Here is a 144,179-nt window from a genome sequence, read left to right on the forward strand (position 1 = left end):
ATGATATAATGTATGATGCAGGATGTATGCTTTGATATGTTGTGAGATGTATCTTGAAAATGAGATGTATGATATGCAACTATGTTAAAATGATTAAAATGATATGCAAATAATTGTTTTTGGAGCATCCTCATTCTGTATTTGCCATCCTAATATAACCATATGTTATTTGCTTTCGAGATAAGTGTCATCATTTGAGCTTTGATTTGATTTTGGGATATGTTGAAAATTTATACAAGTATAATGGTATATTTGAACCATAATGACCTGAGAAAAATTTACATGATGTTTGATTTTTGCAAGATAGCACAAGCATCAAGGTATAATTCAACATGGACGACCAAAGTGCAGATTGCGAATAAACAGACAAGATTAAATCATTGGTATGTGTGAAGTGGAATCATGCCTTCAGTGATATTCGATGTATCACATCTCGAGGCAAGTATTCACACCATACAAATGATCGCCTCCCAGACAGAAGACTAAGAAAATATTGGAGTTCCTTCATGATCTCTGGCTTTGAAGCATTTAGTGAGAAAAGGGAGAGAATCCAATAATTGAAAAAAGTTCAAAATGCAAAAATAGTCAAGATTTTATGCGATAATGCAACATTTAGTACTTTAGAAAATCATCCATCCTTGGTATTTCTATGTTTCTTTGTTTTTGTTTTGCGATGAAGTGTAGTTTTGGTTGTTTGGATGTAATGTTTTTGAGTTTTGAAAATAGTTTTGATGTCTTGAATGTGTTGCAAGTTTTGACGATTTATTGCCCCTAGCTAAGTGTGCCTCTTGATGTGAATATGTACAGTGATTTCTAAGCCAAGGTGGAATGTGGTAAGAGGATATATATGGATAGACCAGGATAGTGACTACGCTAAGTATGTCCTGAATGGATATGTGCTAAGTGTCGAGCGATGGCCGATAGTGGTTGATGGATATGGATAAAATAGTATGGATATAGATAGAGGAGCCGTCCTCTCACAATAGCGCATGTTACCAGGTTTTCACTAGTTGCTTCTATTGTACCTTGTTATTTGCTTTTTCTGGATTTTTTTTATTTTTTTGCTTGTTTTGGCTTTTTCCGTGCATTAGACTACTCAAGTGTAGTACTTCTTCAGATGGATGTCATTAGTTGGTTCATCAAGCACATCTCCTTTTGAAGTTGTTAACTGATAGGCACCTGATCCATAGACTAATATAATAACATAGGGACCCAACTAGTTAGGTTCAAACTTCCCTTTCTTTTCTCGATCTCGCTGATTTCTTGGATTTTCTTTGAGGACTAGGTCACCAATTTTGAAGTTGCGAGGGATGACCTTGTGATTATAGCTCCTGCACATGCATTGCTGATATGCTTTGAGATAAGTGTAAGCATGCTGACATCTTTCATCTAATAATTCAAGTTCTTGTAGTCGGTTAACTCGATACTCTTCATTGGGGATTAAACCTTTCAAAGAGACTCTGAGAGATAGGATCTCTACCTCCAGGGGTAAAATGGATTCTGATCCATATACCAATGAGTATGGTGTTTCTCTTGTAGGTGTGCGGATGCTGGTTCTATATGCCCAAAGTGCTGGATTAAGTTGTACGTGCCAATCTTTGCCTGCATCATTCACTGTTTTCTTCAGGATCTTTAGTATTGTCTTGTTAGATGCTTTTGCTTGACCATTTCCCTGTGGGTAGTATGGTGTAGAGAACCGATGTTGGATTTTGAATTTTTCACATAGTTCTTGTACATCTTGGTTTTTGAAAGGTCGGCCATTATCCGTGATGATTGAACTTGAAATACCATATCTGCAGATTAGATAATTTAGGATAAAAGAGGCAATTTGTTTCCCAGTTACTGTGGTCATAGGAACTGCTTCTATCCATTTGGTAAAGTATTCTATTGTAGTTATAATGAACTTGTGTCCATTGGAAGATGAAGGATGAATTTTGCCAACTAAGTCTAGTCCCCACTAACAAAAGGGCCAAGATGTTGTAAATGGTTGTAGTTCCTATGCTGGTGCATGTATCAAATTGCCATGGATCTGGCATTTAGGACATTTCTTGGCGAAGTGGTAAGAGTCTTTTTCCATTGTCGGCTAGTAATATCCCTTTCTTGGAAGCTTTTTAGCAAGATTAGTACCACTTGAATGTGTGCCACAAATACCTTCGTGAAGCTCATGTAAAGCGGAGTCAGATTCATTACGATCAAGACAACGATGAAGAGTACCATCTAGACCTCGACGGTATAAAGTATCAGCAGTGAGGGTATAACGGGCAGCTTGTCAGATAAAATTACGTTTCTAGTTATGGGATTGGTCAATGGGTAAGATATTATTCTTAAGGTAGTCATATATTGGTCCATATAAAGGAGAATCTGAACCAGTCAAAGCATAGATAACATGGGATTCAGAGTGGTCATAGGCTGGGGAGAATAGTTAACTCATAATGACTCTGTTGCTCTAGAATTTGTAATAATGAAGCGATAGTAGCCATGGCATCGGTTGCTTTGTTATTCAACCTTGGTATCTGCTCGAAGGTGATGTGCACAAAATACTATTTGAAGTCATCCACCATTCGTTTGTAGGGTAGCAGCTTGTCATCCTTTATTTGATAGTCATTGTTGATCTAATTGACGACTAATTGTGAATCTCCATAGACTTTTAACTCCATGATTTTCCATTCTATGACCATTTTGATGCCTATAACCAATGCCTCATATTCAGCCACATTATTTGTGCAGGGGAACATAAGCCTATATGATCTTGGTATAGTGTGTCCTTCTAAAGTGATGAAAAGAATACCAGCACCTGAACTATGTTGGGTGTAGGATCCATCAAAGTATAGAGTCCATTGTTTGGTAGAAACAACAAGAACGTCCCTATCCGGAAATTCAATCGCCATAGTTTGTTTTCCTGGTAGCGGTTCTTCAGCTAGTTGATCTGCAATTGCTTGTCCTTTGATGGCTCTTCTTTCTATGTATTGGATGTCAAATTCACTGAGAATCATGACCCATTTAGCCAATCATCTAGTAAGAGCTGCTTTGTTGAGTAGATATTTGAGAGGATCAATTTTTGCTACTAGCTTAATAATGTGTGCTAGCATATAATGTCAGAACTTCTGAGATGCGAAGACCACTGTTAGGCAAGCCCTTTCAATGAGTGTATAGTTGAGTTCATAGCCATTCAACATCCTACTGATGTAGTATATGGCTCGTTCCTTTCCTTGTTGATCTTCTTGTGCCAATAGTGCCCCCAGTGATATATCTATTGTTGTGATATATAGAATAAGTGGCTTTCCTGCGACTAGTGGTACTAGAACTGGTGGATTCATCAGGTACTGTTTGATTTGATAAAAAGATTCTGCACACTTGGTCTCCCATCTGAATGGTACATTTTTGTGTAGTAATTGATTGAATGGTAGACTTTTATCTACTAGTTGAGTGATGAATCACCTGATTGATTAAAGTCATCCTTGTAGAGATCTGAGTTGACTGATATTCTTTGGTGGTGGCATCTCCATAATGGCTTGTACCTTTGTTGGATCTACTTCAATACCTTTAGCTGAGACCATGTAGCCTAGTAACTTGCCTGATGTAACTCTGAAGACACACTTCTTAGGGTTGAGCCTGACTTGGAATTTCTCCAATCGATCAAAGATCTTTGTGAGGATGCTTAGATGTTCTGCTCTAGTGAAGGATTTAGCTAGTAAATCATCCACGTAATCTTCCATAAATGTGTGCATCATGTCATGAAAGATTGTTGTCATTTCCCTTTGATAAGTAGCCCCTGCATTCTTTAAGTCAAAAGCCATAACATTCCAATAGTACGTTCCCCAAGGATAGGTGAATGTGGTTTTATCTTGATCTTCTGGAGCTATTTTGATTTGATTATACCATGAGAAACCGTCCATTAGTGAGAGCATTGCATGGCCCACTGTGAGGTCTACAATTATGTCGATACTGGGCAGAGGAAAGTCATCTTTTGGACAAGCTTTGTTGACATCTCAAAAATCAGTGCAGATTCTGATGCTACTGTCTAGTTTTGATACCGGTACTATATTGGAAATCCATTATGCATAGTCAATGGGTCAGATGAATCTGACATCTAATAGTTTCTTTAGTTCAGCTTTGACCATGAGTGCCACCTGTGGATTCATCTTTCATAGCTTTTGTATGACTGGTTTAACTCCTGGAGAGATGGACAAGTGATGCATGATTAAGTGTGGATCTACTCCGGGCATATCGACATATGATCAAGCAAAGTTAATTTGTTGTTCCTTAAAGAAAATGATAAATGTTGATCATTCCTCCTCTGTCAGAGATTCTGCAAGGTGCATGTTTCTGACTACTTCTATGGTACCAATGTTGATTGATTGAGTGGGTTCAATCAATATGGGTGATCGCTCATGAAAGTTCTCAAGAAGAGTGTCAAGTCTCCCATCTTTAGGTGCCTTAAAAAGGTTTTCACCCTCAGATGCATCCTTTATTTTTACTTTTTTGTGATCTTGAGCTGCCATTGACTGGTTTTCAGCATGAAATTTTTTTCTTGGTTCATTTTTGCGACTGAGAGACTTGGCACTCCCTTATTGGCAGGCATCGTTACTTTGTTCACTGGTAGAGCTTGTTTCTGGATTAACAGTACATAGGTAGTGGATAATAGATTCATCATCTGGGAAAATTGATATCATGGATTTCAGGTTCATCCTAGTCTATGAGGTCAGGAAAGACAAGTGGTAAGGAATCTTTTGGTGGATTAAGTTCTGCTATTGTAAGTGTTAAGACAGAGGTTTCATCGTGATTGTTCTTGGTTTTAAAGAAGTCCGGGATTTCGTCGAGGTCTTCGATGGTATTATCTTCTGTATAGACTTGTTCATAATGTTTCTGTTCACTTTCCTTGGCATCATAGATGTTCTGTGGTCCAAATTCAAGAGGTCTATCTTCTACATTATGCTCTTCCTGAGAAAGGGGTATGGTGTCAGTGTTATTAGGGATATCTATAGTAGCATTTGAGTAGGTACCCCATTCATATTCATTGGAATCAATCTCTAAGGCTTCATCCCAGATTCTATTAGTGCTATAAACAGGTATGTTGTATGGTGAAAACAAATCTTTGATGATGGATACCATTTTGATAGTTTTTGTTGATTTGGTGTTAGATCCTGCTTCCACTTTCTGTATTTGTTCATAGACTGTTCCTTCTCAAGGAGAAATAATGGTATCCTGAGATGATTTTATTTGTTCTTGAAATAGTGGATCTTGAATATGAGCTACTGCCATAGATATTTGAAGCTTTTCCTGATGTAACTTCTATTCTTGACGTTCTCGTGCCTCGCAGATTGTTTTTGCAGACTCAAATAGTGCTTCCTGCTAGGATTCTTTTTTGTATTTCCTCTTTACTTTCCATTGAGGTTTCCCAATTATGCATGCCGGCTTTCTTAATAGGAAAGTGAGCTTACAACCCAATCCTATTTTGTCTTTGCTGGGCTGTGGAGGAAGATCTATGGGTTCAGTAACTCCTTCTTTGTGTTTCCTAATAGGTCCTTTACCATCATATCCCATTTGCTGCATGATTAAGTATCCTTTTCCATATAGGTGTGTTGGTAGAATAATGTCTAGAGCAGCTGCTCTTTTATCTTCTTCCTCATCTTTGTATAACCAACTAAGAATATCCTTGTCTTCTGATTCATGCGCTAGAGTGCCCAATTGAATGAAGGTACCATCAAATTTGGTGATGGGCTGAGTGACCAGATGTGTTGATGTAGTAGGCAATCCATGAGATCTGGGTGATGTTGGTAATTTGGCCAAACACAGGGGCTCCAAAGAGTATTCTCCCATACCTTGGTCTTTGATTTGCATTTGCTATTTGAAATCTCTAGATAATGAACTGGGCTTTGTTGTTTGTAGATCTGATATTGAAGATCATTGCTTTTCTCTATTGTGAGGAACTAAACTGTCCTGGGCTACCCCCATTGCATTGCAATGTTGAAATGGATTGTGATCAGCAGATATGGATATTTCTTGTCTGTCATAAGGAAATTTGACACACTGGTGATACGTAGAAGGCACTGCTTGCATCTCATGTATCCAGGGTCACGCCAACAAAATATTGTAGGTGAGATCTATGTCTAAGACCTAGCACATAGTATCCTTTTGCACTGGTCCAACTTGAATAGGTAACATCATGGTTCCTATAGAGGATCTTTCCTCATCATCATATGCCTTTATGGTAATCTTCTTGCAAGGATCAATAGACTCTTCTGAGAAGCCTAATGCACAGATAAGCTTTAAAGTACATATATTAAGTTCAGCTCCTCCATCTATTAAGACCCTTTTACTCAGTGTTTGCAAACAATGACTTCGATATGGAGAGGAGTGTTATGTGGATAACTCAAGGAAGCATTGTCATGCTCTGAGAAGGTGAGGTTATGAGGTCTAGTCATATGGGCGACCATGGCTTGAAATCTGTCCATATCTAGATTTTGAGGTACATTGGTTTCTAGTAGCGCTTGTTCCAATATGTCTTTGTGTTTCGGTGATAGTTTCAGCAATTCTAGTATATATATTTGAGCTGGAGTTTTGCATAGTTGGCTAACCAAGTCATATTGGATCTTTGGTGTAGGAGTTGTAGGCGCAGTATGTCCTTTTAAGACATATTTCTGAGTTCGGGTTGTCACATTAACAGATTCATGATCACGCTGATCTCGGATGGTGATGACATTTACTTGATGATCTTCAGTTGATATGTGATTTATGGTGTTGTTGTAGATATGGTTAATATGAGCTCCACGTGTATCATTCGAGGTTGAAGCGCCATCTTTGTTGTAATTTGGAAGAGGATTTTTAAAGGCTCTGTGATCACCATTTGTTTTGAGACCATCTACCGTTAAGTCACCTCGATCAATCATGTCTTGCACAATGTTTTTCAATCTCATACAATCGTTTGTTCAATGACCCTTGTTATGATGGAAATCACAATAGTGTGAATCATTCCACCAAGGTGGTTTGATTTGGGGTTCATAGTTGTTGATTGCAGGCAAGGAGAGAATTTTGTTTGCTAGAAGTTCTCTGAATGTTGATTCTAGTGATTGCCCTAGTGGTGTGAAGACATGCTTTTGGAAATTGTTCGTGTTGTCGTGTGAATTATTGTTAGGTCCTGGATTTGTTTTTTTACTTTGAGTATCATTGGTGTTGTTTGGGTTGAGTTGTCCTTGATTGGTGTTTTGTGCATAAATCCAATTCCTAAATGGGTCGAGCAGAGGAGCTTGCAGTGAGTGTGCAGAGAGCAGCGATAGATTGCGCAGTTGACCACTGAGCGAGATACAGAGATAGAGCGGTGGGGTCAAGCGGAGGAGCTTGCAGTGGCGGGTGGTCTCATGAGAGACACCTTGAGAGAGCTATCTTTGAGAGCTCAGGAGGTGGAGTACTATCGTCGGCACTATGAGGCTGCGGTACCCAGGGATTGCTGAGTACAAAGCTTTACACAATCGAGATCTAGTCGATCTCGAGATACTGGGTCGCGGTCTGAGAGCCGAGGTGTGACAGGGTCATCGAGACATGATCCCCCTGGAGATCCAGGGGTGGGGACTTCTGGAGCTAGACCATCTCCGCTAGGGGATAGCCATACTTGAGAGACATTGTCTCCGTTGTATTTTTTATCATTGTATTCTTTGTACTGGGCACAGAGATGACAAATTTTGTACATTTTGATCATTTTTGAGATATATATATATATATATATATATATATATATATATATATATATATATATATACGGCATCATTATCTTTGATCATGTGGTGTGTTATATGGATGTATGTGCTTATGCATTCTATTCTTTACTTTATGATGATGCAATGCTTAAATATATGATATAATGTATGATGCAGGATGTATGCTTTGATATGTTGTGAGATGTATCTTGAAAATGAGATGTATGATATGCAAGTAATTGTAAAATGATATGCAACTATGTTAAAATGATTAAAATGATATGCCACTATGTTAAAATGATATGCAAATAATTGTTTTTGGAGCATCCTCATTTTATATTTTCCATCCTGATATAACCATATGTTATTTGCTTTTGAGATAAGTGTCATCATTTGAGCTTTGGTTCGATTTTGGGATATGTTGAAAATTTATACAAGAATAATGGTATAATTGAACCATAATGACCTAAGAAAAATTTACATGATGTTTGATTTTTGCAAGATAGCACAAGCGTCAAGGTATAATTGAACCAGGACGACCAAAGTACAGATTGCGGATAAATAGACAAGATTACATCATTGGTATACATGAAGTGGAATCATGCCTTCAGTGATATGTGATGTATCACGTCTTGAGGAAAGTATTCACACCGTACAAATGATTGCCTCCTAGACAAAAGACTAAGAAAATATTGGAGTTCCTTCATGATCTCTAGCTTTGAAGCATTTAGTGAGAAAAGGGAGAGAATCCAATAATTGAAAAAAGTTCAAAATGCAAAAATAGTCAAGATTTTATGCGATAATGCAACATTTAGTACTTCAGAAAATCATCCATCTTTGGTATTTCTGTGTTTCTTTGTTTTTATTTTGCGATGAAGTGTAGTTTTGGTTGTTTGGATGTAATGTTTCTGAGTTTTGCAAATAGTTTTGATGTCTTGAATGTGTTGCAAGTTTTGATGATTTATTGCCCCTAGCTGAGTGTGCCTCTTGATGTGAATATGTACAATGATTTCTAAGCCATGGTGGAATGTGGTAAGAGGATATATATGGATAGACCAGGATATTGACTACACTAAGTATGTCCTTAATGGATTCATAATCTGGCCGTTATATGAAATATTTAAGAGTAGGAGTATTTCCAAACCATAGTTCATGAGGGGTCTTACCGGTTTCACCTCTGATGTGAACTCTATTGAATGTATAAGCTGATGTATTGACCACTTCTCTCTAGTATATATGAGGTAGATTTTCTTCTGATATCATAATTATGGCTGCATCCAAGATAGTTCTATTTTTCCTTTCCACAACTCCATTCTGTTGGGGTGTCTGGGGTGCTGATAATTGTCTTCTGATCCCATTCACTTCACAAAATGTATTAAATTCCTTAGATGTGATTTCACCTCTTTTATCTGATCTCAACCATTTGATTTTCTTGCTGGTTTCATTTTCTACCATCACCTTGAATAGTTTGAATTTCCCAAATGCTTCAAATTTTTCCCTGAGAAAAGTAACCCAACACATTCTAGAATAGTCATCAATGATTAGAATAAAATACCTATCTCCTTGTATACTTCTAGTTCTTGCTAGACCACATAAATCAGTATGAATTAAATCAAGAACATTGTTAGACTTCTCTGGAATACTCTTGAAAGTTTCTCTAACTTGCTTTCCAAATTGACATTCCTTACATATCGGATTGTGAGGTTTAACAATCTTAGGTAAACCTATTACTACCTTAGTTGTACTGATTTTCACAAAGCAATCAAAATTTACATGACAAAGAATCTTATGCCATAACCAACTTTCATCAATATGTGCAATCAAACATGCTTTCTCATTGTTGTTCAAATAAAAGATATTACCTCTAGTCTGATTACCAGTTGCAATTTCCAAACCAATTTTGTTTAAGATTTTGCATTTACCATTCTTGAATTGTAACTAAAATCCTTTCTCAACTAATTGACCAACACTCAAAAGATTATGCTTCAAACCTTCAACATAGTAAACATTATCAGTATTGTTCTTACCATCAAAAGATATAGTGCCTTTTCCTTTGATCAAACAAGCTTTATCATCTCCAAACCTTACTAGACCTCCATTGTATTCCTGAAATTTTAAAAATTTACTCTTATCACTAGTCATATGATGTGAACATCCTAAATCAATAATCCATTCATCCTTATCTTCAATTTTAGCTGCCAGGGCCTGCTCTATCGGTTGAATAGTAGGTGTCAGTTGATATTCTATTATAGCAACTAAAGCCCATCCATTGTCTGCTAGATCCTCATCAGAATCATCAGTAACTCCTTCATCAGCATAATAACAAGATTTGTCTCTATTCTTCTTAAACTTGTATTTTTGATAATCAGGGTTAGGCTTATATGTTCTCTTAGCTTCTTCTCTTAATCTTGCATGTCTATCAAGACATCTAGAAGCCATATGACCAAGCTTATTACAGTTAAAACATTTAAAGGGTGCTTTACCTTCATACTTACTTCCAATTGGACCTTTAGGCATTTTCCTTGCAAATAGTGCTTCAAGTACTTCTTCAAGTTCTTCATTTTCTCTCTTGCTTTCTTCAAGTTCTCTTGCATTGAAGGCTTTCCAATCATATTTATTAGATGATGATGATGTTGTAGTTGATGATGATGCCTTGAAAGCTAGATCTCTCTTAATAGTAGTAATAGGACCAAATTCCTCAAGTTCAAAACCTGAAAGTTTTCCAACCAAATTGTCTCTAGATACTGATGCATTAGGCATTGTTCTCAATTCATTTATAGCAATAACTTTCATTTTATATGCTGGTGGCAAAGCTCTTAAAACTTTAGAGACAATCTCATCATCAGTTAAGGTTCCTCCACAATATTGTATACCCAAAACAATTTCATTTACTCTTTCCATAAAAGCAGAAATTCTTTCTTCTTCTTCCATTTTCAGACTTTCATACTTGACCCAGAAGCATTCAAGTTTTGCAATTTTTCCCATGGAATCTCCTTCATTCAATGTTTCTAATTTATCCTAAATAGCTTTAGCAGTAGATCTGTTTGACAATCCCATGACTTGCTGATCTGATAATGCACTCAAAAGTGCTTCTCTTGCTTTGCAATCATTTTCCTCATCTTTAGCCAAGTTAGGTGGATTAGGTTGACCTTGAGTGGGAGCAGTATAGCCATTCTTTGTAACATCACATATGTCTTTTCCAATGCAATTCAAATGTGTCTCCATCCTGATCTTCCATATGCCAAAGTTAGCTCCATCAAGTTTTAGACTGTCCTTCCTGAAATAGTTAGAAGACATTGGATCTCCTCAAGTTGTTAAACTTCTGCAAAAAGAGGACTATGCTCTGATACCAATTGTTAGGTCCCAGAGACAACTGAGAGGGGGGGGGAGTGAATCAGTTGTCCAATAAATTCAACCAAAAATAACTTAACCAAAACTTAATGCTTAATGTCGGTAAACCAAACTTTATGCCGGTAGATAGTTTTATCAGTTAATTGCACTACCAGTAAAGATTAATGCATGAAACAGAAAGACAATAACATCCACAGCACATAACACAAATATTTGTACGTGGAAACCCTATAAGGGGAAAAACCATGGTGGGAACCCTTACCCATAATCAAATGATACTATTGTAGATAGTATGTGTGTACAATATGGATTCTGCACATGTAGAAAGGCCAGCTACCTAGAGCTCACTGCTCAATCACAAAATGAGAGTCACATTGACTACAATTGGATGGTTAAATCCAATGATAATGTACTATATAAAATAGCATCTTCATATGCTGGATTCAGTACCAGTTTAGTTTTTATTGCCTTCACAAAAACCTTCCTTCAACCTTCAAATGATGTCTGCATGTATAGCTCTACTTATTTTCGCATATACCTTATTACAATTCTTTTTCCAATCGTATATCAATCTCACAAATGAGATCTTACATTTATACCATAACATAAGACCAATTGAATAGGTCGGCTCACTAAAAGATATTACAATAAAATCAATTACAAATAAATTATTATGCGATGCATGATGTCAGCTCAATGCATTTACAATAATAATAAATCATCTCCATAACATGTCATACTGATCTGGAATAAATATGCCTGTCGGTGCATAACCTGGACCTATTTGCTGATAACAACAAATATGCAAACCCGAATAAACAAATAACCAAATCGCCAAAACCAAGTGATCAAATAATATCTTCAACATAACCAAGTAGTCTCCAAGTCATTCCAAGTACTGGTGAACAATATAATTTGCCGGTGAACCAAATATTGGGGACTGTGCATAAGTCTCTGACTTGTCGGTGAACATAACCAAAGATCTCCAAGTGCTAATAAGTGTTGACAAGTGGTGACAGGTGTTGACATCAATGACAAAACCATATCAACATATCCAAAATACCAATATAACCGAGATGAGCCCTACTGAACTAATGATGATGGTTGCACAAAAAATGTGGATCTATGGATAAAGGGATTATTGATCAATCTATCATTGTTTTGCATAGACTAGTTCTAGAGTGCAAGTTTGATAGAGAAGCGAGCCCATCCAACAATCTTAAGACAATCACTGAGCACATTTCAAAGAATTTTCAATCCTTGTAGCAAATATTAAACCGACAAGCACTGGAAAGATTCACACAGGCATAGAGAGCTACATTTGATCAAATGATTGAGTCTGAAAGGAAGGAAATCAATGATAAGTTGAAATTGATAGATAATTCTTTAAATCAGTATACAAATATTTACAGAGTATGTTGTAACACATATTTTCTTACATTTAATTTGGATAAGAAGATTAAGGAATCTCAAGAGAAAATTGCAAGTATAGCCAATTATTTTGATGCATTGAAGTCATTGACTACATCCATTGATGGTCAAATTTTGGTTTTGGAAGCCCAAGTTTTTGCTCTTGAGAAAGAAAAAGACAAAATCATAAGAAGAGCCAGAAGTCTTAGAGGTTTGGTGAGTCCCCAGTTGGATTCACTTAGTGTACATAAGAAGGAGTCTATAGATATGGTTAGTAACCCCACACCATAGAGTTAAATGAGACATATTCATTTGCCCATATGCTAAATGGACTTGTATCTATTTCTGGCACTTTCAAATCTGATTGGGATACTTATCTAGAGCTTTTGGAGAAGGCCTATCCAAAACTTTTCAAATATATTAAGCTTCGGTAAGGTATTTTTGGGATATTCATTGTACATTATCTTTCATTCTTCGTCTCGGTTTTGGATTTTTGGTACTCTTTTTGGAAATTTTGATGGTATTGATGTCAAAGGGGGAGATATATTGATATGAAAAATAAAAAGAGGGAGTTGTATACATTAGGAGGAGTATAGATGGAAAACTATGGAAGTATGGAGTATTTTGTATTGATGGATATTCAGCTCAAGGGGAGTAGGCTCATGATAAAACCAACAAATGAAACCATGATCATTTTTCACATTAGTGTTGCCATCAATGCCAAAGGGGGAGATTGTTCAAAATTGACACTCAATTGGTTGGTTTTAATATATTGTCATTGATGGCAACAGGGCAATCTATTTTGGCTTCAAGTTTTGGTTCAATTGTGTACTGGCAGGCACTTCACAGACACTTCACCGACACTAGCACTGACAGGATGGAAGGAATTTTTTTAGGTTACCAGCAATGCAAGCAAACATGGTTTAGAATAAGGTTATTGGTATTGAAGGCCGACATCTTTTGGATTTGACATCGGCAATTGTTTTTGATATTCATGTATTTATGTTATCTAGCCGACATGTATATTGATATTGTAATTACCTTAGTAAGCCGACATAAGGCATGATGAATTGTAAAGGGTATATAGGTCAGTTGGTTATATCATTTTGAAAGATGATATAAATGAGTATATATGGAATATGAAGGAAATGATAAAAGAAATGCGAAACATATGAGAGAGATCATGCATGTGAGGATATTTATGTAAAGGGGTATTCTGGTAAGGGTTTAGGGTTTCAAACTAGAATAGATAGAGCCTAACCGGAACTGTATTCAGGCATAGAAGATGCTATCTTAGAAGTTCATTCATTTTTCCGGATTGTAGTCTAGATTTGTATGTAGTCAGTGAGGCTCCTTTTGGGATTGATAAGTGTGCTCTAGGCTATAAGCCTTCCTACAAGTATAGGCCCCTATATTTTGTAATATCTCTTCATATGGCCAATGAATTGATATTGTGGGTCACAAATCCCACCATGGTTTTTCCTCTTTGAGGTTTTCCATGTATAATTCTATTTGTTATGGTATTCATTTATGTGGTTGGCTTACTGGTTGCTTTACTTCTTTCAATTCTATATGTACCGGTATACCGATTGGTGTATGCATGTTTTAAAAAGGTTAAAATTTATCATACCGATAGAACACTGATTCACCCCCTCGGAAAAGATATTCAAGAAGTCCATAGTTAATGTGCTACTTGATGAAGGGATTGATGATATTAGGCCTGTTAGGACCCTCCTGGTGAAGGGATTGACAATATCAGGCCTGTTAGGACCTACTCGATTAAGGGATTTTAATACTATTGCAACTGTTAGGGAACAACAGGTAAATGACCTGATCAATGCACTTTTTGTTTTCTATTATAGATCTATTTCAGCTCCAATCTGCTTCGTAAATGCAGACATCTCAATCTGATTTGGTACACTCTCCTTCTCTGATCACCGACACAAAATCTGTTCTAAAAAAATCGACCTAAATACACTTTTCAACTAGGTTAGTTACATAACTCTAACCAAATTCAAAATACATTGAATTTACTTCATAGATCATATCAGATCATTACAAATCATTACAGATCATCATACAGGTCATTACAACAAAGTTCAAGACAATTTTAGTCATTGAATGATCATAACACATCACCACACATCAATCTGATAAGTTGGCAAACCCTTAACACATTCTGCTAAGCACTTCACTATTTCCCAAGAAATTTTCTCCTTGATCATTCTCAAACAACATCTTATTACTTCACATGAATTTTGACATGTCATCACCACCTTATCAACATGATAATATTCACCACCAAACCATAAAACATTACCAGTCAAAGATCTTGTCACTGATTCTCAAACTCTACACTAAATATACAATAGTACATGACTTCCTATTCTCCAAACATGATGTGGTTCTAGTCATAGACTCATTATAATGTCATATGTATACATTCAAAACTGCAACACCTAACATAACACAGATCTCTATCACAACCATCTCCTTCTCAATTACTGCTTACTGGTTCACTGTCAACTTAGATGTTTTGGTGTCCAGCTCAATTCTTTACTGGTTATACTATACTTAGATAACTTAGATGATATACTAGGCATAGACAAATAGTTAGGCCCAATATGGAAAGCTAATGTACTGAGAGGGGAGGGGTGAATCAGTACTCCAAAACTTTTCTTGAATAATAACTTTACTGTTATGCATAAACAGAATAGTGCAGTAACATAGAATAAAGTTAAAGCAAATAGATAACAATCATACATGATTCACTCCATAACACATATATTTTGGTTACGCAGAAACTCTTGGTTAGAGAGAAAAACTGCGGTGGGGATGGCACCCACAACTTCACTATTTCAATAATAAAGAGTGCTTGATTAGAGCTACATTAAAGCTATTTCTGATAGCTTACCCTGTTAGGAGTAACAAGATCTTTTAGATCTACCTTGCTAAAGGATTTTACAACATTTATTCTGAATGTTGCACCTAGTTAGAGGCTTTACAATTTATAGACTTGATTAGAGTCTTTTACCCTGTTAAAGGTTTCTCTTTCAACTTCACAATATTACAATAAAATCATTACAAATATCTGCAACTTTACATCTGAAATGTTATAGCAGATTCTATATGCTCAGAATAGATTACCTTTCTTATAGCATACCTCGGTAACCCATATAGTAACTCGGTAAACCCTTCTGTTTACTCTGTTCTTCGACTGTTCTCTAAAAACCTCATCGGTGACCTCTGTGTCTCTGTAACAGTCTTCTTACACATATCTATACACCCTTAACTCATGTTATATCAATAGATCTCTTAAGATGGTGATCTAATTCATTGCTTCGATCTTACAAACATGATTCCTTGAATGAATAACTATACAAAATATTTAATTGGTTAGATTGATCTCAAAATCATACACAATCTTCTGGTGCAATTTCCAATGTGATAACAGTTAGACGTGCCTCGATCTTGTAAGATGTTTTCATATGCATATCCAAGTTCAATGTATCTGGTAACACGTTTCACTTGGTGTGTCATCTTTACTGCTCGGTAGTCATAAAAAGATACTTGGTAGAAAACTCGGTGTATATTGCGTTTTGTGACTACTTTCCTCTATAACTGACTAGACTGTGTATACCGACTTCTCTGTGTATATCGACTGCATGATTCGGTAGTGCTAACTGACTAGAGTATATAGTATGACTTTAAATATAAAAACTAATGGAAACTTGATAAGTAGTAACAATCTCCCCTTTTGACATTAGTTGAGATGTTTGACAAAACTACTTTCAAAGTCATAACTCAAAAATCTATATACTTTGCAAAATGACTACACTAGACAATATATACAATAGTCAATGAAATAGTATATTTAGATATACTCCCCTTATCATTATACTATACATAACTCTGATTTTGCATGCTCGGTTCTGTGCTTGTGTGCTCTAGTTACTGTCCTTGGATACTCTGCATACTCTGCTCGGTATACTCCCCTTGTATACAATACTTTGAATATTGTATCAAAACTATATCACCAAAACTGTATCATTCCCCAAATATATAGTATTTATCCCCTTATATAGTATCACTCCCCCTTTTTGACAAACATCAAAAACTTAATTTCCATCCGGGGGTGGTAACTGATCAAAAATAGATTTATACTTCTTCCGAGCATCGGTGAGAGCGACAGAGAGTGCATCCTTTACACTTTCCATTAAAGAAGTTTGTGCTTGAATATCAGCCAATAGGGATATTAAGCCATCAAGAGTGCTTCCCTCTTGTGTAGTAGATAGGCATGTAGCTCGGTTAATCTATTCTTGAATTGATGAAAGATGAGAAGGAATAATGTCTAGAGTGTCATTATGTCCATCCTAATCTTGTGTTCTTGATTTTTGAGTTCCAGTTGTTAAGCCATGAGTTGTCGAAGCTTTGTATAAAAATTCTGAACTGAATTGGGCTCAGTGGTCAACTTATTTGAGAGATTGGTGATCTCTTTCTCAATTGCATCAGTTTTATTCTTTATATCTTTAACGAATATAGAAAATGTGCAAAGTTTTTGAAATAAATAAAGAATATGCTTGAGTTGAGGGGACAACTCAACAATGAATTTGACAAGCTTGACTTTCCCAATAGCTAGAGCTTTTTGTACCTCTTCTATCATTTTTGCAGTAAGCTCATTGTCTTTTAGCTTGCTCAAGTACTCAGATGCATCAACTCCAGATGTTTCTATTTGATTAAGGAGTTCATCCAGTTGAATATGGATGGCTGCATCGGTTGACACTGTAGCTGATGGTAGTATATCTATCAGCAATGTCCTCACCTTCTAAAGTACTTTATTCTTCTTTTGAATGGCCATCTATTTCTCTTGTTTGGCCTTTGCTTTGCATAGTTCACCGAAATCAATAAGTGCTTGCCCCTTTAATTTTGAGATATCCACATTGGGCAACACTATTGGTTTAGATAAATCAACTTTGAAACTATTCTTTTTCACCTTCTTCTCTTTACCTTTGGTTGGTTGGACCAAGACAATAGCTTGAGAGGCTTGTTGACCCTCGGTAGGTTGCTCGATAGAGGCAACACTTTGATCGGTTCCTATAGCTGTTGTGGTGTCTTTCAGTGTCTTCGTACTGGGTGCCTTAGATGCTACATTTTTGTTGCTCAAGGGTGCTTGAGAGGTCATTTCTTGAGTTGTACCTTCTGCTACTTCAGACTAGTGACCTTTGGTGCCTTGTGCTATATCCTGAGGAGCTTCGGTAGAGATAGGTTGATTGATCAGTGGGTAAGGTTGAACTTGTTCTAAAATGGATTCACTAGATACAAGTTTTGCATATGTTGTGCCTTCGATCATTTCCTGCTCAGGTGCTTCTACATCCATGACATCTTCATCAATTTGAATAGTGTCAGTCGGGTCTTGCTTGGTAGCATCAAGACCTTGCTCTGTGACATCAGGATCTTGTTCGGTGACATCAACAATTTCAACTTGAGATTGTTCACGACATCCTTAGTTTTGAAGATTTCCTACCATTTTGCTTTTGTCTCATTTTCTACATCAATATATAGCCCATTCATCAGTTTTAAGGCTCTCTATTTGATAAGAAATTTGGAATTGTAGGTTGTCAAATGTTCCTTTATTTTTGCTACAGACATATCAGGAAATAGATGGACTAGACTCCGTTCTCTAATTTGTTTCTCTGAGTCCATTGCATATTTCCACCTATTATCAATATGCAAGTAAAGTTCATTTGGAAGTGACTTTACTAGTTCTAATGGAGCTAGCCGAAACTTTAGAAGTGTGCAAATAATAGCTTCTTCAATTTGTCTCTTCTCATCATTATTCCTAGTCTCATACTTGACATATCTAAATCCTACAAATCCACCATATTCTTTTAGATTGGCACAGAAGTTTTCAACACTATGAATATTTACCTTCTTGCTCTTTACAATCTGGAATTAATTTGCATCATCAGATTTTGTATCACTAGACTCTTTTGCCAAAATGAGTCTCCGAGTAGATTTCTTGTAGGTCTTGGTTACCTTGGGAGCAGTAACACTCTTTTGTCTCTTACACAGTGATGTAGTTGATGCTCTTGTGTTAGGTCTCTTTGTTGGTGGAGTCGGTAGGGCCTTTGAAGTGTCCAGTTTCTTTCTTTTCAACACTTTACCCTTATGCAATTCAGTGCTCAATGTTATTTTTGCCTCTTGAGCTTCTGATTCCTCTTCAGTGATGGCAAGAGTGCCTTTGACAGGTGTAGAGGAGGATTCTTCTCCAAATTTCTCAGATAAAACCTTTATCATCTTTGTAGCCTTTCTTGTAGCTTTGGGTACTACAATGCTCATTTTTACTTTTTCCTTAACTTCTTCATAAGTTCCATATCTTAGCTCAGTAGCATGCCTTGGTAATGTGACATATGCATTAATTTGCTATTGTGTGATATCAAAGTCAATCTGGTAACCCATTGGTGGCAAAGATTGAGTCCTCGGTTCCACAACATTCACATAACAGTAATCAGTGTCTACCTCAAAGCATATATCATCCTTATATTTCTCTACCAGTTGGGGTGGAATCCGGTACCTGTTGTGCATCTTCTCTTGAAATTTGCTGAAGTAGTCATCCATTATATCATTGAAATTATCTCCCAACTTCTTGATAAAGTCATTAATTTGATGGGTGATTGGTTGGTGTAGCTCCCAAACTACTTTACCAACTGATGGAAAGAATTTCTCAAAGTAGAAAAACATGCATACAAGAAGTGAACCAAAATTTAGTGTACTTGCCAAGTTGTTTTTCTTCGGCTTCCTTATTGTGTTCAAATTCTCAAACAAGTTCTTCAATAGCACTTCACATAAGTCAACTTTCATTCCCTTTTTCACAATTTTATAGGCTAAGTCAACTGCGGCACAGGGTACACTATTTTCCCTTGTTGATTGGAAGAAACAGTAACCGATTACTCTAATGGCAAACTTAAGTTCTGCATTAGTGACATTGTTCAGTTTTAATCCTCTGTAATTAGATTCTACTCCGGTTAAACTGATTAAATCCTTCTGTGATATCATCTTCTGAGCTAGTGCATGATCATAGATAGGATAACCGGTGATCACATGAATGATTTCCTTGGTGATTTTGAATGGTTGCTCTTCTAGCCACATGAAATCATCACAAACTCTGCTCAAAACAAACTTAACCCATTGGGGTTTGAACACACGAGGGTAGGTTAGGGCTTCAGTCAATCCCTTGATTCTGATGTGTTCAAACTTGCTATTTAATACACCATCAGTACATAATTCATCATAGGTGTCTCTAATCTCAACATGATCAAGTTCTTCAACATGACATTTGGTGAAGAATCTAACATCTTCAACTAACAAGACTCGATTCGGGATGAGTGAAAAGGTGGTTTTATCATCCGGTTCAGAGGTGACTCTAGGAGTCAAAGTGTATTTCAGTGAGGGTTTCTCCACATTCTTGACAACTATGGGATCTTGGATCTTGGGTGCCATTGTAGATTTCAGGTAAAAACTTAGGAAACTATCCTTAGGGTTTGACGGTTTACAAACGACAGACACTTCACACTCAGCAGATAATAGCAATTTGATAAGATCGGTAAACTAGCTTGAAAATGCGATGAGATTTGATGTAAAGACCTTGGATTCACTTTGAATGAAGTTTGATCACCTTGATTCGCTCTACTCTGCTCTTTTGAAAACTTGGTGAATGTAAATGACCGCGAAAATGCTTTTAAGTACACAAAATACCTTATCAGGCTCCGTGCGGGTTAGGTCAAAACATTAAATGCACTCGGTTTACCTTTAACCGATTTACTCTCCTCTTTTTTTTTAACTGAGTAACCAAATTTCCTTCATTTACCGACTTGACAGGCTTCCTGTATTCACTGACTTGACGGGTTTCCTATAAAGTACTTTTGATAGAATTTCAAACTTACTAATGCATCTTAACTATGCAAATTTTAAATTTTGTACATAATAGAATAGGAACTGTTATGATTTTAACCTTCAGAGAATGCAGTCCCTTCATACCTTTTCTGATTAATTTGGAATAGGTGCACCTAACTCGGTAGGTAAGGTGCTTTCTTCCTTTGACACAATTTCCTTCTTTTTCCAAATCATCTTTAATTTCTCTTTTATTTCTTCAGTGTCTCCTCTAGGTTGATCTCTGCAATCTCCAGCTAAATGTCCAACTTTGTGACAATGAAAACATGCCATACCAGGATTTCTCCATGATCTTCGGTTGTTCATTCCAAACCTTATAAAATAGTTGGCACTTATATGTCCATATCTTCCACAACATTCACACTATATCCTTGTGTTGTAATCCCATGGTATTGCTGCATATTGTCAGTAAGGATCTGTGTGAGTTCGGTAACCTCTAGTGTTTACTCAATGTGCAGACCACATGTGGTTCTTTCGCTTAAGCCAGCACTTCTCAGTACTATGTCCATATCTATTGCAGTTTCTACAAAACCCTTTGAATTTTTCTTTCTGATAGTTGTTAATAGACTTTGTCCTACATTGATTAAATGTGTGACCATATTTATTGCAATTGTAACAATAATTATTGGACTTAGTGATATTCGGTTGCTTACCTTTTCTGATTTGGCACATGTTGGTAGCATGACCTTGATTTCCACAGTAGTAGCAAATAGGCTTCTTTCTTTTGATGTTATTCCTATTTCCAGCTTGCTTTGATGATTCTCCTCTCTCGATAGTATGAATCCCTTTCTCGGTAGAGTTTTTTCCTTTGTAACCAAGTCCTGCATCTTTGTTGGGTCTTCTTGTATTCAGTTGCTCATCCAACATCTTTGATGCTTCATAACTCTTCTTCAATGTTTCTTTGGATTTCTTCTCTGTTTCAAGTTCATCAGTCAACCTTGATACTTCAAGTTTCAATGCTTGATTTTCATCATTCTTCAAAATTGCTTCACGATGTGCATAACCTAGGTGATCTGTCATATTTTGTTGAATCCCAGTCAACCCTATGATTTCATCATTCTTATTAGATACTAAGACTTCAAGTTGTTGTTTCTCTCTTTGTAGATCTCTTTCTTTATCCTCAGTTGTCCTCAATGCATCTAGATTTTCAGTCATCTGTGTACTTAAATGTTCTTGTTCTCTTTTCATTGCTTTTAGTTGATCAACCAATGCTTTGTTCTTTTCTTTCAATACTCCAATGATTTCTTCAGTTTCTTCAGATATACTATTCTTAGATGATGTCTCAATTTGTTCTACTAACTCTTGAGAATCTTGCAAGTCATCAGATAATCTTCTTCTTACTTTCAGAGATTTTTGCATTTGCCTTTGCATGTCCGCAATCACTTGATTAGCATGATCCAGCTCTTCTTGCAAATATACAATCCTTCGAGATTGTTTATAGCCTTCCATTGATAAGATCTTTCTCTTTAGGTAGTTAAACCCTTTTTCAAGATTCAAGCTCTGATACCAATTGTTAGGCCCAATATGGAAAGCTAATGTACTGAGAGGGGAGGGGTGAATCAGTACTCCAAAACTTTTCTTGAATAATAACTTTACTGTTATGCATAAATAGAATAGTGTAGTAACATAAAATAAAGTTAAAGCAAATAGATAACAATCATACATGATTCACTCCATAACACATATATTTTGGTTATGTAGAAACTCTTGGTTAAAGAGAAAAATTGCGGTGGGGATGGCACCCACAACTTCACTACTGCAATAATAAAGAGTGCTCGATTAGAGCTACATTTTAGCTATTTCTAATAGCTTACTCTGTTAGGAGTAACAAGATTTGTTATATCTACCTTGCTAAAAGATTTTACAACATTTATTTTGAATGTTGCACCTGGTTAGAGGCTTTACAATTTATAGACTTGATCAGAGCCTTTTACTGTGTTAAAGGTTTCTCTTTCAACTTCACAATATTACAATAAAATCATTACAAATATCTGCAACTTTACATCTGAAATGTTATAGAAGATTCTATGTGCTTAGAATAGATTACCTTGCTTATAGCATACCTTGATAACCCATATAGTAACTAGGTAAACCCTTCTATTTACTCTATTCTTCTACTGTTCTCTAAAAACCTTCTCAGTGACCTCTATGTCTCTATAACAGTCTTCTTACACATATCTATACACCCTTAACTCATGCTATATAAATAGATCTCTTAAGATGGTGATCTAATTCATTGCTTCGATCTTACAAACATGATTCCTTGAATGAATAACTATACAAAATATTTCATTGGTTAGATTGATCTCAAAATCATACACAATCTTCTGGTGCAATTTCCAATGTGATAACAGTTAGACATGCCTCGATCTTGTAACACGTTTTCATATGCATGTCCAGGTTCAATGTATCTGGTAACACGTTTCACTCAGTGTGTCATCTTTACTGCTCAGTATTCATAAAAAGATACTCGGTAGACAGCTTGGTGTATACTGTGTTCTGTGACTGCTTTCCTCTATAATCGACTAGACTGTGCATACCGACTTCTCTATGTATACCGACTGCATGATTCAGTAGTGCTAACTAACTAGAGTATATAGTATGACTTTGAATATAAAAACTAATGGCAACTTGATAAGTAGTAACAAAAACATGGTTTCCATCAATGACAACATGAATAACCGATCATAGAGAATCATATCATAATTATATCATCACCAACAATCCATCAATATATCATCATATCAATATAATATTTTACCAATACATCATCATCTCTATTAGTTATGCCAATATGCCAACAGGAATGCCATGATTGTTGAAGATGCATGAGGAGGATTTGTTGAAATGTCTTTAAAAAATTTAAAGCAAATGTAGATTTGCAAATATTCCATGACCCTACTCAACATCCTCCTTCCTGTGTTAATATTGGGGCTAAAAGAATGTGAACAATTGCTCAAACATAGAGATGGTAAATCCCAAGACACATTATGTTTGCATGCACATTATTGTTGTGGGTGTGGTGACTAATAATTCATAGATTTCTTATTGTTTTGGGCATGAAGATCAACCATTGAGTTGCAACAATCAGAAGATGACATATACAGTTGGAACTTCATATCAAATACAATGATGAACTATGGCTTATGCGGTATATACTCCAAGTTACATTTTGAAATAAAGGATTGCAGAAATATGTAAATGGCTGCCTAAATAAAGATGATAATAGGCTCTGAACATCTTTTTAGTAGCAACAAGATATGGTTCTTTACTAAATAAAATAATCTATATCAAAACTTGAAAGAACGGATGCAGAGAATGAATTTGTTAAAGAGATATGAATTTTTAGTACCTTAGAATTGAATCATAGAAAAGGTCATATTGAAAATGGGGATTTTAGGGGTAGTAATAAAGAATTATAGGGCTTTGTATGAAAACATTATCATAGAAAGCATCTGTAAAATAAAGTAACAACATATTCATCACCAAATGGGTTGGAGGATATTAAGATGTTTTGTGGGAATGTGAGAGTTTTTTACTTAAAGGGTAAATCCTTTTGTTGCAAATGCTGTAATACTAAAATGTATTACTCACCCCCTTGAGGAATATCCACCAAAGATCCAAATAAAAGTGAAAGGGGATTGAGTGAAATAATTTGGCTGTAAGTAATTTGCATGTGAAAATTATTTTTGAATAATAACAAAGTGTTGCAATGACAACGTATTAAAAGGGAATACATTTTTAAAATGGAAATTATATTTGTATGTGCAATGAAGGGGGAGGAGTGCAGTGTTAGGATGATATGAAGATTTTTTTTTACTTAAGGCAAAAGTATTCTAGAAAAATATGGGAGTTCATATTAATAAGAATCGTATCCTACAATGGAAGGCTACAATGTTAAAAATGTGTAATTATTGTGCAAGGCAAGTGGAGCCTTATCCTCATCTAATGTATACTATGCAGTTATGATTATTCTTAGTTTACACTTGGGCAGGGATATTTTAGATAGGAGGATGTCTTCACCAAAGAGGGTTTCTATTTTTGGTCTGAGACAAAACACAGGTTATAGGCAGAGAAAGGAGAATACCATAAAGGGAATTTTCAATCAAGACAAAGACCATGATTCAAAAAAGGACAAATTAGTTTGTGATAACAAATGTGTGAGTTGAAATAGGTCATATTTTGGTGTGAAAGCATGGGAAAAGAAATGTGTGAGTCAGGAATTTTTTTCAGAATTGCCAAGTATCTCAAGTAGGTCCAAAGATGCAAATGAATGTGCAAATCAAAGAGGGAAAATAAAGGAAAATTCAAATTTAGGAAAAATCCATGTGTCAATGTTAGAATCATTTTAGGGTTTCTTTAGGGTTTCTTCCTCATCTATTTATTCTTATTTTTCCTCATTTTGAAGGGTTCTAGTTATGATTTCTGTAGAGGTAGACAATTTTTTTGTAAAACTTTGTAAAGTGTCATCAATTAGGGTCAAGTATATATGAAAGATAGTCATTAGCTTGTAATTTTTTATATTTTGAAATATGTTTCGTGGGTTTATTTTATCAAGAAACTATCTCCAAGTTAGAATGTAAACTTATTTGAATGAAATAATCAAGTACTATTTACATTCTTCAAGCACATTTGTTCCTGTGAGTTGCATTGTATGCGATTTCTTTCTATTCAAGTGATAGAGTAAATGCTTTCATGAATGCAATGAGTTTTTTATGTTTTAATAATAATTATTAAGTATGATTGTGTGATATAGTTTAAGTGATCTTGTTATTACCAGCTAATAACATTTAAAAGATCTTTAGAGCATGTTATGAAATATAACAACATAAGAGGCTTTCCATATGACTCTATTGCCCTCTCTTTGGCTCTAGTCAATATTTTACAAGTTCTGCTTCAGTTTGGTCTCAAATATTCTCAATATCAAATTATTTTTGTTTGTAGGAGTAGTTTTAGTGTAGGAAAGTCAGTCCCAATGGTTGAGTGAATGTTGATAAACTAATATTGTAGCCAAATCTGAATATTTTAAACTTCCCTTGGTATATTTTCATTTGGATATCTACTATAGTTTTCAATGTATGAGCACAAAGTGAATTAGGTCATTTAGACATTGTCAAGGGAGACCCACCATGATTTTGCATAGCCAAAAGTGCAAGAGATTTTAGTCTTGTGACTGAATCTCATTCATTGGCCAAATCTAACCCTGAGCCTGAAAATAAGTAAGTGGCTAATCCTTTAGGGTTTGGGGATTTGTTGATTTGGGAACCAACACTCTCATCCATTGTAATTCAATCTAGTTGATTGAACTATTTTCATTATTGATAGGAATATAGTTTATTTTTGGCATATTATTTATCTTGTTATTGTGCTTTCTATTAGGCCTCTAGATCTTGGGTGGATACCTTCATAGCCAAATTTTACATGGCATCAAGGATTTTAGAGTGTCATCAAGGTTAGTCTTTTTGAGATATTTTTGGTGCATTTTTGGGGTTATTTTTGTAGCTTTGTATCTCAAGTAATAATCAGAGCTTGTTGGGTCAAATCAGACGTTACCATTGGATATAGAAGGTTTGAGAGAGTCAAAATTACTTTTTGTTCCATCCAAATCGAAAACTAGATGTCAAATATATGAAAGTTTGAATTTTGGAGGTGTCGTAGCAATACAATCATCATAATTAGGTGGGAAATTTTTAAATAGTGATATGTCAGACATCTAGGCTCCTTTTTGTAAACAATGTTTTTCATTTAGGATATAATTTAATGTTCTTCATAGTAGTGCAGCTATTTTCTAATGTTTGTACACAGATTTTTCAAAAAAATATAAAATACATATTTTTACAACTTTGGGGGCCTCGTTCGAGCTCATACGGACTCCTTTTCACGTGAAATTGTTTTTGAGAGTACATAATTTTTCCTATATTTCACAATGCTGCTATCAATTTGTAGTCATTGTGATTATAACTTTTACTTTTAGCACATGGTCTTATTTGGCTTATTTTCAACAAATGTAATGCATAGATCATAATTTGGTCTATTAAATGTTGATTTGAGTCTAATATAGCCTAATTGTGGTTGTTGTAAACATGAAAAATAGATACACTTTGTCTTTGTTTTGCAAGTGGCCATTGTAAATGCACTAAGTATAAAGTGCCAAATTATTTGCTTTGGGGGGTTTCTTTGATTAAGTGAATGTGGGGGATAACCTTGCAATGGTTGATTTCATTATTTTGCATGTTATTAGGTTTAAATGATGGAAAAATATCAAATTGAACTCCTAACATCGCATAATTATACATCTTGAAAGAATCGGTATATTATCTAATAGGAAAGGGTTATCTTGGCTATCTAAAGGAAACAACTTTTTCAACCAATAGATCCTAATACATTATGAAAATTGGAGATTGATAGAGAGAATACACTTAGATGTATATGCTCATTAGTCATTTTGATGTTTTTTGTGGCAAGAAGACACAATGTCTGAAGGTGTTTTTGTCTAGATATGCACACAATGTTTATGTTCTATAAGCGTAAACAACCCAATTTACATGGTTATTTAACACAAACGAATACACTTCAAACACTTCTTAGCCCTAAGGTCAACATCTCATGTCAATAACTTTAGCCCACATTTTCAAATCTCTATTGAATCAAATGTAGGGACACCTTAATGGGTGTGTACACTATTTTTTCTTTTCGAGAGAGGACAAGTAGGGGCCTCTAGTCCACTGGAAGGATGACCTAATAACCCTTTCCTTGAAAAGATACAAGTAGCTTATGCTAAGACAGGGATTTGTTTCTCATCTTAAGAGAGCCATATGATGAGTATATTGGGGACAAAACCATCTATTCCCTTGCGCTAAAGCTACAGTGATGTTTGGTCAAAAAATAGGGTGGGCCACTACTGAGGTTTCTAGTCACAATCTAGGGTTACTAGCACCCTATGAGCATCCAAACCAACCTTACTTGGAGTATAGAACCCTTTTCAAATTGAAGAGTATGACATAAGCTAATACTAGTGAGGTTACGACTTTTTTCTCTACGCTATTTTATATAGCGGATTAGAGGAAAGTACCACTTGAGTCACTCTTAGGGTGAGTACTTTTTCCCACCAAGGTAGGCTCTCTAAAAATAAAAGAGAATCTCGATGAATTATCTCATACCAAAGATCCATGAAGGTGAGTGGAGAAGATATTACCATTAAACACCTAGGGTTCTACAAAAAATTGGGCAAGTGCCCCAAACACTTCAAACAAGTTGTTCTTTTTAAAGCACCAATGAAAGTGTTTTATAAAATAATAAAAGACATGCACTCTCCTATATTACCCCTACAAGCACAAATATTTTAGTAGTTTTCAAAATACCCCAACCTACAACCAAAAGGATTGGAACAAAAATTGGAATAAAAGGGGCCCTCTACAAACTATTTCATATGATTCAATTTGAGGCCAACTTGCAGAACATAGATGCAACAAAAAAAACCACAAACACATTAAGAACTAGAAAAAAAATAGAAATAAATGAACCTTAAACATTACAGGTTAATCCACAAATGCGATAGAACTTCACAAAAGCACAACAGAAACCTGCAACTTAGAAAAATGACAAAACAAAAAATGTGGCAAGACTAACTACAAACACAATAAGATTTAACAAAAATGCGGTAAAACAGACCATAGGCATGCTAAGACAGAATTCTATAGAAAATGAAAACCTTAGCTAATAAAATACATGATAGGAAGGAACAAAAATGTGTTATGAATTAACAATAACATGCTAGGAATAACTAGAAACACAACAAACCAAAACCTGCAAAACCTGTTAAATCTTCAAAACCCTAGATGAAACAAGATAGATTGTAGATGCAACAAAAACCTACAAAAATGTGTTAGAAATTTGAAGACTCATATAAAAATGCAAACGCGATTGAACAGACTACAAATGCGATAGAACATGGAATCATCACAAATTTTGTATCTACAAAGCTGCAATCACTAAAACAACACTGAAACATTAGTAAATAGAACCTAATGTCCCACTGGGCATGCCAAAATCTATATGCTAGAATTGGAATCTACAATATTATAAAACTTAAATGATTCAACCACTAAACCTAGTTATGCAAAGAATCCAAGATACACCAATGAAGAATCTAAAACCATCCAAACAACAAATATAGAAATGTTATACCCTTACATGCTCATAGGGTTTGATATTCATTTTTTCCTATCTCCATTGATCTTTCTTGATTGATTATGGTTTCTCTAAGATTTGTATTGTGCATAAGAGCTCAATAGAGAATGGATTGTGGTTGTGTATGCAATTTGGTAGAGTGTAGGTGCTTATGCTTGAATTCTATATGAAAGGATAGGGAAGATGTCACTTTTATAGAGAGTACCATAGAAATGGAGGGCTATGATTAAGAGGTGGAAGGATAGATGGTTGGTTGAGATTAGAGTTTACATATAGGAAATAGGAAATATCAGAGACTTGGTTAAAGGTAAATCAACAAATGAATTAACAGTGTCATGGAGGAAAAAATCTATTGAATTAATTAAATAAATATTTATTTAATTGATAGAAGAAGTGGGGCCAATTAAACAAATAGACTATTTATTTAATTTAGGAAAAGGGGATTTAAATAAATAAAAATATTTATTTAAATAGGGAAAGCTACAAGAGGATTAATGAATTAATTAAATAAATAAAAATCTATTTAATTAATAGAAGGCTTAGGATAAAATAAATTAATTAATTAAATATTTATTTAATTAGGCTAGGACAATTATAGGTGTCTACAGTACCCTTATTTTAAAGGTTCTTACTAGTTCTTCTTCCATCTCCATCTTAAACCTTATTGCCTCATCCTACAAATAGATAGTTCTGCATTAAATATAAATAGCAAATTGTGTTTCAAGCCACTTATTTTTACCTCTCATAAAACTCCATGGTTTTTTTCATTGATCATTTCCTCATTTTCTTAATCATGAATCCCCCTCACTCGCATTAGCCTATCCTTTCAATTTCCTATCTATGTTAATCTACCATTCAATCCATAGGATAATTAGTTTTAGAACATTCATCTCCATTCCTTAATATTGTCAATCTAAACCATTCATTTTATCCCTTACAATAGACCATTACATATCAAATTAAACTCTACATCTTCCAATCTCTCCTTATAAGTTACATTTGTACAAATCATATCTTAGATTCTTGTATAAAACTTATATTCATAGGTACAAAATTTTCTTACCATCCACTTGAAATAAAACACTTATGAATTAAAGAAAAGCTACTTTTTGTTTGGTACATTATAGTCCAAAATATGCCAAATGAGGTACTAATCAAGGTAGCTCTCCTTTATAATTACACAAAATTTTATCTCATTTAAAAGTTTTATTATCATTTCCTTAGTATTGAAGACATCAAATACTTAAACAGTTTTTTTTTATAAAAATAGGCGATCAAGCTAATAAATTTCTAAAGGCATTAGAGCAATAATCACTAGCATTAGGAAAGGACACTTCACCAAACTTGTTCACAATAGCACATTGTAGTGAGACTCTACATTTAATCATTGAATATTATGTTCTAATGAGTAAGAATCGACTACAAATTTTATGAGTCCTTTCTTCAACCATCTAATGCTAATTTCCATCTTTAGATCTATATATGCATGATTGACTAACCTTATTCTTAGTTTCTTTTTATAGAATAATTAATTTATATTTATATTTATATTACTAGCTCTTATGATTCATTATATTTAGTATTGATCCAAATGTTATATCAACTTACTTTAATATTTTAAAATATTTGTTTCTTTATATAGTAGTCATATAGATAATTAGTTAACGCTTGGCATAGTTTAAGAAAGTAAAACTTAACCATCAACAATCACAATTTCCATTATAATGTGATTATGTCAACTAAATAAATAAATATAAGAAATTGGTTTGTCTTTGCTTGATATGTAAATATACACAATGCAATTTAGCAAATGCATTTAGTATTTTATGTTGCAGTGGTTAAATTGTAGGACTTCCTTGAAATTTCATCTAAACCCTTTATTTTCATTCAAGTGAGTGCTAATGGTGTCTTTCTCTGTCAATTGTCACTATCATGTAACTCTTTGTCATCATCTTGATTACCTAGGATTTGTCTTTAAATTCACAACCCTAGACACTCACATTGAATGTTTTGAACTCCAAGCCAATTGATAATAGTCAATGTTTAGAATTGTCATCTTTAGAAATGACAAAATTCAAAATTCTAGAAACAAACACAATCTTATATATAATTAAATCCAAAAGTAACAATCACACCATAGATTTTATCTCCATAAATATAAACCCTAAAACATAAATAAATCCAAAAGTTACAATCACACCTTTAATTTTATTTACAAAAATATGACAACAATAAGGCAGGCATTGGATTCTAAGCAAGCTTGCATACAAAACCAGGTAAATTAAGCATTAAGGCAATTATGATAATGTGTTATAGTCAATACCAAAATAAGTGGAATTGTGTACTTTTCTCCTCTCCAAATATATAATAACTCATAATCTATTCATTTCAATCAACCCAACGATGACGATCAATCTGTCATAAGGAAGATAAATCTCTTCATATCAATTATCTTCCAAAGTAAAAGCCAAATTTAGTACAGTATAAAGTAATATGATTCATCTATTAAATGATTTACTTTAAGATTGCATCTCCTGGAATGATACAGTAAATAAAACATAGTGTGACAATGACAAAAGCTATATAGTCATATTATTGCTCGTGATAATAAAAGTAGGTTGAACTCAGGTTGGTCAACAGAAAGCTTAAAATATGAAACCTGGAGAACAAACTGTATCCGGAAATTGCAAATCTATCCTACTTTTTCTTCAATTGTCCTTGACAATATGCAAATTTATCCCACTTTTTCTTCAATCAACTTTGACAAATTTGCAAAAGGATGTCATCTTACAAATCAGTTTTGTCCTGTCAAATCACCGACACCCTGAAATTCCATGGGAATCTGCAAATATATCCAAAAGATGATTCTCTTGAAATGAATGTTGTATGAAATTTGAGGAGCTTTATAACTGCTCTTTTGACTTCAAATGGGCATACCTTGTTTTACAAGGCAGAAGATCCCATCATAACGTACACTAAATGAGTTTATAGCATGAAATTTCAGTATTTCACTGTTATAATGGTGTGAACGTTTCCTTGGCTGTCATGATCACCATGATAATTCAATGTATGAAGATTCGATAGCAGGGAAATGGAGAAAGAATTCTTTTGGGATACGTTACGAGAACCCTCGTGTCTAAACATTTTGAGTTCTTAGGGTTTTTATTTTTATTTAGTGAACAAAGATTAAAGTATAGAATTTGATTTTTAATATTTTGTTTCTATTATTAGAAAGTGTTTAATTAGACTATAATGAGTCAAATCATACACGTAATTGTCTAAAGTAATGACAATTAGTACATCTAAATTAAAACGAGTTGAGAAATAGATATGTAATTATTTTGTTTCTATTATTAGAAAGTGTTTAATTAAACTATAATGAGTCAAATCATACATGTAATTGTCTAAAGTAATGACAATTAGTACATCTAAATTAAAATGAGTTGAGAAATAGATATGTAATGATGGTGTTAGATAAGTGTTATGATGATTTAATGTAGTTCTAAGAACATAGAAGATAGAGAAAGGATTAGGAGTTCCAGAGTTGGCTCGCATTCTTGCTTGAGTCGAATGTTGCATAACACTCATTTCTTGTACTCGGGCCTATGAACCAAATGTTGCGAGCCTGCATGTTGCCAACAATTTGTAATAAATTTCTATGATATAATAAATTTGATTCTGCATTGCCCCCATCACATTGTGTTGACTGTGTTGTGTTAATTTGTTGCATGGTTCACATTATTCTCCTTGAGGACCCTCCTAGCTGTGACTACACCACTTTGTATAATATCTAGCTCCACTCAGATAATCCATTATATCATCCATCCTAGGCAAACAAAATTGATACTTCACTGTGATCTTGTTTATTGCTCTATAATCAGTACACATCCTCCATTCTCCATTCTTCTTAGGTGCTAACACTACTGGAACAACACAAGGACTCAAACTCTCTCGGATCAAACCTTTCCTCAACAACTCCTTCACTTGTCTATTCAACTCCTCATTCTCTTTTGGTATCATCTAGTGTGCTATTTTATTAGACAAATTAGCTTCGAGAATCAAGTCCATGCAATGAATGATACTTCTCATAGGGGGTAATCTATCAAGTACATTATTTGAGATGATGTCTCCATACTCTGTCAGCAATTCTTTTATCTCCTTTGGTTGTTCTTCTTCAGGCTTCGGATTCTTAGTTTTCTTAGGAATTAAGTAAAAGCTCATATTCTCATGTCTCATCCCATCCAAGATCTTCCTTCCATCAACTAGATAAATTCTGGCACATTACTACAACTTCACTCTTCATAGGCTCCTCCAAAGGGAACAAGACCTATTTCTCCCCATTAGCCACAACTGTATATATATTCCTTCTTCCATCATGCATCGCTTGTCTATCATACTGCCAAGGTCTACCTAACAAGATATGACATACATCCATAGGCATAATATCACACAAAATTTCATCATGATAAGCTCCAAACTTCAATTTACCAAACATTGTTCAATTACTAATACCTTATGCTCATCTTGAATCCATGCTATTTGATAGGGCTTAGGGTGTTTCAACCTCTCCAAATTCAACTTAGTCACTATTTTCTCTGAAACAAGGTTATCAGTACTACCAAGTTGTCAATTATAACTTTACAAAACTTACCGGCTACTTTGCATCTTGTCTTGAACAAATTCTTCCTTTGCAAGGATTCTTGCTCTCCTCCTGTATGATATATAGCTCTCCTCATCATCAACAACTCTTCATCCTTCGATTTTTTACCTGATTCGGTAGGATCTTCTTCTGCCAAGGCTACGATTCCATGGTTCTTTGTCTTCTTGAATTCAAAGGCATGATGTCCTTCTCCTCCACATTTAAAGCAGGTTCCTTTAGACACTCTTTTCTTGTCTTTTGTCTTCCTATCCATAACCCTCATTTCGGTAACCTTCATTTTCTTTCTTCTGGTAAAAAATGATGTCATCTCTCCGGTAAGAACTACCATCTTGGCTAACTTCCTTGTCTTTATTCTAATCTATACGATATAGGATCTTTCTCCCTGAAATCTTCCACCTCTAGCTCGTTGCTTATGCTCATGTCTTTTATTCAACTTCTCTTCTGCCTTCAAGGCATATTGATATGCTTCTCCAACACTCTGCAACTTGATCAAACTGAGTTCATCTTGTATCAACATCCGCAATTCATTCAAATTTTGGGCAACTTGTTCAACCTCATCATCGATGTGTTTGGATCTAATGTTCAGCTTGTAGAATGCTTCGGTATAATCCTTCACACTAGTTTCCTTTTGCTTCAGGTTTTTCAACTTTTGGAATAAAATCACTTGATAGTCGGCAGGCAAGAACTTCAATTTTAACTTACTAACCATCCACTCCCATGATTTGATCTTTTCTTTACCTCTTCTCTGTCGGTCTACCTGCAAATGTTCCCACCAAAGAGACACATGACCTTTCAACCTAGTAGAGGCATATTTCACCTTCTGTTCTTTCGCGATGTTCTCATAATCAAAATAATTTTCCATCTTCGAGATCCAATCCATCAATTCATTTGAATACAACTTGCCATCATAATCGAGTGGGGTAAAATGTGGTTTGGTATTCCCTCTACTCAAAACCATCAAGATCATTTCTTCTTCTGAATCAATTGTTAGTTGATTTGTGACTGCTTCTCTAGCCTCAACTTCTCCTTCATCATTACTCACATCTTCAATATGTCGACCTTGTCTCTAGGTCATTTCAACAACTTCTAATCGAGCTATAATTCCTCTCAACATTTCCATCACACCAAGGTCTTCATTTCCATGTGCTCCACCAAATCTAACATTTCTTCATGCCATCTTCATGCAAGTCCTCTACAACTGCGATTCAAATCCTCAATTTCACCACCCCACAACAAAAATCTTACAAGACTCTTCAATCTCTAGAATGAAATATCGCTCTAACACCACTTGGTGTAGTCACGGTTAGGAGGGTCCTCAAGGAGAAGAGTTTAGACTATGTAGCAAATTAACACAACACAATCAAAACAATCATGTGATGGAGGCAATACAGAATCAGATTTATTATATCATAAAAATTGATTACAAACTGTCGTCAACATGCGGGCTCACAACATTCAACTAACATGCCTAAGTATAAAACAGGTGTGTTATACAACATTCGACTCAAGCAAGAATGCGAGCCAACTCTGAAACTCCTAACATTCATAACTATCTTCTATGTTCTTAGAACTGCTTTCTAAATACTTAATTACATGATTTATATGATCAAGGATGATCCATGTCGGCCCAAGATGAAACAAATTTTGACGAACAAGATGAAACATGTAAAACAACAAGGTTGGCCTCCGCCAAAGAGATCCCTCCAGAAAATCCAAAGGATGAAGTGCAGACCTAAGGGAAGTCCGTCCACATGCCAAGGAATGTTGGAAACAACAAAATCAGGCTCTGCAAGCAACTAAAAAGATCTGCAAGCATCAACAATATCAAATAGGTCCAGGCAGCTTCAGTATACAAGAAAGAAAACTGTCCCATATTCTAGAAGTGATAACTTGCTAAATAAAAATCGAAATATCTCGCGGACAAAGTGTAAGATTGATGAACATGTCCATGAACCAATTCTAGCTCTGCAACATCCGGTGAGCAAACAAAAAGAAATACTAAAACAAGAAACAAGAAACTAAAAGGAAAATGTTATTTTTTGTTGATGCAAGATTGCCAAGAATCGGGGATGCTCCTACATCACTTAGGTAGAATTTGATTAAAGTTTCAAAAGGGCCAATAAATATCAAAACATGTATTGTGATAAAAAAAAATTGAGTATCAAATTCAAGCATCTTAGATTTTCTAAAAAAAGAAGGGTGTGAAATATAATGACCCCCAATCATCCTCCAAGAGTTCTTCTGTAAGAACATCTTTAGTAGGGGATGGTGTATTTGTCTGAATTGGAGAGAGGGTTGTAGGAGCTGACAAAGTATATTGTGCTTCAATTTGTATGTTCTTTTCAGTATGTAAAGTAAACACTTTATTATTATATGTGTAAGGCACCTCATGGTAATGAGGTTGATGATTCACTCCTCTTCAAACATAATTTTTGGTTTTTGTTGAGGCGGAAAGACATCTTGATCAAGGTTGACAACAAACTTAGCTTTCTTAAAAACATGAATGGAATTTATTTGATCTTTGTTAAGTTCTTTATTTCTAGGAGAGAGAGCATTGGAAGCATTATAATGATGGGAAATGGTATCATCCTCATGCTCTAAGATATCTTCATGATTAAGAAACATTTTAGGAAAGGGACCATCATATTTCATTAATCCTTCATCTCTAGGGGTAAGATCATTGAACTGAAAAGCAGACATGGTATCGCTAGGAAAAGTAGCCAAAATATCATCCTCTTGCACCAAATAATCCTTATGGGGGAGGCACATTTTAGGAGAAATATTAACATCATCCTTCAAATATTCATCTCTAGGTAGGAGATCTTTGAAATATGTTTTCATATTCTCTTTTTCCATCAATGTGCCCTCATTGGTAGGACCATTTTTTGGAGAGGGTAAATCATAGATATGAATGAAAGGGAAAGCTAATTTATCATCATATGCATAAAAGCAGAAATCATGAACATCTTTAATGTAACTTGAAATTGAAGTAGCAAAATAAGATAAGAACTCCATATGCACTTATGATCAAACAAGAAACTTATATGTCATGTAACCATAGTAGTGTTCACTCAATATGCATTGAAATTATGAAAAATCATATTAGAAAACACAATTGAACAATTATGCAACCCACAAGTCAATTTTAAGAAAATAAATTAGGGTTTTTTTGAATTTCACCTCTAAATTCATGTATTTTTTATTGAAAATGTAACCAATCAGTGTCAAACTAAAAATTAAAATGCATACAAATCAAATACCAAAATGTAATGGTGAAAATTTTGGAAATTAGGGTTTCAATGATAGAACCACAAGCAATCCCAAATTAACCATTAGAATGGGAAAGAAGGGTGAACCTAATAGATCTATCCTCAATCCAACTAAAGAAAGGCTAAGAATTCTAATTAGATTCACCTGATTGGGGTTTGACTTCCCCTTCCCCAAGATTGAATTGGATTGTTGACAATTAAGGTAAAAAAGGTGATAATTAAAGTAATTGGACAGAAATAGTAAGATACAAATGTCCCACAAATCCACCAACTTAGACCTGGGTAGGATGACATGTCTAGAATTTGTTCTTAGAAGTCTGGCTTGATTTTTCAAGACCAGGTAGCATCTGTAGATTTCTTTATAGCATTTGGTCTTTCAACCCCCTTTCTCATCCGCAAACTAGCAGCATCATTTCACTTTTTGGGCTAGGTGGGCCTTTTGAATTCTTTATAGATGGTTATGTCTATTTAGAGCTCAAACTCATTTCGACCTAGTTTCCACCTACCTTCCACATGTCGCATCCATGGAGAATTCAAATTATCTTGTGGGTCTTCCCTTGAGAATCCCCGCCCACTTGCCACATGTCATATCCACGGCAAGGATTCACTAAAAGGGTTGAGTAGGCTACAAAGATCCTATAAATTTTCCACATCTATAGCCCATATCTACACCTTAGTAGGTAATGATTTTTAGTCATTAGGATTAAGGGGGTCATGGAGAATGAATGATGGAAATAGCTAAGCAAAAACTTATGCACGCATGAACTTGAAAATCTATAAAGGTGCTTTAAAGTCAATAAGATCGCAACCCCTCAATCATGACCAAAGCACAGATGTTCCCCATACCAAAGATCAAGGATGAATCTATGGCTTGAAATTCACCAACATAGAAGTAGCTAGCAGCACCAGCCTAGCCTTACTCCCACAAAGTTCTCAATCCAAGCAGAAATGCCCTTCAAGGAAGATTATAAAAGCTTGCAAGGAGTGAAAAGAAGGTTCTAAATTTTTAAAAGACTCTAAGATTGAACCTCTCAAACTCTCAAGGAAATGGTCGTGTATGGATGTAAAATCTTTGAAAGAAGAATTACAAGCTCCCTCCCCCACCTTTATGCTCCTGCATGAAATTTAATCTGCATTAGGGCCTTAGTGTCACTTGTAACTTAACAGACTGTACCTTTGTCATCTTTTTATCAATATAAATGATAGTCTATTCCATTAACAATGACATGGTTATTTTTCTTAATGGATGTCTTATTTCTATTTCCTTTATTTAAAAAAATATGGATCATGTGTAATCACCCTTTCTATTTTATAGAAATTGATTTCGGATGACATTTGTTTCGTAAGATGTAAATGGATGTGTCCTTTTAGGGTAGCGGGGCTATCAATTTTGTGTTGGCATTGTGTTGTCATTGATGTCAACCGGTATAGGACATTACCAGTATCGCTGGCATTGATGTCAACTAAATGAACAAGAGGTTATTGACATTAGAGTGTGATGTCAACCAGAATAGAAGATGGATCGGTATGGGAGAAGAAATGATGTGATTGGTGACAACTCGGTGATAATATTCATGTAGAAGGAAGAACTAGCATGTACCAATATGCTAAAGGCGCAGTAAAGTGACCACTCCACTCAGAAAAAGGGTTGTTAATATGGTGGTTCCTACAATAGGAATGAATAGACTACATGATGGACATTGATTGTGCTAAAGTGGTGGAATGGTATTTGGATCACATCAACACCAAAGGTGAAGTTTGTGCAGGCCACCGGATTTCTAGTGTAAGGATAACTAGTAGGACTCCCATTGGATGAAGAAGCTATCATAGGATAGTGATAGGTTGATAGAGTATGTTGCCTCTGTGTGCAGGATGAAATATGGAAAACCACCAGGACATATGTCAAGTTGAAGATGTATCCTCCTCTCGGTAAAGTCACTCTTGTACCGGCAGAATGATTCCCTAAGATAGCCAGGTGATTGAATACAGAGACCGGATGTACAAGAGGAAGATGAGAAAGCTTCCAGAGTCTGAGAACAAGTTATGCCTCTAGAGTGTGATAAGAGATACACACCAGATAATCATGTGGAAACAAGGTGTACTACCGAGACATTGAAGGAAGAATGAGACATTGAGATGGTGTGTTTGTCATCCTAACAAACCAATAGAGAGGAGAGCCGGTTTGATGAAGAAGAACGCTAGTCAGTCTACATGAATATACAAGGTGTTGTCGAGATGATAAAGGAAGGTTGATGTAGAACAGTTGGAGTGTGATGAATTGGTGTCATTAATGTGTCTCACTAACAAGAAGGAAAGGATGTTGTCCATCGACAGACACATCTACCGGAATCTGCATTGGTGATAGTTGACATGTTATGTCAATCGATGAAACATTAGAGAAGAGACAAGGAAGATAAGGTTCTCACCTAATAAAGAGCAGTGAAGTGCAGACATAAGGGTTACACAGACAAGTTAGAAAAGGTGATGACAGGAAGGATAACCGGCAAGGTAGTTAGTGTCCGTAGGGTTAGTAAACCGGTATGGGTGTACTGGTTATGTGTGTGGTTGGTGACCAAGATGAAATGATAGAGTAGTGTGATGAGGTGGATACCAACTATGATGCCACGCGGATCTGAGGTGGTGAATATATAGAGGTTGGTGATGTTTGGTGTCAAAGAGGTAGTTGTGATTGGTCGACATTAAATGTTGATTGCAAAAATCACGGAGGAGTTGTAGAGTGTCCGGCTCGATGAAATATGAACGACAGAAGAAGATCAGGGATCTGATGGCGCCATGATCAATGTCTAGTATCCGAGTGCAGATTCACCTCGAGAAGGAAATAATTGGATGATAAATGTGTTGACTTATTTCAAGGATAAAGAACAGGGTTAGATTTGTTGTTTTTAGCAAATATGCATTGGATGATGGAAAACACGTACAGATGAATTCCTCCAATGTAGGTGATCGATCCAAGGCATATTGGATTAGATCTGATGAAGATTTGATCGGTGGAAGAAACCCTAAACGACTGAAGTTTGATTTGGTTTTTGGCAAGAAAACTTGTTTATATATATGAAAGCCAAAATCAATGAGTGGTGTTGGTTGAATGATGTTGCATGGGAAGACTATGTTGGACAGAGTGTTGGTATACCTCTATCAGTAATGAAATCAGTTTGAGTCTTCTTGGCAAAGATCTTAAGTGTCTGATTATTAGAAGGAGAGCCAGTAAGAGGGTTTAACCGGTAAGGTCAAGGCTACTGGTAAGAATGCAGTAGAGAGTGAATGCAAGTTGAATGAAAAAAAATAAAGGAATCCAGTCAAGCAAGAAGAAATGATAAAGAACCAGTAGTGACAGATAGCTATGGACAAGATAGAGGTAAATCGAAAGAGAAGAGGTAGTATGTTGAGTGAAGAAGGAACCAACAAGCAGCAATATTGTAAGGAAGAGAGCAGAGAGTGATAGAGGAGATCCATCAAGATAGTGGCTAAGTCATTGAAGATTTAGATAGAGTGAGCAGAGAACTGGTAAGGTAGAGAAGACAACTTAATGGCAGGAAGGATTGTGTTGAGAGGTTACAAGATTTAGTTGTAACTATATTACTACCTTTGTATTTGAATATAATGTATTGTTTTCACTGAGTTGTAGCTCGGTGCAGGGGTTGTAGCTCCTTCGAGTTGGTGCCCATAAAATAGTAGGGGTTGGTGCTCCTTTCAATTGTATCCTATAAATCAGTCAGGGGTTGTAGCTCCTTAGGTCGGTGCCTTAAATCAGGGGTTGGTGCCCTAAACATTGTAAGTAAGTTTCATTTTGAGGCTGGATTGGAGTAGTAGACTCCAGCAGCATTACTCACCGAGTTTTTTCCCATCTTGGGTTTTCCTCGTATATACTGGTGTTATGTGATGTCCCTTTGTGTGAATGCATTTGTAATTAGTCTCCCGACTAACTGATAAGTCTGCATTGTGTTAGATCCCATAACCGGTATACTCACATAAGTCAATTAAAGGGAAAAAGTTTGAGAACCACTGATTCACCCCCCTCTCAGTGGTGCATTGTGTCTAACATTTTGTTTAGCCTTTATGAGTGCTTCCCAAGGGAGGATTTGAATGTTATGAATTATATCTAATTTACTTTGTTCATTTCATTCTCTTCCCACCAATGATTTATATGTTACATATTGTGCCCAATTTGTAAAATAAGTACCCCTTAGCAATATGTTACCTACAGAGTACCTCAAGTCCTCTGTAAAAGCTTTCCATTCATTGAGGTTTCCATTCAGTTGAAAACCTTTGATTTGGATGTTGGTTTTCCTTCTCCTTTTCCAAATCCCCTTTTAAATGATGATTTAGCTTCTAAAATCTTAGAGGTTGTTTCACAGGTCACATCTGGTACCACACCTGTGAACTTCCTGAACTACCCTTGAAAATTGGCAAAAGCCAATTTTGGGGATCAACAAATTTTCCTAGCACACCTGATGGGACATTGGAATTCCTTCTCTAGTTGAAGATTTTATCCACTTGAAGGAGTAATGGATGGTTATTTCCATGAATACCGACAAATGGCCATAGAGGATACATTCATGGCATCATATTATAAAAATTACAATCATCCAATAACCAATGAGATGTTGTACAACTTTTAATAGCAATTGGAGTCTATAGAGATTGAGAAATGGAAAACCTATGAAGAATAAAAGAAAGGATATTTTCCCACCTTAGTCTCTTGGTTTGATCATAATAAAGAAGATTGTCTCCTAGAGGAGATGGACCCTGACCAAGATTTGCATTCCCCTCTTCCTTTCTTGGAAAGTTTCTTCCTATCAAATATTTTGCTTCTAGAAATAATCTCTTTACAAAGGCAGACCAATAGTTTGGAACTCATGTCATTCAACTCGATAAAAAGAAGAAATTTTGCAGCCTGATGCTCTTTCAAAATTTCTTATCCCAAGCACATCACAAGAGGAATTATTTGAAATATTTTCCGCAACTCCTCAAAAGGTTTTCCCCACAAAAAACTTAGCAGTCCCAAACAAAGAGAAGTAGCGACCACACGAGACAAAGATTGAGGTGCAGAATCCAAAGACAAATGAATTCAATGATAATAGCTTCTGGGATGAGTTAGAGATGTTCTGCTCATAATTTGTCATTGAATGTCAAACAAAATGGGCAGAGAGTTGTCAATTCCCTTAAAACCCCCCCAAAGAAAGTCAAGAAACTTGAAAATGGCTTCAATTCAGTATACATGAAGATACATTAAACCACAAAAAAGAATTCCTCTTATAAAAAATTGGTTTACATTACATTCAACCCTTGCATGGATTTTTTATCAAAGGCATTATGCAGTGGAAAAAGGAACAAGTGATTAGAGTCATCATCTCTTTGACTCCCAACCAAGATTCTCCCTAGGTAAGGTCATCCATCACGTCATCTCTAGGGTGCATGTTTACCAGTTTTATGTATGTTATTATCCCTAGGACATACAAAAAAATCCATTGACAAGCATCCATTGCACACCTATTCCTATTAGTGTCTCCATAAATTTGAAAGGAAAAAGAGTCTAGAGAGAAAGGGAAGTTATTTAAAAAAACCTATCAATGGTTTCATTTAGTTAAGGACAATGTCAATTAGAGTAGGTTATCTTATTTATTTTTGTTTTCAAATAAGCTCTATAGTGCACGTGCTTGTCCTTCTAGGTAGGTTTGTACATCTAGTGTTTTCCCTAAGTGCCTCATGTGCACATTTTGTGTTCTTTGAATTTGGCAAATCATTCTAGAAGTTTTGTGGATTTCCAAAAAAGAAAATACCAAAAGTGACGTTACAAGAATAAGGAAAGCTTAAAAGTTAAAAGCGGAAGTAGGAAAAAATATGCAAAAAAGGTATCTCCTTTCCATTTACCGGTTCCTATATATCATAAATGGTAGCCTTCATTTTTTTTTTAAAGGGGACAAGCAAAAAAGGATAGCATGATTTGTTTTTTTGAATATTGCATCACCTAATTAAAATTCCATGCAAGGGAGAAAGTAAATTGATGCACATGAGAGAAATCTAGTAAAATCTGTATAATTCCTTTGTATATTTTTAAAAAGCGGTGATTACATGATATTATACACATCATTTTCAAAATGAAGACAAAATTAGAAAATGTTTTTTTTCCTCCTTTCTTCTGGTTGATGTAAGCAATTATAGTAGCAGAGAGAGTTCCCCAGGTCAATCGAATGCATTTTTCTGTCATCTTCATCCTCATCCTCATCTTCATAGTCAAAATCATTTGACCACTCATCTCCTTCAAATTCTACATTCCTATCAAAAATAAGGACCCCAAATTCTTCAATCTAACCCATGTTCGGAGTTGGGTCTTGTCTAGAAAGCTTCTTGAGAAACTCACATGCAGGAAAGGAATGATCTTTATGCTCTTCCAAGAACATGGTGTGGAAATTTCCAATGAAAGGGAAGCTAGGACACAATTGCATCTCTATATTCAAAGGCCTTTAAATCAATTGTACCAAAAAGTATGTCCCCATACTATGTGTGCCTCATAACCTAGTCCAATTCACCAATGAGTTCATCCCCAAATAGCCAATGGGTCAATTTGGTTATAACAAGTGCTAGTTCATCCAAATCTAGAAAAGACCCAACAAAATGTGATAATCCTATCCAAGCACCCACTTAACTACTGTAATAACTAAATCATTGTCTATCCCCAACAAAAATTCAAGGTGAATGTTGTTGATCCTCCCAAGGAAGGCTTGTTGGATCTTCATTGTTGTCAATCTCACTAGAGTATCCATTCCTCACTAAAATAGTTTTCCTCTATTAATCTCTTCATAAATAACTTACTTTTAAAATGATAGTAAGGTTAATAGAGGCGTGCTTTTATAGATAGACTAGTCTTTTCACACAAGTTTCTCTTTATTCCCATAGTTAATTTTGGCAAGAAATCATTCTTAAGAAAAGATAGTACACAAAAGTAATCTCAAGGAAGGTAGATTCCCAAGACAAATATTATGTTGCATGACACCAGAGATGATGGAAATCATACACTTTGGGTAAGGAGAAAATTAATGCATTTAATATTGTGTTAGGATATAAGATTTATTTCCTTCTTGGTGACTTTTCTCAATTTTATAATTACAAATTTTCTCATTTAGAATGTCTTGTCATGTACCAAGAATCCTCATGAATCCTTAGTATAAATTCATATTTAACACTCCTATGGGTTCTTGTCTAGCAAATTAATATATGGTGAAAGAAGTGAAAAATCTAAAGGTTGCTCATGCTACCACCCTAGCTCCTAACCTGTAAAAGCGCATTTAAGAGGTTTCTTGAAATAATAAAAGTGAAAGGCTAAGGCCCTTTTTTTTTAAAAAATGGAAAATTAAAAGTAGTTGATACAAATAACTCTATTGAGGCTATAGACACCTATATAGCAATAAGTAATATTTGATAGGAACTAGGGTGATATCATTGTCGGGGCTATGTATGTCTTTCTAGCAACAAGGCTCTATCTAGTCAGCTATAGGAGGTATGGTCCATCCCCATAGCTTATCCATTTATATACCTTTTTGTCCATTCTACCTGAAGAATGAGGATTAATCATGTGCACACACTAAAGTAGAGGAGCCATTCACCCCTACATACATAATTCTCACATGCAAGATTGAATATTGTAAGCTTTAAAATTTATCAAGGTTCTTCTAAATCTTATATCCTAAAGTAACATTCAATGCTCACATTTCTTTAAGTACGGGGTTGTGTTTTCTTTTCTTTCATTTTATGTGACCATTTCTTTGGAAATTCTTATCTTTTCGATCATTTCCCCATGGCCCAATTGTCCCAACTACCTCGAGCTAACCTTGTTCTTCTTTTTAGGTTGATATATGTAGTCTTTTGAGTAAGGTTTGATATTCATTCAAACTACATGATAAATGAACTTTGAATGTTTAATTCTTCCTTGGTTGTAAGAACTTGAATATTGATGAATTGCACAACAAACCCTTGAAGGCTTTCCTTGGCAAGCTCATTGCTAAAATTTGATTAGAGGATATCAAACATGGACTCTAGGACATTCGATGGACAAAACATCAAGATTATAGAACCTGAGATTTTGGGTTCTCACCTCCACAGGTGAAGGTCCCCCCATGAATCGCCAAGAATAGTATATTTTTCTATAGTGGTTGGTCTTCTAACCCCCTTTTTTATTTGCAAAGTGTTGGCATCCTTTCACTTCTTGAGTCGAGTGGGCCCCTTGAATGCTCGACAGATGGCTATGTCTATTCAGAGCTCGGACTTATTTCGACCCAATTTCTCGCTACCTTCCATGTGTCGCATCCATGAAGAATTCAAGTTATGTTGTTGGTTTTCCCTTGAGCATCCTTGCCTACCACATGTCACATCCACAAGGATGCTTCACTAAAAGGGTCAAGAAGGCTACAAAGAACCTGTGAATCTTCTGCATGTGTATCCCATATCTCCACCTCAGCTAGTAATGATTATTGGTTGTTAGGATTATGATGGTAATGGAGAATAAATGATGGAAATAGATAAGCAAAAATATGTGCATGTGTGAACCAGAATAGTTGTAAAGGTGCTTTAAAATCAAGAAGATCTTGAAAATAACAGAAGGGGTTAGCCCCTCAATCATGACCTAGATGTTCCCCATACTAAAGACCAGGGATAAATCTATGGCCTGAAATTCACCAGCACAGAAGTAGCTAGTAGTGCCATCCTAGCCTTACTCTTGAAAAGTTCCCACACCAAGCAAAATTGTTTTTCAAGGAAGATTATAAAAGCTCTCAAGGAGTGAAAAAAAGAACGTTCTAATTTTTTTTAAGGCTGAGATTGAATCTCTTAGACTGTCAAGGAAATGGCCTTTTATGGATGTAAAATCTTTAAAAAATGAATTACAAGCTCCCCCTCCCTTATTTTCTTGCATGAATTGTAATTTGCATTAGGGCCTTAGTGTCACTTGTAACTCGACAGACTATGCCTCTGCTGCCTTTTTGACATTATAAATGGTACTCTATGTCATTAAAAAGGGCATGATTATTTCTCTTAATGGATGTATTATTTCAATTTCCTTCATTCATGAAATATGGATCATGTGCAATCATTCTTTCATTTTTATAAAAATTTGAACCTGTTTGTCATTGTCACCTCTATTGGAATCCTTGACCATAGCTCTTGAATCAACTCCCTACACACAAAAAGAAAGGAAAAGTATTATAGATGGGGTTTTCCTTAGGTTAAACACCGGTTTAGGAATCAACCTTGAATAGAATAATGTAGATACTGAAGTAAATGTTGGGAGATATACCTCAGGTCTGTAATGGTTGATAAGAAGATCGAGGATGTAATGCTCTTTAGATGTGATTACAAATGTTGGATGTAATAACATGATAAACACATAAACATATATGAACTAATTAAACACACATACTTGCATAAATATTGATTTGACTTTGCTCCATGATTCTTGAAGGATATGATGGAATAAAATGCTACCTTAAATTCTTGAGAATACTTGATGACCAATTTTTAAATGTGTGAATGCTATATATGTAATCTTAGATTCAAAATGAATTGATAGGATGTCCTTATATAGGGTTTCATAGGTAAATTACTGTTTAGGCTGACCTCTAACGATCAAGTTGAGCCACGGGGACCAAAATCCATCAGGGGGGAGAAAGCCCATGCAAATTTAAATTAGGTCTTGTTTAAGTGGGCCCAGGACAATGGGGCACCCTCATTTGGACCAAGGTGTAACCATGCCTCAAGGTCATCCAAAAATAGGACCAATAAATCAACAAATATGGGAGGACAACTCTAGGATGGGGCCCACTCAGTAGTGGCAATAGGTGAAATTAGAGTTGGAGCAAAAAGGGGCCAAAATGGGCCTAGGTAGAATGGAGATAAGACATGCTAAGGTGGGCGCACAAACATGAGGTGTGAATTGTATTGGTTACAATTTATGATGCTACATTTATCCCCCACTTTAATGGGAGTATAATCCTATGCAAATACTCATGGTAAAGTAGAAAGATGAGGAAGAGAGAGAGGAGCAACCAGGAGTGAGATCACAAAGAGATAAGAAATCACTAATTTTGAGAAACTAAGCCCCCAATCTTACAATCTTAAATCACACAGTCACATGAAAGGACACACAAAACAAAGCAAAGACAAATGACACACAACACAAGGGTTTTGTACTAAAAAAAATCTCAAGTGAACTAGTTGAAGAGACCTTGATAGTTAAATGTCTCAGCCACTAATCTCATTCTCAGAATGCTATTAGAAGAACACAAGTGGTCACATGAAACAAGTAAGAGCATGCATCGAGTGATGAACTATGATCCAATAAATAGAAAAGATATGAGCTCATGGGGAGGAGAAAGTAGAGAACATGGATACTAGAGGCTAGCAAGCTATGTTATGCTAGGTGATATATAAGAAGAAAAGCAAGAGAGACCATGGAATCCATAGGATAGAAAGTTGTGTTATGATAGGTGATCTACAAGAACATGAATATTCACAAAACAACAAGTTGTGTTGAGTTGGGTGATTCATCTAGAGAAAGAGAGTCAGAATAGTATATCAAGTTGTGTTATGCTAGTTCCATTCATTGAAAATATTTCACAAGGAGGGTTGAATAGTCTAGAAAGTTGTGTTATGTCAGTCAACCTACTTGACCTACAATTGAAAAAAAATATGTCTGGTTTTATGAACATCTCGTATAAGAGTTAGGTCTATTTTTGAGCATGTATATGGTCCCATATAAGACATATAAAAGGATTATGTCTAGTTTCAAAAATAAAGAACCTCATATAAAAGTTAGGTCTGGTTTCAAGCATGCAACAACCGGTATAAGACATGCAAAATCAAAATTATGGTACAAAGTGGTGTGATATATGCCCCCCTTAATATATCAACATAGAGGTATGTTGATATTTTAAGGAAGATATAAATAAGGATGCACACCTTCATCACCAAGGAGATCGTCTTTAGGAAATAGTGTACATAAATCCAAGCCAAAGAGGCATGACTGTTATAAACAAGGAAAATATAGTTGTAAAAGATATCATCTTGCAACAAATATAAAAGAGAATCCTTTAGATGAGAATGAGGAAGAGATCTATTCTCAAAGAAATCTAACTCCAAGAGGAGATTTCAAACAAAAATAACATCATTAACCAAAAGAAAGAAAGGAGAACAAGAATTCATACATTCCCCCAATTGCTAGGTAAAGGGATTCTTGACGAAGGATAACACACTTTTGACCCTAAGTGAGGGGTTTGTTTATAATATACATGCATCATCAAGTGAAGAAGAGGTTGTAATTAAGGATACACATCTCATGTATTAGAGAGAATCCTTGACCAAACAAACAACTTCAAACAAGGAATATCATCATATCATAAGAAAACACCTCTCATCCTATGAGAAGCGGATCCTTGGAAAGGATAGTAGATAGAAGATAGAATCAATGCCCCCAAGCATAGGGACCAAGACAAGGATTACACACCCTCTAAGGAGATATTATACATAAAATGCATACCACTTCAAGCAAAGAACAGGTCCTAACCAAGAAACACACATGTACTTGCATGAAGAACAATTCAATGTGAGTAAAGACATCAAATTATGAAAAATTCAACTCAAAATAAGAGGCAATCTTCAAAGAGGAGTGAGATTTGAATATGCTATCCTTGCCCCCAAAGTAAGTGTTGGAATCATGTTGTCATTGATGTCAACTGGTATAGCATGGCAACCGGTATGGGAGATTGAAGTGTATTTTTGTCATTCATGTCAACCAAAAATGGTGTCATTGATGTCAACTAATATAGCAAGTTATCGGTATAGCTTGTCATAGGTAAGGAAGAGAATTTGAACCATCATTGTAGTCATTGGAGTCACTGGTACACAAGTTAGTGTTGTCTTGTGTTGAACACAAGTAGTGGAGACCAATATGGTATGACAACCGGTAAGTGATATGTTAGAAGGTGCATTGTTACCAACCAGCATGCATATGACCAATGAGAAAACAGGGTGAGATAATGAAGAAGTGCAGAATGGGTATGTAGTTGGATGTCAATCAGTAGGAATCCCACTAGCTGAAGATGATATCATAGGTTGATGGTATGACTGACAGTGAGTGTGGTCAACCGGATCTTATGTGTCTAACTGAAGATGTATCTACTCGATGTTAGCAATGTCATATATGTATAATGTCAGAAGCAGATGACAAGGATTCACTCTCATCGGTAAGTGATAATGCTCTGGGATAAGTATGAGATATTAAAGGTAGATGATTGAAGGCTCACACTAGATGAACTGGTGAAACACAGAGATGCCTCAAGTATATGAAATCAAAGATATGCACCGGATCAGCTAGAGTTGGCAAGTTGAGCCACCGGGACAGAGAAGGAAGAGTAAAGAAGTGATGGGTTTGTCACTTTGACAAACCCGTTGAGATGATGTTCAAGCTAATGAAGAAGAAGGCAAGGTTGTGCAGTTGCAAATAGAGAGTGCAACCAAAATAAAGATGCAGACAGATGGAGACAGTTGAAGATTGATGACATGGTGTCATCAAGGTGGTTACCGGTAAGTATGTCCACCAATAAAGCTGAAAAAATGACAAGTGAAGAGCTCTTGTCTGATGAAGATGATCATGATGTAGATTGGCATGTCTAGTGATTGGTTAAGGTGTTCCACTAGAAGGATAGAAAAGTGCAGGTTTGAAGGTTGACTGGTTAGGGTATAACCGGTAGGGTTAGTGAACCGGTAGGTGAACACCAATAGAGTGTTGTGGTCGGTGACAGAGTCTAAACTGACATGGTGATTGAGCTGAGTTGGATGCCGACATAGATGCCATTTGGTGTCTAGGTGTCAAACAAATGGACTGTATTTTGTCAGTGAGGTAGTTAGTGACTAGTTGATATTAATGTCGATAGTGAATGTCATGGGTCAAGAGCAGAAGGATGAAGCTTGAGACTGATTAGAGAATAGAGATTTGATTCATTGGCATCATGATCAATGTAGTGTGTCCAAGTGTTGATTGGGTTAGGTGAAGCTAGCTACATGATCGCTTCATCATGGTTGACAAGTACAGATTGACAAAGAGGTCATGTTTGCTGAATATGGAAAACATGTGTTGGAAGCAGTTTGATTGGCAGAGTTGATTGATCCATTGCAGGAGGTAAATCTCTAGAATGAGATCTGATTGGATTAGGTTTTCCTTGAGGTCTATGAAGGAACCCTAGCGCGCCAAACATGTGAATGTATGTCATGGCAGGCAAACTTAGGTATAAATATTCCAACTAAAGACTGAAGAGGATTGATACTGCTGGATGATTAGGTGTTGTATATTGAAGATCAAAGTGTGAAAGTGCAGCAAAGAACCAACTAGTCAGAGACTTCATTGAAGATCATAGAGACTAAGTGTTGGAGGTGCAACTAGTGAGAGGGTTCAGTAGAGGTTTGGTAAGGTCAGAGTGACCGGTAAACTGCAAAGTGAGTTGCAGTGGTGTAAACCGGTGGTGCTCGAACTTGTAGAAAGGTAGAGAAGGGAAGCACTGCAGTGTGAGTAGTTGAGGAGATTAAGCAAGCCAAAGAACAATGCAGGGTTAAAATGGCAAGTAGAGTAACCGGTAAGCTGAGAACCAATAGAAGTCAAAGTGATTAGAGAACCAACAGAGAATAGAAGCAACATATTGAGAAGGGCTAAACCAGTAAGATTACAATAGAGAGTCAAGGAAAGGAGGATCTGAGTGAGCTAAGAACTAGCAGAGAATAGAGTAGAGGAAGATCAGTTGAGAAGAGTAGAGTCGGCAGAGTAAGTTAATAAGTGTGATAGGTTACATAGTTCATTTGTAATTGGGTTATTACTTTGTATTGATATATGTCATTCTAATCACTGAGTTGGAACCATGTACATGGGTTGGTGCTCCTTGGGTTGGTGCCCTAAAATCAGGGGTTGGTGCTCCTTGGATTGGTGCCCTAAAGTAGGGGTGTTTCTCCTTGGGTTGGTGCCCTAAATATTGTAACCATTGTTTTATTGTGAGGCTATATTGGAGCAGGAGACTCTAGCAATATTTCTCACCGAGATTTTTCCCATGTTGGGTTTTCCTCGTATATCCTATTGTAGTGTCATAAAATTGTGACCCCTATAATTTGTGACCATATTAGGGTCTTCAGATTGGCAATTTGAATCCCAAAGACTGATCAAAGACCCAAGACTTGCTAATCCCTATAAACTACCTTTTTTTGCCCTTCGCACTGCCTGAACCTGCTTCATGCTCTGAGACAAGGGCGGGATAGGGGTGTGGCACCCCTATCCCCCCTAGGACAAGGGAATGGTGCCCCTTTCCTCCCATTTGCATAAGTTGGATAAGAAAAGAGTGGGCATAAGTTTAAGAAATCAATAATTCAAGAGAATTCAAGCATTTAAGTATTCCTTTCCAGCATTGAGCATTCTCAAGTCTCCCTTCAAGGCAACATGTTGCATTAAAGTCCAAGATTCAACTATTGAAGAGGAGATCCCTTTCAAAATTCAATTCCATACAAGCAAATCTACCTACATTCTATCTACAACCTCCCTTGAGATGAATTACATTTCATCCTTTCATTTACATTTACTTGCACAAGTACTTTCTTTCATCATTTGGTTAATTCCAAAAATGGGGTTTCACCTGACGACAAACCCCCAATCCCAACCCCTTTTCCTCTCTTTTCTATGTGTAGGTTGCAAGTGCACAACTATGTTTGCAGATTTGGACTCTATTTGCAGAGGTGGAAAAACCCTTTTCGTTTCATGGATTTTTCAGAGGACCGTGTGTACTTTCAGCACGGTCCTAACAACTTTTCCTCAAATTCGCAAGGCATCTTCAAATGTCTCAACATATTATAGCTAGATCCAGGTGCACAACGTCATCTCATGCTTCTATTTCAAGTTATAATCAGTTCTTTGCTACTTTTACACTTAGTCTCACAACACATAATTCAACCATTTTCCATTCTAAAAGAGGGGTTAGTTTGTCATTTCTATCTCATTATCAATTTATTTAGTATTAAAACTCTTCCCTAAGAGATTGGATCTAGTGAATTTCCCCCCTGTTTTAATGTAATGTGGATAAAGTGTTTGAAGGGAAATCCACAGTGAAACTTTCATCTCTCCTCGGAGGGAAGAAAATATTTCCTCTTGATCTCTCCACCATTTACTTTTGCCCACATCACACCTATGTTATGTGATGTTCCCTTTGTGTGTGTTTTCACCTTAATGTCTTCCCCTATCTCACTAGTATATTTTCCTTGTGTTTTAACTACTAACTGGTAGACACACTTTTATGATTAAAAGGGTTAAGTTTGGAAACCACTGATTCACCCCGCCCCCACTCTCAATGGCATCTTATGTTCAATAGTAAGGAGAGAATGAATAAATATGTTGTCCAAGTATGATTAGAGTTTAAAATGCATCACCTCACAGAACAAAGATCCCCCAATAAAGTTAAACCACTAGTGTCATAAGGTGAGGACCAACATAATAAAGTGAATAAAGTGCTAAGGCACTATCTCTTCACCAAGAAAAAATGCAATATCAGTTGTAAGAGCCATGCGAGCTCAATCATATTGGTCTTGAACAAATTATTTAAAAGATTTATAATTTCCAAGGGAATAAGAATAACAACGATGAAAAAGATAATGCTCATCGCCTTCTTTTTTTCATAATATTATATTTTATGAAAGGAAACATAACATGCTTATCATACTTCGATCTCCAAAATACTCTTGTAGTTATTTTTTCTTGATTGTCAACATGGCTAGTTCTCGTCTCTTGAGGTGGAAGACAAGATGTGCTAGTGGAATGAGAAGGATTGTTTTCTTGAGGCAAAAGAATTGGTAAAGAAGGAGGAGGATTACTTGATGTGGAAGCATGTTTGGATGTGTAGTGTCCCTCCTAGACTTATCTCCGATTTATGCATAGATAAACTTAACTAGACTCTTATATGATGTTTTGGTTTATGATTATGACTCTATCTATATTTCAGATGATTACAATGATGCTAGACACTTATTATGGACATATGATGTTTGATGACTCTCATGGATGATGATATCTATCCTTGATTATTATGATGATGGATTCATATTTTGATGATCTCTATATGAACTTGTTATCTAGATGGATTATATTTCTCATGGGATTTTGGTGAAATTGTGGTCATGTTAACCCTATTTTATGATCATGATGATTGAGTTGATGCTAAGTGATTGTGATTGTCTTAGTGTCTTTGTGATAGGGATGGTCATATCACTCATTGTGAGAAGGATATGGCATTGTGATTCTTTGTCACTTGCTTGTTTATTTATGATATATTTTTGGGTATGTCGTATCATGGTTATCGATGGTTGTAGGTACTAGACATCAACTCCACCTGGTTTCATAGGCTTGAGTGTGTCTTAATCCCAATGGAAAGTTGTTGGATATGGCATGAGTTCCTCTACACACTCTAGGTTTAAAGTTGTCACCCTTGTTAATCAGTTGTCTTGGCACGATTCATCGTGCTAGTATGTTGGGTTGTGACCACAACCAACTGATCTAAAAAAACAAAAGCTAAAATATAACCAACTGCATATAACAACATATACAAGGACTGAAAACAATGAAGAAACTATTATGTTTGTTGGCCATTTAGAGGAATTGATTATGTGTTGCATTGATGTTTTGTCATTGATGTCAACACTAGTTGTTTTGGTTGTTTACCGGTATCCTTCTAGTCTTGGTAGGTTGTTTGGTTTCTAGTTGTATTAGATCATGATGATTTGGTATGCTCTGATATGTTTGGCTTATAAAATTGTCTTATTCATGCTACTTTGATTCATGTTTAGTCAGTTGGTTTTGATTTGGTGATCGGATGCCATCCTGTATGCTAGTAAGCTTGGATTGTTGTTCCGGTGAGGGTTTCATCGACAGAGCTTTGTTGAAGATCTTTGATGTTATGCATAAGTGGTGTTGTTGTAGCTTCTAGTGGAGATTCAGGATGTTGATGGTGATCGTGTTCGAGACTTGGTTGATTGGGATCATTTCTTTAGCATGTATGGACCTAAATTGCATCCCGGTTTATCTAGGTTATGAACCAGATTAATGTAACATATTGTTTGGACTTCTCGAAGTGCTTCTGGGATGTCTTATGGGTTGGATATCATTTGTTTGGTCTCAGGCCAACATGTTTTGTAATTAGGTAATTGTTTTATTGTCTAGTGGCCAACCTTATTGTTTGTAGTTGAGGGTTTGTATATATATGATGTAAGATCTCATTGTAGATCATGATGTAAGGTATATGGATATGTAAGGAGCGAATAATTTAATAGTCATTCATTCAAAGGATTTGGTCAATCATTATTGATTGAGTTGGGTTTATGTAAGAGGATTTAGTCCTCTGGTATTGAGCTTAACCGGAATTGTCCTCAGGCATAGGAGATGCTATCATTGCAGTTCATTCATTCTTCCGGATTGTAGTCTAGAATTTTATGTAGTCATTGAGACTCCTTTTGTAATGAGAAGTGTGCTCTAGGCTATTGGCCTTCCTGCAAGTGTAGGCCCCTCTATTTGTAATCACATACTTACTGCAAAAGTATTATTTGACTGTGGGTAGGCTTCCTACTGTGGTTTTTCCCTTTACCGGGTTTTCCACGTACAAATCTTGGTGTCATGTGGATGGTATTTATTCTCTGATTATTGCTTGTGCTTAATTGGTATATGTCCTATTTTGGTATTTGGTTTGTCCATTCTGGTACTAATCTTTTGGGTTCCAATATTAAATTTGTAATTGATTAAGGTTTTGATAATCTGGTGATAACTAATTTACCCCTCCGCTCTCAATTGTCTTCCAGTTATTTGAATTGTCTAACAATTGGTATTAGAGCTCTGGTCCTCTCTCCAAAGCTTAACCACTTCAGGAAAATCCTATGGTTACTTACAGTTCAAGTTCATCTAGTTCATCTGGAGCTATCTTTTTCAAAGAGATATTCCTAGGCTTTATGGAACAAATTACAGATTTTGGAAGATTTGGATGGAGACTCATCTGAGATGTCTTGGTAAGGAAATTTGGGAAATCATAGAGAATGGAGTTACACCTTTTAATCTGGCATCTAGAAATCCTCCTCCAAAAAACTTGGATAAGGAGCTTGAGAATGATTGAAGAGCAAGAGAAGCCCTATTGTGTGCACTCTCTAATCAGCAAATAATGGGATTAACTAACAAATCATTAGCAAAGGCTATATGGGATAAGTTGGAGACTCTTAAAGAAGGTGACCCTACTATTAAGATTTCTAAACTTGATGGTTACAGGGTGAGATATGAAAACCTAAAGATGGAAGAAGATGAAAGGATCAGTGCATTCATGGAAAGGGTAAATGAGATTGTTATGAGAATTCAATGTTGTGGTGGATCTCTAAGTGAAGATGAAATAGTTTCTAAAGTTTTGAGAGCTTTACCACTTGCTTACAAGATTAAGGCTACTGCAATTAATGAATTGAGAACAATGGTTAATACTTCTATCAATAGAGATACCTTGGTTGGGAAATTATTTGCTTTTGAGCTTGAAGAATTTGGACCTTTTGGAGCTATGAAATCTGAACCTACTTTTCATGCATTCACATCATCAATCAGCAAGCAAGATTGGAAAGATTTATATGCAAAGGAATTGGATGATATGAAGAGAGAAGATGAATAATTTGAGAAACTTGAAGCCCTATTTGCTAGAAGAGTACCTAAAGGACCAATAGGAAGTAAGTATGAAGGAAAAGAACCTTTTAAATGTTTTGTATGTAAGAAGACGCGTCATTTTGCATCTAGATGTCCTAAAATGAATTCAAGATTTGAAGAAAGAGCTAGAAGATCTTTTAATCCTTATCCTAGATATCAGAAAAATTATAAGTATAGGAAAAACAAAGATAAATCATGCTACATTGCGAATGAGGAAGGTGTGACTAATTTTGATGATGAACTGGTACAAGACTCTACTAGTGGTTCCGGCAATGGAGAGGAATGGGTGTTCTTGGCTATCAAGGAAGATGTTCCAGCATTGGAAGAGAATGTGCCTAAGGAGAAGGCTCTTACTGCTAAAATTGAAGATAATGATGAAAGGCTAATTGATAGTGGATGTTCACATCATATGACTGGAGATAAGAGGAAGTTTCTATCTTTGCAAGAATTTGATGGTGGTCTAGTTAGATTTGGAGATGACAAATCATGTATGATCAAAGGAAAGTGAACTATATCATTAGATGGTTAGAACAATACTGATAATGTTTATTATGTTGAAGGTTTAAGGCATAATCTTTTGAGTGTAGGATAGTTGGTGGATAAGGGATTTCAATTACAATTCAAGGATGGAAAATGCAAAATCATTAATAGATCTAGATTGGAGAATGCAACTAATACTCAGAAAAAAGGTAATATATTTCATTTTAATTATGGTGTGGAGACATGTTTGATTGTACAAATTGATGAGAGTTGTCTATGGCATAAAAGGCTATGTCATGTGAATTTTTATTGTATAGTTAAGATCAGTTCAACTAAGGCAGTTAGAGATTTTCCTAAGATTGTGAAGCCCAACAATCTGGTATGTAAAGAATGGCACATAGGAAAATAGGTCAAAACCTCTTTTATGAGTATAAAAGAAAAATCTAATGATGTTCTTGATCTTATTCATACTGATTTGTGCGGCCCTGCTAGAATTAAAAGCTTTCAAGGTGATAGATATTTTATCCTAATCATTGATGATTATGCTAGTAGGATGTGGGTTACATTTTTAAGGGAGAAATCTAAGGCTTTTGAAAAGTTCAAAATCTTTAAAGCTAAGGTTGAGACTAAGACATGGTTGAAGATTAACTATTTAAGGTCAGATCATGGTGGAGAATTCACATCTAATGAGTTTAATAACTTTTGTAAGAACCATGGTATTAGGAGACAATTTTCTACTCCTGGGACACCTCAGCAAAATGAAGTTGTGGAAAAGAAGAACTGAACTATGTTGGATGCTACTATAACCATTATGATGGAAGCCAATCTTCCTCATATCTACTAGAGAGAAGCAGTTAGAACAACATTCTATACATTCACTAAAGGACCACACAAATCAGTGTGCACAAGATCAAGTAAATTATCTGTTGTGAAAGATTTACCTTTGAAGGTTGAGGAAGACATTTTCCCCAGTTGACATTCTCTGCACAAAGGATTCTCCGGTTTGTTCAGCACAGGCAATCCTCTAACTGCCTTGATCTTACTGGCCTTCATGATATTATCAAAATTTACATGGCAGAGTCTCCTATGCCATATCCAACTATCATCAAACTTAGCCATTAGACATTGACTGATATTTGTATTTAACTTAAATAAGTTACCTTTGGTCTACATACCGGTGGCCATCAGTTCACCACTCTTTCCTTTTATTTTGCACACTCCATCTTTGAATTCCAGAGTGAGTCCTTTATCCTTCGGCTGTGCAACACTCAAAAGGTTATGCCTAAGACCTTCTACCCAATACACATTATCAACACTGCTCTTTCCATTTAGGGAGATGGACCCTTTGCCTTTTACCATACATGGTGCATCATTACCAAATCGAACTACACCTCCATTGTACTCTTCCAGAGATAGAAACTTCCTCTAGTCACTAGTCATTTGGTGAGAACATCCACTATCAATAATCCACTCATTAGAATTATCAAAGCAGGAGATAAGAGCCTTCATGTCTGACACATCTTCCTTAACAGCTACAAACACTATGTCTTCGCTTTCTTCATCTTCTGATTCATCATTAGTGACACCTTCATCAACTACAACAAGACAGTTTCTCCTATTTCCTCCTTTGAACTTTTTAAACTTCTTCGATATTTCCTTATTATCACTATTGGGACAGTTGACAGCAATGTGTCCTATCCTATTACAAGAAAAACATTTCAAAGGGAGCTTACCTCTATATTTTCCAGTTCCCTTAGGAAGTCTCTTGGCAAGAAGAGCTTCAAACTCCATTAGGATCTGCTCATCATCCATAACCTTGCTTTGTTTGGGTTCACAGCTAATACCAACCTCTTTTCCCTTTCTAGATAGTGCAGTAGATACTCTAAAGGCTGATTCAGTCTTCTGAATACTGCCATCATAATTGTTTAGCACATATGCGGTCAACTTAGCAATGATGGAGTCAAGCGATACCTTTGTCTTGTCAATAGATCTCAACTCCTGAATAGCGGCTACCCTTATTTCATAGACCGGTAATAAGGATCTCAAAACTTTGCTAACAACGGTGGGATCATCTATTTTGCCTCTTGCACTCTTGATGTCTCCTACAGCACTTTTAATTCTTATCCCATATTGTTGAATTGTATCTCCTTCAACCATCTACATGCCTTCAAATTTTCCTCTAAGGCTTTCTTCCTTAGCTTGCTTCACATGCTCATCACCACCATAGATAGTCTCCACAGTATCCCATACATCTTTGGGATTTTCTTTATCTTGAACATCTATAAACTCAATATCAGATAGACTACTGATAAGAGCTTCCATGACTAGCCCATTCTCCTGAATTTCTCTTCTTTGATCATCAATGAGAGTACCGGTAGGGACAATATAAGTATTCTCAACATAGTTCCAATGTTGAGCACCCATGCTTTTAATGTAGATCTTCATTTTGTCCTTCAATATCTTAAAGTTATCTTTGTTGAACTTAGGACCTTCCCTCTTCATCATTAGAATATGATATTTTCATCAAGCGGTTAAGCTTATAACACAGAGGACCTGGAGGATGCTCTGATACCAATTGATTAATAGTAAAGAATAGTGAATACCCAACAGATACTCAGAGGGGGGGAGTGAATCAGTATAGACAAAAACTTCTTAAACAACTTAAACAACAAAGACTGCACTAACTGTTAAACAATATCACCAATCTAAATCAAGGCACTACCGGTAAAATGCAGTATGACTGTAAAAGACATAAACTGGTAACATTTAGATCTTCTCAAAACCTAATATCTCATCTCAACTTCACCATATGCTTAAGCATGTAATACATCGGAAATACAATGATCATTGGATTGACTTGCATTACCACTTAATAGAAAACACTAAAACATCACATGAAAAAGTATCACACATAACACACTATTTTTTCACGTGGAAACCCAACTGGGAAAAAACATGGTGGGGATGAATACCCACAAGTTGTTCTTTGATCTCTTCTGAAGTTCACTCTGTTAGGAGCTTAGTCTGGTTAAAGACTTTACAACTGGTTCTGCTAGGAGCTGATCCTACTAGGGATCACCTAGTTAAGGGATGGTTAAATACCTAGTTAGAGGTTAAAACCCTGTTAAAGGTTACCTTGTAAGAGGATTTGAAGAACTCAATGGTTTTGAGTCACCCTGTTAAAGGATTTACAAAAAGCCTATTAAAGATACCTGGTAAAGAGATTTTCCATCTGCTGAAATGGTTAGAAGTCAACAAGTAATACACTGATCTAATAACAATACTCAATGCCAAGGAAGATTCACTTCAGTTTCTTTACATCTACAATCACACTCTACAAATCTCTGCTTACTCCTTTGGTCTGGCAAGAATCACCTCACATACATTCATTGACCAACAACTTCAAATGAAAATCATCATTGACCTTATAGACAACAATTAGGTCGGTGGACAAAACCTAAAACCCTAAGCATCTAGGTTAACAATACAGTCGGTCCAATCCTGGCTGTTTAAACACATTACATAGAGTAAAACAATCTTGAATAAATCTCAAGACATTCTCCATCGTCCATTGTTCACCATTTCTAGAAGCTAATAATCAATCTTCTTCATGCAAGATCCTCAAGGAGATTCTTCATGCACACAAGGATGACATGGTAATGTGATCTAATCTTCATTTCAATGCTAACTCATCATAGGATGTCATCAGTCAAATCACATAGACTTGGAATGCATCAATCAGAAACCCTGAAGCTGAGACTACCAACCGGTAGTCATATCAAATGAAACCCCTATACAAACTTTGCATAAACAGGTTCACACTCCAACATACAGGTTCACTTTTTGTATATATCGGTTCACTTGCTAGTTTTCTTACTTCAATATACCAGTTCATACTTCAACATATTGACTTCAATGACAATATACAATCCCATCATGTCATCAAATTTTGCACATATGCCAACAATCTCCACCTTTAGCATTGATGGAAATACACAAAGGTATCTCTACATCTTCTTCCATATAATATGTCTTGAATACTGTAGATATCTTCTCTTCTTCACATCTTCTCCCCCTTTGACAACAATGCCAAAGTGGAGGCACAAACATCCACGATCTACTATGTTGCTCCCCCTGAGGAGTAGCATCCTTCAACACATCAACCCTTAAGAAGATTTGACAATGCAATACCTGACTGATGTGGCGCACATACCTTTAGTTCACCGCTTGAAGGAGCAACACCCCTAATTCACCTCTTAAATAGGTAAATGTAGCCTTCAGTAGAGGCTTGGTGAATATATCTGCTAACTGCTCTTTACTAGAAACATGTTCCAATACAACCTCTTTGTTCTAAACTTTCTCCCTCAAGAAATGATACTTGAGCTTGAAGTTCTTGGTTCTAGCATGCAATACCAGATTCTTGGAAATATTAATTGGACTTGTGTTATCACAAAATATAATCATTGGTTCAGATACAGGGACTTTGAAACCACTTAATACATGCTTCATCCAAATTCTCTGCATATAGTTCATAAATGTTGCTACATATTCTGCTTCTGTTGTAGACTGAGAGATACAACTCTGCTTCTTTCTCATCCATGAGACTAGTCTACCATCGAGAAAGAATGCACCACTGGTTGTGCTCTTCTGGTTGTCCACATTACCAGCCCAATCGGCATCAATAAATACTTTGAGATTGAAATCATTATTGTATGGATACCACAATCCATAATCTATAGTTCCCTTCAGATATCTAAGAATCTGCTTGATTGCTACCAAGTGGGATTCTCTTGGACTTTTCTAGAAATGTGCAGCAATGCCCACTACATGTGCAATGTTCAGTATGTTGTGTACAACATAGTGCAACTTACCAATCATTGATCGGTATTCCTTCTCATTCACCAATGCTGAGTCATCTTCTTTTGACAATTTACAACCAGTCATCATGGGTGTACCAACCGGTTTGTTGTCTTCCATGCCAAAGGTCTTCAACACCTCTTTGACATACTTGGACTGAGTGATAAAGATACCATCTTTCATTTGTTGAATCTTTAGTCCAATGAAGAACTTAATCTCTCCAATTAGTGACATCTCAAATTCCTTCTTCATTTCATCTGCAAACGCATGGCTCATCTTGTCATCTCCACCAAAAATTATGTCATCAACAAACACTTCACAGATCAGAATCTAATCTCCTTCTGACTTCAGATAGATATTGCTATCTTCACTTGTTCTTTCAAATCCAATCTTCACAAGATGGGAGTGTAAACATTCATACCATACTCTAGGTGCTTGCTTCAATCCATACAAGGCTTTATGTAGCCTACACACCATATCACTGTCTTTTGATAGGGCAAACCCATCTGGTTGCTCTATATACACTTCCTCTTCAAGTATTCCATTTAGGAATGCAGATTTCACATCCATTTGATGCACTTTGAGTCCCTTGAAGGTTGCATATGCAAGTAGCATTCTAACTCCTTCCAATCTAGCTACTGGAGCAAAGGTTTCTCCATAGTCTTCTCCTTCTTCTTGAGCATATCCCTTACATACAAATCTTGCTTTGTTTCTTACCACTGTGCCATCTTCATTCATCTTATTTCTAAGAACTCATTTGGTGCCAATAACATTTTTGTGCTCAGGTCTGGGTACCAAAGACTGTGTACTATTCTTTTCTATCTAGTCAAGTTCCTCTACCATAGCCTTAATCCAATCTTCATCTTTGTGTGCCTCTTTAAATGTTTTGGGCTCAAATTCAAAAATCATGCAAGAATTCTCTCTGACCTTTCTTCTTGTAAGTATTCCTGCATCCTTATCCCCTATGATCTACTTTGGATCATGATGCAGCTTTACATACCTAGGAATGATCTTAACTGATTCTTCTTTCTTTTTCTCTTCATCCTCATCTTCATTAGCATCTACTGGTGTAGGAGCACTGTTACTTGTACTTGGTTGTTTTGCAACTAGTTCCCAGAAGGTTATATCTGGTTCATCTACCGCTCGCTCACTGCTGGTTTCCTCAGGTTTCTCAGAGGTTTCATCAACTCTAACATTGATACTTTCAACAATTCTCTGAGTCCTATTGTTAAAACACTTGAGAGCTTTGCTCTTGGTGGAATACCCAAGGAATATTCCCTCATCACATTTTGTATCAAACTTTCTCTAGTATTCACTTCTCTTGATAAAACACTTGCTTCAAAATACTCTAAAGTAGCTTACTACTGGAGTCTTACTGGTCCAATACTCATAAGGAATTTTATCCTTACCTTTCTTGATGAGTACCTGATTTATACTGCAGTGCTCACTGCTTCTCTCCAAAAAGTGTAAGCAACCTTCCCTTGAATCAACATCATTTTGCCAGCTTCAACTATAGTCTGATTGTTCCTTTCTGTTAGGCCATTTTGCTGTGGAGTCTGGGGGACAGACAGTTGTCTCTTGATGCCATTCTCTTCATAGTACTTATTGAATTCACCAGAAGTAAACTCACCTCCTTGGTCAGTTCTAAGGCATTTGATCCTCTTACCGCTTTCCTTTTCAACTAGTGCTCTAAAGGCTTTAAACTTTCCAAAAGCTTTAGACTTGTCTTTCTAGAATGTGACCCACATCATTCTTGAGCAATCATCAGTAAGAATCATAAAGTACCTATCCCCCTGAACACTCCTAGTTTTCATAGGACCACACAAATCCATGTGCACCAGATCAAGTAAATTATTTGCTGTGAAAGATTTACCTTTGAAGGTTGAGGAAGACATTTTCCCTAGTTGACATTCTCTACACAAAGGATTCTCCGGTTTGTTCAGCACAGGCAATCCTCTAACTACCTTGACCTTACTGGCCTTCATAATATTATCAAAATTTACATAGAAGAGTCTCCTATGCCATATCCAACTATCATAAAACTTAGCCATTAAACATTGACTGATATTTGTATTTAAATGAAATAAGTTACCTTTGGTCTGCATACTAGTGGCCATCAATTCACCACTCTTTCCTTTTATTTTTCACACTCCATCTTTGAATTCCAGAGTGAGTCCTTTATCATTCAGCTGTGCAACACTCAAAAGGTTATTCCTGAGACCTTCTACCCAATACACATTATCAGCACTTCTTTTTCCATTTAGAGAGATGGACCCTTTTCCTTTTACCATATATGGTGCATCATTACCAAAACAGACTACACCTCCATCGTACTCTTCCAGAGATAGAAACTTCCTTCGGTCACCAGTCATGTGGTGAGAACATCCACTATCAATAATCCACTCATTAGAATTATCAAAGTGGGAGACAAGATCCTTCTTGTCTGACACATATTCCTTAACAGCTACAAACACTATGTGTTTGCTTTCTTCATCTTCTGATTCATCATCATTGACACCTTCATTGGCTGCAACAAGACAGTTTCTCCTATTTCCTCCTTTGAACTTTTTAAACTTCTCCAGTTTGTCCTTATTATCACTATTGGGAAAATTGACAACAATGTGTCCTATCCTATTGCAAGAAAAACATTTCAAATGGAGCTTACCTCTATATTTCCGATTCACTTAGGAAGTCTCTTGGCAAGAAGAGCTTCAAACTCTATCAGGATCTCCTCATCATCTATATCCCTGCTTTGTCTAGGTTCATAGCTAGTACCAACCTCTTTTCCCTTTCTAGATAGTGCAGTAGATGCTCTAAAGGATGATTCAGTCTTCTAAACACTGCCATCATAGCTGTTTAGCTCATATGCGGTCAACTTAGAAATGTTGGAGTCAAAGGATACCTTTGTCTTGTCAATAGATCTTAACTCCTGAATAGCAGCAACCCTTATTGCATAGACTGGTAATAAGGATCTCAAAACTTTTCTAACAATGGTGGGATCGGCTATTTTGCCTCCTGCACTCTTGAAGTCTCCTACAACAGTTTTAATTCTTATACCATGTTGTTGAATGGTCTCTCCTTCAACCATCTGCATGCCTTCAAATTTTCCTCTAAGGCTTTCTTCCTTAGCTTGCTTCACATGCTCATCACCACCATAGATAGTCTCTAGAGTATCCCATACATCTTTGGGATTGTCTTTATCATGAACATCTATAAACTCAATATCAGATAGATTGTTGATAAGAGATTCCATAACTTGTGTATTCTCTTGAATTTCTCTTCTTTGATCATCGGTGAGAGTACCGGTAGGGACAACATAAGTATTCTCAACATAGTTCTAGTGTTGAGAACCCATGCTTTTAATGTATATCTTCATTATGTCCTTCCATATCTTAAAGTTATCTCTGTTGAGCATAGGACCTTCCCTCTTCATCATTAGAATAGGATCTTTTCCTCAAGTGGTTAAGCTTATAACACAGAGGACCTAGAGGACACTTTGATACCAATTGATGAATAGTGATGAATAGTAAATACCCAACAGATACTCAGAGGGGGGGATGAATCAGTATAGACAAAAACTTCTTAAACAACTTAAACTGCACAGACTGCACTAACTGTTAAACAATATGACCAATCTAAATCAAGGCACTACCGATAAAACAGAGTATGATTGTAAAAGACATAAACCGATAACATTTAGATCTTCTCAAAACCTAATATCTCATCTCAACTTCACCCATATTCTTAAGAAAGTAATACATGACAAATACAATGACCATTGGATCATCTTGCATTACCGCTTAACAAAAAACACTAAAACATCACATTAAAAAGCATCACACATAACACACTATTTTTTCACATGGAAACCCAACTGGGAAAAACCATGGTGGGGATGAATACCCACAAGTTGTTCTTTGAACTCTTCTGAAGTTCGCTCTGTTAGGAGCCTAGTTCGGTTAAAGACTTTACAACTAGTTCTTCTAGGAACCGATCCTGCTAGGGATCACCCAGTTAAGGGATGGCTAAATACCCGGTTAGAGGTTAAAACCCTGATAAAGGTAACCTTGTAAGAGGATTTGAAGAACTCAATGATTTTGACTCACCCTGTTAAAGGATTTACAAAAAGCCTGTTAAAGCTACTCCGTAAAGGGATTTTCCATCTGTTGAAATGGTTAGAATTCAACAGGTAATATACTTATCTGATAACAACACTCAATGCCAAGGTAGATCCGCTTCAATTTCTTTACATCTACAATCACACTCTACAAATCTCTGCTTACTCATTTGGTCTGGCAAGAATCACCTCACATACATTCATTTTCCAACAACTTCAAATGAAAATCATCATCGGCCTTATAGACAACAATTAGGTCGATGGCCAAAACCTAAAAGCCTAAGCATCTAGGTAAACAATACAGTTGGTCCAATCTTGGCCGTTTAAACACATTACATAGAATAAAACAATCTTCAATAAATCTCAAGATGTTCTCCATCATCCGTTCTACACCACTTCTGGAAGCTGATAACCCATCACGTGCTCTCCACCATTTACTAAGTTTTTGCACATTCCCGAGGTAGATAGAATCAATCTTCTTCATGCAAGATACTCAAGGAGATTCTTCACACGTACAAGGCTGACATGGTAACGTGATCTAATCTTGATTTCAATGCTAACTCATCACAGGATTTCGTCGATCGAATCACATAGACTTGGAATGCATCACCCGAAAACCCTGAAGCTGAGACTACCAACCGGTAGTCATATCAAATGAAACCTCGATACAAACTTTGCATATACCAGTTCACACTCCAACATACTAGTTCACTTTTTGCATATACCAGTTCATACTACCATACCGGTTCACTTGTCAGTTTGCTTACTTCAATATACTGGTTCATACCTCACCATATTGACATCAATGACAACATACAATCTCATCATGTCATCAAACTCTACACATATGCCAACAAACTGAACCGATAACACCTTTACTAGAAAAAAAAGTGGAACTAGTTACTCCGCCAGTATCAAAAAATTCAATAGTAACTAAAGAACCAGAAAGAAGAACAGAGAATCACAAGACTCCTAGGTATGTAAGGTTGAATCATTCTAAAGTTCAGATCATTGGGAATAAGAACAATGGAGTGATGACAAGAAGGAGATTGACAGCTAATAAGGTATGTTTAATTTCTCAAGCTGAATTGGTATTAGTAATTGAAGCATGTAAAGATGAATGTTAGATGAAAGCTATGGAAGAATAATTAGATTAGATAGAGAAGAATAACATATGGACTTTAGTTCCCCGACCTAAAAATAAGAATGTTATTGGAACCAAATGGATTTTTAGGAATAAAATAAATGAAGATGGACAAGTTGTAAGGAATAAAGATAGATTGGTTTGTAAAGGATATTCTCAGAAGGAAGGAATTGATTATGGTGAAACTTTTGCACCTGTAGCTAGGATTGAAGCCGTAAGATTATTTCTTGCCTATGCTGCACATAAAAACTACAAGGTTTATCAGATGGATGTCAAGTGTGCTTTTATGAAAGGGGATCTTGATGAGGAAGTTTATATTGAGAAACTTGATGGTTTTTCACTTTCAGATGATAAAAAAATGGTTTGTAGGTTAAGGAAAGCTTTATATGGATTATATTATAAAGTTATTGATGATGATATACTGGTTATTGAAGTTTTTATTGATGACATTATTTTTGGAGGTGAAGATAAGTTGTGCATGGAATTTTCTAAAAATATGGAGAATGGATTTGAAATGTCTATGATTGGGAAAATGAAATGTTTCTAAGGTTTGCAGATTACTTAGACTGATAAAGGTATTTTCATCTATCAAACTAAGTATGCTAGGCAAATGTTGAAGGACGTTAAAGTGCATTACATTCGACCGGTAGTTATTCACTGTGATAACTCTACTTCTATAGACATATCAAAGAATCTGGTAATTCACTCTAAGACAAAGCACCTATCTATCAAGTACAACTTTTTGAAGGAGAAGGTGGAAAAAAATGAGGTTAGACTGGTTTATGTGAACACTAAAGAGCATATTGCAGCCATTTTCACTAAACCTTTGCCTAAAGAATCATTTGAGTACCTCAGAGACAGATTAGGGGTTTCTGCCCCTCCAATAGAAAATTGACTGATGCTATTTGGCATCAGTCTGGTATGTATTATTAGAGATATTATTCATTCTGAATTGATGTGGGGATGCTCCTGCTCAGGGGGAGTAGTTAGCCTTGTGATTCAGTGGTTTGTTTATTTTTGCTTTGATATTATTGTCAGATCTCCAGCATTGATGTCAAAGGGGGAGAGATATATGTGAAAAATAGAGCTTTGCTGAGATATTATTCATAGGGGGGGTTTGGTCTTTGGTTCAAAACTTCATCGTCATATCATCTTGTTAGGTCCCAAAGACAACTGAGAGGGGGGGGGGTGAATCAGTTGTCTAATAAATTCAAACCAAAACTAATTAACCACTTAATGCTTAATGCCGATAAACCAGTTAAGTATGCCAGTAGACAGTGTTAACAATAAATCGCTATACCGGTAAGGATTAATACATGAAACATAAACATAAAGTCATCCACAACACATGACACCAATATTTGTATGTGGAAACCCTATAAGGGGAAAAACCATGGTGGGAAACCTTACCCACAATCAGATGATACTACTGCAGATAGTAAGTGTACAAAAGGGGTTTGCACATCAGAAAGGCCAACAGCCTAGAGCTCACTGCTCAATCACAAATGGGAGTCACACTGACTATAGTTGGATAGTTAAATCCAATAAGAATGTACTGTACAAAATAGCATCTTCATATGCTGGATTCAGTACCGGTGTAATGCTGATATGCTTCTATAAAAACCTAACTTCACCTTCAAATGATTTCTTTGTGTATGCCTCTGCTTGATCTCACATATACCTTCACTCAAATCTTTTTCGCATTCCACACACTTGATCTTTACAAATAAGATCTTACATTTATACCATACCCTAAGACCAATTTTAGTAGGTTGGCTCTACAAGCTATTACAATAAAAACATTTTACAAATAATATAATATCCGATGCAATAACCGATTAAACATGTCGGCTTAATGCATTTACAACAATAATAAATCATCTCCATAGCATGCCATGCTGATCTAAAAAAGATAAACCTGTCGGTGTAACCCTAGATAACCTGGACCTATTTGCCAGTAAAAGAAAATATGCAAATATGAATATACCAATGATTATTACTTCAAAATAAAGTGTCCACATGATGTCTTCGACATTACCAAGTGTCTTCCATGTCATTCCATGTATCGGTGAACAATATGTCCTGTCGGTGAATCATATACCAGTAACTGTTGCATAGATTACTACTTGTCGGTGAATGTTGCTGGATCTCCAAAGTAGGTGTATTCAGTAGGTGTTGACATCAATGAAAAAACCATACCAAAATACCAACAATCTCCTCCTTTGGCATTGATGGCAACACAAGATGGAAAAACCATCAAAGTGCCAAAACAGAAATGCCAAATACAAAAACCAACAATCTCCATTTCTCCCCCTGGGAGTAACGATACCAATCTTTCATACCAATTTCTCCTTAAATATGTTTTTCAAAATCTCTCCCCTAAAATCTCTTTTTCTTACCAAAAAGATAATGTGTTTTTCCATAGATATCTCTCCCCCTTTGACATCAAATGCCAAAGTCACAAAAAGTCAAGTTCATACAAAATACCAACCAATTCAATATACCAACTACTCCCCCTGAGAAGTAGCTTCCTCATCAAATACCGGAATAAAAGATTTGTCCATTTAATGCTGTCAGTTGATGACAATCATCAACTGTCTAAGTCTCTACCGGTGGTGGTATGACTCCAAGCTGATCTCTAAGATACTCAAAAGTTTCCTTAGGCAAAGGTTTTGTGAAAATATTTGCAAGTTGTTCTTTAGTATTCACATAAACCAGTTTTATCTCTTTTTCTTCAACTTTTTCCCTTAGAAAATTTAGTTTGATAGAAACATGTTTTGTTTTAGAATGTAATACCGGATTTTTAGATATATCAATTGCTGCAGTGTTATCACAGTATATAGTAATAGGTTCCTTGCATTTTACCTTTATGTCTTTCAACATTTGCTTAAGCCAAAGTACCTATGTACAGTTTGTTGCTGCTGCAACATATTCTGATTCTGCTATTGATAAAGATGTACAACTCTGTTTCTTACTCAACCAAGAAACTAATCTCTTTCCAAGAAAGAATGCTCCTTCAGTGGTGCTTTTTCTATCATCCACATCTCTTGCCCAATTTGCATCTGTATATGCACATAGATCAAAATTTTCATCTTTAGGATACCATAATCCAAGATTTGTTGTGCCTTGTAAGTACTGGAAAATCCTTTTCATTGCTGATTCATGATTTTCCCTAGGATTACTCTAAAATCTAGAAACAATACATACTGCATTCATAATATCAGGCCTGGTTTGTGTCAAATATAGTAGACCTCCTATCATAGATTTGTATCTAGTTGGATTAATAGGTGTAGATTCATCCTTTTGAGATAATTTGTCATTTGTAGTCATAGGTGTGCTTACTGGTTTCATTTTCAACCATTGCTTTGAATAGTTTGAACTTCCCAAGTGCTTCTGATTTTTCTCTGAGAAAAGTAACCCAACACATTCTAGAATAATCATCAATAATTAGCATGAAATATCTATCACCTTGTAAGCTTTTAGTTCTAGCTGGACCACATAAATCAGTGTGAATTAAATCAAGAGCATTATTGGATTTTTCTGGAATACTTTTGAAACTAGCTCTAACTTGTTTTCTGTCATGCCCAAACTTTTGGGCACAAACGGAATAATTTTTTTTTTTTTAAATACTTAACCTAATACAACTAACCTAATTAAAATAATGCAAAACTAGTTTAGTCTTAACTACGTTTTGAGTGATTTCAATAACTACACCAATTTGGCGAAAAACCATCTAAGTTGAAAGTGGAGTAATAATTCTTCAACCGAATTAATATTACCTTCCATTAATAAATAATTAAACTCACTTAGCAAATAACCTTAACATTAATTGATAGGGAATAATAATAATCCTCATGTAGTCCTTTATTTGCCTAGGGTCTAAATTAATTTTCCCTAGCTCTTAGATTAAATAAACCTATTAAATACAATTTCCATTAATCAAATTACCTTAAAAATCTAAAATTTAAAGAGGGGGTCAACTTGACCCTACATATGTCATTTTAATTCCCTAAGGATTTATCCCCCCAATGAGTTTTTAAAACATCTTACTAAAATGCTCCTTCATACATAAAATAATTGAAAATGAATTAATTAATTTTACAATTAATCATTTTGTGTCCATTTAATATGTATAATTTACTTACATATATATTTGGGTGTAGATAATTATACATTGAAGACACATATACATATTTATACATTTTAGGAAGTGTGAGGGAATGTAAGATTGCATATCTATTCCCACATATATATATATATATATATATATATATATATATATATATTCCCACATATATATATATATATATATATACTTTTAAATATATTCCAAAGAGAAGGAGGGGTTTTTCTTTTCTTTATTTTATTAATTTACTTTTAAAATAATTCTACAAAGTCACATGCTAACCCTAACTTCTTTTTTTAACACCCATCCCACACACATCTTATTTTAAAACCTATGTGTGTTTGCCCTAACCCGAAATTAGGGTTAGGGCATGTGTGTGATAAAGTTTTTTTTTTTTTTTGTGTGCTGTGTGTGAGTGAAATTTCTTTATTTTTTTTGGTGTGTGTGTGTGCAGGTGTGGGAGCAGCGGCCATGGGAGGCAGCGCTTAATTTTCTCCATGATGAGGAACGAGGAATTCACGCGGGGCCGAATCGGCGATGATCCGCGGGGGAGGAGGAAGGAGGTGGTGCGGTATACCCGCGGGCTACGGATAGCGCCATCCACAGCTGCGGTGACCTGCAGACTATGGACAATGCCGCCCACAGCTGCAGCTCCCATAGTTTGTGGATGTCATCGCCCACAGCTGCAGGCTCCCTCCTCCTTCATTGCAATTTTTTTTTTTTTTAAATTAAAAATTCTATTTCTTTAAAATGTATTACATATATATATATATATATATATATATATATATATATATATATATATATATATATATATATATATATATATATATATATATATATATATATTTATAAGTATATTTATATATATATTTTGAAATATGTAGACTTCAAAATAAGATATTTAAGTGAATAAAAGGGTATATATATATATATAGCTGTTTTTTATTTATAACTCATTTAGGCAAACATATGAGTTTTATTTTTAACTTAGAAAAAAGAGATTTTTCAAATATTACTTGTAGCATGTTAAAAGGAAAATATCTTTTTTTTTTTTATAAGGCTGGAATATGTATGTTTTATATTCTGTTTTTTTTTTTGTTTAAAAACATTCTGTAACTAACGTCTTCAATGCATTCTAACAGCAAGCTAAAATATAATCTTTTTCAGGTATAACAATAAAATTAAATCTAAATGCTAACCCTTCTTTTTTTAAATTAGGCTACTACTATAAGATTTAATTTTCTGCATTATATGAAAGAACAAATAACAAATTTATTTTATTTTCAGTAGCATAAATAAACATAAATGAACATGTAATAACAGATTTAATTTATTTGCAGAATATACATAAATGCAACAACTTTATTTCCTTTTTTTTTTTTAAATGAAGATTTTAATACAAGCTCATATATTTCATCTTCCCTTTTCGCAAAACTAACCAAATAGGAGAAATACATTTCTTTAAGCAAATTAAAATACAAAGCAAATAACAATACAATGGGTTTGAAACCCCAACTAGAATTTCCCTTCCATAGGAATATGAATAAAATAAATACACTTCTTTTCTTTTAGAAAATAAATACAACAATGGCTCTTTTTTTTTTTTTAAGCTACAATATTAAATACATTTTTCTTTTAAACTTTTCTGCAACATAAAATAGCAACAAATCTCTTCATCTTTTCTTTCCTATCCCAAGCAACCTACATTAAAAAAAACAACTTGACCATGGAGAGCTCACCTCCCAACCTAGGCTTACTAGAAGCCACCCCCGAGCTTGGAGAACCAAGCACTAGATGGGTCACAAACAAACAAACAAACAAACACAACAAATAAAGGGCAAACACTCAACATGCATTTTCCCATCCCAAGCTACACTCTCACCACAACTTGTGATGAAATTTCCACTGGTGGAAGTGGACCAAATACCATTGGGGAGATTGCAAGCATAATACAACTCAAGCCATCTCATGGCAAAACAAAATACAACAAATTCACCTCCACTCCCTTATGCCCCCCCAAAGGCATAAAAGCCATATTTTCTCCCCTTATGACCCCCAAATGCATACACAAGGCTATGCAGCAAGGGTCACAAAGGACACCCTTGAGATCACTCTCCATAAGGAGAGCCTCTCACCCAAGGCTGTCATACTTTTTCCACCCCAAGACCATCCTACTCTCCCAAGAGTAGGAGGCCTTGGACACTCCCAAAACAAGAACACATAAACAAAGAATAAGGAAAGGAAAACATTTACACTTTTCTCCTTCAAAACAAATTACATATACACATCTCCTCATACAAGCATTTCTTTCTTTCAAAACAACATAAACAACATAAACAAAAGGAAGTAACACCAACCTTAATCTGCCAATAGGTATGTTAGACTTAGTTGGGGATGGGCTGCCCAAATCCACACAAACTTTCCACCAACACTTCACCAAAATTCTATCCTACAACTAATTTTCAAAAAAAATGCATAATCTCCAACAATGGAGAGTGGGTGATTACTCACTAAGTCCCTAATCCTTGCCTAAGAAGGCCTCTCTCACACTTCCCAACCCCTTGGGTAAGGTGAGAGTTCCCATTGGTTGCTCTTCCCAACCTCTTACATGTTGCTAAAACTGGAAAGGGAAAAGGTGAGAGAGGATGGGGAAGAGAGTTTGACATCAAAAGGGAAGGTTGTCTATCCTAGGAGGAACCTTCTAAGTTGAATTTTCGCTCACCTTGGGAAAACCACTTTTTGAGGTGACTAAACAGTCACATGGGAGTAGTCACATGTTTAAAAATACCCCTAACCCATAGGTATACCCTTTGGACCTTTGAAAAAGTCCTAAAACTGACCCTAGGAGTCCATTTGACCCTTTAGAAACCCAACTGAAGTTAACCTGCGGGTCAAACCTGAGTTGACCACTCCCAAGACTCCCTACCCAAGGAAAATTTGGGACCACACTCATGTGTTTGGTTGGCTTTGGTAGAAACAAAACTCCCTCCAAGAGACAAGTCAAAATCAATGACACTAATCAGCACATGTGTCAAGTGACACAATAAAATACAATATAAAAATCATACATTGAATTTGTCTCTTGTAGGTTTACACAAATAAATAAAATCAAATTAACACACATGCATCATTTAATTTCACAAATAAAATACAACACATACGGGGTGTTGTCTCTCCAAATAGACAACCCCTGGCTTAACAAACGTACATTGGTCTAGGTTTGGTTCTCCATATTATTTCCATGGTCACATGGATAATTTTCCTGCGCATCTCAATTAACACATTAGTAATTCCAAATAATCACAATCATATATATAATCAAACACATGTATTTCATTGCACATCAAACACTCATACATTTGACAATAATAATTCAATATCCGATTCATTCAAATTCGATTCCACATAAGAAATTATCATAATCCTCAAAATTGAACCATTCATAAAATGAGCATCCTATTTCTATCATCAAAATGAAGTCCTGCAAATCTAATAATGACATACATCATTTCAAAATAATTCTATTGTAGCAACATATAAAGTTTCATAATCATAATGCATAAAATGAAGCATCAATATACGTCAAAGTGACCCAAATCATGGAATCATATAGGTTCTAAATCCATAATGCATAAAATAAAGCATCCATAATAGTCTCAATATGAAAATAACAGAAAATGTCAGGATGAGTCAGGGTAGGGCCTCACATTTTCCAAATTGACATTCCTTACAAATTGTGTTTTGAGGTTTCACAATTTTAGGTAAATCTCTAACTGTCTTAGAAGTACTGATTTTTACCATACAATCAAAATTTACATGACATAGTCTCTTATGCCATAACCAACTTTCATCTATATGTGCAATTAAGCATGCCTTTTCACTATTATTCAAATGAAAGATATTACCTCTAGTCTGATTACCAGTTGCAATTTCCAAACCAGTTCTATTCATGATTTTGCATTTTCCATTTTTAAATTGTAACTGAAAACCTTTCTCAACTAATTGACCAACACTTAAAAGATTATGCTTTAATCCTTCAACATAGTAGACATTGTCAGTGTTATGTTTACCATCAAGAGATATTGAACCCTTACCTTTGATTGAACAGGCTTTGTCATGTCCAAATCTTACTAAACCTCCATTGTATTCTTGAAAGTTCAAGAATTTACCTTTGTCTCCAGTCATATGATGTGAGCATCCTGAGTCAATAATCCATTCATCCTTTGATTCAAATTTAGCTACTAGGACTTGTTCTACCAGTTGAGCAATAGGTGTTAGTTGATCTTCTATTATAGCAACAAAAACTCATCCATTGTTTGATGGATCCTCATCAGAATCATCAGTCACACCTTCATCAACAATGTAACAAGATTTATCTTTGTTCTTCTTAAATCTGTATCTCTGATATTCAGGATTAGGCTTGTATATTATTCTAGCTTCTTCTCTTAGTCTAGCATGTCTATCAGGGTATCTTGAAGCCATATGACCAATCTTATTGCAGTTAAAACATTTAAAGGGTGCTTTACCTTCATACTTACTTCCAATTGGACCTTTTGGCATTTTTCTTGCAAAAAGTGCTTCAAGTTCTTCAAGCTCTTCATTCTCCTTTCTGGTTTCTTCAAGTTCTCTTGCATAAAAGGCTCTCCAGTCTAATTTGTCAAATGATGGAGCAGATGATGTTGATGCTTTAAAGGCCAAATCAGTCTTTATAGTAGCAACAAGACCAAATTCCTCAATTTCAAAGGCTGAAAGTTTTCCAATCAATGTATCCCTAGTTACTGATGTATTAGGCATTGTTCTCAACTCATTTATAACAGTAACCTTCATTTTATATGTCGGTGGTAAAAATATTAAGATTTTTGAAACAATCTCATCCTCACTCAAGGTTCCTCCACAACATTTGATACCCAAAATAATTTCATTTACTCTTTCCATAAAAGCATAAATCCTTTCATCTTCTTCCATTTTTCAGATGTTCATACCTGACTCAGAAGCTTTCAAGTTTTGCAATTTTGACTATGGAATCTCCTTCATTCAGTGTTTCCAAATGATCCCAAATAGCTTTAGTAGTAGACCTATCTAATAATCCCATGATTTGTTGATCTGATAATGCGCTCAAGAGTTCTTCTCTTGCTTTGCAATCATTTTCTTCATCTTTGGCTAAGGTGGTTGGAGCAGTCTGACCAGCTACAACAGTAGTATAACCATTCTTAGTAACTTCCCAAATGTCTTTACCGATGCAATTCAGATGTGTCTCCATTCTGATCTTCCATATCCCATAGTTGGTTCCATCAAGTTTAGGACTGTCCTTCCTGAAATAATTAGTAGACATTGGATCTCCTCAAGTTGTTAAACTTCTACAAAAAGAGGACTAGGCTTTGATACCAATTGTTAGGTCCTGGAGACAACTAAGAGTGGGGGGGGGGGGGGTGAATTAGTTGTCTAATAAATTCAAACCAAAACTAATTAACCACTTAATGCTTAATGCCGGTAAACTAGTTAAGTATGCTAGTAGACAGTGTTAACAGTAAATCACTATACCGATAAGGATTAATACATGAAACATAAACATAAAGTCATCCACAACACATGACACCAATATTTGTACGTGGAAACCCTGTAAGGGGAAAAACCATGGTGGGAAACCTTACCCACAATCAGATGATACTACTGCAAATAGTAAGTGTACAAAAGGGGTCTGCACATGTAGAAAGGCCAACAGCCTAGAGATCACTGCTGAATCACAAATGGGAGTCACACTGACTATAGTTGGATGGTTAAATCCAATAAGAATGTACTGTACAAAATAGCATTTGCATATGCTGGATTCAGTACCAGTGTAATGTTGATATGCTTCTATAAAAACCTAACTTCACCTTCAAATGATGTCTTTGTGTATGCCTCTGCTTGATCTCGCATATACCTTCACTCAGATCTTTTTTTGCATTCCATACACTTGATCTTTACAAATAAGATCTTACATTTATACCATACCCTAAGACCAATTTTAGTAGGTCGGGTCTACAAGAATATTACAATAAAATTTTTTTACAAATAATATAATATTTGATGCAATAACCAATTAAACATGTTGGCTTAATGCATTTACAACAATAATAAATCATCTCCATAGCATGCCATGCTGATCTGGAAAAGATAAACCTACTGATGTAACCCTAGATAACCTGGACCTATTTGCCGGTAAAAGCAAATATACAAATATGAATATACCAATGATTATTACTTCAAAATAAAGTGTCCACATGATGTCTTTGACATTACCAAGTGTCTTCCATGTCATTCTAGGTACCGGTGAACAATATATCCTGTCAGTGAATCATATACCAGTAACTGTTGCACAGATTACTGCTTGCTGGTGAATGTTGCTGGATCTCCAAAGTAGGTGTATTCAGTAGGTGTTGACATCAATGACAAAACCATACCAAAATACCAACACATCTTGGAGATTTTTTTGGATGTATTCAATTGGGGGAGACTTGTTTGGCCTTTTCTTAGCACTTGAATGTTTTTCACATCTAGTATTGCCATCAATGCCAAAGGGGGAGATTGTTGGCCATTTGGAGGAATTGATTGTGTTGCATTGATGTTTTATCATAGATGTCAACACTAGTTGTTTTGGTTGTTTACCGGTATCCTTCTGGTCCTAATAGGCTATTTGGTTTTTGGTTGGATTAGATCATGATGATCCAGTATGCTCCAGTGTGTTTGGCTTATGGAATTGGCTTATTCATGCTACTCTAATTTATGTTCAGTCAGTTGGTTTTGATTTGGTGATCATATGCTATCTTGTATGCTAGTAATCTTGGTTTGTTGTTCTGGTGAGGGTTTCACCAACAGAGCTTTATTGAAGATCTTTGATGTTATGCATAAGTGGTGTTGGTACAACTTCTAGTGGAGATTCAGGATGCTGATGGTGATTGTGTTCGAGACTTGGTTGATTGGGATCATTTCTTTAGTGTGTGTGGACCTAAATTGGGTCTCGGTTTATCTAGGTTATGGATCGGCTTAATGTAACATGTTGTTTGGACTTCTCAATGTGTTTCTGGGATGTCTTATGGGTTGGATATTATTTGTTTGGTCTTAGGCCAAAATGTTTTGTAATTAAGTAATTGTTTTATTGTCTAGTAGCCGACCTTATTATTTGTGGTCGAGGGTTTGTATATATATGATGTAAGATCTCATTGTAGAGCATGATGTAAGGGATATGGATATGTAAGGAGCAAATAATGTAATAATCATTCATGTAGAGGATTTGGTCATTCGTTGGTGATCGAGTTGGGTTTATGTAAGAGGATTTAGTCCTACGGTATTGAGCTTAACATGATCTGTACTCAGGCATAGAAGATGCTATCATTGTAGCTCATTCATTCTTCTGGATTGTAGTCTGGATTTCTATGTAGTTAGTGAGACTCCTTTTGTAATGAGAAGTGTGCTCTAGGATATTGGCCTTCCTACAAGTGTAGGCCCCTCTATTTGTAATCACATACTTACTACAAAAGTATTATTTGACTATGGGTAGGCTTCCCTGTTAGACACAATGCACCACTGAGAGGGGGGTGAATCAGTGGTTCTCAAACATTTCCCTTAAACTAACTCTATGAATGTATACCGATTAACAGTTGTAGTTGAATGCAAACTTACTGGTTAGTGAGGAGACTAAACACAAATGCATTCACACAAAGGTACATCACATAACACTAGCATGTATGAGGAAAACCCAAGATGGGAAAAACCTCAGTGAGCAATGTTGTTGGAGTCTACTACTCCAATCCAGCCTCACAATGAATCTTTGTTACAATGTTTAGGGCACCAACCCAAGGAGCATCAACCCCTAACTTGTTTATGGGCTACAACCCAAAGTAGCTACAACCCCTACACTAAGCTATAACTTAGTGATCACATTGAACATTCAAACACAAAAGTAATATCCTGGTTACAAAAGAGTTTTGCAATCTCTGCACACAACTTCCTTCTATCGGTGAGACACCTTCTCTGCTACATCGGTTCACTCTTTTGTTGCTCTCATCTACTACTGCATTGCTGATAAACTCTACTGGTTCAACTCTACTCTTCTTTTCCTTTGCTAGATCTCCTTCTCATTGCTCTTCTTTCAGTCCTCTCAACTATCTTCTTGTCAGATCAAGTTCCTACTAGTTATCTCCTCATATGCACTCTAGCTACTATACCGGTTGCTCAAACCATACTGGTTGACCCTCTTTTAAACCTTATTACCAATTTAACCTTCACTCCTTCAGTCACTTCTATCCTTAGCTATTTTCCCTCTAACTTATATAGCTCTCTCATGCAGAACTTAATCACTTCGTAGTAGCCCTATCTTCTTCTATTTAGCAACAACCTTCAATGATTTTGGCATTCTTATTTAGAACCTATTTTCCCACCAAAATCCAATTCAAATCTCAGGCAGTTAGGGCTTCCTCATCAACCTCAAGGAAAACTAAATCCAATTAGATCTTATCCAATCCAATCCTTTAGACAATTGTTTTCACAACACCGCCATTAATGCACCTTCCAATACATGTTTTCCAAATATAGAAAACATGGCCCTGTATCTTGACCTACATCTGTCTCATTAATATCACAATCTGATTTCCTTGTTTCAATCTAGGTGCCAACAACTCCCTAATTTTTCTCTATCATTTATTCTTCCTCAAGCCACACTCCTCTGATCTGATCCATAAATCACAGGATCCATATTAAATGCACACCTGTAGAAACACCTATCCCTACACGACACTTCACCAACCTCTACGAGTTTTCCACATCATCTCTACATGGTATCCACATTGACCAACGACTAGCTTGGATCTTCATGTCAGTCCATATAGGATCACCGGACAAATACTCTACTAGTTCTTCTTATCTGCCAGTTTACTAACCCTGCCAGTATCTTACAATGTACCAGTTATTCTCCATGTCTGCTCTTTTACTGAAATGCCGGTGGAACTTCTTAACTGGTCACTAGACATGTCTACCCATAGCATGCTCATTCTCATTAGGTAGAGTCACATATCTTATCCTCTTCGCTTCCTTACCAGTTCTCATGCTTACTGGTAGCCATCCTAATGACAACATGTCATCATCCTTCAGTTGTTTCCAACAAGGCATCTGCATGCTGATTTCATTCTCTATTTTTAGATGCACCACTTTTCCTCCTTTTTCATCAGCCTGAATAACATCTATGTGGTTTGTCATGGTGAAAAACTCATCACACTTCATCTGTTCCGACATCCCAACATGCCTTCTTTGTCGGTCCAGTGCATAACCCTGATTTCATGCACTAGAGGCATTCCTTCGATTCACTAGTAGATCAGATGTGAGCCTTCAAACACTTTCCTTTGCCTCATCTACCTTATCTCATGGAACTATGATGCACACTATGCATAATAGGAGATAAACTCCATATACCAATGGAGTGACCCCTTGTTATCAGTATCTGACAATGCACTCATGTGACTTCCTTGTTTGTGCAACACATCTTCAAATAGGCACATGTGATCTAGTGTGGGTACATTCACTCTCAATCATCTCTTCATATTGTGATTGCATCTTCATTCGGTGGGATTCATGTTGTTCTGCAACCACACAGTGTACCAATGACTTGTTCATTCTTTTCTTCGATGTTGATGTGATTTAACTAACATTCTGCCTCTTCATCACAAACAACAACTCAAGCACCTTGCCCATCTTATTTGTTCACTGGTCATAATCTTACCAGTTGACAACCACTCACTTTGTTGATTTGTCTTCTTCATGTCAACATATCACTTACCAGTTGACATCCTTTCCTTACTGGTGATACACTGTACAAGTAACCTATCCATCTCATCTACACAAGTTAGGCACTAGCTTGTGTACTGGTGACTCTATTGGTCATCCATCTGAATGACATTCTCTTCCTTACCTTACCAGTGTCTTGCAACACAAGGTGATATCAAATATATCTCAACCTATCCTCCTCCATGACAGTGTTGCACAAACATCTCTTCTACCTATAGTCACCCCATACCGGTTGACATCAATGAAAATACAATGCCAACATTCCCACAATGGTTTTTCCCTTTAGCGGGTTTTCCACTTACAAATCTTGGTGTCATGTGGATGGTATTTATTCTCTGATTATTGCTTGTGCTTAATTGGTATATCTCCTATTTTGGTATTTGGTTTATGCATTCTAGTATTGATCTTTTGGGTTCCGGTATTAAAGTTTGAATTGCTTAAGGTTCCAGTAATCTGTTGACAACTAATTCACCCCCCCCTCTCAGTTATCTTTTAGTTATTTGAACTATCTAACAATGTCCTCTCTACAAGGACTGATCCATAACAATCTACATATAGTAGTTGTATTATAATTGGAATTTAAACATGTGTTGAAGTTATCTAGTACATTGGATGTCCCCTCTGTTTAGCTACAGAAACTGATATTTTATCTCATCCAGTTGTCTATTGTACATTTTCTTCTTCAACTGTGAACACAAAAAGATAAAATGAAACAAAATGTCATAGTAAAACTTGATAATATCTACTTCCTAATGCAAAACGTGATTAGAAAACATTGCAAAATGTCTACTTTTTTAAATGTGCAACAAAATACACTCTCATAGAATCAGCAATCACATTCTTATGAAGTCTCAAACCAAACAATGCTTCTTTCCATCGTAAATCAAAACCAAAAATAGCAGGGAGGCGGTTAAATATGATATTCCATTTCTTTTTCATTCTCAAATAGTCCCAAAACATATGTTTTAGACTCTCCCTACTCTGATAGAAAGGACAGTTGGCTTATTGTAATTTCAAATAATTTAATCTCTCCCCAATAGGTAACTTATGATGCAAGATTTTCCAAGACAAAATTTGTGCATTTACTTTTGCCTTTGTCTTCCAAATCTGAGCACTTAAGCTCCTCCAATTATTTTCTTTCAATTTACAGTTCCATTTTCTATTTAGTCTTGGGTTAAATTTCAATGACAAAAGCAATTTAAAATAAATCTTTTTCAAAGGAAAAGAAGCAAATGGATAACTCTCAAGCCAGTGCTAGTCCTTAAATAAATCACACTGAAGGGGTGTGCAAAGTTTTAAAAGAAGCTCCGTAGGAACCAAGGATTTAACAAAAACCAAGAAACCCTTAAATTTGTTATTCAGACAAAAAGAATTTTTAGAAATAATCCATTTGTTCCTATCAAGAGCACTCAAATCCCAAATTTCACCAAACCGCCTTATCCCTTTCTTGAAAAAATAATATTCACGCTTAGGAAAGATGATAGTCAATGGCTACCCTTGATATTAAATCAATAAATTCCACCAAATAGAGGAGTTATCAAAGCTAAAACTATGCAACAATGAATCTTTCCTCCAATCAAGAAATTGACAGACTTGTTTCTAGGCTTTCCAAATGGATTACAATGGAAAGGAAGCTTTAACACGAAAAAAGGGAGCTAATAAAATTTTGTCTAGCCATCCCACATTTTGCCAATCGTTGTTCCTATTAGCAAGTTCTATTCAATGTCATACCAAAATATTTCATTGTTCATCACTAGACACAACTCTAATTATTCACTTAGAAACAAAACAAATCCGTTGTGTCCTGGGGTCCAAGAGACCCAGAATTATTATTTTTATTTGATTAATGCCTTGTGGATTTAATAGTTTGTATTTATTTATTTAATTAGCTTAATCGATTTATTGTTTAATTAATTATTTTATATTTATTTATTGTTTAATTATTTAAGGCTTTTATTTTATTATGGCTTTATACTAAATTTGAGGCTCTTATTTATTTAATCGCCCTTGTCTTATTTATTATTAGGCTTGGTTTATTATTTATTCATTTATATGAATTTTACATTATTATAATATTATATCTCTTGTTACTATATATGGGTAAATAAATATTATATAACTTACCTACCCTTTATGATTGTTGGCTAATAAGCCTCGGGAAAATAAAATATTATATTTGTGCATGGTAGATAGATTATATAGTATTTTGGAATAATTCTATTGGCTAGATTTTGGTTATAGTTTGAATGCAATTTTTATTTTAGTTTGAATGCAATTTTTATTTATTTGACCGCATAGGCATTTTGTTGGGTTAGCAATTCTCAAGTTTATTTCTATATTTTGAATTCATGGCTGGAGATTTGGATTTGGTTTGGCTTGGATTGGATTTGTGGATTATGCTTCTACAATTTCATTTGCCATTACTTAGATTTTCTAGGTTGGTGAAGCTTTCTTCTCTCTGCAATTTTATTTTCTCAGAATGAGTGAATGCATTGTGTTTTGAGAAAGATTGTATTTGGGAGATTTGGGGAGACCTATTGAATATAGTTTTATCATATGGATTTGAAGAAAAAATATTTATATGGAGTTTTATTGATTTCTTTCCTGTCGTGATTGACATTTGCCTCTCTATGAATGCTCTATGATTTGTGATTTGGTATAGTTCTCTGTGGATCGATTTGTTCTGGAGATGTTGTATTATTTCCCATTTGATCATACTCTTATCATGTTGGATTCTTCATGTGTTTCATTTTTTATGTGTGGCTCTGTGTGTGAATGAGATGGCCCAGAAGTCTCCATGTATAATTTTGATTTGCCTTGTGTATCAATATCATACTTGTTTATGATTATTCCTTTAATTTCTATTAGCCTGGACGACTCTATTTATAGTGTTTTTGGCCCTATTCATAGTCCCAGTAAATTATTGTACCTTATCATTTTTTTCATTTTTCGTATTCTAAAACTTTTTACGAAAGCACTATTATAGTTAACAAAGGCGCTAACCTATTTTTCGAAGGTGCCATTTCATTATATGAAAGCACTATTGTATTTTATAAATGCTCTTTTAGTATTTGTAAAAGCTCTATTCCATTTTATAGGGGCATTGTTATGTTGGTCAAAAGCGCTAAAGGATTGGTCAAAGGTGCTACTTCTTTGGTAAAAAATGATGCACTGTCATGTATGTGCAAATCTTCTCTATGACTGTGCTTTTGATGATTTTGATTTTTTAGGTCAATTTTCTCAATTCTGTGACTTGTACCGGAGGTTTATTTTGATGTTTTTTTATTTTTCCAGCATGGCCTTATGTTTAGATTTAATTATTTTATTGTATTTTGGCTCTAACAAGTTGATTGAGCCTTGTCGTAGAGGATGTTTGCTACTCCAACAAGTTGGCATACCTTGTTGTTGAGGTTATATTCATGGTTTGCTCTAGTGAGTTGATGAGCCTCGTTGTTGAGGATTTATTTATCCGTATGGTTGTATGAGATGTTGTTATGTGTTATTATGCAATATTATGGCTATGTGATATATTGATCATGTTGAGGCTCTTAATTACTTGTTGGAATTTTGGCAATTGGATTGCATTGCTTATTGTTATATCGATGTTGCATTTGAGCCTCCTTGTGATTTATTGTTGTACTTCCTTAAGGTCTTGGAACATGGTAAGGGAGAGTGGGATTTCATGTGATGACTAGGGTTGTGAGAGATAGGATACTAGGAGGTTCCTAGAAAGGATGCTTAGAGTCTAGACCACCAAGGAACATTGAAAGTTTTCCTTGTTTTAATTAAGTGATAGCATTAATAATTAATTAGATGGGTTGGGTAATTAGGATTCATCTAATCAAGAGAATAATGTATGTGAGCCCCAAGACTTAGTCCTAGGGAGGATGTTTTAGGATAAGCTTGGGAAGGCCATAGTGATGGAAATCCAAACTCCCTTGTTCTCTCATAGGTTGAGATGGCTCCACATGTCTATCAAGATTATGTCTTATATTTGAGGATAGCCTACAGAGAAATGTCTATCAAGGTGGTTCCTTCTATGTGAGGATAGCATGTGATGACACTCCACTCCTACATGTGTCCTTGGTACTTGTTCCTTATGCCTTGAATATTGGTACACATCTAAGAGTTTCTATATCTTGTGATTAGCCATGTGATGTGATTTGGCTTATGCTTATTAGTTGCTTCATGTTGTGATTTTGGAGTTGTTGAGTCTCCTTGGTTGTTAGGTATCATCTTAGTTCTAGAGTGTGTGTGACCTTGTGTCATCCCCTAGCATGAGGGGTGGTTCCTTTGGTTCCACATGGTCAAGTGGTTTGATTCCTTCTTCCATTGGTATGTTATTCATTGGATTCTTTATGTATGGATGTGGATTCTTGCATCTTCAATTATGGATGGACATTGTAGCAAATGGATGTATTTGATCTTATGACATATGTAATTATAGATATCATGAGATTGATATAATTTGGATGAAGTATATGTATTTGTAGATGATGCCTTAGGAAATTGTGTATGTCTCTTGTAAGAGATCATATGATGTATCTTAATGTATCTTGTGATTATTTCATTAATAAAAATAATAGTATTGGATTAGTTGTTGTGTACTTAAAATTATGTGGATGTTATGATGTTTAAGTAAACATTAATAATGTGATTAATATCATCTTGGAATGGACTAATGATGTTAGGAGGAAAGTATAAATGGGATTAGGAACATTTGGATTTGGTGTTCTTAAAATGAACCTAATTGGGTTGAATAGTATTGCATTGTTAATGTATGGATTCATAATAGCTGGATTAGAAATTATCTTACATATGTTGCATGAAAAGAACAATAGATAATAGAGTTATAATGTATTGAATTGTGGTAGTGATTATAATGTTATTGCTTATGTTAGTAGTGTAAGTAATGACATTGAGATACCCTAGGGAAGATAGATGTGGCATTGTGTTCATTTCCACTTGCATTATAGTTCTTGTGATTATGCTTAAGTGTTCATGTTTGTTAAGTGTGTATTATATCAAAGTATGTTTAATGCATGTGAGTAGATGGTTATGTGTTGCATTATATGATATTTAAAAAAAAAATTATCTCTATCTATTGTTACTTAGTTTAATCTAGTTAGGGTATTTCTCTAGGAGTAAATTCTAGGAGATATACCTAAAATCTGTAATGGTTGATAAGAAGATGGATGATGCAATGCTCTTTTAGATGTGATCACAAATGTTGGATGTAATAACATGGAAAAAAAATGAACATGGATGACCTAGTCAAACACACATGCTTGCATGAATATTGTTGTAACTTTTCTCCATGATTCTTGAAGAATATGGTGGAAAGAAATTTTTCCTTGAATGATTGATAATGCTTTATTACCGATGCTTGAATGTACGAATACTATGGATGGAGTCTTATATTTAAATTGAATTAATAGGATGTCGTTATATAGGTTTCCCTAGGCAAATTACCAATTAGGCCGACCTCCAACAATCAATTTGAGCTATATGGACCAAAATCGATTGTGGAGGAAGAAAGCCCACCCAAATTTTAATTGGATCTTTCTTAAGGTGGGTGGGGGGGAGGGGTGTGCAGGGAAATGGAGTGCCCTGGTCTAGTTCTCCAAAGATAGGACCAATAAATTAGCAAATGGGGGAGGACAACTCTAGGATGGGGCCCACTCAATAGTGTTAATAGGTGACATAAAAATCAGAGAAAAATGGGGCCAAAATGGGCCTAGGGGGAATGGATATAGGACACACTAAGGTAGGAGCACAAACATGAGGTTTAAATTATACCGGTTACAATTTATGATGCTATAAAATGTGCTATAAATAATGGTGAGAATTAAATATTATAAATCATTTTCCCAATACATTATAAGTTCCTTAGTACATTGTCCAAGGATGTTCAAACCATGTCATAGGATTTACAAGGTAGATGAAATCTTAATCCTAGCAGGTAATCCTTTCTCTTTGTAGAGTATCCCAAAAATATTCCTTCATCTGACCTTACATCAAACTTTCTAGGGTCTTCTTCATCTCTTATTATATAGAACTTGCTTCCAAATATTCTAAAATACTTGACAACAAGTGGTATTCCATGTCATGTATCATAAGGTGTCTTTGTATGATTCACTCTTATGTGTACCTTGTTAACAATATAGACAATAGTATGCACAACTTCTTTCTTATACAAACTAGGTAGGTTAGAATCTCTCAAAAAAGTTCTAGACATCTCAACAATAGTCATATTCTTTCTCTCAATAACTTCATTCTACTAAGGAGTCCTAGGTGAATAAAACTATCTTCTAATACCATGTTCTTCACAAAATCTATCAAATTCATTTGATGTAAATTATCCTCCTCTATCATACCTCAAACACTTGATTCTCAACCATAGATTTGAATATCTTAAATCTATCAAATACTTCAGACTTTTCTCTTAAGAAACTATCCTATGTCATAATAATCATCAATATTCAACATAAAATACCTTTTTCCATTGAGTCCTCTTATCCTTGTAGGTATGCATAAGTTTGTGTGAATCAACTCTAAGGGCCTTGTAGTATAATATTCTTTATTTTTTATTTTTTTCTTTGTCTTCTTTCCAATATGACATCCCTTGCATACTATATTAGCAAGTTTGATAATTTTTGGTAAGTCTCTCACATCATGAGTTGAACTAAGCTTCACCATGTTGTCAAGGTTATCATATCTCAATGTTTTGTGCCATAACCAACATTCATTGTTCTACGCCAACAAACAACTACTTGCACTATTTTCATTCACATAGTAGACATTCCCATTTGTTCTTATGCCTACTACAACCAATCTTCTAAAACCCCCTTTTTTGATCTCACATCTGGTTCCATGAAATATGAGCTTGTGGCCTTTACTGCACATCTGACACACATTTAAAATATTATGTCTTAAATATTTAACATAATAAACATCATTTATCTTATACTTACCATCAAGAGTTATGGTTCATTTACCACAAATAGGTGTTACCTCTTCACCAACAAACTTTATTGATCCACCATCATACTTGTCAATGTTTATGAACTTATTTCTATCATTCGTCATGTGATTTGAGCATCTATAGTCAATTATTCAAGATTTAGGTTCCACTTTAGCATGTAGTGCAATCTTTTAGTCATTTAGCTTCCATTTTTATTCTTATCATACTCTACCTTTCATTATTCTTTTCTTCTACGGCTAAAAATAATGATTTTTCATTTGAGTCATTACCATCTTCATCTTCAAAGGAGTAGGACTCCATTGAAAAATAACTCTTTTTAGACTTATGTTTGTTATCTAATCTCTTTTTTTTGTCATCTTCTATAAATATCGTTTCTCTTGTTATCATCATGTTGTTGGATATTGTTGAGAAATTTGTTGGAATGTGTTGTTGTCATTGATGTCAAAATATTCATTTGTGTGTTCTAGTGTTGCAGACAGATTAAGTGATTTGGTTTGGCTAGAGTGTTGTATATGAGTTGTTGTGGACTAAAGGGTTTTGAGATAAGTATCTCTAGTTGATTCAGCCAAAGTTTCAGTGGTCTGCATGGTGATTCGATCAAGTTATAATATCCGATGTTGCGGTTAGTTTTTCAATTGTTCAGTGTTGTTTAGTGTTCTAGATTTGCTCTGCATTACTCTGCATTTGATTATCTTGGTTTGCGGATTTGGAAGAGTGTTTGGGACATTCTAATGTGTCCTCAATTTATATGGTTCATGATTTGGAGGTCTACAAGTGTATTTTTCAGTTTAATAGTCAGTTCAATTAGTGTTCTTGAAGTTTGATATAATGATGATGAAGATTCTAGTAAGTGGTGATGTTGCGGTTGTTGTTGTGGTAATTCATGATGCTTGTTATTGATGATTTTCATTATTATGGTGGTGTTCATCATGTTCTTGATCGACATGATGATTGTGATGGTATGATGAAATAATAAATCTGGTCAACTATTGAGAGGAGGGGGGCTGAATCAGTAGATAGAAAAACTAATAATAACTTCACCAATCTCAAAAATCAATCTCTCAAAGTAAACTTAGAACTATAAATGTAATACCACTGTAAAGATAAAAACTCATAAGATAAACCGGTTGATTTCTTCATATCTCAATACTTCATGTTATCATGACTTATCAAAGTAGTTAAGTAGTTAATTAAATCAACCATAAAAACATAACCACAAAAACATTCACCACTTGACACAAATATTTTTGACGTGGAAACCCAAATAGGTAAAAACCACAATGAGATGAAACTCACAAGATAACTATCTAAACTCTTCTAAAGTTTGCCCTGTTAGGAGCCTATCCTGTTAAAGCTTTACAAAATTCTTGTTAAGAACTGATACTATTAGGAATCACCTAGTTAAGGGATTGACTACAATGTGTTGTTAGAAGCAATACCCTATAAGGAGTAACCTCGGTAGAGGATTTGAAAATCCAAACTAATGGATCACCTTGTTAGAGGATTTTAATAACACCAAGCTTGTTAGATCTTACCCAGTTAGGGGATTTCATTTCTACTATAATTGTTAGAAAAATAATAGGAGTTTGTTGATCTGTCTGAATAACACTACACTTTCTTGATCAGATCCATTTCATGCTCCTATCTGCCTTTACTCAAACTAGAGATACATTATCTGATTCGGCAACCACACACTCAACTGATCTTTGCTAACTCTTTGCCAACTCATTAAACTAAACAACTTCATCGACCTTATAAAAAAATCAATTAGGTCGGTAACACAACAAAAACCTAATTCTCATAGAGATTAAAAACAAACCGGTTCAAGTATGACCGTTGGATTACATAGCAATATTTGCACATCAATCAAGAAAAACTTGAATGCTTCTTGATCACCGCTTCATTGAACTTAGTAACTCATCACGCACTTTGCATTATATGCAATACATTTGCTCATTCCCTAGACAAGAACCGTTACAACAACTTGCCAAAATCTCTTGAAATTGTCTTCATACAATAATCATGTGTATCATAATAATTACCGCTCATCATCAGATTATAAACCAATATAACCAATTCACCAAACTTAATCAGTTAGGGTTTATCAAAAACAACATGCAAGGTTTACCAATTACATCAATAGATAGGATTTACACCGGTTACTGGTTCACTCCACAAATTCTTCCTATACCAGTTACAGTTTCCTTCACTTTTTCATCCTACCAGTTACAAAATAATATTACAACAATATCAACAATATAATTACCAGTTAATTGACATCAATGACAACATAACATATCATTAATGCAATCTTCATGTAAATGCCAGCAATTCCCCCCTTTGGCATTGATGGCAATACAAATATCAATACCATTGATTGCTGGAGTGATTGTGAATAGGAATCTTGGTTTACATTACCAAGTATTCACCATGCTCTCCATGTCTTCAGCTTGTCGTTGGTTCTTCTTCCCAATATCACATAATTCTTCTCCCCCTTTGACAACAATGCCAAATTGAAAGTAAAACATGTAATGTTAAATTTCACTATGCATCATCAATAATCTACAACTTGATGCTCCCCCTGTGGAATAAATCCACTTCTACACCAATCCTTTTGTAAAATTCTGCAAGTAGCTCCAGGACTAATGTAATCTACATCATACTTAACTGACTTCATGAAGAGAGACAACCCCTAGATGACTTCTAAGATACTCAAAAGTAGTCTTAGGCAAAGGTTTTCTCTCAAGAAATGATACTTCAATTCAATATGCTTGGTTTGTGAGTGCAAAACAAGGTTCTTGGAAATATTTATGGCACTTGTATTATCACATAAAATCTTTATAGGTTCTGAAATCTTCATCTTAAAACCTTCCAAAATGTGCCTCATCCATATAGCCTATGTACAATTCATGTAAGATGCAATATACTCAGCTTCAGCAGTAGATTGTGAAGTACAACTCTGCTTTTTACTACTCCATGAAACAAGTCTTCCTCCAAGAAAAAATGCTCCACCGGTTGTGCATTTTTGGTCATCAACATTTCTTTCCCAATCTGCATCTGTGTACACCTTCAAGTCAAAATTTCCTCCTTATGGATACCATAACCCATAATCAACAGTACCTTTCAAGTATCTAAAAATTCTCTTGATTTCTATCAGATGTGTTTCCTTAGGATTCTTCTAGAATCTAGCAACTATGCCAATTGCATGAGCTATGTCTGGTTTGATGTGAACAACATAGTTCAATTTTCCAATCATTGACCTATATTGCTTCTCATCAACAGAGTTGGACTGATCTTCCTTAGACAACTTACAACCTATAACCATTGGTGTCCCAACTGGTTGATAGTCACTCATGCCAAATATTTTCAAGACCTCTTTCACATACTTAGGTTGTGTGATGAAAATACCATTCTTCATTTGTTGTATTTGCAAGCCTATGAAAAAATTTATGTCTCACACTAAAGACATTTTAAACTCTTTTTTCATTTCATCTGCAAAACTGTTGCTCATGTCATTGTTACCTCCAAATATGATATCATCTATAAATACTTTGTTGACTAGTATTTTATCTCCTTCTTACTTGAGATATATGTTACTATCATCATTGGTTCTCAGAAAGCCTATCTTCATCAAATGTGTATGAAGCCTTTCATACTATGCTCTCGGTGCCTACTTTAATCCATATAAATCCTTATGCAATCTACATACCATGTCTTTCTTATCAGTCAAAGCATAACCATCTGGTTGCTCAATGTTTACTTCTTCTTCTAGTATACCATTCAAAAATGTTGACTTAACATCCATCTGGTATACCTTGAATTTCTTATGTGTTGCAAATGTAAGTAAAGTTCTAACACCTTCTAGTCTTGCCACTGGTGCAAAATTCTCACCATAGTCTTCGCCTTCCTCTTGTGCATAACCTTTGCAAACCAACCTAGCTTTGTTATGAACTCCAACACCATCTTCATTCAACTTGTTCCTAAATACCCACTTAGTACCTATCACATTTTTATTTACTGGTTGGGGTACTAGGTTCCATGTGTTGTTCTTCTCAATTTGATCTAATTCCTCCTCCATACCTTTAACCCAATGATCATCACCGAATGCTTCTTTAGCAGTTCTTGGTTCAATAGTGGAGATCATGCAAGAATTCTCTTTGATTCTTCTTATGGTTAGTACTCCATCATTCTTATCCCCAATAATCTATTCATAATTGTGATTTAGTCTCACATATCTTGGAATAACATGATCATTATCTTCAATTTTAACTTCTTCATTATCATCATCTTCTTCTGAATTTATCTGTTCCGGTTGAACTGGTACATCAATACTTGATTTGCCAGTTTCAGATTTCAAAGTCTCTAGTTCCAAAAACAAAATGCAAGGATCTTCATCCTTTTTCTCCAAACCGGTTTCCTCTGAGACTTCAATATATTCATCCACTCAAACATCAGCACTCTCAATAATTTCTCATGTTTGATTGTTAAAACACTTGTAGGCCTTACTCTTGGTGGAATAGCCAAGAAATATACCCTCATCACTTTTAGCCTCAAATTTGCTAATATAATCACCTCTCTTAATAAAACATTTTCTTCCAAATATTTTGAAATAACTAACATCAGGTGATCTACCATACCAATATTCATAAGGAGTCTTGTCCTTACCTCTCTTTACCAGAATATGGTTCATAGTGTAGAGAGTTGTGCTGACAACTTCTTTCTAGAAATTTTTCTCTACACCTCCTTGTATCAACATCATCCTAGAAGCTTCAACAACTAACTAGTTGTTTCTCTCTACAATACCATTCTATTGTGGTGTCCTCAATGCAGAAAGGTGCCATTTGATACCATTTTCTTCACAATACCTAGTGAATTCCTCAAAAGTAAATTCACTACCTTGATCTATCCTCAAACACTTTATCTTCTTGTCGCTCTCCTTCTCAGCTAAGGCCCTGAATGCCTTGAACTTATGAAAAGATTCAGTCTTATCCTTCAAGAATGTGACCCTCATCATCCTTGAGCAATCATCAGTGAAGATCATAAAATATTTGTCATCTTGAATACTTTTTTCCTTATTGGTCCACAAAGATCTATATGAACCAAATCTAACAATTGTTCCTTTGAAAAAGATTTTCTCTTGAAAGTTGAGGATGTCATCTTTCCCAACTAACATTCTTTGCATAGAACATTAACTGATTTGTCCAACTGAGGCAAATTACTCACTATCTTGGACTTACTCACTTTAACAATGTTATCAAATTTTATATGATAAAATCTCCTATGTCAAATCCAACTATCATCTATCTTTGCAATTAAACAGTTGCTAACTTTAGGATTAAGGTGAAACAAGTTACCTTTAGTTTTCTTCCCAATTTCAATCAGTTCGCCTTTGCTGTCATAGATTTTTCACAGACCATTTTTAAACTTCAATGGGTATCCTTTGTCATTGAGTTGTGCCACACTCAAAAGATTGTGCTTTAGACCTTCAACCCAGTAGACATCATCTGCACTACTCTTTCCATTAAGAGAAATAGTTCCCTTACCTTTAACCATGCAGGGTGACTCATTACCAAATCTTACAACTCCTCCATCAAATTCCTTCAAAGAAAGAAATTTGCTCCGATCACCGGTCATGTGATGTGAACAACCACTATCAATGATCCAATCATCAGAGTTATCCATCCTAGATACTAATGCCTAATGTTCTGATATCTCTTCTTTAATAGCTATGGACACAATGTCTTCATTAGCATCACCATCAAATTCCTCATCAGTGATACAACCATCAACAACAATAAGACAATCTCTTTTTCCTTTACCCTTGTACTTCTTGAATTTCTCTTGTTTGTGCTTATTATCACCATTAGGACAGTTAGCAGCAATGTGTCCAATCTTGTTGCATGCAAAACATTTCAAAGGTAATTTACCTCTATATTTACGTGGACCTCTAGGCAACCACTTGGCCAACAATGCTTGAAGCTCAACTAAACTGTCTTCATCATCACCTTCTCTGCTGGATTTGGATTCATAACTATGACTGGCATCTCTCCTTTTCCTCATAGATGGGCTAGAAATAGAAGCTCTAAATGTAGACTCTGATTTTTGTACACTACCATCATAACCATTTAAATCAAAAGCAGTAAGCTTGCCAATTATGGAGTCAAGAGCTACCTTAGTTTTATCAATGGACTTCAGCTCCTGAATAGCTACAACTTGGATAGCGTAGACTGGTAGAATTGTTCTCAGTACCTTACTGATCTGTGTGGAATCTTCCACTTTACTTCTTACACTCTTAATTTTACCGACTATCTTCTTTATCCTTTGACCATGCTACTGGATATTCTCACCTTCAGCCATCCACATGTCATCAAACTTTCCTCTTAGACTATCTTCTTTAGCAATCTTAACATGTTCATCGTGGCTATAAATCTCTTCAATTTTTTTCCATACCTCATATGCAGTCTCAAGACCATGGACATCTACATACTCTGCATCAGACAAAGAACTCATAATAGTCTCTAATGGTTGATGATTTTCTTGTTGTTCTTTCTTTTGATCATCAGTCAACATCCTAGTAGGTGCAACATATTTAGTATCGACATGTTCTTAATATTGGCTTCCTAGACTCTTCATATAAATTTTCATTCTATCACTCCATATCCTGTAGTTCTCTCTATTAAACTTTGGACCTTCCTTCTTCATCATGATCTACAAGATCTTTACCTCAAGTTGTTAGGATAAGACCTTAGAGGACCCGATATGCTCTAATACCAATTGATGGTATGATGAAAGAATAAGTATCTGGTCAACTACTGAGACGGGGGTGAATCAGTAGATAAAAAAACTAATAACCTCCCCAATCTCAAAAATCAATCTCTTAAAGTAAACTTAGAACTATCAATGTAATATCACTGTCAAGATAAAAACTCATAAGATAAACCGATTGACTTCTTCATATCTCACTTCCGGTTATCATGACTTATCAAAGTAATTAAGTAGTTAAGTAAATCAACCATAAAAATATAACCACAAAAAAATTCACCACTTGACACAAATATTTTTGACGTAGAAACCTAAATAAGTAAAAACCATGGTGAGATGAGACTCACAAGATAACTATCTGAACTCTTCTGAAGTTCGCCCTATTAGAAGCCTAGCCTGTTAAAGCTTTACAAAAGTCCTGTTAAGAACTAATCCTGTTAGGAATCACCCAGTTGAGGGATTGACTACAATGCCTTGTTAGAAGCAATACCCTATAAGGAGTAACCTCGGTAGAGAATTGAAAATCCAAGCTAATGGATCACCTTAGAGGATTTTAATAATACCAATCTTGTTAGAGCTTACCTGATTAGGAGATTTCAATTCTATTGTGATTGTTAGAAAACAACAAGAGTTTGTTGATCTGTCTAAATAGCACTACACTTGCTTGATCAAATCTATTTCATGGTCCTTTGTGCCTTTACTCAAACTGTAGATACATCATCCGGTTCGGCAACCACACACTCAACTGATCTTTGCTAACTCTTTGCCAACTCATTAAACTAAAAAAATTCATCAACCTTATAAACAAATCAATTAAGTCAGTAACACAACAAAAACCTAATTCTCATACAGATTACAAAAAAATCGGTTCTAGTATGACCGTTGGATTAGATAGTAATCTTTGCACATCAATCAAGAAAACTTTGAACACTCCTTGATCACCACTTCATGTTGGCAATTTAGCATTATAACAGACAATGAAGGATTGTTGACATTTCAATAAAGGATATTGAGAAAGTTGTTAATGATTATGGATACGACTGATTAAGGATGTCTATTGTCTTAACATTATTATTTTGTCATTGATGTCAAGAAATTGATTTTCTAATTCAGTATGATGTTGCCATATCTTGAGAAATATGATTTGAAGAGTATAAAGGTGTTGGTAAAAGACACAGAAAGTTTATGATGGATAAGGGGATGAATAAGGTATTCAATGGGCAACTATTACCGAGTCAGACAATGATGAGATCATGATGTTTAGATTATTTTGACATCATACATATGTTATAAATTGTAAGGTTAATACTATACTATGTTACCAAGCAAAGAACCTAGTTGGTAAACCCTAAGGTTATTGCTATCGGTTAATGAAGGCGGAATGTCTACCGAGTGAAGTTTAGTATTTACCGAGTTATAACCGAGTTGTAACCAAGCTATAATAGAATGCATGAAATGTTTACATGCATTATTTAATGAAGGAAGCTGATGAGTTGGAGCTGCTTAAATGATTGGTATGCCATAAATAAAGTTTGTTAAGTATCTATGGCAATGGAAGATCAGCAGGAAGATCTAAAGTTTAGATTGAACCGCAATACCCTAGCACAAGTTCCAAGGTAGGGTAAAACATTTTCAGACCGAAAGATGCATTGAACCTGGTCAAGTTTGAAGATCTGATGGCTATGATTGATCATGGGAAATGTGATCAAGGAGATTAAGCGATTATCTAATTGTTTATAAATAGGGAACTGTTGATAAACAATGTATGCGGGAAAGTGTATGCATAGGGATGCTACATAGTGATTACCGAGCACTGAAGCTTGAAGACCTGTTTTGAATAACAGAGTATAGAGCCCAACAGAGGGACAAGATAAGTCCTATGACTAGATTATGTAGAGCAAATAAGAATCTACTTTAGCATTTTTAGATGTGAAGTTGCATGATTAACAGTTTTGGTTATATTACTAAAGTATATGTTACCGAGGTTGAATCTGATGTTTTTATGGAAGATTAAGTTTGTATGATTCACCCCCCCCTCTCATCTTGTTGGCTATTAGATCTATACTTACATTTAGTATCATAACTATCAATTGGTATCAGAGCCTTGGACTCCAGAAGAAAAGTTTAAAGGCACTTGACTTAAAGATCCAAAGATGTATAAGAGGGATGCACCAAAGCTGAACAAGTCAAGTTTCTCTACATGGCAGAAAAGAATGAAGCTGCATCTATCAAGAGTTGGAAAATATGTTGTATACTATCTGGAGAATGATTTTGTCACACCGAGCACCTATCCATTGACAATGGAAGAGATAAAGGCAAAGCAAGAACATATCCAAGCAATGATTGAAATAACATCTACATTGACCGACTCAGAGTTTAATGACCTAGAAGGCTGCAATGATGTGAAGGCAATGTGGGACAAGCTCATATCTGTATATGGCGGTGATGAACATGTTCAAAGAGAAAAAGTAGATAGTCTAAGAGGACAACTTGAATCCATGAGGATGAATGAAGGTGATAACATAACTCAGTATAGTACAAGACTAAAGGAGATTGTCAATCAAATCAAAGGAGCAGGTGAAACTATTGAAGAAAAGGATATAACAAGTAAGTTGTTAAGAACCCTTCTACTAGCTTATGCAATCCGAGTCTCTGCAATCAATGAATTAAGGTATGTACCAAATATGCCAGTTTCTTTAGATGCTACCATTGGTAAGCTACATGCATTTGAGTTAAGTAACTTTGATAATAGTGGATCTTCGGTAAATAAAGTTGAATCTGCATTTAGTTCTTTTCATCTTGATGAATCTAATGATTACAATGAAAGAAAGTATAAGCACTCTGAAGGAGATCACACTGGAGCAAGTGAAAAATTTCATAAGAACATGGAAGAAGTACACAAATTGTATGAGGAAATCAGAAAGCAGGAAGAGTTTGAAGCACTATTAGCCAGAAGGTTACTGAGAGGCAAAGGTAAGTATAAAGGAAAACTACCTTTGAAATGTTTCAATTGCGATAAAATAGGACATATAGCTTCTAACTGTCCTGACAAAGATTCTACTAAAAAGAGAGATTATCGAGATGACAGACAAAAAGATAATCATTACAGAGGACACCGAGACTTCAGAAGAAGAGATAGAAAGACATGTTTAATAGTCGATGAGGAATCCAATAATGATAAATCAGATGACACTGATACAAAGGAAGTAGTTTATGTGGCTATCAAAGATGGATCAGATGAAGAAAAGTATGAAGAAAAATCCCTAATATCTCACATAAACACTAATTATTCTTGGATCATAGATAGTGGATGCTCACATCATATGACAGGAGATAAACACAAGTTTGTTATGTTAGAAGATTATGATGGAGGCTATGTTAGATTTGGTAATGATGCACCATGTCCAGTAAGAGGTAAAGGATCCATAACACTTATTGACAATGCTAAATGTAATGATGTTTATTGGGTTGAAGGTTTGAAATACAATTTGTTGAGTGTAGCACAGCTAAACAACACAAGTTACCGAATAGAATTTCAGAAAGGAATTGTCAAAGTTCATGAGAAGAATGGAAAGTTAGCTACTACCAGGACACAAACAAAAGGTAATACATTTCATCTTGACTCAACTCGGAATAAATGTCTTTATACAAAGATAGATGATACCTAGTTATGACATAAAAGGTTTTGTCATGTAAATTTTGATAATCAGATCAAAATAAGTAAGAAGCATCAAGTAAGAGGTCTACCGAGTCTTGAAAAACCTGAGAATGCTATGTGTCGAGGATGCCAGATGGGTAAGATGACAAGATCAAGCTTAACAAGTAAGTCTTACACTTCTAAGGGAATTTTAGATCTTGTGCACACTGATCTTTGTGGTCCTATGAAAGTTCAAGGTTATTATGGTGATAAATATTTCATATTATTTGTGGATGACTATTCAAGAATGATGTCAGTAATGTTTTTAAAAGAAAAATCAGAAGCTTTTCAAATGTTTAAATGGTACAAGGCAAGAGTTGAAAATGAAATAGGAAGAGAACTGAAATGTCTTAGATCAGATAGAGGAGGAGAGTTCAAATCTGATGAATTTAACTTATTTTGCAATCATCATGGTATTAAAAGACAAGTCTCTACATCGAGAACTCCACAACAGACTGAAATAGCTTAGAGAAGAAATAGATCTATTGTGGATTGTGCTAGAACACTGATGATTGAAAAGAAAGTGCCACAAACATTTTGGAGAGAAGCAATAAGCACAATAGTTTACACCCTGAACTAAGTACAATTGAAGAAAGGTACTTTGAAGACACCATATGAAATTTGGTATGATAAGAAACCCAATGTAAGTTATTTTAAAATCTTTGGAAGTAGATGCTATGTTCACAAAGATGATAGAAATGGCAAGTTTGATCAGAAAAGTGAAGAAGGAACATTTCTAGGTTATTCTTCTAGAAGCAAAGCATTTAAATGTCTGATCAAATCATCTAACAAAATAGTAGAAAGTGCAAATGTGAAAATTGATGAATTTACAGAAAGAAATGATGAAGGAAATTCCAAGGAACTAGAAGACTATGATGAATTTGTCTATGTTCAACCGACAAGTCTTACCGAGAAAACTGTTGAAGAAAATGAAGAGAATATCTAGTTACCAAGTGATGAACAAGATCATACAGAGCCTCCCGAGCCTATATTAGCCAAGTATGTTAGAAGACATCATGCACCAAGTCAGATTATAGGAGATAAGGATGATCCAATGATGACAAGGAACAAACTGAGATAGAACACATGTCTGATATCTGAATTTGAACTAAGAATAGTGAAAGAGGCATTTAACAGTGAAGATTGGATAAATGCTATGACAGAAGAGATTGATCAAATCAAGAAGAATGACACATGGACACTAATCCCAAGACCGAAGGACAAAAATGTAATCGGTACAAAGTGAATTTTTAGAAACAAGCTAAATGAAAAAGGAGAGGTCATTCGAAACAAAGCAAGACTAGTTTGCAAAGGTTATGCTCAAGAAGAAGGAATTGATTATGGTGAAACTTTTGCACCTGTTGCTAGACTTGAAGGAGTAAGAACATTGTTGGCATATGCTTCTTTCAAAAACTTCAAGGTATATCAAATGGATGTCAAATCTACATTTCTAAATAGAATATTAGAAGAAGAATTTTTTATTGAACAACCTGAAGGATTTGCTAAAGACAATAATAAAGATTAGGTATGTAAATTGAACAAAGCTTTATATGGTCTGAAACAAGCACTTAGAGCACAGTATGAAAGATTGCACTCTTATTTGATTAAGATTGGTTTTATAAGGACAAGTGAGAATAGTAATATGTACATGAAGAATGATGAAAATGGAATACTGATCTCAGCCATATTTGTTGATGATATTATATTTTGTGGAAATGACTCTTTATGCTAGAACTTTGGAAATGAAATGAGCAAAGAATTTGAGATGTCATTAATTGGTGAGATAAAGTATTTTATAGGTTTACAGATACTGCAAATGAAAAATGAGATTTTCATTACTCAATCCAAGTACATAAAGGAAATCTTGAAGAAATTTGGAATGGAGGATTCAAAACCAGTAAGTACTCCTATGACTACCAACTGTAAATAATCAAAGAATGATGAATCTACATCTGTTGATGAGACACTTTACTGATCCATGATTGGAAAGCTACAATATGTTGTTCACATTAGACTAGACATAGCACATGCAGTAGGTATAGTTGTAAGATTCTCTGCAGATCCTAAGGAAACACACATGACAGCAATCAAAAGAATTTTTAGATACTTGAAAGGCATTGAAGATTATGGCTTAGTATATCAGAAAGAAAATGATTTTGATTTAAAAGTTTATACTGATGCTGATTGGGCAGGCAACATTGATGACAGAAAAAGCACAAGTGGAGGAGCTTTCTTTTTAGGAGAAAGACTAGTGAGTTGGCTTAGCAAGAAACAAGGATGTGTTTCATAGTCAACAACAGAAGTTGAATACGTTGCTGCAGCATTGAATTGTACTAACATTGCATGGATCAAACAACTATTGGAAGGTATAAATGAGAAAGTTACTAAGCTAGTAACTATATTCTGTGACAATACTAGTGCCATTAACATTTCAAAAAATCCTATTATGCACTCTAAGACAAAGCACATCTCTATCAAATATCATTATCTTAGAGAAGAAGCTCAAGAGAAGAAAGTAGTGTTGGAATATGTTAGCACAAAGGAACAAATAGCAGATATCTTCACCAAACCACTACCAAGGGACACTTTTGAATATCTCAGAAGTAAGTTAGGGGTCCTACCCCTATCTTCTACTCACTGACCGAGTTCAGTGAAAGCATCAATCCGATGACTCTATAGAATATCTTTTAGGAGTTGATGCTGATTTACACACTTTAGGATGTTTTCTAAAGGTGTACAGGAAATATTATAGGAAATAATGCAGGAAACAATACAAGGAATAGGAATTGCAGACAATATGCTCTGATCGAGACTGAATTGACACATTACAACAGGAATTCACTTCATACAAGAAGTCATTATGTTTTAGTTCTTTACTTTTTGGCATTGTTGTCAAAGGGGAAGAAAACTGAGAAAGGGGAGAAGACTAAGATTGGACAGAAAACTGAAGAAAACAAGAGAAGTCTAATGTATGGGGGAGAAAATCTGTTGACAGCAAGAGAGCATTTCAGCATTTCAGAATCACAACAATCCGAATCTTTTAAGGTCAACTCAATTGGTTTTGCCATCAATGCCAAAGGGGGAGATTGTTGGCAATTTAGCATTATAACAGACAATGAAGGATTGTTGACATTTCAATAAAGGATATTGAGAAGGTTGTTGATGATTATGGATACAACTGATTAAGGATGTCTACTATCTTAACATTATTATTTTTTCATTGATGTCAAGAAATTGATTTTCTAATTCAGTATGATGTTGCCATATCTTGAGAAATATGATTTGAAGAGTATAAAGGTGTTGGTAAAAGACACAGAAAGTTTATGATGGATAAGGGGATGAAAAAGGTATTCAATGGGCAACTATTACCGAGTCAGACAATGATGAGATCATGATGTTTAGATTGTTTTGACATCATACATATGTTATAAATTGTAAGGTTAATACTATACTATGTTACCAAGCAAAGAACCTAGTCAGTAAACCCTAAGGAACCTAGTCAGTAAACCCTAAGGTTATCGCTATCGATTAATGAAGGCGGAATGTCTACCGAGTGAAGTTTAGTATTTACCAAGTTATAACCGATTTGTAACCAAGCTGTAATAGAATGCATTAAATGTTTACATGAGTTATTTAATGAAGGAAGCTGATGAGCTGGAATTGCTTAAATGATTGGTATGTCGTAAATAAAGTTTGTTAAGAATCCATGGCAATGGAAGATCGGCAGGAAGATCTACAATTCAGATTGAACCGCAATACCCTAGCACAAGTTCCAAGAAATGTATGCAAGTTCCAAGGCAGGGTAAAACATTTTCAAACTGAAAGATGCATTGAACCTGATCAAGTTTGAAGATCTGATGGCTATGATTGATCATGGGAAATGTGATCAAGGAGATTAAGCGGTTAGCTAATATTTTATAAATAGGGAACTGTTGATAAAAAATGTATGTGGGCAAGTGTATGCACAGGGATGCTACATAGTGATTACCAAGCATTGAAGCTTGAAGACCTATTTTGAATAATAGAGTATAGAGCCGAGCAGAGGGACAAGATAAGTCCTATGACTAGATTGTGTAGAGCAAATAAGAATATTCTTTTGCATTTTTAGATGTGAAGTTGCATGATTAACGGTTTTGGTTATATTACTAAAGTATATGTTACCGAGGTTGAATCTGATGTTTTTATGGAAGATTAAGTTTGTATGATTTAACCCCCCCTCTCATCTTGTTGGCTATTGGATCTGTACTTACATTTAGTATCATAACTATCACTTCATTGATCTTAGTAACTCATCACGGGCTTTGCATTATATGAAATACATTTACTCATTCCCTAGACAAGAACCGTTACAACAACTTGCCAAAATATCTTGAAATTGTCTTCATACAGTAATCATACATGTCATAATCATTACCGCTCATCATCAGATCATAAACCACTATAACCAATTCACCAAACTTACCTGGTTAGGGTTTATCAAAAACAACAGGTAGGGTTTACCGGTTATATCAATAGATAGGGTTTACACCGGTTACCGGTTCACTCTACAAATTCTTCCTATACTGGTTACAGTTTCCTTCACTTGTTCATCCTACCAGTTATAAAACAATATTGCAACAATATCAACAATATCATTACCGGTTAATTGACATCACTAACAACATAACATATCATTAATACAATCTTTATGCAAATGCCAAGAGATTGTAGTGTCTTATGGATGTTCGAGGCATAATTCTTGGAGGTGTTTCATGTTCAAAGTGGTTATTTAGGTCCATACTATATCTTAGCCAACATTGTTTTGATATGCATGTGTTATTGTAGCATGTGTGGTTATATTTTATAATTTGTGTTGTGGGTTGAGCCGACCTTGAAAAATAGGTTGATGAGATGTATAAATTAATGTAAAATCATGTTACAAATATATTTGTTATATCTCCGAGTGTGTGTGATGTGCAAGTAATGCTTTGATCTTTTGGTATTAGAGAAGAAGTGAAAATAAGTGTGAAGAAGTGTGACAGAGCAGTATATGAGCTTAACCAGAACTGTAATTAGGCATGAGGAGATGTTGTTCTATCCATTCATGATCTTCTAGATGTAATCCAATTTTTTTTTTTAAGATAGTGAGTCTTCCCCAAGGTTGTAGCCCTTGTTGTTGTTGTGTTTTGAGCTGTGAGCTCTAGGATGTTGGTATTATGGATGTGTTGCATTAGTTTTGTCACTTATATCAACACTTATCCTTCTAGAGATCTTTGGTCATGTTGAACTGGCACATTGTGTTCACCAGCATGTTCAATGACTTATGCACAGTCAATGGTATATTTCTCACCAGAAGGTTATATTGTTCATCGGCACTAACGATGACTTGTTATCATCTAGAGATCACTTGGTTATGTCAAAGACATGGTTTGGATACTTGGTTTTGGTTTTTTGGTTATTGGTCTAATTGAGTTGACATATTTGTTGTTACTGGCAAATTGGTCTAGGTTATGGACCGGTATGCATTATCTATTCCAGATTAGCACGACACGTTATGCAGATGATTTATTAATTGGATATTGTTGTAAATGTATTGAGCTGACATGATACATCACATCTTGACTTATTTGTAATTGATTTTATTGTAATATTCTTAGTGAACCGACCTACACATTTGATCTTAGGTGTTGGTATATATGTAAGATCTCAATTGATGAGATCAAGGAGAGGATATATGGTATGTAAGGATATGGTATTTTAACATGGTATGTGTGAATATTGAAGATCATATGAGTAGACCATAGAGAAGGTTCAAGGAAGGTTTGAAGGTGATTATCTGAGCTTAATCAGTACTGAATCTAGCATTGGATATGCTACTTTGAGAAGTGCATTATCATTGGATTTAACCATCCAATTGTAGTCAATGTGGCTCCTATTTTGTGATTAAGCAATGAGCTCTAGGCAGTTGGCCTTTTTGCATGTGTAGACCACATTTGTATACACATACTATCTACAATAGTATCATCTGATTGTGGGTAAGGTTTCCTACCATGATTTTTCCCGGTACAGGGTTTCCACGTACAAATATTTGTGTTATGTGTTGCGGATGTTGTTCCTCTTTCTATTTTATGCATTAGGTTTCACCAGTATTAATATTAACTACTAATTTGTCAATCGACATTAAGTTTAGTTTACCGGTATTAAGTATCAAGTTTGATTAAGTTGTATTTGGGTTGTAATTCATGGTCAACTGATTTACCCCCCCCCCCCCCCTCTCAGTTGCCTCCCAAGTCCTAAAAATTGGTATCAGAGCCTAGTTCTCTTTTTGTAGAAGCCTAACAGCTTGACGAGATCCTATGATGTCTAACATTTTCAGGAAGGATAGTCTGAAACTTGATGGAACCAACTATGGTAAATGGAAGATCAGAATGGAGACATATCTGAATTGCATTGGAAGAGACATATGGGATGTTACAAATAATGGCTATGTTGGTCCTACACCGAATCAACCTAATCCACCCACATTGGGTAAAGATCAAGAAAATGATTGTGAAGCAAGAGAAGCACTTTTGAGCATATTATCAGATCAACAAATCATGGGATTATCAGACTGATCTACTGCTAAAGCTATTTGGGATAAATTGGAGACACTGAATGAAGGTGATACCCCTATCAAAATTGCAAAACTGGAATGCTTTCGGGTCTAGTATGAAAATTTGAAAATGGAAGAAGATGAAAGAATTTCTTCTTTTATGGAAAGAGTTAATGAAATTATTTTAGAAATACAATGTTGTGGAGGATCTTTAAGTGAAGATGACATTATTTCTAAATTTTTAAGAGCATTACCACCAGCATACAAAATGAAATTAAGTGCTATTAATGAGTTGAGAACAATGCCTAATACATCAGTATCTAGAGATACCTTGGTTGGAAAACTTTTAGCATTTGAGCTTGAGGAATTTGGTCCTGTTGCTACAATTAAAATAGATTTGGCCTTAAAAGCATCATCATCATCATCTGACAAATTTGATTGGAAAGCACTTTATGCACGAGAACTTGAAGATATCAGAAGAGAAAATGAAGAATTGGAAGAACTTGAAGCACTATTTGCAAGGAAAATGCCTAAAGGTCCAGTTGGAAGTAAGTATGAAGTTAAAGCATCATTTAAATGTTTTAACTACAATAAAGTTGGTCATATGGCATCTAGATGTCCTGACAGACATGCAAGATTGAGAGAGGAAGCTAAAAGAACAAATAAGCCTAACCCTGAATATCAGAGATACAGATTTAAGAAGAATAGAGACAAATCATGTTACTATGCTGATGAAGGAGTTACTAATGATTCTGATGAAGAACCAGCAAACAATGGATGGGGTTTTGTTGCAATAAAGGAAGATCAACCGACACCTATTGTTCCACTAGTAGAGCAAGACTTGGCAGCTAAAATTGATGAAAAAGATGAATGGATTATAGATTCTAGATGTTCACATCATATGACTAGTGATAAAAGTAAATTCTTATCTTTTTCAAGAATATAGTGGAGGTTTAGTAAAATTTGGGGATGATAAAGCTTGTTTGATCAAAGGAAAAGGCACTATATATTTGGATGGTAAGCACAATACTGACAATGTTTATTATGTTTAAGGTTTGAAGCATAATATTTTGAGTGTTGGTCAATTAGTTGAAAAGGGTTTTCAGTTATAGTTCAAGAATGGTAAATGCAAAATCATGAACAAAACTGGTTTGGAGATTGCAACCGGTAATTAGACTAAAGGTAATAGCTTTCATTTGAATAACAGTGATAAGACATGCTTGATTGCACATATTGATGAAAGTTGGTTAGGGCATAAGAGACTTTTTCATGTAAATTTTGATTGCATTGTAAAGATCAGTTCAACTAAGGTAGTAAGGGATTTACCTAAGATTGCGAAACCTCATAATCTGGTATGTAAGGAATGTCAAATGGGAAATCAAGGTAGAACAACTTTTAAGAGTATTTCTGAGAAATCCAATAATATTCTTGATTTAATCCATACTGACTTGTGTGGTCCGACAAGAACAAGAAGTCTATAGGGAGATAGATACTTTATGCTAATCATTGATGATTATTCTAGAATGTGTTGGGTTACTTTTCTTAGGGAGAAATCAAAAGCTTTTGCAAAATTCAAACTGTTCAAGGTAATGGTAGAGAATGAAACCAGTAAGAAAATCAAATGTTTGAGATCAGATCAAGGAGGAGAATTTACATCTAAGGAGTTCAATACATTTTGTGAAGTGAATGGAAACAGAAGAAAACTATTAGCACCCCAGACACCTCAGCAAAATGGAATTATGGAAAGGAAGAACAAAACTATTATGGATGTAGCTAGAAGCATGATATTGGAAGAAAATCTACCTCATGTGTACTAGAGAGAAGCAGTGAATACATCGGTTTACACTTTTAATAGAGTTCACATCAAAGGTGAAACTGGTAAGACCCCTTATGAACTATGGTTTGATAATACTACTACTCTTAAAAATTTCAGAATATTTGGAAGCAAATGTTATATTAGGAGAGATGAGTATATTGGTAAATTTGATCCTAGAAGTGATGAAAGAATATTTCTTTGTTATTCATCTAAGAGCAAGGCATATAGATGTTTTAATAAAAGATTGCAGAAAATAATTGAGAGTGCTAATGTGAAGATAGATGAACAATTTAGAGGAAATTCTAGGTCTATAGATTTTGAACCGATAGTTGAGATGATCATAAATGAACCAATACAGAGTGCACCGGTACAAAGTGTGGATCCATTCACATCTGAAACATTAGAAAATTCCACAGTGACAAAAGAACAACAACATGTGAATGAACCCAGGTATGTAAGACCGAATCACTCAGAAAATGAGATAATTGGGAATAAGTATCAAGGAGTTATGATAAGAGGAAGACTAGCAAATGAAGAGGTATGTTTAATTTCTCAAATTGAACTGGCATATGTTATTGAAGCTTGTCAAGATGAACATTGGATTAAAGTAATGGAACATGAATTAGAACAAATTGAAAAGAACAATACATGGACATTAGTTCCCCGGCCTAAAGACAAAAATATAATTGGAACTAAATGGGTATTTAGAAATAAACTTAATGAAGATGGTAAGGTAATTAGGAACAAAGCAAGATTAGTGTGTAAAGGATATTCACAAAAAGAGGGAATTGATTATAATGAAATATTTGCACCAGTAGCTAGAATTGAGGCAGTCAGATTATTTCTTGCATTTGCAGCTCACAAAAACTATAAAGTATATCAGATGGATTTTAAAATGTGCATTTCTGAATGGTGATCTTGAAGAGGAAGTTTACATTGAACAACTTGATGGATTTTCATTGACAAATAATGAAGACATGGTTTTCCAATTAAGGAAAGCTTTGTATGGATTGAAGCAAGTTCCTAGAGCTTGGTATGCTAGATTAGACAAATATATTTTGAAGCTTGGATACACTAAAGGTAATGCTGACAACAACTTATATTTCAAAGTGACTAATGATGACATCTTGGTTATTGAAGTTTTTGTTGATGATATCATTTTTGGAGGAGAAAATGGATTATGTAAAGACTTTGCTAATAAGATGCAGGAAGAATTTGAAATGTCTATGATTGGGGAGATAAAATTCTCTTAGGATTGCAAATTTCACAGAATGATAAAGGTATATTCATATGTCAAACAAAATACTTGAAGGAATTATTGAAGAAATTTGGTATGGAATACTCCAAACCAGTAAGTACTCCTATGACTACAATTGACAAATTGGCATTGAAGGATGATTTAGCTCCTGTTAATCTAACAAGATACAAATCTATGATTGGAGGTTTACTGTATTTGACACAAACAAGACCTGATATAATGAATGCAATATGTATTGTTTCAAGATTTCAAAGTAATCCTAAAGAAAATCATGAATCATCAGTAAAAAGGATTTTCTGGTATCTACAAGGCACAACAAATCTTGGTTTATGGTATCCTAAAGATGAAAATTTTGATTTATGTGCATACACCGATGCAAATTGGGTAGGAGATGTAGAATGACAGAAAAAACACCACTGGTGGAGCATTCTTTCTTGGTAGCAGATTGATTTCATGGTTGAGCAAGACATAATGTTGTACATCATTATCAATAGCAGAATCTAAATATGTTTTAGCAACAACTAATTGTGCTCAGGTATTATGGATTAAGAAAATGTTGAAGGACATCAAGGTAAAATACAAAGAACCTATAATCATTTATTGTGATAATTCAACAGCAATTTATATATCAAATAATTTGGTATTCCACTCTAAAACTAAACATGTTTCTATCAAATATAATTTTCTGAAAGAGAATGTTGAAGCAAAAGAAGTAAGATTGGTTTATGTGAATACTAAAGAGTAGATTGCATATATCTTTACTAAGCCTTTGCCTAAAGAAGCTTTTGAATATCTCAGAGAGCACCTTGGGGTAATACCCTCACTGGTAGAGACTTAGACAGTTGAAGATTGACACCAAACCAATAGAAATAATGGAGAAACCTTTTTCCGGCTTTGATGGAGGAGAGCTACTTCTCAGGGGGAGTAGTTGGTTATTGTAATTGGTTGTATGTTTTGGTATTTGTATTGCTTTGGCATTTGATGTCAAAGGGGGAGAGATATCTATGGAAAAACTTTGTATGTAGGAAACATTATCCTAGGGGGAGAGATTAATCAAAATTCAGAGAGTGATTTTGATTTTGATTTCTGGTATTGATCTATTATGGAGATTGTTGGTTTTTGGTGTTTGGCATTCTGTTTTGGCACTTAGGTGTTTTCCCATATTGTGTTGCCAACAATGCCAAAGGTGGATATTGTGGGTATTATGGATGTGTTGCATTAGTTTTGTCATTGATGTCAACACTAATCCTTCTGGAGATCTTTGGTTATGTTGAACCGGCACATTGTGTTCACTGACATGTTCAGTGACTTATGCACAGTCACTGGTATATTGTTCACTGGCAGGTTATATTATTCACCAGCAATAAGGATGACTTTTTATCATCTGGAGATCACTTGGTTATGTCGAATACATGGTTTGGATACTTGGTTTTGGTATTTTGGTTAATGGTCTAATCGGGTTGACATATTTGTTATTACCACCAAATTGGTCTAGGTTATGGACCAGTATGCATTATCTATTCCAGATCAGCACGACACGTTATGGAGATGATTTATTAATTGGATATTGTTGTAATTGTATTGAGCCGACATGATGCATCACATCTTGACTTATTTGTAATTGATTTTATTGTAATATTCTTAGTGAGCCAACCTACACATTTGGTCTTAGGTTTTGGTATATATGTAAGATCTCAATTGATGAGATCAAGGAGAGGATATATGGTATGTAAGGTTATGGTATTGTAACATGGTATGTGTGAATATTGAAGATCATATGAGAAGACCATAGAGAAGGTTCAAGGAAGGTTTGAAGGTGATTATCAGAGCTTAACCGGTACTGAATCCAACATTGGAGATGTTACTTTGAGTAGTACATTATCATTGGATTTAACAATCCAATTGTAGTTAGTGTGACTCCTATTTTGTGATTGAGCAATGAGATCTAGGTGGTTGGCCTTTCTACATGTGCAGACCCCATTTTTTATACACATACTATCTGCAGTAGTATCATCTAATTGTGGGTAAGGTTTACCACCATGGTTTTTCCCCTTACATGGTTTCCACGTACAAATCTTTGTGTTATGTGTTGTGGATGTTGGTCCTCTTTCTATTTTATGCATTAAGTTTCACCGATATTAATATTAACTGATAATCTATCAATTAGCATTAAGTTTAGTTTACCATTATTAAGTATCAAGTTTGATTAAGTTGTATTTGTGTTGTAATTCATGGTCAACTAATTCACCCCCCCCCCCTCTCAGTTGCCTCCTGGGTCCTAACATAGGCATTGTGCCTAAATGCATGTGCATTCCCCTTTGTAATATTTCATATACTTCTAATAGGGTATCATCATATTATGGGTAAGTTCCCACCGTGGTTTTTCCCTTAATCGGGTTTTCCACGTCAAAAATCTTGGTGTTGTGTGTTATTGATGTGGTGTTGATTTAAGCTTTCACTATTATTTACTAGATCTAAAATTGTGTTTCACTTAAGTAAATTTTTTGAGAAAGTTGATTCACACCCCCCCTCTCAATTTCCTTGGTATCAAAGATAGATTCTCTGAAAGAAGCTTGACCTCTTGAGGTGATCCAGGATGACAACCTATACTTACAAGAAAGATAGTTCAATATTTGATAGAATGAACTACTCTCTTTGGGAAAACTGCATGGAGTGTCACTTGAGATGTATTATTGAAGATTACTAAGAATTTGTATAATGTTCCACTGAATGGTCCTTCATCTCTAGATGAGATAAAAGAAGTTGAATACAATATTAGATCTAAGGAAGCATTGTTGAGTGTCATGACTGATTCTGAGATGACTAATATGATGGATGTCAAAACCGTTTATGGCATCTAGAAGAAGCTAGAGACTTTGTATGAAGGTGACAACCATGTGAAAGTTGCTAAGTTGTAGAGCCTAAAGGGAAATTATGAGATGTTTAAGATGGGTGAAGATGAGAACATTACCTCTTCTATGAAGAAAGTGAATGAGATTGTGCTAAATATTAGATGTTTTGGTGGAGTGTTGGATGAAGCAAATATTGTAGCTAAAGTGGTGAGATCCTTGCCTCCTACTTACAAACACAAAGTTGTTTCTATTGAGGAGATCCAGACAGTAACTAATGTGACAAGAGACATGTTGATTGGTAAGCTTGTTGCCTTTGAGTTGAAAGAATTTGGTAAATCTCTTCCTAAGTTAGAGTATACATTCAAAGATACTATGTTTGGGAAGCAAAAATATGATCTGGGAGAGAGTTCTACAAGGGTTTCCATATATGAGAAGGAGATGACAGAACTTGAAGAAGAATAACATGAACTTGAGGATCTTTTATCTCTTATTGCCAAGAGATTGCCTAAAGGTGTCAGTAAGTATGAAGGTAAAATGCCTCGTAAATGCTTTTCATATAACAAGATAGGGCATTTTGCCTCAAGGTGTTTGGAAAGAGTTCCTAAGAAGCCTTTTAAACCATACAAGCCTAATGATGAAGGTGTGATAGATGATGAATTTGATAAGGGAAATTCAAGAGATGAATGTGTGTTTATTTCTATCAAGGAAGATATGTTTACTATTGATTCTACTAGCTGCATTATTGAGGAGAAAGCTTTAGCTGCTAAAGTTGAAGAGAAAGATGAATGGGTTATTGATAGTGGCTTCTCTCATCATATGACAAGTGAGAAGAGTAAGTTTGTGAGCATGGAAAAGTATGATGGTAGTGTACTAATATTAGGCAATGACAAAGCCGGTATAATCTATGGTAGAGGTTCTATTTCTCTTGATGGTAAGCATAATATTGATGATATCTTATATTTTGAAGGTATAAAGCATAATATTTTGAGTGTTGGATAGATGGTTGACAAGGGATATGATTTACAATTCAATAAATTAAAGTGTACAATCTAAAGTGGTTCCGGAATTGAGATTGCATCAGGGATAAAGACTAAAGGTAATATCTTTCACTTGAATGTTGGTGGTAAAAGTTGTTTGATTCCTGAAGTTGATGAAAGTTGGTTATGGCATAGAAGGATGAGTCATGTGAATTTTGATTGCATGGTTAAGATAATTTCTACTCAAGTAGTGAGAGATATTCCTATGTTGGTAAATCTTATTAATCCAATATGTAAGGAATGTCAATTAGGGAAGCAGACAAGAGTTACTTTCAAAAGAAAACAATATAATTTTAATGGATTATTGGATCTTGTGCATACTGATTTGTGTGGTCCTTCTAGAGTGAGAATCTTGCAGGGAGATAGGAATTTCATGCTATTGATTGATGACTATTCAAGGATGACATGGGTTACTTTCTTAAGGGGGAAACCTAAAGCATTGGAGAAGTTCAATATTTGAAAGCTATGGTTGAGACTAAGACTAGACTGAAGCTAAAGTGTTTGAGATCTGACAAAGGTGGTGAATTCACTTCTGATGAGTTTAATGCATTTTGTGAAGAGCATGGAGTGAAGAGACAATTATCTACACCTAAAACACCTAAGCGGAATAGTGTTGTGGAGAGGAAGAATAGAACAATTCATAAAGTTGTCAGAACTATGATGATTGAAGGAAATGTTCTAAATATCTATTGGAGAGAAGTTGTGAGTACTTTTGTATATACTCTCAACCAAGTGCATATTAAAGGTCATACCGATAAGACTCCTTATGAGCTATGGTTCGGTCATGTTCCTACAATTATATATTTTAGAATTTTTGGAAGTAAATGCTATATCAAAAGAGATGAAGATCTAGGAAAATTTGATGCTAGATGCGATGAAGGAATTTTTCTTGGTTATTCTACGAAGAGTAAGGACTACTAGCATTATAATAAGATATTAACAAAGATAGTTGAAAATGATAATGTAAAAGTTGATGAAAGTAATATGAGACAAATCAAATCTTGCGGATATGATTTAGATGATCAAGATGTCAAGTTAGATAAAGGAAATCAAGTGCAGACCCAGAATCAAAATCAGATTGTTCTTGAAAAGCCTGTGAATGAAGGAGAAGGTATAAGTACTAGTGCAAAAGAAACAAAGAAAGAGTATAAAATGTTGGCATTGTGTTGTCATTGATGTCAACCAGTATAGGATGGAAACCAGTGTGAGAGATTGTTGGTATAGCTATCATTGATCTCAACTAGATTGTGTGGTCATTGGAGTCACCGGTACACAAGTTAGTGTTGGCTTGTGTTGGAGACATAAGGTGAGAAGTTGAATGGTGAGTAAGTATTGGAGACTAGTATGGTATGACTACCAGTAAGTGATGTGTTGGAAGTGTATGGTTTCCAACTGGTATGCATGGTGACCGGATGCAAGTTGAGCTAATGAAGGAGGACAGACAACCAGTATGCAATTGGATGTCTTACTGCAGGACTCCCACCGGATAGAGATGCTATCACGAGATGAAGAGAAGATTGATAGAAAGTATTTTTCCTTAGATAGCAAGAAATACATATGGAAGTCTACCAGGGTATGTGTAGAAGATATATCTTCTCACATAGGGAGGTCATAACGGTGCAATGTCAAAAGCAAAATAAGTGACAAGGATCTACTCCCACTGGTAAGTGATCATACTGAGCTTATCTCCCAATATGCATGGAATGCATCATAACCCTCTGAGTTAAGACAAAAAAGTAGGTGGGTGATTGAAGACTCACACCAGATGAAGTAGTGAAACATAAGGATGCCTCAGGTACATGAAATCAGAGATGTGCACTGGATCAACAAGTGTAGGCATGATGCACCACTAGGACAGAGAAGGAAGAGTAAAGAAGGATAAGGTTGTCACTTTGACAAACCAGTTGAGATGATGTTTGGGTTGATTAAGAAGAAGGTAAGTTTTAGTAGTTGCAAACAGAGAGTGCAATCAGAATGTAGATGCAGACAGATGGAGACTATTGAAGGTTGATGACATGGTGTCATCAAGGTGATTATAGGTAAGTATATCAACTAGTAAGATGACAAAGTGTAGAACTGAAAGCCTCCTACCCAATGAAGATGAGCATGTGGTGGATTGGTATGTTTGGTGATCGAAAAAGGTGTTCCACTGGTAGAGCTAAAAAGTGCAAGCTTGAAGGATGACCGGTTAGGGTATAACCGATAGGGCTAGGTGAATACAGGGAGTATGTTGTTTGGTGGCTAAGCCTAAATCGACATAGTGGCCTGAGCAAAGGTGGATATCGACAATGATGACACGTAGGACATAGGTGTCATGCATGTTATGGTCGGTGAAGTGTGAGTCAGTGAGGTAGTTGCAGATGAGTTGCACAGGTTTGTAGCTCGAGATCAAATGAATAGAGGAGATCCAGGATGCACTCATCAAGTAGATCAGAGTAGGTGAAGGAAACTGCATCATACATGATAATCCACAAAACACAAGGCTGACATATCATGATGCTGGTTGCCAAAAATAGAAGATGTGTACTGGAAGGCACCATGTTGGTAGTGATATGAAGACAATCATCTCTAAGACATGATCTGATCTGATTGCATATGATATGCCTTGTGAGTTATAGAAGGAACCCTAGCGCACCAAAAGTTTGAATGTCCATTTTGGATAGATTGCTCATGTATAAATATGCCAATTGAAGACCAATGTTGATTGATGTTGCCAGATGAATAGGTGTCAAATATTGAAGAGAAGAGAGTGAAAGTGAAGCAGATTGCCAACTAGTTAGAGACTTCATCGAAGATCATAGAGACTGAGTTTTAGAGGAGCAACCAATGAGAGGGTTTAGCAGAGATTTAACCAATAAGGTCAGAGTGACTAGTAAACTACAAAGTGTGTTGCATTTGTGTGAACCTGTGGTACTAGAACCTGCAGAAAGGCAACAAAAGGTGTTGTAGTGCAGTGGGAGTGTCGATGAAGATCTGGCAAGGAAAGATCAGAGCAGAGTTTAACCGGTAAGCTAAGAACTAGTTGAGATCAGAGTGGACAGAACTAGAAGAGTGAAGAGTACCAATAATAGCAAGCAGTAGTGGATCTGAGTGAGAAGAGAACTGGCAGAAACAAAGTAGAGGAAGAGACAAAGAAGGTGAGAAGAGAATCAGTAGAGAACCAAATAGAGGTGAACTAGTGAAGAGATATGTGTGAGTGTTACAAATCTCTTTTGTAACAAGGTTATTACTATTGTTTTGATATATGTTATTGTAATCACTCAATTGGAGCTCGGTGGAGGGGTTGGTGATCCTAGGTTTGGTACCCTAAATCAGGGGTTGGTGCCCTAAACATTGTAACCATGTTTACTGTGAGCTTGGATTGGAGCAGTAGACTCTAGCAGCATTTCTCACTGAGGTTTTTCCCATGTTGAGTTTTCATCGTACATCTGGTGTTATGTGATGTATATTTTATGTGTGTTTGCATCTTGATGTCTTCCCTTTTCTCACTAGTATATCCACCTTGTGTTATATCTGATAACCGGTACATACACACTTAGGATTAAAAGGTTAAAGTTTGGAAACCACTGATGCACCCCTCCTCTCAATGGCATCTTGCGTTCTACATAAAATTCAATTAAATCCTTATGTTATGATGATGTGGATGTTTGTCTTATGTTCTTACATCTCTCTTTTGATTAAGTGGTTGAAAGGTAATTTCATATCTCAATCTAAGTATGTGAAGGAATTGTTGATGAAGTTCGGATTAGATGATGCAAAGACAGTTGGTACTCCTATGGTGACCGGATGTAAGTTGAAAAAGGATGATGACTCTCCAAAAGAAAATCAGATTAGATACATATCTATGATTGGTGGATTTTTATATTTGACTTAGACTAGACCGAATTTTATGAATGTTGTTTGTCTTGTTTCTAGATCTCAAGCTGATCCTAAGGAATCACATGTTGTATCTATGAAAAGAATTTTCAGATATTTGAAAGGAACTGTTGATTTTGGTTTGTGGTATCCTAAAGATAATGATTTTACCTTGAGTAATTTTACATATGTTGATTGGGTAGGTGATGTTGATGACTGGAAGAGTACTAGTGGTGGTGCATTTTCTTGGGAAAGAGATTGGTTTCATGGATGAGTAAGAAGCAAAATGTTATTTCTTTATCTACTATAGAGACTGAATGCATTGTTGTTACTAGCAATTGTACATAGGTAATATGGATGAAGCAGATGTTGAAGGATATAAGAGTTGTTAATGATGTGCCTACTGCTATATATTGTGATAATTCTAGTGCTATAAATATTTATAAGAATTTGGTGTTACATTAAAAGACTAAGCATATATCAATCAAGTTTCATTTCCTTAGAGAGAAGGTGAATGAGAAGGAAGTCAAATTGGAGTATGTGTCTACAAAGGAACAAATTGTAGATATCTTCATGAAGCCTTTGCCTAAGGATTCTTTTGAGTATCTCAGGGAGAAGCTAGGGGTGATTGCCCCTCTGGATAAGAATTAAGATGCATTGAGTTGCATCAGTTTGGTGGATTTAACAGAGATATCTTGTGATCCAAATTGATGTGTGGTGGTTGATACTTAGGGGGAGTAGTCAGTGATTCAGATGTTTAGATTTGTTTGATTTATGTAGTATGTGCCTTTAGCATTGATGTCAAAGGGGGAGAGAGAGCTATGTGAAAAACCTGTGGTGAGTTGTGTGCATAATCTAAGGGGGAGATGACTATTTTATTCTTTACGTTAATTTTTTTTCACATCGTATGTTGTCATCAATGCCAAAGGGGGAGATTTTTGGATATTGTTGAGAAATTTGTTGGAATGTGTTGTTGTCATTGATGTCAACATATTCCTCAGTGGGTTCTAGTGTTGCAGTTATATTAAAAGTGAGTTGGTTTGGCCAGAGTGTTGTAGATGAGTTGTTATGGATTAAAGGGTTTTGATAAAAGTATCTCTAGTTGATTCAACTAAATTTTTTAATGGTCCACATGGTGATTTGATTGAGTTATGAGATTCGGTAATGCAATTGGATTTTTTAGTTGTTCAAGGTGTTCAATGTTTTGGATTTTGCTTTGCATTTCCCCACATTGTAATATCTTGGTTTGCATATTTTCCAAAGTGTTTGGGGCATTCTAGTGTGTCCTCAATTCAAATGGTTTGTGATTTGGAGGTCCGCATGTGTATCTTTCAGTTTGACGGTTAGTTCAGTTAGTGTTCTTGAAGTTCGATATAATGATGATGAAGATTCTAGTAAGTGGTGATGTTGCATTGTTGTTGTGGTAATTCATGATGCTTGTGGATGTTTCTAGATTTTATCCTATTTGTGTTGGTGGTCTGCATTGATCATTATGCTTGTTATTAATGATTTTTATTATTTTGGTGGTGTTCATTTTATTTGCAGACATGATGATTGTAGCATGTTGTGAATGTTCGAGGCATAATTATTGAAGGTGTTTCATGTTCAAGGTGGTGATTTTAGGTCCATACTATGTCTTAGCTGACATTTTTTTGGTCTGCATGTGTTATTGTAGCATGTGTGGTTATATTTTATAATTTATGTTGTGGGTTAAGCCAACCTTGAAAGATAGGTTGATGAGATGTATAAATTAATGTAATATCATGTTGTGGATGTATCTGTTGTATCTACAAGTATGTGTGATGTGCGAATAATGTTTTGATCTTTCGGTAGAAAAGAAGAAGTATGAAGAAGTGTGAAGAAGTGTGAGAAAGAAGTATATGAGCTTAATTGAAACTGTAATCAGGCATAAGGACATGTTATTCTATCAGTTCATGATCTTTCAGATGTAATCTAAATATTTTTGTAAGAAAGTGAGTCTTCCCCAATGTTGTAGCCCTTGTTGTTGTTGTGTTTTAAGTAGTGAGCTCTAGGCAGTGTGCCTCAATGCACGTGCATTCCCCATTGTAATATTTCATATACTTCTAATAGGGTATCATCATATTGTGGGTAGGTTCCCACCATGGTTTTTCCCTTAAATAGGTTTTCCATGTCAAAACTCCTGGTGTTATGTGTGTTATTGATGTGGTGTTGATTTATGATTTCATTATTATTTATCAGATCTGATATTGTGTTTGACTTAAGTAAAGTATTTGAGAAAACTGATTCACCCCCCTACCCTCTCAATTGTCTTCCTTGTTGCCAACACATCTGACCTCTTATACTTATCCTCCTTGAAATTACATCTTTAAGCATAATGATAAATTCTTCCACAAGTAAAATATTTAAAGGGAAACTTACCTTTGTATTTAGATTAGATCCTTTCTTCAATCTTGTCACAAATTTTGCTTCCACATCATATGTGTCTTTGACATTGCTTGATTGAATTTCATCTTCAATCTCCATGGTAACATTGAATTTTGTTTCCTTCTTCTCATTGCGCAACTAACTAATTTTTGCAATCTCAAAGGCATGGATCTATCCATAGAGTTGATCTAAGGTATATTTATCCAAATCATGACTTTCTTGAATGGAAAACTTCTTAGTCTTATAGCTTTTAAAAAGTGTCCTCATTACTTTTCCTACAAATTCTTTTTTCTCTATTGTTCCACCAATACCTTTGATTATATTGACAACCTCATTTAATCATTGCATATAACTTTTAATATTCTCATCTTCATGCGTCCTCGGTGTCTCAAATATGTTCTTTAGATTCTATAATTTTACTTGCTTGGTCTTCTCATCTCCTTCATAAATGTTGCTTAATTTCTCCAAAATTTTCTTTGCACTTGTGCATCCATTAATCTTTAAAAATATTGAGTCACTCAAACTACTAATAAGTATATTTCTTTCCTTGGCATTATTTTCATGATTCTAACCTCATCCAGAATAGTAGGACCACCTTGTGGAGCAGTTTAAGCAATATTAATAATGTTTCGTATTCCAAGTGGCAAAGAGTTTAAATGGTATTTCATTTGTGACTTCCAAGTAGAATAATTTGTGTCATCATACCTCAATGCCTTTAAATAGACTTCTTGCACCATTCTAGACCTTCATCAATTTGTTAAGCTTATCTCAAAGGTACCTCACTTTGATACCAACTGTGGAACACACCATAGGAATGAGAGGGAAGGTGAATTAGTCCATAACCAAAAATAACTTACTTATATTTGTTTAAATTTCAAACCACAATTAACTTATCTCTAGAAACATGAAATATGAAAGCACAAAGCACAACACACACAAGAACAACATATTTATGTGGAAAACATAAGAAGGGAAAAACCACGTTGAGAATTACACTAAAAATATGAATGATTGATTACAATGTTTTAATCTTAAGGCCAAGGAGCTCATTGCACCTGATACGACTTGCAAAAGCTAAGGTACACAACTTAAAGGTAAGATACAAAGGACTTGAAATACTAAGATGCAAAATCTCAAGAAAAGATACAAAGAGTTGTTTGGGCTATCAAAGGACTCATTGTGTTCCATTAGGTACATGTAATAATGAATTGTAAAGAATAATATCTCCTAATAATGAAACTATCCTTGAACCACTATGTCAAGTGAAGATTGTCATGGTAAACATCTTAGACTCCATTCATTGTCTCAACATATTGTTGCACTAAAGATATGATCATAAAAGATCATCACAAATTTAAATTCACACTTATACTTCTTTCATGTCATTCACATAAAATTGACAACACAATCCACACACCAAATCACACATCCACACTTCTAATTATACAAGATTATACATTGAAAACCTCAATTAGGTCAGCCACAGATATAATATACATGAATTACAATACTTCGGCCACCTAGATCAAAAATATATAATATGATCCACTTCATGACATAAAGAGGACCCAAATACATCGTAGCACATCTTTGAAATTTGATTCCAATGAACCATGCATGCTATAACATCCACCAAAGTTATCATTAATTGTAACATGTAGAACAATCATGAAACATGTTAACTAGTTGGCCCAAAAGCATCACCCAAAGTAAAATACTCAATATGGATCTACACACACCAATATGAGACCCATATCAACATTCTAACTCAACCTCGAAAGCACATCTGGACCAAAGGGTATGATCCACAAATGATACACCACTCAGGTCAACCAGAGACCAACATAGCTGATGTATATGGTAAAATTGGAAGGCTAAAATATTGTAAAACCAAATAAACATCCAACCACATAAAACCTTAGTTCTACAATGAAATTCACCATACACCAATGAAGAACCTAAAAACATGCAAAGAAACAAATATGAAAGATTGTATCATTACATGCTCATTAGGGTCACCATTCACCAATGAAGATCCTACAAACATGCAAAGAAATAAATATGAAAGATTGTATCATTACATGCTCATTAGGTTTTGATCCACATTATTTCCTATCTCCATTGATCTTGCTTTGATGTTTTGGTTGCTCTCAAATTTTATGTGTGCACAAGAGCTCAACAAAGAACATATTATGGTTGTGTAGACACTTGATTGCAATGAGGATTTGCATGAGTATTATGATTATGATTTGCATTCACATTAGTGATTGATAAGGATGAAAGGATCCTCTTATATATAGACTGTCCTTAAAATGGAGGGATATAATTAAGAGGTGAAGGGATAAATGGTTGGCTAGGATTAAAGGGTAGGTATAGAAAATAAGAAAATATTAGAGAGGTGATTAAAGGTAAATTAAGAGATGACTGACAAGTGTCATCGAGGGAAAAAGCTAATGAATTAATCAAATAAATATAGAGTTATTTAATTAATATGAGAGGTGGGGCCAATTGAATAAATAAAATATTTACTTAATTTAGGGAAAGGATAATTTAAATAAATAAAAATATTTATTTGCATAGGAAAAGGCTTAAAGAGGATAACTGAATTAATTAAATAAATAAAAATATATTTAATTTATAGAAGGCTTGGATAAAATAATTAAATAAATAAAAATATTTATTTAATTAGACTAGGACAACTTTAAGTGTCTATATTTTGCCCCTTTGAGACAATGCAACTTGTTGCGTTGACTCAAAGAAGATAAGATTAACTAATACAATATTTGTCCTAGTACAAGAGCGGTATGCCCCCTCAAGAGATTGGATGAAAATTTTGGATAAAACGCAGACAATCTCTCAATAAGAAAGAAAAACTAGAGAGGATAAAGATAAGGCAATAGGTTCAACCGAGTGAAAATAGCACTCAAAAGGGATCACTAGGCAATGAAAAGGCATCAGGAGATGAGCATAGCCAATTAGGATTCCACAACCTATATACAGGAGCCATGGGGAAAAATATCCTCATTTTCATCCTAGGCATTTGAGAGATCAGAGCATAGAGCATCCAAGGAGCTTGAGTAGAGCGTACAACAGTTCCAGAGCTATCGTGGTCAGATTGCATAGGTTCGATTTAGTTTGACGCTTCAAGTGGCTAGCAGAGATGGGTGAGCCAATATGTACCTCAAACTTTCTTGTCAATTTTATATTTATGACACATGTATTAGGCTAGGAAGTTGTACAAAGAAAAAACATGGTCATAGGTTTTAGGGTTTTAGCATGTATAGGGTATAGGATAGATTTAGGCACGTATAGGATGCAATGACATGTATATGAAAGATAAATTTGTGTATGTGTCTGTAATATCATATGCATTTGCAATTTCTACGTATAAGTTATAAATTCATGTACATAGGAAATAAAATTGTGTTTGCATCAAAAAGTGGCGTGTATATGTCTAAACACATGTATGTTCCATCTAAAAGTGTGTATGGGAAGTCTCAATGTGTATGGGAGTACTCCTAGCACATATGTATCTCGAAAGAAAAAATTAGGGCAAAAAAACTAGCTACAATATGATAAACATATGTGGCTAAATGGTGCCCCAACAAGGGAAATCTAAATGCTAGGATTTAGTGCAATGTGATAAACATATACACTAATAGCACTAGCACCATGTGATAAACATAAGCACTAAAAAGATAGGATAATATAAGAAGCACAATGTGATAAACATAAGTACTACTATGAGTGTGTAATGTGATAAACATATACACTGATAAAAAATAGCGTCATGTGACAAACATGAGCATGACAAAGATAGGGTAAGGTAAGAAGAACCATGTGATAAACATAAGTACTACTAAGATAGGATAAATAAGAAGCACCATGTGATAAACATAAGGAATACTAGGATAGGATAATGCCAAGGGTTGACATAATGAGATTGATGTGATTTGTTTGGTATGATCACTAGAGTACTTGCCTCTTGGAGTCGTGAGAGAGATATCCCATGACATAGAGACTTCAACCACCTTTGACAAAGGATGACCATAGAGCTATAGAGGCGATGGGTTTGAGACGTGTCATGTTCATGCCTAAGATTCGGGCAAACATGGGATTGCTAACTGTACTAGCAGAGCGATGGCATTCAAAGAGCTTCTCATTCTATTTTTTGACTAGCGAGATGTCAGTTACATTGAAGGATGTTTATAAGATATTTCACATTCCCATCACTGGAGAGATGGTATTTTATGACCACGATGGGGATGAGGATGCTTTGTACTAAGTATTCATTGATAGGTACCTAGAGATCGGAGGTGGACATGTGAGAAGGGAGACTATGCATGTTAGTGAAGAAGTTTTTGTTGTAGTTGTGGGTAGAGTCATCAATGGATTCTTATGCCTGAATAGGATGACACATGGATTTACAACTAGACGAGGATGGTCCATGGAGATGTTGATAACTCAGAGTACCCAGTTCGTATGGGGTCCATGTGTGTTGGTCCACTTGTACCATGAGCTACATCAATTTGTCTATCTTGGTGGATGCAAAATTAGGTGTGGAATTACATTAATACAAGTATGGTCATATGAGCACATTATAGTGACCAGGCCAGTGTGCTTTAGATTAAGGGGATAGAGGCAGTCCTATGTACATTATTATTCTATGATCATTTCTCAGCCACGATTAGGGAAGTTAGAGTACTAGAGGAGATTCATTGACGACATAGATACTATGATATGAAGACCCTACCTCAATTCGAGGATTGGCCAATGGATGCTACAAAGCTCCAATTTTGCTACATGACCAAGTGCTTGATCAAATGGATGCCTTATATACTAGATAAGAATTTATCGAATAGGATATCCAAGTAGTTTAGAAAACTACAACAGATGCCTTAGGGATCAAGTGAGTTCGCATGGACATTGCAAGAGCAAGTACACTGGGGGCCAGTTTTGTCATATGAGATTGTAGTGGTTGAGTTTCACACTCTTTTTCCAATGCCTTGGGACCTTCACAAGGTGTAGTAGATGCAATGATGATGCCTGTGTATGAGGCATACTTCAGAGAAAACTCATTTCCTTAGTTGATAGGGCCAAGGGAGCCACCATCAAGACTAGATGATGATGAGGAAGGGAGACCAGGCCAGAGGAGGACATAGGAGGGTGGTACCAGGGAGAGGAGGAGGAGAGGGAGATGGAGGCCAACATGGGGGAGACAAAGGTCAGGATGGTAGGCCACTAAGGCCACAACGAGGGAGAGTGGGATAGAAATTATAGGTTGCCCCATAGGAACAAGTTAGACAAGAGTAGTGACAAAATGTCCCACAATAGGCTAAGATAGGAGGAGAGGAACTAGCTATGCTCCAAGAGCAGGTTCAGACCTAGGCCAAGGATATAGAGGCCTTAAAGGGATAGGTGGCTAGGTAGAGATAGGAGCTATAGGAAACTCAGCAAGGAGATACACATATAGGCTACAACTTTTTCTTGAGAGCAAGTGGCACGATTAGCTATTGGAGGAGTCTGTATGAGGTAGAAATTCCATGATATTTGAGGTCAAGGAGATATAGATAGGCATCCCAGACCACATCCAAGAGACATAGATAGATAGAATCTAGTGGTGGGGTCATATGACCACCACCACCAGTAGGATTAGCAAGGGGAGGACGATGAAGGGAGCTAGGGGCTGCACCATTAGGGGATCAAATTATATATATATATATATATATGAGATATATGACCTATTTTGGAAGCAACTATATTGTTTGTATGATCATGCATTTATGATTATGATGTTTACTTTATGCTACTTGTATGTCTTATGATGAGATGCTATGTATTATGAATGATGTGTCCTACTAACAAGTGGTGTGTGTAGGATGTGTTGTGATTATATGAAAACTAATCTATTGATATGCAGGATGGATGTCGTATGATTTTTATCTATGTGATATGCCTAATGCAAACTAACATATGATGATGTAGATGGACACTAGATGAAATGAAAATATTTTTGGTGTGTCATTATACTCAGTCATATGATATCAGACTACGCAAGCTCGGGGAATAATAATGGAGGACACACGGGAAAGGGAGATGGAAGGTAGATCATGAATGAAATGTATAACATCATATTCTCTACAAATGTTTTGATGATTAAGATAGGCTCTAGAAGAATAAGGGGGATCTAGAGAGATTGAAACACCAATATTTTGATCTTGTCCCCCTTGAGCTAGGGTATGTGAAGAAGACAGTGCCATGTTGCTCTTCAATGCTTTCTCTCCATCAGAGAGATCATTGATAGTAATATTAGCTCTTTATTCATTCATATTAGATACCCTAGGAGATGTACAAGTATTAGGTTTTCCATTAGCATCTCTAGGATTAGACTCTACAAAAGCTTTAATGTGACCTACATATGAAATGAATTTTCCTAACAAATTATATCACCATAAAAAAACATGCATTATGGATAAAAGCTTTGAGATTTAATTGATTGAAAGGAACTAATTTTGAGATTCTAAAAATGCAATATGGCAAAGTGCTATGAATGAAAAGAAGCAATGTGAAGTGAAAGCAACCATTATCCAACACATGATGACAATAGATGTAAGTGAAAAGAAATGTAATCATATGTCAAATGGAAACTAAATCAGATCTATTAAGCACCATTACAAATGTTCAAAATCAAATTTGAAAATAGATTTGAAAAATTATGCAACCCACAAATCAAATTAACCAAAATAAATTAGGATTTTTTGTAATTAAACCTCCAAAATTTATGTAATTTGATTAAAATAAGATCTATAGATGCAAAACTGAAATGTTCACAAATCAAATCTGAAATAATTAATTCAAATTAGACAACCCACGAGCTCAATTTTAGAATTAAAATTTAGGGATTTTGTGAATTTAACCTCCAAATTTATGAAATTCAATTGGAAATTAAACTTGTGAATGTAAATTTGAATTTTGAATTGCTTAAACATTTAGATCTAAGAACATAAATCAGAAATAAGGGTGTAAGTAGTTGGGTTCACCAAAAATGTAATGGTGAAAAATTAGGGTTTTACCCAATGATGAAGTAAAACCTTTGAATTTTTTCTTAGGTACCACGAAATTTAAAGAGGGGTGAACCCAATAGATCTAGCTTCAAATCACCAAGCATAGGGCTGAGAAATTCTATTGGATTCACTAGATTTAGAGATTGATACCCTCTTTTGAGTTGAATTGTTGAAATGTTGAAATTAGGGTAAATGTGTTGGAATTGAAGTAATTTTGCATGAATAGTGAGCTACAGTAATCGGATCCAACCATGATTATAGATTTGAGAAATATAGGAGTGTTTGGATCTATTCTAGAAGGAGCTTCTGAAATGTGAGGACTAGAATGCTTGTCACTTTGGTCCTCTACACTTTTCATCATCCAAAGGGGAACTTGTTCATCTCTGTGAATAATGTTAATCCTGAGAATAGCATCTTCACACCTATTTCATATGCACAAAAAGAAGGGGGAAATTTTTGGGAATAGGGGTTTACATAAGTCAAACCTTGGTTTAGGAATTAACCTTGAATTAAATATTTTAAATATTGAAATAAATAATGGAAAGGTATACCTCAGATCTACAATTATTGATAATGATGTTTTTCTTATTAGATGACATATGTTGTATGAAATGGCATGAACATGAAAAAATACTAATCAAACACACATGCTTGCATATGAATGAGGTAATTTTTCTTGACAATGGTTGAATGAAGAATAGGTAGCCTTGAAGATCTTTGAAAATGCTTAATGATGAATGCATGAATGCTTGATTGCTTGGAGATGGAGACTTAGGATTGAAATAAATTGATTAAATCTCTTTATATAGGGGTATCTAGGTCAATTATCGATTAGGCCGATATCCAATGGTCATGTAGAGCCACAAATTTTATTTCCCATTGTAGAGATAGGGCACATCTAACACTTTAAAATAAAGCCCAACTAAGGGGGACCAGGATGTTGGTCACTCTAGTCCTAGGACCAAGGCACTAGCACCCTGGTCCTCCTAAGTCAAAAACCATGGTTTAGCCCCAGGAGAAGGAAAACACTCCAGGAAATCAATTAGTGGGTGTACAAGGCACCAAAATTGAATTTTAAGGCATTGAATGGACCTAGATAGGAGGTAAGAGGGAGAAACGCTAAAGTAAGAGCACAGACATGAGGTGTAAATTGGCCTGATGATAATTTATTATGTTACACCTAGTAATGGAAGTGGATCCTTGGCATCACATGTTTTGAGGAGCATCATCTTTTCATTCCTTCCTTCTTTCTATGCACAATCCACAATAAAAGGTCACTTGCATTGCCAATCCGCATTAAAGTTTTCACTCTTCTCCATAGTAAAGTATCGATTTCATGGAATAAGTCAGTTTCAAATGAGACACAAGCAACAATGAGCTTTCAACAAATCAATATTTTGGTAGAATTTGACTACAACAAGGGGGAGGCATACCAATTTGTATGAACATGTGTAAAAAGTGTTGATGGTCTCTTCCCATGGTTGAATCAACCAATCTATTAAATCATTCATCAGACATAGTGTCTTGAATCTCTTTGATAGTAAAGGAAAAATCATCAAATTCTTGAGCATTACTATGATTCTCAAAGGATTGTGTGTTGTAAAATTCTTCCTCATCAAACTCATATGTTTTCATGTTTAGATATCTTTGAGCTTCTTCAACTTGTCTTCTAGAACTTTGTGAATAGGTTTCAACCATGAAAAGATTGTTGACCTTTTTCTGTCAACTTAGTTGCATATCTAATCTGAGAGAGAATCCTAATTATTTGTATAACTGTGTGTTATGCATTTTTTTAGCACCATATGAAGGGTTCTCTTTTTCCCTTGCATCTATTCAGGCTCCAGATTCTATTTTTAAGTTGACCGGGTCGGTCGGTCAACTCACTTAAGTTTTTACCGACTAGAGGGTCTTTTGTCGTTGGAGGGCCATTTTTCCCCTTTTTCCACCAGTTGGAGGTTTCTTTTTGGCCTAGCTTCTCCCAACGACACAATGGTTTTGTGTCTTGCCAAAGTTTCTTTTCTCAACAAATACGATGTCTTCCCCACCACCCTGCAGGCATTCCAATGTGCCTGGGGCATCTTGTGGAGTAAAAAAAACAAAAAGCAGGTGATGTCCCCACTATCCTGCAAGGTAGAAAGGTCAAGTAAGGGGCCCTTATAGGATAAGAAAAAACAAAGATGATGATAGTCATCCCACCATCCCATGATGCCGGTTTTTAGGAAGCAATTTGGCTGTGTAGGAAGAAAAGGAAAAAATGGTGTGGGATAGCAGGAGATAGAGACAGTCTCTCCCCGCTACCCCTCGAAGGAAGACAATAACAGAAAAGTGCAGTGTAGGATAACAATTTTGTGAAGTGGTTTGTCTCCTCACCTTTTTGCAAGGCAAAGGGTGATAAAATGCAAGGTTTGTGGGGTTAGAGAAACAAAGGGCAGATGGCTTCCCCGCCATGCTGCATGCCATTTCAAGGTGCCAAGAGGGCCTTGTGGGGTAAGAACAACATAGAGGAGGAAGGTTTCCCACTATCCGGTGGACCAAATGTGGAGTCTGAATGGACTGTGTGAGCTAAACAACGAGAAGACAAGGGTGCTCTCGCCCATCCCGCAGTGAATTTTTAGGGTCCCCGGGGAGCTTGTGGAGAAACAATAGCGATGGATGTGGACCCAGCCCACCATGCCAAATGATGAAATGGATGCCATGTCAAATCCTGTCAAGTTTTGTGGGGCCAATGGGCCTAGCTCTTAGAAAAAGGGGCCTTTTCAACCATTCTTTCATGCAGTGGGGTAACCTTCCTAATGTTTGGCCAAAAAGCTATGTCTTGCCAAAATTTGACCTAGTGGGTCTAGCTCGATGCATGGCACATCCTCAGCCATTGAATTTTTTATAAGTAGCTGGTCAAGCATGATGTTTTAAACTTTGGTTGGGCCCTCTTAAGCGCTTATGTGGTGATATCTCATGTGTCCATCTGTGTACGAGATCTCTTGATCAATGATGGACATTCAAACTTGCGGAGGTCATTGAAATTTGAATGCTCTCTGTCAGGGGTGGTTATCAACCCTGTAGTCAAGACCTTTTTTGTGCTTGGTTAGTGCCTGATCTTTGATCTGATTTTCATCTAGCTGCTAGATTTGCTTGCCATTACTTCAAACATGACTCTCCAGGTATATTTTAGATGCAACCCATGCCTTTTCAATGCATTTTGAAGACTTTCTTGCCTCTATCATGTCACCATGATGCATCTATGGTAGATATGTCTACTCCTATAGGGATTTTTGTTTCTTCAGAGGTTTTTCCAAACATGCCATCAGATCAACGTATCGATCTAATCTCCTCCCTCTTGCTAATATTTTGTAACCTAACCCTAGTTAGGGTTAGGATTTTCAGTTGTAGTTTTCATTTTGAGTTATGCCTCAACTATAAAGGAAAAATTTAATAATTTTTTCAAGATCTTTTTTTCTTTTGTAAAATTCTTATGTCTCTCTACAACTATAAATTTTTCTTTGCCCTTTCATTAATAGAATTAGTCTTCTTTCCTTTATTCAGTTTGAATAGATTGTTTAAATGTTTACTTTCCTATTTGAATGCATTTTGATTCACTTTCCTTAGTTGTAGGTGACCATGTTGATCCCTCTGTGAATGTTGACTATGAACTATTATTAGTTCCTCTCCTCATCTCATATAGTTCACTCATAATTAGGTGACTGATTTGGATAGAATATTGTGCATACCTAGGGTAGTTTTATTTGTGAACTTTATGCAATCATAGGTAGGGAAGATCATCATTTCAGTCTTGGTGCAAACATCTTTTCCCCTCTTTCAGTGTCCCTTCTCTCTCTCTCTCTCTCTCTCTCTCTCTCTCTCTCTCTCTCTCTCTCTCTCTCTCTCTCTCTCTCTCTCTCTCTCTTTTCCTTGTCAAACCAATAGATTAGATTTTCATGTGTTGGGTTGGTCCAATACTTTGCATCAAATTAAATGGAAGTCAACCTTCTCCAGAGATTCAACCTCACAACAGTGCAAGGTCCCACACTTGAGAAGTTGTCTTCATGTGTCACAAGGTTGATGATAAAGATTGATCATCACATGGTGCAAACTTTTGTGACAACAAAGACCTTGGCTAAAACTGAGGGTAAAGGAATATGAATATTATGGGTGATAATAAGGGTTGTGGAATGGATAATGAATCTGAGATTATCTTGCAATGTCCTAGAATATTGTTCCAAGATGGATGTAAGCAAGGTGTGGCTTCCTAGGAGATGATAAAATCCTATGGGGTAAGTTGACCTTAGCTAGAGATGCCTAAATGGTACCCAATATGATAAATTTGATGCGGGAATCACCTAGAAGTGTATGTGATGTGTTTGCAAGATAGGATATGAACTACTAAACAACATTTTGACTCTAGTAGAAAAAGTATGAATGGAGGTTTAAAAATGATGTCTGAACAAAGCCTTGACAAGATGATGGTTGACCTAAATGGAATCCTAGGGAATTAGCCTTAGAATCTCTTATAATCTCATAAACATAGACGCATCAAAATATCTCTTATACATAGTTTTATAGTCTAAATACACAGTCTTATAATTATTGTATAAATCTCAATTTATCTAAATACATGATATTAAGTTGCAAATACATACTAGAGAGTAACACATATGTGGTAAGATAAGTCATAAATGCATTTTCCTAGTTGGTAATGTTTTCTCAGTTCTTTCCAGATACACAATATGAAGTTGTAAATACGCATTGAAGAGTGACACAAACACTATAATATATGTCAAAAATGTGCTAGAAATAAGCATAGACATGGCCAAAGTGATCGTATATGTGCTGGAAATGAACGTAGACGTGTTTTTGGCAAAATTCTCAGTTCTGTCAAAATTTTTGAAGTTGCTGATAAGTGACCAGATCTCAATGTCGATGTTTTTGTGGCAAGAAAATACAGCAAACAAGAAGATACAATGTCTGAAGGTATTTTTTTCATAAAATATAAGAGTAATGTGTATGTTCTATAGGCCAAAATAGACCAATTTCCACAAGTCTCAACACAATCAAAAACACTTGAAATCATGCACAACCTAGGCTTGGAAAGAGGATACTACCTATTGAGTCCCCACTCAAATTTCTCTAAATACTTAAACAAAATGGACAGAAAAAGACTCGGTGGCACTAGCTCCCCCTTACATGGCACTCACTTCTCGAGCACACCAAAATCTCATACCCAAAAGATCTAGAGATATTATGAATCGAGGGACATCTATCTAGATAGTGAGTAGTAGAAATGCAAGGCAACTTCAGAGGTCCGACCTCATGCACCAGCAAGCAAAAAGGGTTTTGGAGCACTAAAATAATGGTGTTTAGTCAATGTCTCAAGGTATACTAGTAGCTATAAATGTGGTGGTTCTCTCAATTAAGAGGCCTCCAAGCCCTTTTGAGTTTTATGCATCACATGGATACAGAAGGAGACATACATTGATATAACACATTGCACCAACTGATAAGTGACTTTCATCAAAAACCATAATTATTTATATAGTGAACTGAAATAAAGTATTGCTTGGTTCATTCCCTCTCACAAGACAAGAGACAATCCCTCTAAAGACAATAACAATTTCTCTTACACCCAAGATCCAATGGAAGGTGAGGAGAGAAAATACTTTTGTTATTATCTTAGGGTTCTAAACAAAAATGTGCCAAAATCACAAGACACTTCAAACAAAGTTCATTTACCCTTCAACAAACCAAGAAAAAGATCAATGAAAATAATGTGAACCTAATTAAACTAGAAAAAGACAGACACACATATAAATTACCCATGCAAGCCAATGATTAGTAGTTTCAATGATTACCCCAACCTGCAAGCAAACTTGTTAGGTTAATTTTAAAATCCCAAAATGAAATGTGAATTTAAGGGAGCTCACACAAAACGATAGAAATAGCTACAACACTTTGTTAGGCCACAAGAGTTAGGACAAAAAAAAATTAAATCTAAAACTTAACCCTAATTTGAAAGGCAAAAAGAAAATGTAGAAAAAAACAAATGCTATTATACCTGACCCCAATGTATAAATCCCAGACTGTAACCTATCAAAAACCTACAACCTTAAAAATCACATCAAATGTATACACAACAATACATATCACATATGTGATATAAAATATCACATACACAGATCATAAAATATCATAGACGCAACTCTATGCAACACAAATGCAGCAGTGTGAAGCAAAAATGCGCTATGAAATCAATCAAAATTTATCAGATCCAAAATCACAAATGTGCCAAAATGATGCACAGACATGATAATATGTTGCACAAATATGGTGAAAAATCACAGATGTGATTCTAGTCAAAACCAACAAAATAAAAAGTTGTACAAAATGCATATGTGCCAATATGATGCACAAACATGACTTCGGCTTAAAATCATCGTTGATTCGATCTATAACTTGTCAAAAATGCTTAAAAATGTAAAATTATGTTAGAAACATGGGACTAGGATCCCACCAGATGTGCCAAAATGCATACAATAAAATTGGAAGAATACAATATTGTAAAACTAAATAAATACCCAACCACATAAAACCCTAGCTCTACAATGAAATCCACAATACACTAATGAAGAACCTAGTAACATGCAAAGCAACAAATATGAAATATTATACCATTACATGCTCATTAGGGTTTGATCTCCATTGTTTCCTATCACCATTGATCTTGCTTTGATTTTTTGGTTGCTCTTATATTTTATGTGTGCACAAGACCTCAACAAAGAATGGATTCTAGTTGTGTAGATGCTTGATTTCTATGAGGATTCACCCAAGTATTATGATTTACATTTTCATTAGGGGTTGATATGGATGAAAAGATCCTCTTATATAAAGAATTTCCTAAAAATAGAGAGATAGATTTAAGAGGTGAATTCATAAATGGTCAGCTAAGATTAAAGGGTGTGTGTGCAAAATTTGGGGAACCTGTAAGGGCAAAAACACTTCAATAAACCATTATTTGCATGGGTTGGTTAATCAAAAAACAACAAAATTAAATCCAATGCAAGTCGGCTTATTGCCTCCTACAAAGTGTGAGTGTGGATTGCTCTCAGATTGCTAAGCTATCCAGTGACTAGACTACACTCAAACGGGGGATTTTTAAATGCATACAACTAGGCGAATGCAAGATTAATATTTAAATGTAAGATTAATTGATTAAGAGAAATGAGATTATCAAGCTAAATGATCAAAGCTCTAAATGAAGCTAAGATAGATTATATGCAAGAAATTGAATCTAGATAAGAGAAATGAATCTAAGCTAATGAACTAGAAGTCTAAATGATTCTAAGATTAAATGAAAGCTAAATGAAAATTAAGTTGATTGATGAATTAAATATGCAAAGCTTCTTCAAAATTTCCTCGATAAACCACAACACAATATTAGCATAATAACGATGTAAAATTATCGGATGTTGATTGAAGAATGAGAGCCTGAATTTATATGAAAATCAAGAGGGAGACCAAAGGTCGGGATTGATCTTTAATGAATGGTCGAGATCAATTCGAAGGAAGCATAGGTGAAATGATTTGATTGGACAATTTAATTCCATTTTAGAGAGATAAGATTGAGTACAAATTAGCAACTTAGATTCTTTCCATTTTTCTTCAGTTCAGTCGATTTCTTTCCTTTTTTGAATTTTTGTGCTCATAATTTCCAATTTATTTTTCAAATTAATTCCTCTTTCTTGATTTGTTTCCTTTTTTTGAAGATTTATGGCAATTTTTTATTTATTTATTAAATATACAAAAGATATTTAATTAAATAAATGAGATATTTGATTTTAAAAAGATTTTCTATTTTGAATTTTGAATTTGATCAATTAATTAAATGAGAATTTAATTAATTGTAATTGCCATGTTGCATTTTTATACCTTAGGAATTAATTAAGCAGGCTCTCATGATTGATTTAAATTGATTATTTGATTCATGACCTTGATGAAATTTATTGAATTTAAGCACATTCGTCGAGAATAGGGGCCCATAGTTTTGGATGACCATTTTTAGTGTATAACATTTGTCCCTCTTTGAATTGATGTGTGAGCAACATGTTGATTCAAAAAACAATTGATGTCTAGGAGATACCAGTTCTGAACTTGATTGATCATGAACCAGATGAAGAGCAAGGTATTCAGTTTAGTTTGAAGTGATGAAACTGAATAGACTGATTGAAAGCGATATCGATCCCGAACTTGATTGAACTAGGACCGATGAAGAGCAAAGATACCAAACTTTAACTTGATGGATCAAGAAGCGGATCTTACTAATCTAGAACTTGATTGAACTAGACACAGTGAGCAAAGATAAAACCGATCTTGAACTTGATGGATCAAGACATGATGAGTGAAGATAAACTGTCTAGCTTGATTTGATGTAATGAAACTGAACACCTACTTAGATTGAGCTTGTGATCAAAGATACTCTTTAAACCCTTGATTGAGTTTAAAGGAATAATTAGCTTGATAAAAAGTGATGAAACTGATTAACGTTAAGAGACTGATTTAGAAGAAGACAATATCAGCTTGATTTGATGCAACAAAACTAATATGCCCCTAGAGATTGATTTGATTCAAATGATCGATAAATCTCAAGTTGATATGAAGTGATGAAGCTGAGATGCCCCTAGCAATAAGGTCTTGTTTTATGTTCGGTAAAGATTAGCTGCTCAACTTGTCATGAAGATTTTGGAATAAATTCTCGACTTTGATGATGTGATCACTCATGATGATGATGTCATGAGTATGCCCCCTCGGGAGCGAAATTGAAAGATCAGCAGGTTACGCAATGATTTCAAGTAATCTGATAAAGATTAAACGATTAATGATTTGAGCACACAAAATGATTCAGACAACCATTTGAAGATTTAGCATTGATTGATGAGAAATTCAGCGCAAATTGAAGAAAAGAATGAGCATTTGATGAAAGCGCTAAGTGGTCATAGTTGTGTGAAAATGACTAGGAAGATGATCTCAGATTTTGATTTCAATCCCCAAAATGGAATCAAGACAGTCAAATTAACCAAGGGTGCAGTTTTCACACCAATCAGAGTAAGTTGAAAATTAGGGTTTTGACCACTTAGCCATTAAGAGAAGGTTGATTTAAATTCAATCTCTAGGTGAAGAAGACCAAAATCATCGTTAGTATGCCAGATTCACCGTGTAATGCACAAAACTTAACATGAATGTAGAAGATGCAACTAGGACCTAATCACTAGATATTGATTTGCTTTCTTATCGTCATTGAGTGTTAAATGTAGGAAATAGACATAAGCATCAAGGCACAAAGAGCCAAGATGACCTGAATTTCCTGTCCTCTTTGATATAGCAGTCAAACATAAGAACCAAGGCAAAAGGAGGCCAAGATGACCTAAATGCTTCTTTCAATCAAATACAACAGACAATTAAAATAGACAAGGAAATAGTTTCAACCTCACTGAAGTGTGCATATAAATGGAGTCGAGGTATGTGAGGCCATTTCACCTTAATGTGAAGGCTCTTATCATAGACACCTAGTTTATAGGACATTTTCAGATCATCAGAATCACATCCACAAGTAGAAACAAAGAAAAGTATTATGCCCCCAGTCCTTGTCCCTCTTAGTCAAGATAGACTTCCTTGTGTTACTCAGAGGGAATAATGAGCGAAAGCCAATATAAAAGACAACATAAAAAGAAAATGTTAGCATAGCTCAAGCAGTTTGAGTTGTTGTTTTCAGTTGTTCTTGTTTTGCATGTTTGATAGGGTGTCAGTGATCAAAAATTTGTACAAGGTAGGAGACAGATGACTGACTTAGAGTGAACGATCCATACTAGACTGACACAAGGATGGCCTGGTTGAGCTGCTAAGGGCTTTAAGATTGAAGTGCCCTGGGACTATAGTGTTGATTGATTGCAAGCCATGAAGGTTCTAAGGAGAACAAGGGGGTCATGAAAGTGAATAAAGATTATGCACAAGCAAAAGTCAAGCGGGAAAGAAGGGAATGCCAAATTTATGTTGATAGATGGAGTGCTTGTGAGTACAAGAGGTGCTTGTTACCAAGTTTTCACCTTTTTGTCAAAGATCTCTCTTTTTTAGGACTTTTATCTGTACAGAGTAGTCAAAGCTTAAGAATGATTTAGGTGTATAATTTCTTCAGATGGATGGTTTTGATGGGATCTCAGAGTTGTTCTCCTTTTGATGTAGAGAGATGATAGGCACATGAGCCAAAGTTTGTCGTAACAATGTAGGGACCCAGCCAGTTAGGTTCAAACTTCCCTTTTTGTTCCCGGTCTTACTGATTCTTTGGATTTTCTCTTAGCACAAGGTCACCAACCTAAAATTCTGTATATCGAACCTTTTTGTTATATCCTCTAGACATTCTTTGTTGATAAGCTCTTAAGTGATTGAACGCCACTTGCCGACGTTCAACAAACAACTAAAGTTCGTGCAACCTAGATACTCTCTGGTCTTCATCGGTGATTATATTTTGTAAGGAAACTCTCAGAGATGGTATTTCCACTTCTATAGGAATGACTGCTTCAACCCCATATACTAAAGAGAAAGGAGTAGCACCAGTAGGAGTTTTGATGCTTGTTCAATAAGCCCACAGTGCAGGATTGATCTGCAGATACCAATCATTTCTAGATTTTTTCACTGTATGATTCTCAGCAGCATTTTATTGGATGCTTTAGCCTATCCATTACCTTGAGGGTAATATACAAAGGACCAGTGTTGTTTGATCTTGAATTTGTCACATAGCTCAATTATGTCCTTATTTTTGAACTGCCCCCCATTATCAGTGATGATTAAAGAGGGAATCCCATACCGACAGATTATATGATTCAAAATGAACATGGCTACTTTTTTCCTAGTTTCTTTGATGAGCAGAACTACTTTGACCCACTTTGTGAAGTACTTAGTAGTAGTAATGATGAATTTATGTCCATTTGAAGAAGCTGGGTAAATCTAACCAACCAAATGAAAAGCCCATTGTTGTAATGGCCAATGTATTAGAAAGGGAATGAGTTCCCTTGTTGGGGCATGTATGAGATTACCATGTAACTAGCATTTTTGATATGTCTTAGCATATTTCAAAGAATCCTTTTCCATATCAAGATAGTAGTAGCCAACCCTTAGTAATTTACGTGCCAATGTTAAGCCATTTGAATGAGATCCACAAATAATATCATGGACTTTGGGCAGTGCTTGTTGAGACTCTACCAATTCTAAACACCTAAAAAAGGCACCATCTAACCCTCGCCTATATAGATCGTTAGAAATGATGACATAACAGGAGGTATTACGAGTGAAATTTTCTGGGATAGCTTGGTCTTGAAGATAGGAATAGATATGGTTGTATCGGGATGAGTCTTGTCCAATAATGGCGCAAACCATCTGGGAGTCAGGGGAGTCATATATAGGGTAGAAAAGGTCTTCCACCAGAAATTCATAGCGGAACTCTAGTTCTTGTAGCTATGGAATGGATGCCAATGTTCCCATAGCATCTACTAATCTATTTGTTGACCTTGGAATTTGCTCAAATGAGATGAACACAAAGTATTTCTTGAAGTCGTCCACCATTCGTTTATAAGGCATCATCTTTTCATCTCTAGTCTGATATAGGGCATTGATTTGATTGATCACCAACTGAGAGTCACCATATATATGCATTTCTGTGACAATCCATTCAAGTGCTAGCTTAATCTCGTTTACCAAGGCTTCATATTCAGAAATGTTATTTGTACAAAGAAAGAGTAGCATGTACGCCTTTGGTATGGAGTATTTTTTAAGAGTAATGAAAATAATTCCTGCTCTCGACCCCTGATGGGTGAAAGATCCGTCAAAGAACATCTTTCAAGATCTCTGAGTGAGATGCAAAATTGATTCATTTGGAAATTTGATGTTCAAGGGTTGATCATCTTCTAGAGGAGCATCTGCAAGTTGATCTGCTATGGCCTGCCCTTTTATAGCTTTCCTTTCCACATATTTAATATCAAATTCTGTCAACATCGTGACCCATTTAGCCAGTCTAGCGGTGAGGGTAGCTTTAGTGAGAAGATATTTTAGTGGATCAATCTTAGCTACTAACTTAATGGAGTGAGCTAACATGTAGTGTCTTAGATTTTGTGATGCAAATACCACTGCTAATATATCTTTCTCAATTATTGAATAATTTTTCTCATATAATACCAATGTTCGAATGATGTAGTATATAGCTCTTTCCTTATTGTTTTCATCATGTTGAGCAAGGAGTGCCCTAGCGATGTCTCAGTAGCTAAAATGTACATAATTAATGGTTTGCCTTGAATACGTGACATTGGAATAGGCAGATTGGAAAGATATTCTTTGATTTGTTGAAGATGTTTCTCACATTCCTCATCCCAGTTGTATGTTACTCCTTTCATTAATGCTTTTGTGAAACGTTGATCTTTGTCTACTAGCTGAGATATAAAGCATCTAATTGATTGTAGACATCCTTGCAATGTCCTCATTTGATTGATGTTCCTGGACGGAGGCATTTCCATTATGGCTTGCACCTTCTCGAGATCAACCTCAATTCCTTTCTTTGAAATGATGTAACCAAGCAATTTCCCTGATGTCACTCTAAATGCACACTTTTTAGGATTTAGTTGGAGCTTGATTATTTCCATTCTATCTAGTATGAGGCCCAGTTCTTGGATATGCATGGATCTCTTCATGGTCTTAACTAGGGTGTCATCAACAAAATCTTCCATGTTTTTGTGCATCATATCATGGAAGATAGTGGTTACTGCTCTTTGGTAAGTTTCTCTTGCATTCTTTAGTCCAAATAGCATGACATTCCAGTAGAATGTTCCACATGCACATGTGAAGGCTATCTTTTCTTGATCCTGAGGAGCTATCTTGATCTAATTATAACCATATATTCCATCCATTAATGAGTACATCTCATATCCAACAGTCATTCCCACTATCATATCAATCTTAGGCAATGGAAAATCATCTTTCGGACATGCTTTTTTGAGATCCCTAAAGTCTGTGCAAGCCCTAATAGATTTGTCTGCCTTTGATACAACTACTATGTTTGATATCCATTCTACATAGTCTGTAGCTTTGATGAATCATACTTTGAGAAGATTTTTTGAGTTCAGTCTTGACTAGTAGTGCCACATGAGGATGCATCTTATGGAGCTTTTTCTTGACTAGTTTAACTCCTAGTGCAATAGAGAGATGATGCATGATGAGATCAGGATCTAGGCCTGGCATATCGAAGTATGTCCATGCAAAGTTGATCTTCTTCTCTGAAAAGAGGTTTCTGAAATATTTTAGCACTTCTGCTAACAATGGTTGAGCTAAGTGGATGATATGTGGTGTCTCTTGACTTCCAACATTCACTAGTTGAGTTGGCTCAATCAATACTGACGACCTTTCTTGGAAGTGACTTGGCAGCATATCAAGTATCTCACCCTTAGGTGCCTCAGAGAGGTTTTCACCCTTAGGTAGGTCCTTTATTTTTACTTTTCTTTGTTCTGACACCGCCATAATGTGGTTTTCATCATCAAAACTTTTATTTTTCTTTTTACTTTTGTGACTGAGATACTTGATGTCTATTTCGGTCATTTTCTTGCTATGGTTATTGATGAAAGAACCCATTGGTTCAACTGCATTCAGATAATAGGCTAGGGTATGGTCATCAGAGAAGACTGGTAGGTTCATGGGTTTGCTTTGGAGTGTAAGGTCAATCAATTCAGGGTGGACAAGCATTAGAGATCCAACAGGTTTAACGAAGTTAACAGTAATGCCATCATTACTTTTGACTTGAAGCCTAGAAGATTGCGTTGATTTAGAGCATTTAGCCTAGGAAGAGTAGTAACAAGGTTATCAAAATCCACATTAGTGTTGTGAAGACCCAACCCGAACAACCTACCACCAGACATGTCTACCACCTGAGATTGGACTATGAGTTGAGGCATACCAACTTCGTCAGACAATGGTTCAATATTCAACACATAGACATAGTTTATTTCAAAATCATAGGAGGAAGCATCTGAGTCTTCATCAGTTGATTCAACATCAGAATTTTGATTTGTATAGGTATGGATAACATCAATGTAAATATCTTTATTGCTATAGGTTCCTTTTGGATCTGTTTCTCCAATGTCTTCTAGCTGACATACTTGCTCAGAGGGTTTTTGTCTACATGTCCATTCAAGTTCCTCGGGACTCATGATAGGTCCTGCCTGGCTAGCTTCTAACTCCTTAGTTGTGTTTCCATATCTAACTTGTCTAGATCCATGTGAAGATATATTTTTTGAGTGTCTTTCTTGTGTTGGTCCTTGTCTCAATTCATGCTCATAGGCCTCTTATCTTTGTAGCCTAACCTCTTCTAATTCCCGTTGTAGTCATCTATGTGTTTTTGCTTCTGCTTCATCTATAGGCTTGGTGAAATCTTCAAGATTCTCTTCTCTAGAAGAATTTGATAATGGTTGAGGTCCCCATTCATACTCATTTGAATCTATTACTGAGTCAGTCTATGGCATCAATCCAGTATATGTGACAGGAATATTCAAAGATGCAAACATCTCTCTGACTCTCTCCACTTGTTCTCTCATTTCCTCTAGGAATTCAACGGTTGGTCCTCTCATTGTTTGTACTCTGGGAAGCTGATTAGGAGCTATTTCTTCTCTTTTGATAGCCACTTCTTCTTTTTCTATGTCAGAATCATATTATTCTTCAACATATTCTTCATTAGATGGTTCTGGTGGTGGATCTAGATACCAATTATAGTCACTTGGGATTTTTGAAGTTCCTTCAAGGACCGTTTCTCTGAATGAGACTAGAAGCTCATTTGGTGCAAACATCTCCTTGATCCTTCGTACTTGTTCACTAATTGGAGCCTCTTCTAGTGTTGTTGTTGCAGGTGTATTGTGAACTTGTTGGTGAGATTCTTCTTCTTTTTTAAATTCAAGCTCTTCTTGGGCTGTCTCATATTCCTCCTGGGCCTGTAGTCTGTTGGAGTGTTCTTGATCCTATTGTTCTATAGTTTGATGGTACCTCCAAACTTATCTTGTTCTAACCATTGGTCTTTCTGCTTGATACCCTAGTCCAGTTTTATCATTTGTTGCCTTTGTCTTCAGGTGAATAGGTACAGTGATCCCTTGTTGTTGCCTACCAAGAGGACCTACTCCTGAGTATCCCATGCAGAGGAGTATGTTATAACCTTGTCCATATAATTTAGAAGAAGCTTCATACGATTGGGCTTCTAAATTTTCATTATTTTCTCTATAGAGCCAATCTAGAACAGTTGTTTCTTCCATTTCATCTACCAATGATGTTGAGGATTGTATGAATGCCTCATTGTAGATGATATTTGCTTGTGCACTTTGTGGTCTTGAGCATTGACTATGTTGGTCTACCTATTTCTTTAGATGATGCAAGAAGAGTCGTTAGTGTAAGAATAGGTTCTATTTGATATCCTCCCATGCCATCTCCAGTGATTTTAAGTTTTTGTTCCATTTCTTTCAGGAGAATCTTTGAGGTTGCTCTATTATTTGGCACTAGATTATCAGTTCCTTTCCTTAAAGTGTTACAAGTATAGCTAGGATCAGTAGGGACACTCACTTCCGCTCCATTGTAGGGAAACTTCAAACATTTATGGTATGTTGAAGGTACTTCTTGCATATCATGTATCCAGGGTCTACCTAACAGTATGTTGTAAGATAGCAGAATATCCAGCACCTGACAAAGAACATCTCTCGACAAGTCCCACTCTGATCGGCAAGAGCGCTAAGCCTTTTAAAGTTCTTTCCTTTTCATCATAAGCTTTTATTGTGATCTTCTTCCTCAGATCAATGACATTTTCTGAGAGACCTAGCTACATGAGTAAATCAAAGGTACAAATATTCAAGCCAGTGCATCCATCTATCAAGACACGTTTGATGCGGTGTTTGTGAATCATTACTTCAATATGGAGGGGTTGATTATGTGGATGACTTAGCGATTTATCATCTTCCTTAGAGAAAGATAGGTAATGAGATGAAGTTAAGTGACCCACCATGGATTGAAATCAGTTTCGGTCTAGGTCTTTTGGAACATTGGTATTGAGCAGCGCTTTGTCTAGAGTCTCCCTATGCGCAGGAGAGGTTTTCAGCAATTCTAATATGGATATCTGAGTAGTTGTTCATTGAAGTTTCTCTAAGATGCTATATCCAAAGGAATTTGATAAGACCGACTATCATGATGAAGATGGTTTGGTCATGCTATTAGCCAGTTCCTTTGAAGATGTTTGTTCGTTTGATGATGCGGGTTGATCGGTAGAAAAAGAGGCAACTCCTTTGAAGGTCATGTTACCTTGATCTTGGGTTAGGACATTGGCAGATTTAATTTGTCATGATTGTCTTTGATTATGATCACATTACAACTTTCTGATCTAGTTGGTTCGATCATGTGAATGACATTGTCATTATTAAAATAAGTGTAGTTGATTTTAGCTCCTTCCTTAGATCTTGAGGAGTCTCCTTGCTCATAGGTGGGCAAGGGGTCTTTGAACACTTTGTGATCTGAGTTTGTTGTGCATGTGATTACCAATAAGTATTTTTACCACCATCAATTAAATCTTGGATATCATGTTTTAACTTCATACAGTTGTTGGTAGCATGTCCTTTGTTCCTATGGTATTCATAATATTCGTTTTCTCTCCACCATTTTGGTTTGACCTCTATATCCTATGGTTTTGAGTTGTTTGGTAAAGTGAGTAAATTGTTGGCCAATAATGTTTTCAACACTGATTCGTATGGCTCTCCTAAAGGAGTGAACTCATATTTTGGTTTTGGAGCCCAAGGTTCATTTTTCATAAAATTGCTCCATTTGCTCGAGGTGTGCTATGTTGCATTCTCAGCAACCTTAAGCACTTGTGTTCCAATAGTCAAGTTGAATGCTGCTTGCTTTTGCTTTGGTTTTGATATTATCTACTACTCCATCATTAACGAAAATTTTGTTGTTGTCTTTGTCATACTTCCAATATTTATTCTTGGAGCTAGATCCATGCGATGTTTCCTTATAGAGAGAAATCTCCCCCTTCTTGATCAGCACATCTTCTATTTTCAGAATGTGTTCTACCATATTGTCAAAAGAAGGGTGTGTTCACATTGAGATGGCATAATTCAACTCAGGTATTAAAGTATTGATGAAAATCTCCATTTTCTCTGATTTTGGGATTAGTCTTGGATAGCTAGAGAAAATTATCCTCCATCACTAAAGGAATGTAAGGAATGGTTCTCCTATTTTTTGTTTCACGTTGCATACGTCAATCATGCTGACTGGGTTGTGAATGTTGTAAGCATATTGTTGTAAAAACAGTTTAACTAGCTCCTCAAACATTTTTATTCCAATTGGAAACCTTAAGAACCATTGCATGGCCTATCCTCCTAGACTCCTCAGAAAAAGTAACATGAGGTAGGTTTGTTCATGCATGAATTCCATGCATAGGGCATAGAATTCTCTAACGTGGCCCTAGGGATCTGAGTTTTCATCGTATTTGTCAAATTTTGATATCTCGGTCCTAGATGGAAATGGAAGCATGCGGAGATTTTTGTTGAAAGGGAAGGGGAAAATCGAATCCAAAGAGTATGGTGAGGAAACCTTGTCCTTGTTAAATTCATTTCTTGAATTTCACGTTGCAAGGCTTGCATTTGTTTATCCATTAGTGTTATTGGTGTTTTCTCTTCTTTCATAATGATTCTCTCTACATTAAAAAGAGGAGGAATTTTCGCTCCTTGTCTTGCCAACTCTAGGAAGTGCTCTTCTTTTTCTCTTTCTAGAATAACCTTCATCATTCTCCTGAAGCCTTTGTCATTCATGCAATTAGCGACATTAGTTTCCTTGATCTCAGACTCACTAGATGAACTACCATTGTCATTTTCATGGTTGCTTACATTATCATAGTTTGTGTCGAATTGATAGTCAGTTGTATCTCTATTGAAGGTTGACATTGTGTTGTGTAGTGGTTCATCAAAGATTGGAGAATCTTCAAACAAATTGTTCATGTGATACATTGTGTGAGACCTGGTTCTAACAAGCATGGGCAACTTGATGTGATCGATATAGGAGGTGATGCAGAAGTCAAGATCTAATCAGAGGTAGTTTGTTCAATGTGATGTTCAAATAAAGAGATGAGGTCAAAATATGGTTTTGAGAAAGATCTACCCTATTTAAGATGTGACCTAAGATGATAAAGAAGATCAAGGTTTGATTTGATGATTGATTGATGAACTATCTATGATGTGACTGACAAATCGCACAGCTTTACCACGAGGGTGCATTATCAAGAAGCATTTTTCTTGAGATCCAAGTTTTCTTAGTTTAATTCTATGTTTTCTATTGAAGAATGAAGATCAATGAGCTTAACAGAGACTAAGATTAGATAGACAGAGTTTTGACACAAAAGTGGACAAGGTAGTTATCTTAGTAGAATTCTTGTCCTACGAAGGGCAAATCGACTTCTTGATCTCTCTCAGGGGTTAGAGGTTCAGGTTGAGCCTCATTGTAAGTGATATAAACTTCTATAAATAGAGTGGAAATGATCTTCCCTCCCTTGTTTAAGTGATAGTTGAATGTGTATTTCTAAGCAAAATCCCTAATTCTTAGGGGTTCTTCATCAAATTCGTTAGATTTCCCTTGAAGGTATAACTACATATGTCTCACGAACACCCTATGAGACAAGAAGAGCTAATGGTTGATGTATAAAAACTTTCTCCTCTTATAGATTTTCCTAGGACTAGGACGCTTCTTTTTTAGTTTAGCCTCTGGATTGAGGCTTCTTCTTCTCAACACTTGAGGATTGGACATACAAGATATTGATGCTCGATCAGACATAGATATTGACTATGGTAGACAAGAGAATGTTCAGCCAATGAGGAAAATAGAGGTCTTCTCTAGGATACTAACTGCTTTCAGGACTTAAGGATAGATTTTCATACTACAGAGTATGCGACCAAAATGAGTAACTTTCTAATTAGAAGGACAATTTGGCAATAGTGATTTTTGTTCGTACGAGTTTAAATTTGACCAGAACAACAAAACATTGACTTGTTGTTGGCTCATACAACCTAGGACTGACCTAGGATGAGTTTTGACAGATTTTTTATCTTTGACTTGGTTTTCAGTTTGTCTTTCAGTTTCAGTTTGACATTTTTGATTGTGTTGAAGTTTTGTTTCAATTGTTTTGAGGGATGAAAATCACAGCAAACAATAGGTGTAAAGTGATAACAAGCACAACACGCTAAACCCTATAGAAGTTGGCTAAGAAGGAAAACCTTTCCCCGCAACCTAGGTACACCCCAATAGCTATCGCAATACGAAGTTCAAGGATCATGCAATGGATCAACAATGTCATATTAACCGAGTCAAGCGCTAATGGAGGCACGATATGGTGATTAATCTTGGGGGGGAAACCAACTATCTCCTTGCACAAATATTATCCTCATTTCAGAGGTGAGTCGAGTAGCTTCTAACCTAAAGTTTGTAGTAAGGATTATGTTTGAAAGGACTACCTTACTATCACACAAGTGCGATTTAGAGTATAAAACCCAGCAAAATGTTGAAACCATGTAGTCACGCAAGCGTGATTTAGATCGTGAGGCCCTACAAGATGCTCAAAATGAGACACTCCTCATAAATGAAGCAATGCCACTGATTATTCTCTTTCTTGGGGCTTTCACCCTAGAAGTGTTTTATTATAGTGAGTTGGATTTCTAGCTTTAGTTGGACTCACTTGGGTCATTCCCTCTCACTGAGCCGTAGGGGCTACTCAGGAGGCAGGCCCTCTAAAGGTATCAACGGATCTGAAACTCTAATAGAAAAAAAATCTCAAGGTCTATATTTCTAATTGTCCGAATGGACAAGAGCATACTCTCCTACTCTAGATTTTTCCCAAAAACACATAAAAAAAAGTTATTTCCCTTATAGAAGTTGAAGTGTTCCTGAAAAGATTAAGAAGATAGAATGTTTATTTGTATCTCTCGAGGCAACCTACAAAACAAAGATATTAGT

The sequence above is a fragment of the Cryptomeria japonica genome, chromosome 8, assembly GCF_030272615.1.
Source record: "Cryptomeria japonica chromosome 8, Sugi_1.0, whole genome shotgun sequence".
In the NCBI taxonomy this organism is placed as follows: Eukaryota; Viridiplantae; Streptophyta; class Pinopsida; order Cupressales; family Cupressaceae; genus Cryptomeria; species Cryptomeria japonica.